Genomic DNA, 144179 nt, shown 5'->3' with positions numbered 1-144179 from the left:
TAGAAATGGCACCCTGGGGCTGGGGGAGGGGCTTCAGGTCTAAGCCTTATCCCCTCTGCTGGCAAAACCACCGGGTACTGTGGGCGATATAAAATTTGGTTTAGAGAGAAATCCTGACCTGCATCCATGCCCTGGTGATCTAGTGGGATCGCCTGTACTGCCAGTGTCTACCGCCAGCGCGCACGGCCCGCCTCCCACTGACCGTGCCGGATCGCGATAAAGACCGGGTCCCGCAAGCGGGGCCCACTTACCACCTCCCGAAGCGCGGCCACGCGATCCTGGAGAGCCCCAGCCGTGTGTGTCTAACGTGAAGAAAACCGGAGCCTCCGCTGTAGGTACCCGGCAACCAGGGCTCGGGAGTGTACAGCACCGCTGGGGAGAGCTGGAGCTGCAGCAGTGAATGTCACAAGACATTTACCACCACTGCTGCCCTTGAAGTCTTCACTTTTTACCTCATAAAAAGCTTTTCTTAGGGCTTGGAGCAGCCCCTCTTTTAAGTGCCTGCTTACTGCAGCACCAACTTACAAAACTGAGCTCCTGTGCTGGGAGGAGGGGTGATATAGGAGGCGGCGCTGTGCATTCTGGGAACAGTCAAAGCTTTGAGCCTGTTGGTGCCTCGGATCAAGATCCTACTCTACACCCCATTGTCCAATCGTCGTGGAGCCCAGTGTACCCCGCAGCAGAAATGGATTTTTCTTTTAACGTTTTTGGGAATAAATGGTAATGAGAGACCTTCCAAGTTAGAACAATATACTCATTATAATTCCAATATCATAATTTATATCGTTTAATTGTCATATTGTAATAAATCCAATAAGTGTAATTTCCAATATAGTATGTAATTCATTAAGTGATGTGCTTTGTTATCAATGTATATATGTGATATGTGTATAAAACGTGAATAAAATAAAATAAAATGAAACAAAAAATGATTGTTTATTAGTGTGAATTAAATAGTGTGAGAAGTGAATAAAATCTTGAATATTTATTATGTACTGCTTATATGTTGAAGAAAGAGTGTTAAGCTTGAAAAGTGACTGAAGAAGATCAAACTAAAAAATGTGATCAGACAGTTGTGCAACAAGGGTGCTGAAAAAAATATAAAAAAGTGTCTTAACAAACCTTATGTTAAAATTAATAGTAATAATAAATTAATAATAATAATAATAATAATAATAATAAATAAGTATATGTGAGTATATATGTGTCTAAGTGAGTCATATATATGAATTCCAATTCATGTTACACTTAATATATATATCTTAGTAACACGTGACCAGTTGCTCATCATGTATTTAAATATACCATTAATGTGTCATAATTTTCAAGTATTAAATATGATCATATAGGAATTATATTTGTATATTTACGCATGTCTATATATGTGCATTTCACTTAAATGGTCATCCTGCTTATATTATCCACACCTAAATTGGTGTCAAATGCAGTACATTCCCACCAAAAGAGGGGACTATATTATAGGCTAATAAGTAGGTTTCTTGTAAATTTATTGAAAGGACTGTAAGGAATAAATTTCCCTACGGTTTCTTCTTAGATACTGTATCTATAGAGACTCATTTATATCCATCTCCTTTATATTAGAAAGTAAATGCCTATATTATTACAGCAGGAAATAGTGTATAATGAAATTTCACCAAAACATAGGTGAGTGACTAGTAATGTATTCTAACCCTGATAATGATACATTACAGAAGTTATTATGTATACAAAGATATTCACAGGATTAGATTATGACTCATTTTATATATCAGTTGGTACCTTAACCTGTAAAGAATCAATTTAAAGACCTTCTTGGTGTCCCAGTCAGAAATAGACTATTAGAGGAGCTGATATAGATCTAAAGATCAGAGTTTCCTCATGGAGGTTTTATTTATATTTATCATACTCAGATATATTGGAATATATTGGAGTTATTCCCTCATGTTAAAAGTATTTCTAAGTATACAAGGTGAATGTGTATCCATAAGGTAAAATTAAGGAGAAACAGCTTGGATTGAGAAACATCTAAACAGGAAGAGGATAGATTACATTATAAATCAAAAAGCACCTCTTCTTATTCATATACCTTTCTACTGCATGGGTAAATGTATCATCCCAGTTGACATAGAAGGTAAGTGTTCTGAACAAATATCCCAATGTACATGCCTTCCTTACATAAAATCAGTAAAATTATCCTGATTGGTATGAAAGATGAGTGTACTCAATGTCTCCAGCATCTTCTAAATGTCTCAAGAGGTCATAGGCAGAGATGGTAAATATCTAGAACTTTAATAGAATTATGTGTACAGTGCACCCTGCATGGATGACATTAAATATATCACCACCGAGGAGGGAAGAGAGGGGGTTTGATAGAACAGAGAAAGAGAAGTATGTAACAGAGAAGTAGAGGAGATGTAGGTAACAAGTGTTATGATTCTGATACTCAGGTCAGGGGTGATCTTATACGGTAGGACCTGAATACCAGAACGTAATGCTGGGAAAGGGGAATGGAAAGGGAATAGCCCCTGGCACCCTATCTCCGTTGTCTCGCCCGTGCTGTCAGTACACTCTTGCGAGACTATGGTTGCTTGGGCCCATGGCAGCCGCGTTTGAAGGGCGGATTACGTCTGCCCAACTCCGATGCCCCCTCAGGTCTTAATGAGAGACAAAGAGTGAACCGAGACAGGGTGATAACAAGGGGCCCTCTAACTGAACAACAAAGCCAGGGGCTACTAACAAAGCTGAAACTAAAGTATGCGCGGATTTCTGCCAGGGAAAAGAACAACAAAATACTCCACTTGTCCACTCTCCTACACGGCACCGCCGAGTACCGGAGAGGACTGTGGAAGCGGATACCTCCGCAAATGCTCCAATAACAGAAAACAATATAAAGCGGTTTAGGCCGCAACTCGCGGCGGAGCCGCCACTCACGAAACCAAGCAAGATCCTCTATCGACTGCCACAGGTAAACGAGGACCAGAAGAACTCCTTAGGATAAGACGGCTACACCAAGACTCAGGAACTCAGAGAACTGGAAAGACCGGGCACAGCAGACCAGGAACAGACGTTCAGCAAACATGAGCAGCATGCAGGAAGCTATCACCGGCGTCTGTGTGAGGCACTGAGGAGGCTTAAAACAGGGAACCCTCCAATCAGAGTCCAGAGCCTAATTACCCAAAATGTCATGCAGCTGCCTTGCTGCACGACCAGAGAACATGTGTAGTGCATATTAATTAAACACCAGCAATGGGGAACGCGGTCCGCCTGTGGCGTCCCCGTTGCTATGGACCCGGCGGCTCGACACGCACGCGTCCTGGCGTTGCTAGGGACCCGGCGGCTCAGCGCGCACAGGCGTCCTAGCGTTGCTAGGGACCCGGCGGCTCAGCGCGCACGGCGTCCCTAGCGTTGCCAGGCGCCGTGCAGAAAGGGAAGAAGGTGCAGCGGCCGGCTACGGACCGCTGCGCCTAACAGTACCCCCCCCTTGAGGAGGGGTTAAAGAACCCCTAAAGCCAGGTTTCCGAGGAAATTCCTGAAAAAATAATCTCTTGAGTCTAGGGGCATGTAGATCCCCATCCAGGACCCAAGACCTTTCCTCCGGACCATAGCCCTTCCAGTGAACCAAAAAATATAGTCGGCCCCGAGAAACTTTTGAATCTAAAACCTTGTCAACCAAGAACTCCTGTTGCCCCTGAACATCCACTGGAGATCTACCCTGGGAGGTCTTCCGAGGAAATCTCCTGGAAGAAACATTGTTTCAACAGGGAACAGTGGAAAGTATTTCCAATTCTGAGAGATCTTGGCAAGCGTAGCCGAAAAGCAACTGGGTTGACCTTCTTAATGATAAGAAACGGTCCAATAAATTTGGGTCCCAGTCTAGCCGAGGGTTGTCGGAGCTTGATGTTGCGAGTTGACAACCATACCTTATCTCCCACCTTAAAAGTGCAAGGACGTCGGAGCCTATCAGAAAATGTCTTTTCTCGGAAGGCAGCTTTTCTGAGGTGGGAGGTTAAGGTCAACGAGGAAACTGGAGATTGATGGAAAAAAGAGTTGGCTCTAGGATGAAAACCAAAGACTGAAAAGAATGGGGACTCCTTGGTGGAGGAATGACAAGAGTTATTATAAGCAAATTTGGCCAAAGGAAGAAACTCGGACCAATCATTCTGGAGTTTGGCCGAATACAAACGTAAGTATTGTTTTAATGACTGGTTGACTCGTTCGGTTTGCCCATTAGACTGTGGATGGTAACCAGATGTTAAGGACAGTCTCATCTTCAATGATGCACAAAAACGTTTCCAGAATCATGCGATGAATTGCGGACCCCGATCAGAGACAATATCAGTGGGCAAACCATGGAGCCTGAACACATGGCGAAGGAACAAAACTGCCAACCCTTGAGCAGAGGGTAATCGGGGAAGAGCAATGAAATGAGCCATTTTACTAAAACGGTCCACCACCACCCAAATGACTCGAAATCCGGCTGAAAGGGGAAGGTCTACCACGAAATCCATGGAAATATGAGACCATGGCCTGAGAGGAACGGCTAAAGGCATGAGTTGCCCAATAGGCAACGAACGAGGGACCTTATGCTGTGCACAAACCTGACAGGAATGGACAAATTCCTTAACGTCTTTAGAAAGACTAGGCCACCACACTGAGCGAGAGACTAACTCCAAGGTCTTAGTGATACCTGGATGCCCCGAGACTTTGTTGTCATGAAACTCAGTTAAAACAGTGCCTCTCAAAAATTCAGGGACAAAAAGACGACCAGCAGGAGTTAGCCTAGGAGCTTGGTGTTGAAGCTGGTTTAACTGAGTAAATAAATCCTGTGTGAGGCCTGCCCGGATGACTGAAGATGGAACTATGGGGGTAGTAACAGGATTGCTATTGTGAACCGGAAGAAAGCAACGTGACAGGGCATCAGCTTTCGTATTCTTGGAACCAGGCCTGAAGGTGATAATAAACCTGAAACGAGTAAAGAACAATGCCCAACGTGCCTGCCGAGCATTAAGCCGTTTAGCTGTGTTACGCACACCAGTGCTAACAGGAGTATACCGGTGTATGAACAGAGAGGGATGCGAGGCAAAACGAACTCACAGACAGTATAACACAGGGGTGGGCAATTATTTCAGCTGGGGGGCCGCTTAACACTTCCAGCGAATATTCGAGGGCCACACACAAAATACTCAAAAAGAGTCCCCTTTTTACACATTACGGCAGACATTGTCCCCCTTTTTACACATTACGGCAGACTGCGTCCCCTTTTTACACATTACGGCAGACTGCGTCCCCTTTTTACACATTACGGCAGACTGCGTCCCCTTTTTACACATTACGGCAGACATCGTCCCCCTTTTTACACATTACAGCAGACAGTGCCGCCGTTTTTACACATTACGGCAGACATCGTCCACCTTTTTACACATTACGGCAGACAGCATCACCCTTTTTTACACATTACGGCAGACAGTCCCTACCCCCCTATCCCCTCCCTCCCTCCCCTAAACCCATATTGTAGTTTTTAACTCAGCTGCCTCCCCACCCCTAAACCTATATGGCAGCTTAAGCAGTGATCCAGGGGCTGGCAGGACAGGGGGTTTACCTGTTCGTCACAGTGGCAGATGATCCCCGCTGTCCGATGATGCCGCCTGGAGTCACTGCTGATGTGGCCTCTCTTGCTCCCGCTCGCTGGCCGCTGCTTCTTCTCCTCACTCAGCCGCCGCTCCTGCTTACTGCAGTGCCCGCCCCCCGTGCCGCCCAGCCAGAGCTGGATTAAGGCTATGGGGGACCCGGGGCACTTCAAACAGCATGGCCCCTAACAAGGAAGCAGGTGAATTATTTATGGTGGGATGGCGGCACTTCCGTAATAAATCCACAAACTGCAGAATACTGCAACGTGTCTGACGACAATGTAATTAAACTTCAAAACGTTGCAGCATTCTGCAGTTTGTGGATTTTTTACCGAAGCGCCACCGTCCATGGGTGGTGTATATGGGCTCGTCAGTGTGAGGACCTCCGGAGGGCATCGGGACTTTACTTCTGCCAGCGATGAAAGGAATATCTGCTTTGTATGTACTGTGGAAGCAAAAGTCACTGCTCCCTCCGCTGGTCAGAAAGGAGTGAAGCTCAACATCTTGAGGTTCAGGCAGAAAAGTTGCCTCAAGTTATCGTCTCAGACTCCCTAACTTCTAACTGTCACAACTGAGGGCCTGAGCTGACGGGAGGCAGCCTCAGTTGTAGGGGCTGAGATGTACCGGAACCTGGGAGGTTGTATCAGACCCCTGGACATGTAAGTAACATGAATAATAACTGCCCGAAGGCGTGACCACAACAACTTGGATAAAAGTCAATGATGTTTATTATAACAACTCCGCAACACAGCAGCAGTAAAAGAAAACGTAAAAGTCAGCAAAGAATAAATACAGTTCCTGGGTACTACAGGATGGCAGGAGCCACAGGGCACTGGTAGTGTGAGATAGTTCTTATGATCTTCTAGATGGAAAGTCCTTACCAGGCCCGACTGTAGCAATGGAGATAACCCAGGATTGTGCCAGCTGGTGTTCCAGGAAAAGCTGGGTTGCTGAAGATAAAACAGCTGCTGTGGATACTGGCTGGAACCAGACTGTTGTTAGCACGGAGTGGATACTGGCTGGAACCAGTTAAATAATAAATGAACTTGGGAGCGATGAAATATGAACTGAAATGTAGAACTTGAGAACGGAGAAATAATAATACCGGTGGAGAGTGGTAAAGTGTAGAAAGGACACCGGCCCTTTAAGGGAAGCTGTACTCTGCTGGAAGCTGAGCTGGAAGCAGGTAATGTTGTAGCTGGAAACAGATGAATCCACAATGGATTGGAGAGTCAGGCTACACCGCAGGTGGAATGCTGGTGCGGGTCTCTATGGTGGAAGTCTTGAGACAGGAGACGCCAGGCTGACAAGTGCACATCCAACCACGCGGACACAGCGGAGGCCGCGGCTGACGTAATCGCCACTCTGACACTCTGCATGCAGAAGCTCAGGGACGGCGGCGGAGGCCGCGGGAGACGCCATGCCAGATGTAATAAGGCGTTACTGTGACAGCGTCTCAGAGAGACAGGAGAGGATGCAGGAATGTGAACATTAGGATAACAGATGGGATCCGGTCCTGGAGCGCTGAGCCAGCCTTAGGAGGCATCTGATGGGTAAGAAATGGCGTCCAGATACCCGGATCGTGAAGGAGGTCTATTATTGGGATCCCGGTGCCCTCCGGAGGGGACTTTACTTCTAGTCAACGGTTGTGCTGCCCGTGTCCAGTATATATATATATATACACTGTATATATATATACACACACACACACACACACACACACACACACACACACACACACACACACACACACACACACACACATATATATACAGTATATACAGTATATGTTTACAAATACTCACACACACACATATATATATATATATATACACACACACACATATATATATATATATATATATATATATAGTACACACAAACACACATTACGTATACACACCAAGCCAACACGATACAGAGCCAAATATTCCAATTTAATAAATAGCAGCATTATAAAAAAAAAACTAAGAAAAAAAAAATACAGCCAGCTTACTTTTGTCTCTGTTGCTGGCAGGCTACAAGTGACACTAGGGATTGCCATCCGTAAGTGACAGGAGAGCGAGAGCTCGTCCCTCCACTCATGCACCCTCTGCTGGCTCCACGTTCCACGCTTCTTTTTGCACTGCAGCCTGCATGCCCAGTAAATGACTGAGCCGTTGGCTGCACGTTTACTCTCCATTCACTTCTATGCGGTTCCGCGGCTGTAATTAGGTTGTCAGGGCAACCCATGGGGAGCGCAGCGCCGCAGTGCGGGTGCAGGGGGCCCTTTTAGGAAGGGGGGGCCTGGGGTACTTACACCCCCCCCCCCCCGGGCTCCCCCCTTAATCCGGCTCTGCGCCCAGCGCGCTTGGTAACAGAGGAAATCCCGGTCAGCTGACCCTGTGACGTGACCGGGATTTCCTCAGCGGCCCCTCGTCTGAGAGCAGTGCAATGACAAGCGGCCTGTCGGGCCGCTTGTCATTGCACTCTAATGGGGCACAGCGGGTCAGGCACGATCGGTCCGCGGGCCGCATCCGGCCCGCGGGCCGCCTGTTGCCCACCCCTAGTATAACACAACATACACAGTGTCACAATCCTGACTGTAGGTTTCATATTTGGTGACTTACCCCTGCCATCTGTCCCGGATCCTGTGTCTTTTTACTCACTGAGTTAAACAGCTTGTCAGCACTTTGAGTTTTCCTGAGTTCTCTGCCTGAAAGGTAATAGTTAATTAGCTCCACCTGTGGTGATCTCCTGTGTGAGGCTGAATTCAGTAATATGAAGTTCAGGCTTCAGTGTTCTCTCGGCCTGCTAGGTCTCATTCTACATCACAGCCTAGTCTGGAGTAGTCACATGACAGTGACTGTTCACCTGATCCAGAGTTGTCCAATCCTCTGCCAGCCTGAGACTCTCTGCATCACCTAATCCTGCTCACCAATCACCAAGAACCAGGAAGTATAAGTTTGGAGGCTGAGTTAGAAACTGGGCCAGTTCCTTGTGTCACACTCACAGCTATGTGTGAGTCTTCAAGCTGAGCTCCCTAAAGGTAACCTTTATACTCTAGTTCCTGTGAAAACTCTGTTCCTTGTTACCCCGTTTGGTTTACTTTTTGTGTTGCCATGGATTTCACTGTTTCCATGAGTCTCAATGTAAAGGCACAGCTGTAGTGGTTTATCTTAAAGGCACAGTACTATATTCCATAGTCTCAACTGAAAACCACAGCTGCCGTGGTTCATCTTTACTGCTGTTGTAGTTGTGATCTCCAGAGCTCCCGTATCCCTGCAGCATCTCCGTGCCTCAGCATCTCCATGCCTCAGTACCTCCGTGCCTCAGTACCTCCGTGCCTCAGTACCTCCGTGCCTCAGTACCTCTGTGCCTCAGTATCTCCGTGCCTCAGTATCTCCGTGCCTCAGTATCTCCGTGCCTCAGCACCTCGTGCCTCCAGCATCTCCGTGCTTCCAGCATCTCCGTGTCTCGGATCCTCGTGCCTCCGGTGCCTCCGTGCCTCAGCATCTCCGTGCCTCAGCACCTCCGTGTCTCAGCACCTCGTGCCTCCAGTACCTCCGTGCCTCAGCGCCTCCGTGCTTCCAACACCTCGTCCCTCAGCACCCCCATGCCTCAGCACCTCGTACCTCCAGCGTCTCCGTGCTTCAGCATCTCCGTGCTTCCGGCATCTCAGTGCCTCCAAGCACCCCAGTGCCTCCAAGCACCCCAGTGCCTCTACGCACCCCAGTGTCTCTACGCACCCCAGTGTCTCTACGCACTTCCGTGCCTCCTAGCACCTCAGTGTCTCCAAGCATCCAGTGCACTTTAGCGCAGTTGTACCTGGTATTCTTCACTGATTCATCAGCGCCTTTCCAGTTCTGTCTTTCAGGAGACCTTCAGCGTTCACACGTGCCCCCTGTCTGCTGACCTAATCCTGCATGGGGAGAACCTAGATTCGGCCATCTCTGCTGCGGTTCCTCTTCCCAGTCACCGGAAGAAGCCCCGAGTCCACAACACTCCCAAACCAGGTCAGTGGTAGTATTCATATAATTCTCCAGTCGCCCGCACAGACTTCACTAACACCGGGTTCACAAAACCTCAGTCATGACACACAGGAGGTGATGGAATAACTAATAAACACAAAATGAACGGGGAAGCCCAAAGGCTCAGGAATTGGGTGTCTCCCTAGTGTCAGGAATGCTCAGATGAAATAGAGCGGACAATGAAGCGAGATGTAGTGATTTAACATGTGTAGCACCCAAAATGATGTTGCTAAGAGCAACAGGAAAAACCCCAAAGGGTTACCAACGGGTGTGGGAATAAACTCCTTGGTCAGAGATAGAAATATAGACACAAGGAGAGTATCCACAATCCTAACCCCCACTTGCAGGGCACAGGTTCAGCTTACTGCCACTAAACTGACACCTGGACGCCCTGCACAGTGAGGGAGGATTAAGCAAGCAGGTCTGAGAGTACAACCGCAAACCTGCTGGGTTCACAGAATAGCAAAAGAACCCCAGCAGGTTAAACAACTGACTCCAGTCTTACTGCTAGGTCCGGATTGGCAGAATGAAGTACCGAATCCCAAGGCCTATTCGCAGTAAGCAACAAGTAAATACAAAGTCACACAGTACTAGCTAACTCTCTGGAACTGACTAACAAACAAAGATTCAGCAGCATTTGCCTAGCCTGAGAGGATGGTTTATATAGCAGGTGCTGTCCACGCCCCACTCAGACCTCACAGACTGTGAGCACAAAACCAGCGCTGGATTCCCTGCCGTGCACAGAGCCTGTAACCACTACACAGTAAAAACCCGGACCGGAGTATCAGCTGCGCTCAGGTTACTTCGCTAACACTTGCCTCCCGGTTGCCATGGCGACGTGGCAGTACAGAACAGGAGATCCTAACAAGCTGACTCAATATATTGCAGGTTCTTATGGTCAGTAAATACAGTAATAGTATGCCTAGCTCCCTCCAGCCAATGCCTCCACTCCTCGAAAGCCCATTTTACTGCCAGTAATTCCCAATTACCAACGTCATAGTTGGATTCTGCGGAGGAGAATTTCCTGGACATGAAGGCACAAGGATGTAGTTCCAGAGACTCCGTATCTTCCTGAGAAAGGATAGCCCCCACTCCAACCTCTGAGGCATCAACCTCCACAATAAAGGGAAGCTCCGGATTAGGATGTCTGAGTACAGGAGCCGAGACAAAGGCCTGCTTCAAGGTCCGGAAAGCAAACTCAGCTTCAGGCGACCAATTGGAAGGATCCGCTCCTTTTTTAGTCAAAGCTACTATGGGAGCGACCAGGTCAGAAAAAGTATGAATGAACCGCCTATAATAATTAGCAAACCCTAAAAAGCGCTGAATTGCTTTTAAATTAGTGGGTTGCGCCCAATTAAGAATGGCCTGGAGTTTTTTCGGTTCCATGCAAAATCCCTGGGGAGAAATAACGTACCCCAAGAAAGACACTTCTGTGATGTGAAAATCACACTTCTCAAGCTTAGCATATAAATGATTCTCTCGTAGCTTTTGAAGAACCAGACGCACCTGGGTAACATGTTGTTCTATAGACTCAGAGTATATCAAAATGTCGTCTAAATAAACGACCACGAACTTCTCAAGGAAGTCACGGAGAACATCGTTGATGAGGTCTTGAAAAACCGCCTGAGCATTTGACAGGCCAAACGGCATCACCAGGTATTCATAGTGACCCGACTGAGTGCTGAATGCCGTCTTCCACTCATCCCCAGATTTTATTCGGATGAGGTTGTAAGCTCCTCTCAGATCGATTTTTGAAAAGATCACGGCGGAGCGTAACTGATCAAAAAGCACTGAAATCAATGGCAAAGGATAGGTGTTCTTCACAGAGATTTTATTCAGAGCCCTAAAGTCAATGCATGGTCTAAGCGACCCATCTTTTTTCTCAACAAAGAAAAACCCCGCACTCAACGGAGATTTTGAAGGCCTAATAAAGCCTTTCTTAAGGCTTTCCTGAATGTAATTATTCATGGCCGTGGTTTCTGGTCCGGACAGGGCATATAATCTCCCTTTAGGTAAAGTGGCACCTGGTACTAACTCGATTGCACAGTCATAGGACCGATGGGGAGGCAGAATGTCCGCATTGCCTTTGGAGAACACATCAGCAAAATCCTGATATTCCACAGGACAAAGTTCTGGGACGACTGCTGCAACCCGGACTGGATGAGAAATACATTCCTTAACACAAAAAGGACTCCATTGGGAAATTTCCCCAGACCGCCAATCAATGGTGGGATTATGAAAGGCAAGCCAAGGGTGACCCAAAACTACAGGGACTGCCGGACAATGTGTAAGGTAGAATTCTATATCTTCTGAATGTAAGGCCCCTACTGAAAGTAATACTGGAGGTGTGCGGTGAGTAATTATTCCATTGGAAAGCGGACCCCCATCTAACCCGTGCATGGTGATACGTCTATCCAAGGGAATCTGTGGAATGCCTAAGGCCTTAGCCCAAGCTAAGTCCATAAAATTTACTGCAGCTCCACTGTCGACGAAGGCCGACACTAATGAACCGAAGCTGCCAAAGGAAATTTTAACAGGAACTAATAAAGAGTCATTAGAGGAGATAAGCTGCAGACCCAAGTGAACCCCCTCACAATTCACTTGGTCAGAGCGTTTCCCGACTTGTTCGGGCAGTTGCGAGCAATATGTCCCTTACCACCACAGTACAAACAGAGACCAGAACTTAATCTTCTGGTTCTTTCCTCTGGGGACAGCCGGGAGAGACCCATCTGCATGGGCTCCTCGACGTCCTCAGGAAAGGTATTAACACTAGGACTAGGCCTAAAAGTTGTTCCTCTTTCAGCCCTCCGCTCTCGGAGACGACGATCTATTTTAATTGCAAGCTCCATGAGTTTGTCGAGAGTCTCAGGAGCGGGGTACTGAAGGAGACTGTCTTTAATAAGTTCTGACAATCCGAGACGAAACTGACTGCGCAGGGCCGGGTCATTCCGGCCACAGTCGTTCGACCAACGGCGGAATTCGGTACAATACACCTCTGCTGGATTTTTACCTTGTTTAAGAGCACGCAGGTGACTCTCAGCTGACGCCTCTCTATCAGGGTCATCATACAACAGGCCTAACGATTTAAAAAAGGCGTCTACTGATAACAAAGCAGGATCTTCCGTTCTTAACCCAAACGCCCAGGTCTGTGGATCACCCTGGAGCAATGACATAACAATCCCAACCCGCTGAGACTCAGTACCAGAGGACTTAGGCCTTAAACGAAAATAAAGCTTACAAGCTTCCTTAAAATTAAAAAAATCTTTTCGGTTACCCGAAAAACGGTCGGGTAAATGCATCTTTGGTTCTAGGACTACACTCGGGGAGGCTCGCAAAAGATCTTCCTGCGATCTCACCCGAAGAGAAAGGTCCTGAACCATCTGAGTTAGTTCTTGAATTTGGTTAACCAAAAGCTGACCGGGATTTGGTCCTAACCCTGCCGGATTCATGAAGCTGGATTTTACTCTCACCAAAACAGAATGGGGAAAAATAAACCCCCCTTTTTTTTTTTTCAGTTCGGGCCGGTGATAATGTTATGATTCTGATACTTAGGTCAGGGGTGATCTTATACGGTAGGACCTGAATACCAGAACGTAATGCTGGGAAAGGGGAATGGAAAGGGAATAGCCCCTGGCACCCTATCTCCGTTGTCTCGCCCGTGCTGTCAGTACACTCTTGCGAGACTATGGTTGCTTGGGCCCATGGCAGCCGCGTTTGAAGGGCGGATTACTTCTGCCCAACTCCGATGCCCCCTCAGGTCTTAATGAGAGACAAAGAGTGAACCGAGACAGGGTGATAACAAGGGGCCCCCTAACTGAACAACAAAGCCAGAGGCTACTAACAAAGCTGAAACTAAAGTATGCGCGGATTTCCGCCAGGGAAAAGAACAACAAAATACTCCACTTGTCCACTTTCCTACACGGCACCGCCGAGTACCGGAGAGGACTGTGGAAGCGGATACCTCCGCAAATGCTCCAATAACAGAAAACAATATAAAGCGGTTTAGGCCGCAACTCGCGGCGGAGCCGCCACTCACGAAACCAAGCAAGATCCTCTATCGACTGCCACAGGTAAACGAGGACCAGAAGAACTCCTTAGGATAAGACGGCTACACCAAGACTCAGGAACTCAGAGAACTGGAAAGACCGGGCACAGCAGACCAGGAACAGACGTTCAGCAAACATGAGCAGCATGCAGGAAGCTATCACCGGCGTCTGTGTGAGGCACTGAGGAGGCTTAAAACAGGGAACCCTCCAATCAGAGTCCAGAGCCTAATTACCCAAAATGTCGTGCAGCTGCCTTGCTGCACGACCAGAGAACATGTGTAGTGCATATTAATTAAACACCAGCAACGGGGAACGCGGTCCGCCTGTGGCGTCCCCGTTGCTATGGACCCGGCGGCTCGACACGCACGCGTCCTGGCGTTGCTAGGGACCCGGCGGCTCAGCGCGCACGACGTCCTAGCGTTGCTAGGGACCCGGCGGCTCAGTGCGCACGGCGGCCCTAGCGTTGCCAGGCGCCGTGCAGAAAGGGAAGAAGGTGCAGCGGCCGGCTACGGACCGCTGCGCCTAACAACAAGATGCCTTTACTGTAGTATTCTACAAATGCATTCTACGGTAGTATTCTATAAAGGCATCTTGTTACCTTCTTTTCCTCTTTCTCTGTTCTATCAAACCCCCTCTCTTCCCTCCTGTGTATCAGATAATATCCCAATTAAGAGACATATACTACCTTTTTTCCTCTCTAAGTTGTAACATCAATTATCCTCGTCATGATATAATGTAAGTCACTCATGTTTATGTACTCATAACTTATGGATACCTACCGTCTCTGTTCTTGTTCAGGTGTGATATCTATAAGACGTGAGCGATAACCTAAGAATATCCATTCTCTGTATCAATTTGTATAACATACTTACCTGTATATAAGGGGGACACTTCTCTAGAATATTTACCTCCTATATCAACCCAGGACGACAACCATTTCGGTAGTGAGATACGTAATGCTATCCATGCACGTTATACACATGATTTTCCCTCCTGTGTATCAGATAATATCCAAATTAAGGCACATGATGTTTCTTAAAGATATAACATCAAGTATCCTGGTAATGATACAATTTAAGTCATTCATGTTCATGTACACTTTTTTTTTTAAATCATGGATTTCTACCATCTTTGTTCACGTTCTGATGTGATATCTATAAGATGTGGGAGATATATTAAATCCTCTATATTAATTTGTATAATATACTTACCTGTATATGGGGGGATATTTGTCTAGAAAACTTACCTCCTATATCAATCCAGGACGATAACCACTTCGGTGGTGATATATTTAATGTCATCCATGCAGGGTGTACACATAATTCTGTTAAAGTTCTAGATATTTACCATCTCTGCCTATGACCTCTTGAGACATTTAGAAGATGCTGGAGACATTGAGTACACTCATCTTTCATACCAATCAGGATAATATTACTGATTTTATGTAAGGAAGGCATGTACATTGGGATATTTGTTCAGAACACTTACCTTCTATGTCAACTGGGATGATACATTTACCCATGCAGTAGAAAGGTATATGAATAAGAAGAGGTGCTTTTTGATTTATAATGTAATCTATCCTCTTCCTGTTTAGATGTTTCTAAATCCAAGCTGTTTCTCCTTAATTTTAACTTTAACTTTATGGATACACATTCACCTTGTATACTTAGAAATACTTTTAACATGAGGGAATAACTCCAATATATTCCAATATATCGGAGTATGATAAATATAAATAAAACCTCCATGAGGAAACTCTGATCTTTAGATCTATATCAGCTCCTCGAATAGTCTATTTCTGACTGGGACGCCCAGAAGGTCTTTAAATTGATTCTTCACATGTTAGGTACCAACTGATATATAAAATGAGTCATAATCTAATCCTGTGAAGATCTTTGTATACATAATAACTTCTGTAATGTATCATTATCAGGGTTAGAATACATTACCAGTCACTCACCTATGTTTTGGTGAAATTTAATTATACACTATTTCCTGCTGTAATAATATAGGCATTTACTTTCTAATATAAAGGAGATGGATATAAATGAGTCTCTGTAGATATCCAAGAAGAAACCATAGGGAAATTTATTCCTTACAGTCCTTTCAATAAATTTACAAGAAACCTACTTATTAGCCTATAATGTAGTCCCCTCTTTTGGTGGGAATATACTGCATTTGACACCAATTTGGGTGTGGGTAATATAAGGAAGGTGGCCATTTAAGTGAATTGCACATATATAGACTTGCGTAAATATACAAATATAATTCCTATATGATCATATTTAATATTTGGAAATTATGACACATTGATGGTATATTTAAATACACGATGATCAACTGGTCATGTGTTACTAATATATATATATATATTACGTGTAACATGAATTGGAATTCATATATATGACTCATTTAGACACATATATACTCACACATTCTTATTTTATATTATTATTATTATTATTATTATTATTAATATTATTATTATTAATTTATTATTACTATTATTTTTAACATAAGGTTTGTTAAGACACTTTTTATATTTTTTTCAGCACCTTTGTTGCACAACTGTCTGATCACATTTTTTAGTTTGATCTTTTTCAGTCACGTTTCAAGCTTAACACTCTTTCATCAACATATAAGCAGTACATAATAAATATTCAAGATTTGATTCACTTCTCACACTATTTAATTCACACTAATAAACACAATCATTTTTCGTTTCATTTTATTTTATTCACATTTTATACACATTACGTATATACATTGGTAACAAAGCACATCACTTAATGAATGACATACTATATTGGAAATTACACTTATTGGATTTATTATATTATGACAATTAAACGATATAAATTATGATATTGGAATTATAATGAGTATGTTGTTCTAACTTGGAAGGTCTCTCATTACCATTTATTCCCAAAAACTTAAAAAAAATTGTGTAGGTCAGTGAATTTATTGTCTTAATGTGGATTTTTCTCCAGATATATTATGATTATCGCGATTGTGAGATAAAGCTTATTTAATGCCATTCCTTTTGTTACATTGCTCTATTACATTGCTCTGTGAGTATAACTCCACAATGGAGAATGTCGAGAACATGATTTGGATCCTGGTTGCATACCAGGTAAAGGAAAATCAAGGGAATGGAGGACGTCAGTAGTAGCCATCAGTGGGAGTGATACGCAGGATTAGTAATATATACCAGAGTAATTGATCATAATGGATCTTGCCGCCCAAATATGTTTGAATGACTCACGATGCAGTTTGATTGGTAGCGGGTACTATAAATAGAATTGTCTCCGGTTACCTCGAAAAAGCTAGTATCCAAAAAGTACGTTGGACCTTAGCCTAGCATCCTACATGTCTATCCCAAAAAAATGTGCTATTTATATTATTTTGCTTTAAACGCTCTAGTAGAATTCCAAGATGAAAGGCAGGATTATATCTATATAGCCTAGAGTCATATGGCATATCAATACTGATCATAGGGAACAGTCATGTTTGAGATTACAATGAGGACGTATTAGAATGCACAGTGATAAACGTTATAAGCCACTACTCTAATCTCTATGTGCCACCAATATTGTGTACTATATACTATATCCTCTTTTACGGAGAAGATCACTCACAAGCACCGTATATCATTATACCGTATATTATATCTTAAGTTTAATATTAACGGGTAAGTAGGTTGTGGCGATGAATGGATAATGGATGTATGTCCCTTCTAATACACATACTGAGTGCACAATATCACAACTGTGTTTGAGATTGAATGTCCTTAAGACACAGAAATGATATAAACCCGTATGGCACACGAGATCTAAATACACTATGTTTTTGGGAAAACACCTTTTTATAACACACACTTCAATATCACGTGCAGATAAGGTGTTCTTTAACTGTGACACCTACACAGTAGAGCCGCATAGAAGATTTGATGGGATAGTCATGTCAAAATGCAGGGTACAGTGGTTATTACTAACGTCAACGCATTAACTGCAGTAGAGTACTACACAATCAGGGCCGGTGCAAGATCTCTCTGCACCCTAGGCAAAACTTCAGCCCAGCGCCCCCCTAACCTACAAACCCCCCCCCCCCCAACCTCGTGGAGGGGAGATGCAGGTGGCCACTAGGTGGGCTGGGGTGAATTGCATCATTATACATATACAGAGAAAATGGACAACACTCAAAGACTTTTAAAGTGATAAAGTATATTGTAAAAAAGTCCAGAAATGTTGATTTCACTTTGAAAGTCCTTGAGTGCCATTTATTCTTTATGTATACACACTAGCCAGCATGTTAGGAATCATATAGAACAATGAGGCCAATTTCAAAAAAATTGAATAGGTATATTCTATATATATATATATATATATATACCTATATATATATATATATACCATATATATTATATATACTGTATACAGGGTCTGGGGATATTTAATTGGGGTTGGGTTTGGAATGCTGACCAACTTAAGCGAGCGCCAGGTCTCCCAGCCCCAAATCTTGTTTACAAATGCAAACCACCCATCGGGCTGTAAGATCTGTGCTGTTTGCAGACCCCCAAAACCCCCATGGCTTACTTACCTTAGGTTGTTTCTTGTTTACCCTCAGCATTGGCAGGATTCCCCTTTGAGGATGACAGCAGCATTACAGCAACGCTGCTGGGTGCAGACATGTAGTTAGGTGCTGCTTGCTGCTGGAGATCCAGGATCCAGAGTTCTAGAGGAGGTGCATCATGGCTATGAGGAGCGGCTGTGTGGGCGCCCCTCGGGAGTCATAGATACATCCACCTCTTATGTGCCTTCACATGACTTGATGTTACATGTGTCGGCATGAAGGATGCGCTGAGGCACTATGTGGTACAGCCTGATAGTGGCGGCTGCACCTGATTAGACCGGCAGCAGCAGCCAGCGCAGTGCAAAAGGAGGAGGCCGCATACAGTTTAAATTTTTTGCTAGATTAATTCAGTGGCGCCCTCCAGGGCCCGGCACCCCTAGGCAGCCGCCTAAAGCTGCCTAATGATAGAGCCGGCCCTGTACACAATGAATTAACTGCAGCCTTTATTACTGTTATTGATGACAAGAGACAGTAATACAGTAAAATTATAACCTATGTTCCCAACATTTGGTGCATTCTTTATATCACGCAGTGGCAAATACAATTTGTTACCAATGTAGTTGTGTTGCATACGAGAATCGACAGCATAACTATAATAAAGACAGGTTGCAGTGATTACTGACACTGTCGTATATATATTGGCTGCACAGAGATTGAATAGGAGTGTGTAATTATGTACCTAAATAAAGACAACTAGTATTTATCTACTGTGTCAGATAAATACTTAAACGGGTGCTAGCGGTTATTTCAACTGTTACTGCACATAACAGGTGTGTAGAGAATCAACAGTAGCATATGACTATACAATAATTCAATAGTAGTTCCTATTACTATTGCAAGTGCAAAGATATACCAAGACTTTTAGTCAAAACGTGTATGATCAGTATTGGATGCCACTTACAATAGACAGTGGATACTAAAATAATAGTGACGCATGGGACCAAACCAGATGGCATAAGCATATTATAGATAGTCCGCAGTGATCACTATCACTGTCACTGCACATACTGGTTGCGTAGAGCTATAAATACAGTGTATAACTATATATCTTAGCATAGCACAAAACTAACTTTTACTATACGAATAATATACAAGTTTTTGTGCACATAAATATATACACTGATTAGAGGACAGTAAGTCAGAGATCATTGTTTATAGTTCTGGTGTTTGATGAAAGGCACCATGACTCTAAATAATATCTGTGCAGTATATTACCCTCCTCAGAGACTTTAAGTGGATTTAATACAACATACTAGGCTTACTGCCTGATATTATTGCTGAGCTTCAAAAGTAGCAACATTTGTTGCCAATATCTGAATAAATACTAACACATATTGCAACAGTTATTCATAAAAGTTACACTACAGTTGCTTATAACATTTGGAAGGATTAGACACAATAAAGATGCTGAGGCTATTTTAAATCACTTTATTCACCATTATTTCTCTAGTAATCACATTGGTTTACACTTAGGTACATTTTTCTATATTTTTAACCAATATTTCACATATATGTTTACTTGTTTAGCATGATACATTATCTACTTTTAAAAATCAACTAATAAACGTTATACTTTAATTCCAAGTGCACCAAAACTGATCCTTCCTTTCTCTTTTGTTACTATGTTGACACTGGACCCAGACTGATTGAATCTGTCCTAGCTGACTATATCACACTCAATGACACTCCTAACATTTCTGGAGTTACACTGGGAGACGCTCACAAATGCTTTATAAGAGGGAAATTTATTCAACTGGGATTGGTAGAGTTTCCTTCATTATCAGAAGAGGTGGTGACTTCCTTGGACAGCAAATTCATCCTGAACTAGAAGCAGCCATCAAGTCCTCCATAATGGGTAAGAGCTCAGGGGCCAGTGGCCTTACCATTGCCTATTATAAAGCATTTAAAGATATCCTGGGCCCACTTCTATTACAGGCTTTCACTCAAACTTCTTTCTCGTGTTCCTGGTTTCTTGAGTCACATGTGATGGTTATCCCCGAAGAGGGTAAAGATCCCACTCTCTCCCTGTTAAATATTGATGTGAAATTATTTGCAAAAATGATTGCTTCTCGCCTCCAACCATTTATATCTGATGCTATCCATCAGTACCAGATGGGATTCACCCAGGGCCATGAGGCCCAAGACAATACTACCAAAGTTATTACTCTTATACACCTCACATCTAAGTCTTCCACTCCTGTACTCCTGTAATATTGTTATCAACAGATGCTGAGAAAGCATTTGATAGAGTGGATTGGCAGTTTATGTCCAGGATACTGCAGAGACTGGGCTTGGGCAATACATGCCTTTCCAAATATTATCTCTCTTAAGACATCCAAATGTAAAGGTTAGAGTGAATGAGACTGTCTCTCCAATATTTTCCATCTCAAAAGGGACTCAACAAGGGTACCCCCTTTCACACCTTGTATTCATATTATGTATGGTGGCTTTGGCTACAGCGTTTCGTATGAACCCAGACATTGGTGGTATACAGGCTGGATCAGTTCATATATTTACACTTTATGTGGATGACCTCCTGGCTATTGTCACTAATCCTATGGCATCGCTCCCTTCTCTTTGCTCAGAATTCAAAGGTTTGCTCCACTATCCTGATTTCAAAATCAATTACTCTAAATTGATCGCACTCAATGTCAATGCTCCCTCGTTAACAGCCTTCCACTTAGTGTGGCTCCCTTCTCACATCAAATGTCTGGATGTGTTCCTCTCATCAGTATTATTACAATGAACATCCTCCCCAGTCTACTTTACTTGTTACAGACATTACTTACATGTCTCTCCTTCCTTATTCAAATATCTGCATCCGAGTTATAGGATTTTGTGTGGGGCAATAAAAAAACTGAGATTTAAACATAGTGTCCTCTGTAGGCGTAAACATCAGGAGGGACTCAACTACTTAATTTTATGAATTATTATCATGCTGTTCTTTTTTTGCTGTATAGTAGAATGATCAATGATTTTCATTGAGGATAGCTTTCTACCAGCACCCATTGACGTAGTCCCTTGGATACCTACTCTACCATCCCAGACCCACGCAACGATCTACCTCATGTTGTCATGTTGGAAGGTACACAGGACACTTATAAACATATTTACACTACCTTCTCCTCTTACCCCGTTTTACAATTCTGAACTCCCCCTAGGCATACACTCCCTTTCTTTCTCTACATCTGAGTCTGATTTGTCTTGGTCAGCTGGTAGAGAATGATGTGGTTCCCTCTTTTCCCAATTATTACAAAAGCATCTTCATGAGATTTCGATCTCCAGTGCTCCCAATCCTTTTAAATCATTATGTACTTGGCACTAAGGCATGCCCTTTCTGATGTATATAAATTGCTTGCTGATGTACAGTCCAGCTCTTTCCCTACTTTCACCTCTGCTTGGTATTAAGATTTGGGACACAGTATTTTGGATAGGCAGTGAAAACAAATTTTCTTATATACTCAAGTCTTCTTTGCAACGCACCTCAGTAGTGTAGATGCATTTTTAAATTTCTTACACGGTGGTACAGATGTCCCAGTGTTCTTAGTAAACATTTTCCAGGCGTGCCTAACTGTTGTTGGCATTATGGACAGATATCCCAATCTCTAAGTATAAAAATTTTTTTTACTAAGGCACTTTATTAATGCAGTGAAAGCAGTTATCCCAGTTTTCTAGAAGGCCCCACACTCTCCTCCTATGTTCTTTTCGTTTCAACGTTTTGAAATGTACATGGATATTGAAGACCTTTACCTTTCTAGCCAAGACAGATAACAGGAATTTGTTGCTACGTGGTTTGCTTGGCTAGAATATAAAGACTCTGCAGAGTATCGGCACTGTTTATTGGAATAGGGGCCATTTGTTAGACCTTCTTACTGACTTCAAAATAGATACTTATTTCAATTGTAGACCTTTTTTTCATCCGACTCTCTTCTTTCCCTTTTCTTTTCAGGACTCTCTGGCATGCTCTCCTACTGTCTTCTCCCTTCATCCCCCCCATACCTTAAGGCCCATACACACTTGACGATAAAATGAGCGACGTCGTTCATTTCAGCCCTCATCAACGACGTCGCTCATTATATCGTCAAGTGTGTATGCATCCAACGACCACCGATGCGCGGCCCCGCGGGACGTTAACAACCCTCGCTTATCTGTGGAGCATGTATGCTCAATTTCCACTATGGTCGTTACCGACCAGAGACATCGTTGAATGTGTATGGTGTGAACGACCAACGACCAAGCCACTGTTCACCAGCCCTGTTCCCAGCTCATTATTTTAATAAACTCTTCAGCTTGGATGCTTCAACGATGAATGGTCTTTGGTCGTTGGTAGTGTGTATGCTCATGTCATTTGCTCAGCTGTTCAAGAGAAGTTCAAGGGAAGTCGTTAACGACGTGTGCATCGTCAAGTGTGTATGGGCCTTTAGTTTTATGTTCTTTTCTGTTATTGGTTATAATAAAATTGCACTCACACCATGATTGCTTTGAAAGATATTTTTATTGCATCTGTATATTTGTAAATATAGTAAACATACTGTGTGGTGTAATGTGAATAAGGAGCGATACGGTGCAGTGTAATGTGAATAACGGACACTGCTGTGTGACATAATGGAGAGGGGATGTGGGTCAGAGGCGGAACTAGCAGCGGAGCTAGGGGGCAGCTGCCAAAATTTCCCTAGGGTATCAAATTGGTTAGGGCCGGCTCTGACTGCGCTATCAGCGCAGTGAATCTGTATATGTTTGGTGCTGCTGCTGAGGGAATGTCAGCAGACGGTGAACACGACTGCGGAAAGGATCAGGAGGCAGCTCCTGGGAGCCGGTAACCAGGGGGGAGAGCTGAGCGCGGAGTGTGCGTGTTTGTGTGGGGGTAGTAAATGGCAGATGGGGTCTGGGTCACTATTATACCCTGGATTCAGTCAGACCACAACAGGTAGAGGGCTGCTATAGAGGTGACACGGGACAAGTAGCACTACATGGTTCGGCATGTCTTCCCTGTGACAGACATCCTGGTACCTGCCCGTAAGCCCAGACTGTGGTCACAACCATAACCACACTAACACTCAGTGCTGTCATATATAGCCTGTATAATATAGGGATAGTTTCCTGCTCTATCTGCTTCTATTGTGTTTTTACATAGATCTAGATGGAGGGGTTGGGTACAGGATGCTGGCTGTCAGAATAATGACACCGCCACCCCGACTGCCATAATCCATACACTTTTATCTAACTAAACTAACCTTACTCCTTATGCTACACCTAACCCTCCCCTCCTGCAGCCTAACCACCCTAGTGCCTTACCCTAACCGTACCCACCCACAGCCTAACACTAACCCTCCTTCACGCAGCCTAACCCTCCCCCAGTGCTTTACACTATCCTCCCCTCCCACCAGGGGCTGGTGCTAGGGTGTTAGGCGCCCCCCTGCAAACTATAAATTTGCACCCTCCCATACTTTACAAAGGGACAGGGCGGACCTTTGGTCACTCCAGCCTCTAATCTTTTCCAGCCTCCTACCCCTTGTCACCCTGGCTTCCTGTCAATTATATAAATGTCTGACAGACAGACAGACAGACAAACAAACAGAAAAAAACAAAAACACATGAAACAATATGACAGGGATGGGGCGGGGCAGGAAAGGTGGGAAGATGGGGAGACATCATATCTGTGCAGGTGGGACAGTGGATCCCAGGCTCCTTCTCTCACCTGCTGCCTGTACAGTGGGGATTGAAAGTTTGGGCACCCCAGGCAAAAATTCATTTTAATGTGCAAAAAGAAGGCAAGGAAAGATGGAAAAATCTCCAAAAGGCATCAAATTACAGATTAGACATTCTTATAACATGTCAACAAAAAGTTTGATTTTATTTCCATCATTTACACTTTCAAAAGAACAGAAGACAAAAAATGGCATCTGCAAAAGTTTGGGCACCCTGCAGAGTTAATACCTTGTACTGCCCCATTTGGACAGCTGAGACCTGGCAGTGTCATGGATTGTTCTCAATCATCGTCTGGAAAGACCAGGTGATGTCAATCTCAAAGGTTTTAAAAGCCCAGATTCATCTGACCTTGCTCCAACAATCAGCACCATGGGTTGCTCTAAGCAGTTGTGTAGAACACTGAAACTGAGAATAGTTGACGCTCACAAAGCAGGAGAAGGCTATAAGATAGCAAAGCGGTATCAGATGCCCATATCCTCTGTTCGGAATGTAATTAAGAAATGGCAGTCATAAGGAACAGTGGAAGTTAATGCATGATCTGGAAGACCAAGAAAAATATCAGACAGAACAGCTCGCAGGATTGTGAGAAAAGCAAGTCAAAATCCACGTTTGACTGCACGACCCCTCCAGGAAGATCTGGCAGACACTGGAGTTGTGGTACACTATTCCACTATAAAGAGATACTTGTACAAATATGGTCTTCATGGAAGAGTCATCAGAAGAAAACATCTTCTACGTCCTCACCACAAAAATCAGCGTTTGAAGTTTGCAAATGAACATATAGACAAGCCTGATGCATTTTGGAATAAAGTTCTGTGGACCGATGAGGTTAAAATAGAACTTTTTGGCCGGAATGAGCAAAGGTACGTTTGGAGAAGGAAGGGCACCGAATTTAATGAAAAGAACCTCTGTCCAACTGTTAAGCATGGGGGTGGATCAATCATGCTTTGGGGTTGTATTGCAGCCAGTGGCACAGGGAACATTTCATGAGTAGAAGGAAAAATGGATTCAATAAGATTCCAGCAAATTTTGGACGCTAACTTGATGCCATCTGTGAAAAAGCTAAAGTTAAAGAGAGGCTGGCTTCTACAAATGGATAATGATCCTAAACACACCTCAAAATCCACGGTGGATTACATCAAGAGGCGTAAAATGAAGATTTTGCCATAGCCTTCACAATCTCCTGACCTCAACATAATTGAAAATCTATGGATAGACCTTAAAAGAGCAGTGCGTCACAGACAGCCCAGGAATCTCAAAGAACTGGAAGACTTTTGTAAGGAAGAATGGGCGAAGATACCTCAAACAAGAATTGAAAGACTCTTGGCTGGCTACAAAAAGCGTTTACAAGCTGTGATACTTGCCAAAGGGGGCAGTACAAGGTATTAACTCTGCAGGGTGCCCAAACTTTTGAAGACGCCATTTTTTGTTTTCTGTTCTTTTGAAAGTGTAAATGATGGAAATAAAATCAAACTTTTTTTGACATGTTATAAGAATGTCTAATCTGTAATTTGATGCCTTTTGGAGATTTTGCCATCTTTCTTTGCCTTCTTTTTGCACATTAAAATTATTTTTTGCCTGGGGTGCCCAAACTTTCAATCTCCACTGTACGGTGTTCTGACAGGGTAGGGCAGCAAGAACAGAGCGGCTGGGTGTGTGTGCAGAACTAGGAAGGTAGACAGCTGAATAGCAGAGCATGGGAAAAAGGGCAGAACAGGGAAGGGGCAGAGGAAGAGCAGAATAGGGGAGGAGAGCAGAGCAAGAGGAGGCAGAACAGGAAAAGAGACAGTGGATGAGCTGTGCTGGTGGTTAGAAGATTACAGAAGGGAGACAGTGGAATAGCAGAGTGGGGGGAGTGGGGGGTGGGGTGGGTAGGAGAACAAGGAAGAGAGGCAGCAGTGGTGCATAACTTAGAGGCAGGCAAAATAAGGAGAGTAATGCGGGGTGGTAGGAGAATAGGGAAGAGAGGCAGCTGGAGAGCAGAGCAGGGGTGGGGACAGAAGAGATAGAGCAGAGCTTTAGGAGAATAGGGAAGAGAGACAGCAGGAGAACAGAGCTGGGGGGCAGATCAGGAAGACCAAAGCCGGAGGCACAACAACAGGAGGAGCAGAGTATGTGTGTGTGGGGGGACAAGAGGGAGAGCAGAACAGGGAAAAGAGACTGAGGGAGAGCAGATCGTGGGACAGGACAAGGAGCACAAAGCACCGAGCAGAAGGGGAGGGAGAGCAGAACAGGGAAATCAGCAAATTATACTCACTGATAATTCCTTTTTTGAACCCATGTCAGCCTTAACTGTGGGATAGCATCCCTTCCCCCATAGTTAGACAGGAAGTTTTCCAGGCACCGCAAACCTGCTGGTGGGCTATGAAGAAAAGGAATTATCAGTGAGTATAAATCGAAGATTTCTTCTACGTTCCCCCATGACAGCCTTAACTGTGGGACATACCAAAGCAGAATATAGGGAGGGCAATAAATATCATATATGAAAGAATACCTTCTTTACTCTGCAAGAGCTCCCTACAGAACATGCTCCCCAAAGTGAGCATCTGTAATAATTAAGGCATAATGATTCATGAAGGTATGTAATGAAGACCAATGAGCTGCTGTACAAATATCATTCCCTAATGCTTGAGCCTTTTTAGCCCACAAAGATGCCATTACCCTAGTAGAGTGTGCCATAATTACTTCTGGAACTTTCTGATCTCTACTCTTTTATGCATAGGTGATCAGTTATCTAATCTATCTTGCTATGGTTTGTTTCGTAGGAGCATAACCATTCTTTATTCATTCTGGCAGGACAAACAGGTATTTAGAGCTCCTGAAACTTTTCAATCTTTCTAGATAAAAAGAAATTGCACTGAGAAGACCCTGTGTGTCACGATCCGGATACTGGGACACCATTTCCCTTCTGGATGTACGTCCTCCATGGGCCTCTGCTGCCACTCCTGTCTCGCTGACCGCCGCGCGCCGCTGGGCGCATGTTATTCTGCTACTGCGGCCTACATCGCCAGTGTTGCACCTTTCCTATAGTACTTAATTTCCCTTCTTTGTTTGTTCATGGGCGCAGCCATGTTAGACTCCAGTCACATGACATTATTCCTCCTATCCACGGTGCTGGAGCCTTGTCATAATTGCTCAGCCAATCCCTGCTATGCAGCAGGTATAAATATCCGGTCCCAGCTCCCAAAAGATTGTCAGTGCTTTCATTGTCAACAGTGTTTCCAGCCTACAAGCTTCACTACAGACTTTCTCCTGCAATTCCATTCTGCAGACCAGCCTGACTTCCCTGGTGATTACACTCTGCTGTGTAACCCGACTCTCCAGTGTTAACCCCCTACAGCCTACTTTGGATTCCTGTGTTTGAACTTTTGCTTTGCAGTAATCATCCTTCATTTTTCAGTTCCTGCGCACTCCAGCTTCATTCCTCATCTTCCAGCGAACCCCAGCTTCATTCCTCACCTTCCAGCGAACCCCAGCCTCATTTATTGTTTACAGGACTTTCTTCCATATTCCAGGTTACTGGCCTTTACCGATTGTGAACCTAATTATCACATGTGACTTTCTATTATTCTTTTGCACGTTATTTTACTTTTTATTTAATAAAAGCACTTAAGGAATTCCCAGTTGTCGTGGTCACGCCCTCGGGCATTCTTTGCTGCTGTCAATACGCATGTCCAGGAGTCGCATAGCTCCTCCTAAATTTAAGTACCCGTCAGCCCCTACAACTGAGGCTCCCAGTCACGGTCTCCAGCCCTCAGCTGTGACAGTAAGCACTGACCTAATGGATCCAGCCGGAGACCAGGCCCAAGCGCTTAGGCTGTTTCAAGAATTGGCAACCCGCCTTGAACGTCAGGAGGCTGCTGTAGGCCATGTTGGTCGCTGTCTCCAGGACCTTTCCTCCCGGCTGGATGAAATTCAAGCGGCCCTCCGTGGATCAGGGGCGTCCAGTGTGCCGACTCCAGCGCCTCCGGTGGTGTCCCCACCCACCATACCTGTTCCTGCTCCCTATCTTCACTTGCCGACTCCTGCTAAATATGATGGATCCCCTAAAGCCTGCAGGGGTTTCCTAAACCAGTGCGAGATCCAATTTGAATTGCAACCCAGCAGTTTCCCTACTGACCGCATTAAGGTGGCATACCTAATTTCTCTACTCAGTGGTGCCGCTCTAGACTGGGCCTCACCTATATGGGAAAGGTCTGATGCTCTGTTGTCATCCTATGCTAACTTCGTGGCAACGTTCAGATGAATTTTCGATGAGCCAGGTCGAGTGACATCAGCCTCTTCAGAGATCCTTCGACTGCGTCAGGGGACGCGAACTGTCGGTCAGTATTTGGTGCAATTCCAGACCTTGGCATCTGAAGTCTCCTGGAATGATGACGCTCTTTATGCAGCCTTCTGGGGAGGGCTATCCGAGCGTATCAAAGATGAGCTCGCTGCTATAGACTTGCCTTTAACTTTAAACGAGCTCATTTCCCTCTGCACTAAGGTCGATTTACGGTTCCGTGAAAGGGCTGTTGAACGAGGAAGATCCACATTTCCCAAGATTCCTACTGTTTCCATTCCTCGTCAGCCATCTCCGTCTAGGGAGGAACCTATGCAGATAGGTCGCTCTCGTTTATCTCAGGCAGAGCGTAGTAGACGTCTTGCTGAGCGTCTCTGTTTGTACTGTGCCGAATCTTCTCACGTTATCAAGTCCTGTCCCAAGCGTCCGGGACAACCTCAAGTCCTAGCCAACCAAGGAGAAGACCAGCTAGGAGTGACGAATTTCTCTCCATTTCCAAGTAACTGCAATCTCTCCGTTTCTCTGCAGGTGGCTCAGCGTACTAAGAATCTCACTGCCTTATTGGATTCTGGAGCAGCCGGAAACTTTATTACAGAGAGGTTCGTTAAGCAGTGGTCGCTACCCACTGAGAGACTGTCATCACCGATATCTCTAACTGCCGTGGACGGCAGTAGGATTCCTGATGCGGTGATTACCTCCAAGACCCTACCTATCCGTCTGAAGGTAGGGGATCAGCATACAGAGTTGATTTCTTTCCAGGTTATCCCCAGGGACACCCATCCTGTGGTCCTAGGCCTTCCATGGCTACGTCTGCATAATCCTCAAGTTGATTGGAAGTCGACCCGTATCCTGGCATGGGGTCCTTCCTGCTCTGAGACCTGTCTCCAAAAAGAGCTTCCAGTTCGTCTATCCTCCTACAAGTCTTCTGATGTCCTGTCTCCTCCGTGCCAAGACTCCAAACTACAGTTTTGTCCAGGGTCACCGAATCACAAGGCTGATGCCCTTTCCCGCTCCCGGAAGCAAGAAAATGAGTCTGAGTCTACTGTCAAGCATTGTATTGTTGATCCAGTGGCGTTCTCCGCAGTGAGGATGGACTCTATGCCCCCGCCAGGGAAAAATTTTGTGAAGCCGGCTTTCAGGAGGAAGCTCTTGCATCGGGCACATGCCTCTCGCTTTGCCGGACACGCGGGCATACGCAAGACCTTAAAATTCGTCTCCAGGTCAAATTGGTGGCCGACCCTAAAGAAGGACATTGCTGAATTTGTGGCCTCCTGCCCGAAATGTGCCCAGCACAAAGTATCCCGCCAGTTACCCACTAGGCAACTGGTTTCCTTGTCTGATCCTCATCGTCCGTGGTCTCATCCCTCGATGGATTCTGTCATGGATTCCCCACTTCCAGGTTGGCACAAGTCTTCATCCAGAAGTTCCATTCCAGATGGCCAGGTAAACTTAAGAAGTGTCCTGGGGCCACTCCTAAAAGGGGGGGTACTATCATGATCCGGATACTGAGACACCATTTCCCTTCTGGATGTACGTCCTCCATGGGCCTCTGCTGCCACTCCTGTCTCGCTGACCGCCGCGCGCCGCTGGGCGCATGTTATTCTGCTACTGCGGCCTACATCGCCAGTGTTGCACCTTTCCTATAGTACTTAATTCCCCTTCTTTGTTTGTTCCATGGGCGCAGCCATGTTAGACTCCAGTCACATGACATTATTCCTCCTATCCACGGTGCTGGAGCCTTGTCATAATTGCTCAGCCAATCCCTGCTATGCAGCAGGTATAAATATCCGGTCCCAGCTCCCAAAAGATGGTCAGTGCTTTCATTGTCAACAGTGTTTCCAGCCTACAAGCTTCACTACAGACTTTCTCCTGCAATTCCATTCTGCAGACCAGCCTGACTTCCCTGGTGATTACACTCTGCTGTGTAACCCGACTCTCCAGTGTTAACCCCCTACAGCCTACTTTGGATTCCTGTGTTTGAACTTTTGCTTTGCAGTAATCATCCTTCATTGTTCAGTTCCTGCGCACTCCCGCTTCATTCCTCATCTTCCAGCGAACCCCAGCTTCATTCCTCATCTTCCAGCGAACCCCAGCCTCATTTATTGTTTACAGGACTTTCTTCCATATTCCAGGTTACTGGCCTTTACCGATTGTGAACCTAATTATCACGTGTGACTTTCTATTATTCTTTTGCACGTTATTTTACTTTTTATTTAATAAAAGCACTTAAGGAATTCCCAGTTGTCGTGGTCACGCCCTCGGGCATTCTTTGCTGCTGTCAATACGCATGTCCAGGAGTCGCATAGCTCCTCCTAAATTTAAGTACCCGTCAGCCCCTACAACTGAGGCTCCCAGTCACGGTCTCCAGCCCTCAGTTGTGACACTGTGTATGCCATTCTTATTTCTTCCTATTTCTAGGTGAAGGATCGAATGATGGTAGTATAATCTCTTAATTAAAATTAAAAGATACCACTTTAAGGAGGAAAGACTGGTTGATTCTCAGCACCACTCGCTCCGGAAATAAAATAATTCAAATAAGGCTCTCCTACCCATAGGGCTTGACGATCACTCTTCTTGCTGAAGTGATAGCCACCAGAAAAACAACTTTCCATATCAAGAACATAAGAGGAACATCCTGTAAGGGTTCAAATGGATGAATCATTAAGATGTTTTAATCTAGATTTAAGTCCCAGGGAGTACCAAATGATTTGATTGGAGTTGTCATCTTTTTAATGGCTTGACAAAATCTTTTAATCAACTGGTCTTCTGCTAATCTTCATCAAAACAGACAAGGCCAATATTTGCCTTTTAACAGTTGATACTGACAATCCTTGCATAAAACCATCATGTAAAAATTGCAACACATGTGATGTTTTGGCATGTAATCAGTTATTCTTGGATCCCATCCATTCAATAAACTTCCTCCAAACTTTATAATAGGCTTGTGAAGAAACTTTCTTCCTTGCTTGCATGAGGATTTTCACTACTTGATCTGATAGGCCTTTGTTGTTTTGTTTTTTTAACATCTGCCACTCAATTTCTATGCCGTAAAATGGATTTTCTGTAGATGTGGATGGTATATAGGACCCTGATTCAACAGATCTAGTCTGAATGGCAGCGTTTATGGTTTCTGGGCCGATAAGTTCATGGAGGTTGCAAATCACGTTTTTCTTGGTCAAAAAAGAAGGATAGCCACCACTTGTACTTGGTCCTCCATAGTCTTCTTTAGGACTCATGCTGTCAGAGAAAATGGTGGGAAGACATAACATAGTTGAAAGGTCCACTGTACTGAGAGAGCATCTATTCCGCTCGTTCCCGTAAGATAATATCTGGAGAGAAAAAACATCTTACCTTTTTTATTCCCACTCTCCAGGAAGAACCTCCTTTCTGTCACAAACCGATCACTCACCGCTGCGGGTTTTGGGGTCCATCCGTTGCCAGCGCGGTTGCTTGCGGTGTTGTGCAGCCGTGTGGGGATGCGGTGTGGTCGGCAGCAAAGGTGATGCAGGTTCTGTGAGCCGGGAGTGCGAGACCGAATGGCCAGAGGCGCCTCTGTGTGTCTGCAGTATAGGAGGTGGCCATGTTGGAGACCAAATGCAGCACCTGTGAGCTCCTGTGAGCTCAAGTGTTAGCCAATCCCGTGCTTGTGCTGCCTATAAGTAGGCTGGGATTATTTCACTCTTGGCCAGTGCTGTGTTGTAGCTACTCTGTACCCTAGCTCTGTGCTCTCCCTGTGGATCTCTGTGTGATTCTAGTGGTCCTGATATCACCTCCACTCCCAGAGGTCTGCCTGCAGCCTGCACCACAAGAGATCCACCAGCTCCCTGCTACGGTGTCAGTCAATTGCTCTCCAAGTGGCAACAAGTGGATTTCCGGAGTCCCGTGAGAGGTTACTCTGTTCGTTCAGTGACTGCCTGCTTTAATCACACAGCCTGTGGAAGTTTCTACTTATTCCTGGTCCTCGTTTACTCATCTCTCAGCTTAACCTATTCTTTGCTGTTGTCGTCTGCTGCAGCTCTTCACAGTGTTTCAAGTATAATCTTCACAACCTGCAAGTACTCCTGTCAGTATTGCATCTACATTTTTGCATCATTCAAAGACAACTCTTCACAGTTCTTCAGTTCAGTCTTTAAGCGTTGGTAACAAGTCTTCACAGTTATTCATCTATGTCTACAATATCCAGTTAACACTTCTTACTGTTTGACACCAATCATTGCTTCATACTGGACAACTGTTCATTAATCTTCAGGCACGTTTTACCTTATCCATATGAACATTTCTTCAATGCATCTTTAATACAGATCCTGCTTATCTTTATGCCATTCATTGCAGTACATCAGTTTACACATGGTGACTAATAATTGTCATTTTACTCCTTATTGGAATTGTTGCCTTTTGATAAAACATGAAACTGAACTTTCTTCGTCCTCCCTGTATTCACTGTCCTCCTGCACCAACACCTGTGGTTGGTCCAAGTTTAACGCATTCACAAAATCAGTCGGTCCTGACAGTAAGCACTGGCCCCATGGATCCGTCGGGTGACCAAATCGCAGGAGGAGGTGCTACGGCAAATATTCTTTCCCGTCTGGATAATCGGGAGTCCATACAGACGCAAATAGTTCAGTTTATGCAAATTATGGCGGATCATTTGGATGCTCTTCATACAGCTATAATGACACCACAAGTTCAAGTTCCAGCTCCAGTGGTCTCTGCTTCTGCAGCGGTTCCTCCGGTGATGGTGCCTATGTCTCGTCTGCAGTTGCCTTCGCCAAGCAAGTTTGACGGGACCCCAAAGTTTTCCAGAGGATTTCTGAATCAATGTGAGATTCAGTTCGAACTGTTGTCTGATAGTTTTCCATCAGCCCATTCTAAGATCGCGTATACCATTGGCCTCCTGTCCGGTCAGGCTTTGGAGTGGGCATCACTGTTCTGGGAGAGGGGAGACCCTATTCTTTCTAATTATAATGACTTTGTATAATCCTTCCAGAAAATCTTCAATGAACCGGGAAGAACCACCTCAGCGTCTTTGGAGATTCTCCGTCAACGTCAAGGCTCATGCCATTATATTATTCAATTTCGCACCCTGTCTTCAGAATTAAACTGGAACGACGAGGCCCTGGTCGCCGCTTTCTGGAATGGACTTTGTGATAGAATCAAGGATGATTTAACCATTTGTGATGTGCCGACTAAGCTAGACGAATTAATTTCCATCTGCAATAAACTTGATCTACGTTACAGAGAGCGTTGTTTAGAGAAATCCAAGGCTGAATGATCTAATTCATATCTTCGACCCAGACCTCGGCAAGAATCTTCTTTGTCTTGGTCTCCTGTGTCGATAGGAGAGCCTATGCAGATCAGACGCTCTCGCCTTACGGAAGAGGAACAAATTAGTCGTCGACAGGGTAACCTCTGCATGTACTGCGGGTCCTCTGATCATTTCGTTAAGTTTTGCAAATTCCACCCGGGACTTTTGCTTCTAGCTTATACAAGAGGGGTTAAGCTAGGAGTTACCTTGGAATCACGTTCGGGAATGGCGCCAACTTTGTCTCTTTGTTTAGAAGTTCCAAGTTCTACAGCTACTGTTTCAGTTCTCCTAGACTCTGGTGCAGCCGAGAACTTCATCACTGCAGCTTTTGTTATACAGTCTAAAGGTCAAACCATGCCTTAGGAGGTAGCAGTCTCCGTAACAGCGGTGGATGGAAGTCGAATTCCTGAGGGCATAATTACTCATCGAACCGTATGTCTTAAGATGAAAGTTGGTGTGCTTCATCCAGAATACATTTCTTTCTCGTGATTCCCAAAGCCTCTCATGAAGTGATACTTGGATTACCTTGGTTGCAAAATAATCCACAGCTCAGTTGGCGAACCATGGAGATTCTTTTGTGGGATGAATTTTGTACCAAGGATTGTTTAGTTTTAGTTAAGCCCCTCCGGTCAATTAGTATTCCTGAGTTACCTTTGGTCTATCAATCTTTTGTGGATGTCTTCAGTAAACAAGCGGCTGACTCCTTGCCTCCTCATCGCGAATGGGACTGCCCAATCGATTTAGTGCCAGGCAAAACACCTCATAGGGGTCGAATTTATCCGCTGTCTATTCCGGAGACTCAAACCATGTCTGATTTTATACAAGAGAATTTATCCAAAGGGTTTAGTAGACCATCTTCTTCACCTGCAGGAGCCGGATTCTTTTTTGTTAAGAAGAAAGACGGTGTCTTATGACCATGCATAGATTATCGCAGACTTAATGAGATCACTGTGAAGAACAGGTACCCACTGCCATTAATTCCAGTTTATTTGACCGGGTAAAGGGAGCTACAGTTTTTACGAAATTAGATCTTCGTGGAGCTTACAATTTAAATTGTATCCGTGCAGGGGATCAATGGAAGATAGCCTTTAATACCCGGGATGGGCAGTACAAATACCTTGTAATGCCTTTTGGTCTTTGTAATGCTCCTGCAGTTTTCCAAAGCTATGTGAACAAACTTTTTCGAGATCTTCTTTATAAGCGTTTAGTAGTGTACCTGGATGATATCTTAATATTCTCCAAGGATCTGAATCTCACTGTCTCCAAGTTAAAGAGGTACTGACCCCTCTGAGGAAAAATCGACTATATTGTAAGTTGGAGAAGTGTACATTTGAAGTATCTTCTATACCATTCCTGGGTTATATAATTTCTGGATCAGAGCTACGTATGGATCCTGTTAAGGTACAAGCTATCCGAGACTGGTCTACTGCTACGACTTTTAAGGGGATTCGGTGATTCCTTGGCTTTGCCAATTTCTATAGGAAATTCATTTAAAATTACTCTACATTGGTCGCTCTCATCACAGCCCTGACACACAAAGGAACAAATCCTACAAACTGGTCTTCTGAAGCAACAAAAGCCTTCTCCGATTTGAAGCAAGCTTTTGTGTCAGCTCCAATTCTTCGACAGACAGATTTGAACTGTCCCTTTCTGGTGGAGGTAGATGCATCTACGGAAGCAGTGGGAGCATTGTTGTCGCAAGTCTTTGAAGATAAAAAAAGTCCATCCCTGCGGATATTTCTCCCATAAGTTTCTACCGGCTGAACGTAACTATGCTATTGGGGAGCAGAAAGTACATGCTATCAAATTGGCATTTGAGGAGTGGAGATACCTTCTGGAGGGAGCACAACACCCCATTACAGTATATACTGATCATAAGAATCTTCTGTTTCTGCAGTCTGCTCAGTGTTTGAATTCACGACAAGCTCGATGGGCTCTTTTTTTCACCAGATTTAATTCTAAGCTCATCTATCGTCCAGGGTCTCAAAATAAAAAAATGGATGCCCTTTCTCGGTCCCTCAATTCTTCCGAGTCAAATTATACTACAACGAATCAAGCCATTGCGAGTCCTACGTCCTTTTTATCGACTTGAACTTCTCCGGTCCTGGTCCCTCCACCTGGCAAAACCTTTGTCGCCTCAAATCTTCGAAAAAGACTACTTACTTGGGCCCACTCTTCAATCATCTTTCATGGGTCATCCTGGGTGTCAGGTCTGTAACTGTGTCTGTTGCAGGAAGGGGCACTAGTGGGTCAGTGGTGGTGCGGTGGAGGAAACGAGAAAGCTGCAGTAAGTTCCTGCGCATGTGCGCAATTATGTTTTATTTAGCACACAAAAGTATACACGGCAACTGGAGCAAATAGTAATACAGATTGTACTTTGCAGGGAAATTGGCAGAGGTATAAAACAGTCACGAGTAATGAGCTGGTTTGGAAACCACTGTGATAAGCAAACTGCGATGATCAGCCTGGAAGCTGATGGCGAACATCTAAAACAGTAACAGGTAATGGGCTGGTCTGGAAACCAGTATGGTTTAACAAACAACAATGCTCAGCCTGGAAGCCGATGGTGACAGATTCAATATGCAATAGTAAGTAATGCAACTGATGATAGTAATTACAGGCAACAAGTAGCTCCGATAATCGGTCTGGAAACCGGCAGCAATATATCCACAGTCAACAGATATGTACAAAGTCCACAAAGCCAAGGCTATAGCAGGAGACAGATGGTAATTCACAAGTTGGTTGTTTTAAGTGCTGGATGCAAAAGCACAGTGCAGAATGCAGATTAACAACACACAGGTGAGAATGGTGAGGCAGCACCTGGAGAGAGTCTCTTACTGCATGTGGGAGTGAAAGCTGACTGTGGAAGAAGTTGCAACAAAGCTGGATGGCTGGAGCCTGTAGTTCCATGGAGACACTAGAGCAAAGAAGACACTGGAGACAGAAGACTGGAGCCAGGAGACGCTTTACACTGGATGTGACGCGTTGTTCTAGGCGATGAGACTGATGAGCTGATGTTCTGGATTTATACCCCCTGGTCAGCAGGCATTGGATTCTTGAATCATGTGTGCAGACACAGCGCAGGATTGGGTGTTTGCAGGTTAGCTGACCACAAGTGTCATGGCGGCGCCCATGCTGCACAGATGGTGGGTACACACTAGATGGACTTCAGGGGTACACAATGACAATGGGCACTGTGACCGCGGACAGAGCATTCATGCAGCCGTAGACTGAGGCCGTGACCTCCTGTTAGGGTCTCCTGCCCTGTGCTGCCACGTCGTCATGGCAACCGGGAGACAAGTGCTAGCGGAGTAACCTGAGCGCAGCTGATACTCCGGTTCGGGTCTTTTGCTGTGCAGTGGTTACAGGCTCTGTGCACGGCAGGGGATCCGGTGCTGGTTTTTGTGCTCACAGTCTGTGAGGTCTGAGTGGGGCGTGGACAGCACCTGCTTTATAAGGCCTCTTCTCAGGTTAAGCAGATGCTGCTGAATCTTTGTTGGTTAGTCAGTTCCTGAAAGTTAGCCAGTACTGTGTAGCTTTGTATTTGTTGTTGCTTACTGCAAATAGGCCTGGGGATTTGGTACTACACTCTGCCAATCCAGACCTAGCAGTAAGACTGGAGTCAGTCGTTTAGCTTGCTGGGGTTCTTTTAGTACTCTGTGAACTTAGCAAGTTTGCGGCTGTATTCTAAGACTTGCCTGCCTAAATCCTGTCTCACTGTGCAAGGTGTCAGGTGTCAGTTTAGTGGCAGTAAGCTGAACCTGTGCACTGCAAGTGAGGATTAGGATTGTGGAGACTCTCCTTGTGTCTATCATTCCATCTCTGACCAAGGAGTTTACTGCCACACCCGTTGGTAACCCTTTAGGGTTTTGCTGTTGCCCTTAGCAACAGCATTTCGGGTTCTCTACGTATTAAAACACAACATCTTGCTTTTCCCATCTGAGCATTACTAATACTAGGGAGACACCCAGTTTCTTAGCCTCTGGGCTTCTCTGTTCACTTTGTGTTATTTTGTTGCCCTATCACCTTCTGTGTACGTAATGTCATATTCCCCAGTCTGTCTGTGAGTTCATTTGTTTTGCATACCTATCCGTTCAGACACCAGTACATTCCTGCAGGCACTGGTGTGCATAACAGTTCAAACACCAGTACATTCCTGCAGGCACTGGTGTGCATAACAATTCAAACACCAGTACATTCCTGCAGGCACTGGTGTGCATAACATATTCAGCAGCCTAATACTCCTGTTGAAATTTTGTGGGAATATGGAGCATACCCCTCAAAATACGTTGCAACAGGTGGTCGATCAGGTGCAGGTCCTGACTCGACAATTTAATGATTTGTCCATTAAAATGCACACCTCCCAGGCCGTTGGCGGAGCTCCCGCAGCAGCAGCACCTTCAGGGGTTAAGGAGCCGAAAGTAAATCTCCCGGATCGTTTTTCTGGAGATCGCTCGCAGTTCTTTTGTTTCAAGGAGAGCTGCAAGCTATACTTCCGTCTTAGGCCTCAGTATTCTGGGTCGGAGATTCAGCGGGTGGGCATAGTGATTTCCTTGCTACAAGGAGACCCACAGGTCTGGGCATATGGGTTGCAGCCTGACTGTCCGTCGCTTAAAAGTGTTGATGCTTTTTTTACGGCACTGGGCATGTTGTATGATGACCCTGACAAGACGGCCTCAGCCGAGGCTCAGATTTCGATCCTTAAGCAAGGGCGAAGGCCAGTTGAGGTTTACTGTACGGAGTTTCGGAGGTTGGCCCATGATACCCAGTGGAATGACCCAGCCCTGAGACACCAGTACCGAAGAGGTCTTTCTAACCAGATAAAAGACCAACTGGTACAATATCCCTTGCCTGATAGCTTGGATCAGCTCATGCAGTTATCCATCCGGGTGGATAGACGGCTGAGAGAGCGTAGGCTTGAAAGGGAGACTGAGGTTTCCTTCTTTCCCAAGGGAACCTCAGACTCCGAGGAATTTTCCGAGGAGCCTATGCAGATTGGGGCTACCCGCCTCTCCTCGCGTGAGAAGACGCGGAGGAGACAGCAGGGGTTGTGTTTGTACTGTGGGAATAAAGGTCATGTGGTAGTATCATGCCCAGAAAAGCCGGAAAACTTCAGGGCCTGAGGGTGATGGGAAATATCCTGTCAGGCCAGAAGTCAGAATTTCCCAAGAAGACTTTTATCATTCCGGTGACCTTGAAGATCCTCGGTCAAACTGTCAAGACTGAGGCCTTTGTGGACAGTGGGGCCGACGGGGTTTTTATGGACCGCCAATTCGCCCTGAAACACTCTGTTCCCTTAGTACCCTTGGCATCGGAAATTGAGATTTGTGGGTTAAACGGGGAACCATTATCCCAAGGTAAAATTACCTCTTGCACTAGCCAGATTTCTTTGTTTATTGGAGCCACACACTCTGAAAAATTGTCCTTTTATGTGACTGTCTGTACTTTTGCCCCATTGGTGTTGGGGTTACCCTGGTTAAGGGCCCACAATCCTCAATTTGCCTGGGTCTCTGGGGAGATTCTTAGTTGGGGTACTGATTGTTTCAGGAGTTGCTTGAGCCTTCCAGTCAGGCTCTCGCAGCTAAGTTTGCCAGGATTGCCAGGGTGTTATGCAGATTTTGCGGACGTGTTCTCCAAAAAAGTTGCAGAGGTACTACCTCCCCATCGCCCCTATGACTGTGCCATTGATTTGTTGCCAAATGCTAAGCTTCCCAAGAGCAGGTTGTACTCCCTGTCACGTCCTGAGACTCAGGCTATGGCAGAGTACATTCAGGAGAACTTGGCTAAGGGATTTATCAGACCTTCACAGTCTCCAGTTGGGTCGGGGTTCTTCTTCGTGGGTAAAAAGGACGGTTCGTTGCGACCCTGCATCGACTTCAGGGAATTGAACCGTATCACGATTAAAAACTCATACCCACTGCCTCTCATTTCGGTCTTGTTTGACCAGCTTCGTACTGCCACCATTTTTTCTAAGATTGACCTACGCGGTGCGTACAATCTAATCCGAATAAGAGAGGGGGATGAATGGAAGACTGCCTTTAATACCCACTCAGGGCATTATGAATATTTGGTGATGCCTTTTGGGCTCTGTAATGCCCCGGCAGTCTTCCAGGATTTCATGAATGATGTGCTCAGGGAATATTTGGATAGATTCTTAGTTGTATACTTAGATGACATCCTAATCTTCTCCCATTCCCTGGAGGAACATCGGAAGCATGTACGCTTAGTTCTCCAGAAACTCAGAGACCACCGGCTTGGGGCGAAGCTGGAGAAGTGCGAATTTGAAGTTCAGCAAATCGCATTTCTAGGATATATTATCTCCCCAGAAGGTTTCCAAATGGAGGGTTCCAAGGTACAGGCAGTCCTGGATTGGGTGCAGCCCACTAGTTTGAAGGCGCTTCAGCGTTTCCTGGGCTTTGCGAATTTTTATAGACGATTTATCGCTGGATTTTCGTCTATAGTGGCGCCCTTGGTGGCACTCACTAAGAAAGGGGCGGATGTTGCTCACTGGTCTTGTGAGGCTAAAGCGGCTTTTGCCCGTCTCAAAAGGGCATTTGTATCGGCCAAGGTGCTGCGATACCCAGATCCAGAGCGTCCTTTTGTGGTGGAGGTGGATGCCTCTGAGATGGGTATTGGGGCAGTGCTTTCTCAGATGGGAGTGTCTGATAATCGCCTTCATCCCTGTGCTTACTTTTCCCGTAAATTTTCGCCTGCCGAGATGAATTATGACGTGGGTAACCGGGAATTGTTGGCTATTAAGGATGCACTCGAGGAGTGGAGACACTGGCTTGAGGGGGCTAAGTTTGTGGTCTCAATTCTCACCGACCATAAGAATCTGGCATATTTAGAGTCAGCGAAGCGTCTCAATGCCAGGCAGGCACGATGGGCTTTGTTTTTTGCTCGCTTTAATTTTTTGATAACATATCGCCCTGGGTCAAAAAACATCAAGGCTGATGCGCTCTCGCGGAGTTTTGCTCCAATCCAGGAGACCACCGAGGAGCCGTTGCCCATTGTGTCCCCATCATGTATTAAAGTGGGCATTACCCAGGACCTCTTATCATTAGTCCTTAGAGCACAGGAGCAGGCTCCTCCAGACCTTCCGGTAGGTCTTTTGTTTGTGCCTCCTAGGTTAAGACAGCGAGTGTTCCTGGAATTCCATGCCAAGAAGTCGGCAGGTCACCCGGGTATTGCCAGAACTCGGGAGTTGCTATCTAGGGCGGTGTGGTGGCCCTCGGTGGCTAAGGATGTGGATCAGTGGGTTCGGGCATGTGACATCTGTGCCCGAAATAAGACTCCTAGAGGGGTTCCTGTTGGCCCATTACATCCACTCTCTATCCCATCTAAGCCATGGACCCACATTTCAATGGATTTTGTGGTGGACTTGCCCAAATCCTCGGGGATGACAGCCATCTGGGTTGTCGTTGACAGGTTTTTGAAGATGGCGCACTTTGTTCCACTGGTTGGGCTGCCATCGGCCAGACGCCTGTCTGAATTATTTATGCTGCATGTTGTGCGTCTCCACGGGTTGCCACTTGATGTGGTCTCTGACCGCGGATCCCAGTTTGTGGCCAAATTCTGGAGGGCATTTTGTTCCAATCTCCAGATTTCTGTCAGCTTGTCGTCAGGCTACCATCCGCAGTCTAATGGGCAGACTGAAAGGGTGAACCAGTCCTTGGAGCAGTTCCTCAGGTGTTATGTCTCCAAGTGTCAAACTGACTGGGTTGCTCATCTGTCCATGGCGGAGTTTGCCTATAACAATGCGGCTCACTCTGCTACAGGGATCTCTCCCTTCCTTTGTGTGTATGGGCATCATCCTAAGGCCAATTCTTTTGACCCCCTGGACTCCACGCCTGGTGGTTCCTCTGTGGTTTCGGTCCTTAGAGGTATTTGGCGGAAAGTGAAGAAAGCCCTTGTGTCTGTGTCATTAGTGACCAAAAGGGTTTTTGATAAGCGGAAAAGACCCTGCAGCCTCAAATTAGGATACTTCGTCTGGTTGTCTACCAAGAATTTGAAGTTGAGACAGCCATCTCATAAGTTAGGCCCCCGGTTCATCGGCCCTTATAAGATCACCAGGGTTATCAATCCGGTGGCATTTCAGTTAGATCTGCCCCGTTCTTTGGGTATCAATAAAACATTTCATTGTTCCCTTTTAAAACGGGCGATTAGTAATCCTTCTTCCAGTGGAAGACCTTCCCCTCTTCTGATACGTGGCCAGAGGGAGTTTGTTGTTGAAAGGATTCTTGACTCCAAGATGGTTCGGGGTCGGCTGTCATTTTTGGTGCACTGGAAGGGGTATGGCCCGGAGGAGCGGTCGTGGGTGCGCAGTTGTGATCTTCATGCCCCCAGACTGATACGCTCTTTCTTCTCGCAGTTCCCCGATAAACCCGGTGGTAGGGGTTCTTTGACCCCTCGTCAGAGGGGGGGTACTGTTAGGGTCTCCTGCCCTGTGCTGCCACGTCGTCATGGCAACCGGGAGACAAGTGCTAGCGGAGTAACCTGAGCGCAGCTGATACTCCGGTTCGGGTCTTTTGCTGTGCAGTGGTTACAGGCTCTGTGCACGGCAGGGGATCCGGTGCTGGTTTTTGTGCTCACAGTCTGTGAGGTCTGAGTGGGGCGTGGACAGCACCTGCTTTATAAGGCCTCTTCTCAGGTTAAGCAGATGCTGCTGAATCTTTGTTGGTTAGTCAGTTCCTGAAAGTTAGCCAGTACTGTGTAGCTTTGTATTTGTTGTTGCTTACTGCAAATAGGCCTGGGGATTTGGTACTACACTCTGCCAATCCAGACCTAGCAGTAAGACTGGAGTCAGTCGTTTAGCTTGCTGGGGTTCTTTTACTACTCTGTGAACTTAGCAAGTTTGCGGCTGTAATCTAAGACTTGCCTGCCTAAATCCTGTCTCACTGTGCAAGGTGTCAGGTGTCAGTTTAGTGGCAGTAAACTGAACCTGTGCACTGCAAGTGAGGATTAGGATTGTGGAGACTCTCCTTGTGTCTATCATTCCATCTCTGACCAAGGAGTTTACTGCCACACCCGTTGGTAACCCTTTAGGGTTTTGCTGTTGCCCTTAGCAACAGCATTTCGGGTTCTCTACGTATTAAAACACAACATCTTGCTTTTCCCATCTGAGCATTACTAATACTAGGGAGACACCCAGTTTCTTAGCCTCTGGGCTTCTCTGTTCACTTTGTGTTATTTTGTTGCCCTATCACCTTCTGTGTACGTAATGTCATATTCCCCAGTCTGTCTGTGAGTTCATTTGTTTTGCATACCTATCCGTTCAGACACCAGTACATTCCTGCAGGCACTGGTGTGCATAACAGTTCAAACACCAGTACATTCCTGCAGGCACTGGTGTGCATAACAATTCAAACACCAGTACATTCCTGCAGGCACTGGTGTGCATAACACCTCCGGAGGCCTGCACACCAGCGCGCTGGTAAGTGAGATGCCACTAAACGCTGATTCCTGACACTGGGGTCCTAAAGACTCTGAAATTTATTCAACAGTCTTACTGGTGGCCATGTCTTAAAGCCGACGTTCAAGAGTTTATAGCAGCATGCCCTAGATGCGCCCAACATAAGAATCCAAAGGGTTCTCCTTCAGGTTTGTTACATCCATTATCTATACCCAAACGAACTTGGACTCATATTTCAATGGATTTCGTGACCGAGTTACCTCCATCAAAAGGGCAAAATACCATATGGGTAGTAGTGGATTGATTTTAAAAAATGGCGCATTTTATTCCATTAACAGGATTACCATCGGCTCCTTCACTAGCCAGATAATTCATTTCTGAGATCTTTAAGTTGCAAGGCCTTCCTCAAGAGATCATCTCTGATCGTGGAACACAGTTTGTAGCCAAGGTTTGGAGGTCGCTTTGTTCTTCATTAAACAATAAGTTTAATTTTTCTTCCGCATATCATACCCAGACAGATGGACAAACTGAAAGAGTACATCAGGATCTTGAAACTTTTCTTCAGTTATACATATCTTCTTCACAGGATGATTGGATAGACTACCTTCCATTGGCAGAATTTGCTCATAATAATCTTTTTCATTCATCTTCAGAATCTACACCGTTTATACTAACTTTGGTTATCATCCTCGTGTGCCAGAGTTCCATCTTTTGCCAGCTCAGGAGGTCCCAACGACAGATAAAGTGCTTCAACGTTTGTCTAAAATCTGGAGTTGTGTGCGCAAATCGTTGATTAAATCTTCTGCTCATTATAAATCTTTTGCAGATAGAAAACGTAGGGCTGTACCTAACTGCAAGGTAGGAGACCAAGTTTGGATTTTAACTTGCAACCTTAAGTTCAAAGTTCCTTCTAAGATGTTTGATCCAAGTTTATTGGTCCATCCAAGTTTATTGGTCCATTTCCCATAGAAAAAGTACTCAATCCTGTAGAATACAAAGTCAAGTTTCCACCTTCTATTAAAATTCCTAGTGCCTTTCATACATCTCTGCTGAAACCTTTGATCCTCAATAAGTTTTGTGCTGCCCTGCCCAAACCTCCTAAAATTCACTCTTTGCAGGATGAGGAATTTGAGGTTAAGGAGATTGTGGACTCATGTCGTCGATATGGACGCCTGCAGTTTCTTGTTGATTGGAAAGGTTATGGTTCGGAGGAGAGGTCCTGGGTTTTTGCCGAAGATGTTCATGCTCCAAGTCTGGTTCAGAAATTCTACTCCAAGAATCCTGACAAAGTTCAAAGGTGTCCGGAGTCCACCCTTAAAGGGAGGGGGGGGTACTGTCACGAACCAATCACTGACCGCTGTGGGTTCTGGGGTCCGTCCGTTGCCGGCACGGTTGCCCACGGTGCTGTGCAGCCGTGTGGGGAAGTGGCGTGGTCAGCGGCAGGGGTGATGCAGGTTCTGGGAGCTAGGAGTTTGGGGACAGAATGGCCTGAGGTGCCTCTGTGTGTCTGCAGTATAGGAGGTGGCCATGTTGGAGACCAAATGCAGTACCTGTGAGCTCCTGTGGGTGTTAGCCAATCCCGTGCTTGTGCTGCCTATAGTGGGCTGGGATTATTTCACTCTTGGCCAATGCTGTTGTAGCTACTCTGTACCCTAGCTCTGAGCTCTCTCTGTGGATTTCTGTGTAATTCCAGTGGTCCTGATATCGCCTTCCCTCCCAGAGGTCTGCCTGCAGCCTGCACCACAAGAGATTCACCAGCTCCCTGCTGCGCTGTCAGTCAATCGCTCTCCAAGTGGCAACAAGTGGAATTCCGGAGTCCCATGAGAGGTTACCCTGTTCGTTCAGTGACTACCTGCTTTAATCACACAGCCTGTGGAAGTTTCCACTTACTCCTGGTCCTCATTTACTCATCTCTCAGCTTAACCCATTCCTCACAATTGTCGTCTGCTGCAGCTCTTCGCAGTGTTTCAAGTATAAACTTCACAACCTGCAAGTACTCCTGTCAGTATTACATCTACATTTTTGCATCATTCAAAGACAACGCTTCACAGTTCTTCAGTTCAGCCTTTAAGCATCGGCAAAAAGTCTTCGCAGTTATTCATCTATGTCTACAATATTCAGTTAACACTTCTTACTGTTTGACACCAATCATTGTTTCATATTGGACAACTGTTCATTAATCTTCAGGCACGTTTTATCTTATCCATATGAACATTTCTTCAATGCATCTTTAATACATATCCTGCTTATCTTTATGCCATTCATTGCAGTACATCAGTTTACACACGGTGACTAATAATTGTCATTTTACTCCTTATTGGAATTGTTGCCTTTTGATAAAACATGAAACTGAACTTTCTTCATCCTCCCTGTTTTCACTATTCTCCGGCACCAACGCCTGTGGTTGGTCAAAGGTTAACGGATTCACAAAATCAGTCGGTCCTGACCCGACTTAAACAATCTGCTATTATATTCTCTTTGTCTGGAACATACACTGATTACAAGGATTTTAGATGTCTCTCTGTCCATGTCATCATTCTTTTTGTTTCTTGCATTAGAATCCGACTCCTGGATCCTCCTTAATGATTTAGATGTGCTACTAGAGAAACACTGCCTGAAAAAAACTCTAAAATGTGTAACCTGTAGTTGAACCTGAAAAGAACATATTGCTTTCCAGATTGCTGTCATTTCTCTTGAATGGATGGCATCCTGGTTTCCTTTGGGTTCCAGCTGCCTTGTTTCACTTGCTTTGCAGGTGAGCTCCCCACCCTGATGCGCTCGCATCCGTTATTTCTAGAAACTTTGGTTGAGACAGCAATAATGCTCTGTTCCTTAGATCCTTGTCTGCCCACAAAGATAGCGATTCACTGGAAGCTTGTTTTAACTCTATAATTATTCCTAATGGATAGTTTCTGCGTGAGAACTCCAGTAAATTCCACTGAAAAAATCTCATCCTCCATTGAACCCAGGGTACCACCCCTATTGTTGATAACATTATCCCGAGGAATCAAATGCCTAGTTTTAAGGAAACTTTGTCCTCCTTTATGAGACATGTAGCTAAATCTTAAACCTTCAAACATCTCTCCTGACCTCGTATTAAAGTATGTCTATTTGTACACCCAGAAACTGGATTCTTTGAACTGGCACAAAGTGCCCCCCTTTTTCTTTTTTTCAATTTATGATACAGCCGTGAAAACTTAGAATTGTATTGCTTGATGGAAATTCTTCTGTACCAACTCTTCTAATCTCCCTGAGATAAAAATGTCATCCTGATATGGCCAAAATATAAACCTTTTTTTTTTTTTTAAAGAAACTGGCACTGGTTCCACAGCTTGAGAATTTGACAGGTGTTCTAAACTTTGTTTCAACACTGTCACCTGTAAAGGTAGGCTTGGCATTTTTGATTCTACAAATCTGTTTCCTCTTGGAATCTTCAAAAAGTTCTATATGGTAACCATTTGATTCAATATTTAAAACCCAATTGTCTTCCATTGAAGTTTCCACCTTTCTGCAAATTTCTGAAGCCTTACTCCTTCTGGCAGATGGCCATAGTAGTCATTGTCTGGTATTATCCCTTCTATATGCCTGATGAAAGGACTGCCTAGACACACCAGAATACAGTATCTTCTGTTATATTGTCTGCCAGGCCTTGAGGTCCTGGCTTCTTTAAACTGTTGTCTGGATGAGGAGGGTAGGGAAACCTCTGAAGGAGTCTTCCACCTGTCAGCCTTTGTATCATAGCATCCAATTTGGTGCCAAATAAAACAGAACCCTAAAAGTGTAAGGTCGCCAAAATTATTATTATTTTTTTTGAATGGACATCCGCAGACCAGGAGCGCAGCCATAATGCCCTTCTGATGCTATAGTTCTATCAGAAAAGGAAACTACATACAAAGAAACTTCATACAGGAATTCAATGGCTTTTGCGTAATTTACAGACTTCTTAAAACAAATGTTTGGTAATTTTCTCTTCAAATCTGTATGCATGAGAAAACCCCCATAATCTTAAAGCTGTAGAAACAGAAGTTCTAGCTACTCCGGCCTTTAAAGATACAGCAGACACTGTTCCACAGTGAAAGCTTTCTTTTTTTTTTAGAACTTTCCTCCTCCTGTCCATTGTGGATGGTGTAATGGTTAGAATTACTGCCTAACAGCACTGAGGTCACGCGTTTGATTCCCAACAATGGCCCTAACTGTGTGTAGTTTGTATATTCTCCCCGTACTTGCGTGGGTTTCCTCCGGGTACTCCGGTTTCCTCCCACAATCCAAAAATATACTGGAAGGTTAATTGGTTCACAACAATATAAACCGTAGTGTGTATGTGTGTGCATGTACTTGTTGTAGGGAATGTAGACTGTGAGCTCCATTGGGGCTGGGACTGATGTGAATGACTGAATATTCTCTGTAAAACACTGCGGAATATGTGTGCACTATATAAATAACTGGTAATAAATAATAATAAATAGAAGATGCTCCATCTTCTAATGGTATAGTGGTTCTAGAGGTTTATCCAGATACAGCTGCATCAACTTTAGGTATAATACCCCAATTAAGGGGTGGTCTTCAGTATGCCGACTGTCGGGATCCCGGTGCACAGTATACCGGCGCCAGAATCCTGACAGCGCGTGGCGAGCGCAGCAAGCCCGCAAGGGGCTCATTTGTGCTCACCACGCTGTCGGTAAGCCGGCGGTCGGGCTCCCAGGGCCGATATGCTGGTCGCCGGGAGCCCGGCCGCCGGCATACCATACTACACCCCAATTAAGAAGCTCTTGATCTTTAAAAAGGGTACATTTGCTCAATTCGAGACAACTTTTCTTGTCTTTTTATCCAAACTCTGCCATTCTTTAGGAATTAACTCTTTCATGACTTTATGAACAGGCAAACATCTACTCTTTTTGGATCTGTCTTCAAACAAAGGATCCTGTACCACTCTCGTAATTCCCAGATTCTGGAGCCAGTGGCTGGTGCTTCCTCTGTGCTGCACCTCGCTGTCTCTGAGGACATGATGCTCTGAGTGGAGAGCCTGTACAGCCTGGTGGTGGAAGGGGGCCACAGATGCAGCAGTATTCCCATAGCCATCACCATGCTGCACACCTGCCGGCTGATGAAACAGGTGGGTGCCAGCTGTTGTACAATGAGGATAGACAGTGGGAGAGCAGAGAAAAGGGGGGTTGCAGGAGGGTACATCAGCATTCTGAAATGCTCAGTTTGAAACCTGTGTTGGTTTGGTATGAAATAGTCCAATCAGTTATGCAATATGAAATTTGCACCAAAGATAATGAAATCTTGTATTCAACATTGCAAAATATCCCTAGCCTATCCACTTTGAGAGGCATGCAGTAATATTGAGTTTATACTCCAAAAGTTACAAGCATTATAACAGCAATAGCTGTATCATATGCGGCTATATGGCATCTACGTACGATATTCTGGAGCATAGATATAGGGCCGTTTGTAGATAATTTGGCTCCCAGTGTGAACAGTAAATATTTTGCCCCCTCCTCCCACCATTAGACATCAAAAAAGCTATTTTGCGCGTGCTCCCGATGAGGCCTTGTTAAAAAGGGCGTGATCTCACAAAAATGGGCGTGGCCTCACAGGACACCGCAAGAAACGGCACTACTAGGAAGCAGTTATATCATCAATGCACCGCCATAATGGTACTCAGCCTAATTAGTGTTCAGTGATGTATTTGGCTCCCAGTGCACTGATAGAAAATGATCAGATTTCAAGCACTTATAACTGGAACTACCAATTACATGTAAAAATGTTGGGAACAGAATACAGTGTAAAGTGTTACAGTTGGTTCTCAATGCCAATCTTTCAGATACTTTGTATATTGAAAATTATAAATGATAATAACTGAAAGTGAAATTACGTCAAACCTCCCCCAACACATTTACTGTAGCAGAAGCATGCCAGCCCCTGTACCCTCCCGGCCCCAATGAATAATACACTGACTGAGGAGCAGACTAGTTAATCCCCTGAGTCCCAACTCCGGCAGAGATGGACCAGAGCTGCAGCAACCATCGATACAGACGGCCCTCTGAGACGGGGTACATAATGATGGCCACATCCCTACTGCTAATAGCAGCTTCTCCTCCTCCCGACCGTAGTACTCCGCTCGCTGGGCGGAGTTTTATTAAATGACACGCCTGCGTCGTGATGTCTCAACGCAAACGCGCCATTTAGTGAAACTCTGCCCCAGAGTGGAGTAATATGGACGGGAGGAGGGGAAGCTGCTAATATTAGCCGGTTTTGCTGTAACAAAGGTTCCTATTACTGGAACATGAAAAGTTGTTCCACTGGTTGCCAGCTGTGCAACACACAGGGTCAATGTCAACAGAGGCGTCACTGGGTGTGGTGACAGCGGTGTGCATTCTGCATTACTCAGCTGGCGCTGTTGACGCGACCACCTGAAAAGGGTGTGTGTCCTCACTGGGATCTCTGTTACGTCACTCAGGGGGGTGTCCAGCTTCTCTGGAGATGCAGGCTGCCTCCGGAGACTGGGTTGTGTGCAGTGCCGGCTCTTCATCTGTGACAGGAGCTGAGTGCTGCAGCACCCGGCTCCTGTTACTGCAGAAGAGACACTACTTTGTTGTCACCCCCTTCCAAGGGTGACACCCGGGTGCAGGCAGCACCTCAATATTTGCCTTAATATCATTTTTTTATTTTATTTATTTTACCGCTAAATCATTTCTGCTTTCTGAGTGGATTGTTCTTTACTTGTATATATATTTATATGTGTTGATAGCAGCTGTTCTGATAAATACCGTCTCCCTGTCTTGCTGCGGATACACTATTAGAAAAGCAGCTATTACCAGCTGGTAATTTGCAATGGATTCCAACCTCTAGTTAATTAAATGCATATCCTATTAAGAGCATGTTGGTAATAATTTCAGATAATTTAAATTTCAGCTAAAAGTCTTGGCTGCTTTCATTAAAACTACCTATTTTAGGGGCTTATTCATCAAGGTGAATTAACACCACTTCAGTCATAATGTAGTCACTGTCCATTCAAGCTCTGAAACTTCTGGTGCCGTCTTCAAATTGTGTCACTGAGCTCTGAGCATTCCTACTGGAAGGAGATTCAGCGACGGATCCATTAACACTATGGGGGTAATTCCAAGTTGATCGCAGCAGGATTTTTTTTTAGCAATTGGGCAAAACCATGTGCACTGCAGGGGAGGCAGATATAACATGTGCAGAGAGAGTTAGATTTGGGTGGGTTATTTTGTTTCTGTGCAGGGTAAATCATGGCTGCTTTATTTTTACACTGCAAATTAGATTGCAGATTGAACACACCACACCCAAATCTAACTCTCTCTGCACATGTTATATCTGCCTCCCCTGCAGTGCACATGGTTTTGCCCAATTGCTAACTAAAAATACTGCTGCGATCAACTTGGAATTACCCCCTATAATGGTATTATCAACAAAAATGGTGTTACAGGTTGAGTCTCCCTTATCCAAAATGCTTGGGACCAGAAGTATTTTGGATATCGGATTTTTCCGTATTTTGGAATAATTGCATACCATAATGAGATATCATGGTGATGGGACCCAAGTCTAAGCACAGAATGCATTTATGTTTCATATACACCTTATACACACAGCCTGAAGGTAATTTTAGCCAATATTTTTTATATCTTTGTGCATTAAACAAAGTGTGTCTACATTTACACAATTCATTTATGTTTCATATACACCTTATACACACAGCCTGAAGGTCATTTAATACAATATCTTTAATAACTTTGTGTATTAAACAAAGTTTGTATACATTGAGCCACAGAAAACAAAGATTTCACTATGTCACTCTCACTCAAAAAATTCCATATTTCGGAATATTTCGTATTTCCGAATATTTGGATATGGGATACTCAACCTGTATAAAAAAATATTAACACAAAAGAGCGGATAGTCAGCACTTCTGTATTGAGTATACACAAAATCACTTCTTAAGTTAATATGGTTAGTAAAATCAGATTCCAAGATCTTGATGGTATTCTTCCTTAAATGGGATGTCTTGCATATGGGTGGTCTTCAGTTTGCCGGCTGTCGGGATCCCGGCGCACAGTATACCGGCGCCGGAATCCCGACAGCTGGCATACTGACACATATTCTCCCTCTTGGGGGTCCACGACCCCCCTGGAGGGAGAATAAATAGTACCGTGCCCGCAGCGTGGCGAGTGCAGCGAGCCCGCAAGGGGCTCATTTGCGCTCGCCACGCTGTCAGTATGCCAGCGGTCGGGATCCCGGCACCGGTATGCTGGGAGCCCGGCCGCCGGCATACCATACTACACCCCTTTTTAACCCCTTTGCTGCAGATGACGAGTCCCACTGGTCATCTCCATGTACACTAAAACTGCTGGCGGCGAGTGGGATTTGTCATCTGCTGTGGGTGTGAGATAAGTAAAAAATTAAAGAAACTTACATTCCCCATCGGCCTGGATGAGCGGTGGGGATAAGCCGACAACAACCGAGAGTACCATGAGGTGTCATTGTTGCATACATGAGTGCTAAGAATATAAAAATAAAGAAAAGGTCACTCTATCTCCCCCCACCCTATAAGCCAAAGAGATGGGGACACCCTCGTTTGACAGAACAGTATGGCTGGTGATCTTTGTTGCAATCATCATTAACCTCTACACTACAGAAAAATGATGGAGTCCATGGACGGGGAAGATCCTCCTTCAACCTGTGGGTAAATTTACTAAAGCTTCTAAAGGTGAAAATAGGTGACGTTGCCAATTAGATTCTCTCTATCATTTGTTTACTGCATCCTCGGAAATGATAGAGAGAATCTGATTGGTTGCTATGGGCAACATCACCTCCTTTCACTTTTAGAAACTTTAGTAAATTTACCCCCTGATGTCACAAAATTCTCCTGTTACTGGACCTCCCACCTGACACTTCACTCCGGTTTCTAGCTCCATAGTTGACTGTCTGCACTGCAGCAGACACAGGTACCATCCTCCATGCACCCAAGGCATTATCTGTATCTGCCAAAATGCTACCACAGTTGCTAGACCACAGTATATGCTGGCCAGGTCTTGGCAGTTGCCATGACAGTCCAAGTCAGCTGACCACTGATCAGTCAATCCCAGGCCAGCCTGAACCCACTGATATTATCTAGCCTATCCCTGCATATCCAGGGGTATAAGGCTGTAGCACTGAAACTCCCAAATCGCCAGTGCAACTCACTGTTTAATTTAGTTCTTTCTTACAATGTCCTGATGTTCCTGAGCTTCATTGACCAAGGGCAAGTGCAGGATTTCTAGAGGGGTTTTTCAAATGCAATCCACATTCTCCCACTCTGCGGAACATTGGAGCAAGTGTGGGAGTCTGAGGGAGCAGTAGAAAATAGGATTTTAATACCTACCGGTAAAACCTTTTCTCTTAGTCCGTAGAGGATGCTGGGGTCACCATTAGAACCATGGGGTATAGACGGGATCCGCAGGAGACATGGGCACTTTAAGACTTTGAAAGGGTGTGAACTGGCTCCTCCCTCTTTGCCCCTCCTCCAGACTTCAGTTATAGGAACTGTGCCCAGGGAGACGGAGATTTCGAGGAAAGGATTTATTGTTAAACTAAGGTGAGATTCATACCATGGCATTCAACAGAACACAAGCCAACGGCATGAACAATTGCAGCAACATGCTGACAATAACCGTAACACAACACGTGTGCAACCACAACTAATAACTGCAGATACAGTACGCACTGGGAGGGGCGCCCAGCATCCTCTACGGACTAAGAGAAAAGGATTTACCGGTAGGTATTAAAATCCTATTTTCTCATACGTCCTAGAGGATGCTGGGGTCACCATTAGAACCATGGGGTTATACCAAAGCTCTAGAACGGGCGGGAGAGTGCGGATGACTCTGCAGCACCGATTGACCAAACTTAAGGTCTTCATCGGCCAAAGTGTCAAACTTGTAGAACTTTGCAAATGTGTTTGACCCCGACCAAGTAGCTGCTCGGCAAAGTTGCAATGCCGAGACCCCCCGGGCAGCCGCCCAGGATGAGCCCACCTTTCTAGTAGAATGGGCCTTCACCGATTCCGGTAACGGCAATCCAGACGTGGAATGAGCATGCTGAATCGTGTTACAGATCCAGCGTGCAATGGTCTGCTTGAAAGCAGGACACCCAACTTTGTTGGGAGCATACAGGACAAACAGAGCCTCTGTTTTCCTAATCTGAGCCGTTCTGGCGACATAAATCTTCAAAGCTCTGACCACATCCAGAGATTTTGACTCAGCGAAGGCATCAGTATCCACAGGCACCACAATAGGTAGGTTCATGTGGAAAGAGGAAACCACCTTCGGTAGAAATTGTTGACGTGTCCTCAATTCAGCTCTATCTTCATGGAAGATCAAATAAGGACTCTTGTGAGACAAGGCCGCCAACTCAGACACCCGCCTTGCAGATGCCAAGGCCAACGTGATGACCACTTTCCCAGTGAGGAATTTCAACTCCACCTTCCGTAAAGGTTCAAACCAATGTGATTGAAGGAACTGCAACACCACATTAAGATCCCATGGTGCCACTGGAGGCACAAATGGAGGTTGGATGTGAAACACGCCTTTCACAAAAGTCTGAACTTCTGGAAGGGAGGCCAATTGTTTCTGAAAGAAAACCGATAAGGCTGAAATCTGTACCTTAATTGAGCCCAATTTTAGGCCCGCATCCACACCTGCTTGTAGAAAATGGAGAAAACGTCCTAGCCGAAACTCTTCCGTAGGAGCCCCCTTGGATTCACACCAAGAAACATATTTTCTCCAAATACGGTGGTAATGTTTAGACGTTACCCCTTTTCTGGCCTGAATAAGTGTGGGAATGACTTCACTGGGAATACCCTTATGGGCTAGGATTTGGCGCTCCAGTGCCATGCCGTCAAACATAGCCGTGGTAAGTCCTGATACACGCATGGCCCCTGTTATAACAGGTCCTCGCGCAGAGGAAGAGGCCAGGGATCTCCTATGAGTAATCCTTGAAGACCTGGATACCAAGCCCTCCTTGGCCAGTCTGGGACAATGAGGATCGCCCGGATCTTTGTTCTTCTTATGATCTTTAGAACTTTTGGAATGAGAGGAAGTGGAGGGAATACATACACCGACTGAAAAACCCACGGTGTCACCAGAGCATCCACTGCAATTGCTTGAGGGTCCCTTGACCTGGAACAATATCTCTGAAGCTTCTTGTTGAGGCGAGACGCCATCATGTCTACTTGAGGAACTCCCCAACGACCTGTCACCTCTGCGAAGACTTCTTGGTGGATGCCCCACTCTCCTGGATGGAGGAAGTCTGCTTCCCAATTGTCCACTCCTGGAATGAAGATCGCTGACAGAGCGCTTGTATGCTTTTCCGCCCAACGGAAAATTCTTGTGGCTTCTGCCATTGCCGCTCTGCTTTTCATTCCGCCCTGACGGTTTATGTACGCTACTGCTGTTACATTGTCCAACTGGATCAGTACCGGCAGATCTCGAAGAAGATGTTCCGCTTGCAGAAGGCCGTTGTAAATGGCCCTTAATTCCAGAACATTTATGTGGCGAAAAGTTTCCTGACTTGACCATCTTCCTTGGAAGTTTTCTCCCATTGTGACTGCCCCCCAGCCTCTGAGGCTTGCATCCGTGGTCACTAGGATCCAGTCCTGTATCCCGAACCTGCACCCCTCTAGAAGGTGAGAGCTGTGCAGCCACCACAGGAGTGATACCCTGGTCTTGGAAGACAGGATTATCCTCCGGTGCATGTGTAGGTGGGACCCGGACCACTTGTCCAACAGGTCCCACTGGAACACTCTGGCATGGAACCTGCCAATCTGAATGGCCTCGTAGGCCGCAACCATCTTCCCAAGCAACTGAATGCATTGATGGATTGACACTCTTGCTGGTTTCAGAATTTGTTTGACCAGACTCTAAAGTTCCAGAGCCTTTTCCACTGGAATAAAGACTCTCTGTAGTTCTGTGTCCAATATCATTCCCAAAAACGACAACCGCGTCGTCGGAATCAACTGTGATTTTGGCAAGTTTAGGAGCCAACCATGTTGCTGAAGAACTGTCAGGGAGAGTGCAACGTTTTTCACAAACTGGTCCCTGGATCTCGCCTTTATCAGGAGATCGTCCAAGTACGGGATAATCGTGACTCCTTGCTTGCGAAGGAGAACCATCATTTCCGCCATCACTTTGGTGAAAATCCTCAGAGCCGTGGACAGACCAAATGGCAACGTTTGAAATTGGTAATGACAATCCTGTATTGTAAACCTCAGGTAAGCCTGATGCAGAGGATAAATGGGAACATGTAAGTAGGCATCCTTTATGTTCACCGACACCATAAAATCCCCTTTCTCCAGACTGGAGATCACTGCTCGGAGAGACTCCATCTTGAATTTGAATTTCTTTAGGAAGAAATTTAGGGATTTCAGGTTTAGGATTGATCTGACCGAGCCGTCCGGCTTCGGGACCACAAACAGGCTCGAATAAAAACCTTCTCCCTGTTTTGACTGGGGAACCCTGACGATAACTTGATTTTGACACAACTTTTGTATTGCTTGGCAAACTACCTCCCTGTCTGGAAGAGAAGCTGGTAAGGCCGATTTGAAAAAACGGCGAGGGGGAACGTCTTGAAACTCCAGCTTGTACCCTTGGGATACTATTTGTAAAACCCATGGGTCTAGGTCCGAACTAATCCAAAACTGACTGAAGAGTTTTAGACGTGCCCCCACCGATGCGGACTCCCGCATAGGAGCCCCAGCGTCATGCGGTGGAATTGGCAGAAGCTTGGGAGGACTTCTGCTCCTGGGAGTCTGACAAGGCTGGTGATCGTTTACTTCTTCCTCTAGTAGCAAGGAAGGAAGAACCTCGGCTATTTCTGTATTTATTGGGCAGAAAGGACTGCATCTGATAGTGGTGCCTTTTCTTTTGTTGTGGAGGAACATAAGGCAAAAAGGATGACTTACCCGCGGTGGCTGTAGATACAAAAATCATCAAGGCCGTCGCCAAACAAGGCCTTACCTTTATATGGTAGAGATTCCATACTTTTCTTGGAATCAGCATCAGCATTCCATTGGTGAATCCACAACGCTCGTCTAGCTGAGACTGCCATGGCATTGGCCCTTGATCCCAAAAGACCAATATCTCTTGCAGCTTCCTTAAGGTATGCTGCAGCGTCCTTGATATAACCCAGCGTTAAGAGGATACTATCCCTATCTAGGGTATCTATTTCAGAAGACACGTTGTCTGCCCACTTTTCGATAGCACTACTTACCCACGCAGACGCAATGACAGGTCTGAGTAGCGTACCTGTGGTCGCATAAATGGACTTTAACGTAGTTTCTTGTTTACGATCCGCAGGATCCTTAAGGGCCGCCGTGTCAGGTGACGGGCGCGCCACCTTATTAGACAAACGTGACAGGGCCTTGTCCACAGTGGGGGGTGACTCCCACTTTTCCCTATCCATCGAGGGAAACGGATAAGCTACCGTAATTCTTTTGGGAATCTGAAACTTTCTGTCAGGACCTTCCCAGACTTTTTCAAATAGCGTGTTCAGTTCATGAGAGGGAGGAAACGTTATCTCAGGTTTCCTTTCCTTATACATACAGACCCTTTTATCAGGGACAGCCGGGTCCTCAGGTATATGTAATACCTCTTTAACCGCCACAATCATGTACTGAATGCTTTTTGCCAATTTTGGATCTAATCTGGAATCGCTGTAGTCGACACTGGAATCAGAGTCCGTGTCGGTAGCAGTGTCTGCCAACTGGGCCAACATACGTTTTTGTGACCCTGAGGGAACCTGACTTTGCAATAACATATCTTCCACAGATTTCTTCCATGCCTGGGTCTGAGACTCAGACTTATCCAGCCTCTTACTAATAAGAGCCACATTAGCATTAAAGGCGTTCAACACATTTACCCAATCAGGCGTCGGCGGTGCCGACAAGGTCACCACCACTCCCTTTTGTGTCCCTAAAACAGCCTCCTCCTCGGAAAAGCCTTCAGCCTCAGACATGTCGACACACATGCACCAAACACCCACAGACACACCGGGCATATAGAGGACAGACCCACAGTAAAGTCTGTCAGAGAGACACAGAGGGGATTTGCCAGCTCACACCCCAGCGCTCAATTAGCGGTTCTGAAGCGCCCAATAAATGCCCCAGACCTGCAGCGCTTTTAATATAAAGTATATTGCACCAAATTAGCGAGTGCTCCCCCCCCCCCGTTTTGCACCCTGATACTTGTCAGTGTGAAGGAAGGACCAGCGTCTCTGCAGCCTGATGGGGAGAAAATGGCGCAGAGTGAGCTGTGAGGACGAAGCTCCGCCCCCTTAATGGCGCGCTTCCGTCCCGCTTCTTTTATGATTATACTGGCGGGGGTTTAGGACAGTGCCTCGGCACTAATGTCCCCTCTTGCCAGTGTCCACTGAGGATTTATTAGCTGCCCAGGGCGCCCCCCCCCCCCCCCCCCCGCACGCACCCTGCCCCCTGTAGTGCTGTGTGTATGTGGGAGCTTGGCGCGCAGCGTCCACATGCTGTGCGGTACCTCAGAGAATGCCGTCACTGCACGGAAGTCTTCTTTTCTTCAGCTACTCACCTGTCTTCTGACTTCTGGCTCTGTAAGGGGGTGACGGCCGGCTGCGGGAGTAAGCATCTAGGCGTACCCAGCGATCAGCACCCTCAGGAGCTAATGGTGTCCTGTAGCCAGAAGCAGAGCCCTCGAACTCACTGGAAGTTGGTCATACTCCTCTCCCCTAAGTCCCACGAAGCAGGGAGACTGTTGCCAGCAGCCTCCCTGAACATAAAAAACCTATCAAAAATAAGATTTTACTCACCGGTAAATCTATTTCTCGTAGTCCGTAGTGGATGCTGGGAACTCCGAAAGGACCATGGGGAATAGCGGCTCCGCAGGAGACTGGGCACAACTAAAGAAAGCTTTTAGGTCACCTGGTGTGCACTGGCTCCTCCCACTATGACCCTCCTCCAAGCCTCAGTTAGGACACTGTGCCTGGACGAGCTGACATAATAAGGAAGGATTTTGAATCCCGGGTAAGACTCATACCAGCCACACCAATCACACCGTATAACTCGTGATACCATACCCAGTTTAACAGTATGAAAACAACTGAGCCTCTCAACAGATGGCTCAACAATAACCCTTTAGTTAACAATAACTATGTACAAGTATTGCAGACAATCCGCACTTGGGACGGGCGCCCAGCATCCACTACGGACTACGAGAAATAGATTTACCGGTGAGTAAAATCTTATTTTCTCTGACATCCTAGTGGATGCTGGGAACTCCGAAAGGACCATGGGGATTATACCAAAGCTCCCAAACGGGCGGGAGAGTGCGGATGACTCTGCAGCACCGAATGAGAGAACTCAAGGTCCTCCTCAGCCAGGGTATCAAATTTGTAGCATTTTGCAAACGTGTTTGCCCCTGACCAATTAGCAGCTCGGCAAAGTTGTAAAGCCGAGACCCCTCGGGCAGCCGCCCAAGATGAGCCCACCTTCCTCGTGGAATGGGCTTTTACTGATTTAGGATGCGGCAGTCCAGCCGCAGAATGCTCCAGCTGAATTGTGCTACAAATCCAGCGAGCAATAGTCTGCTTAGAAGCAGGAGCACCCAGCTTGTTGGGTGCATACAGGATAAATAGCGAGTCAGTTTTCCTGACTCTAGCCGTCCTGGAAACATAAATTTTCAAGGCCCTGACTACGTCCAGCAACTTGGAATCCTCCAAGTCCCTAGTAGCCGCAGGCACCACAATAGGTTGGTTCAAGTGAAAAGCTGATACCACCTTAGGGAGAAACTGGGGACGAGTCCTCAATTCTGCCCTATCCATATGGAAAATCAGATAAGGGCTTTTACATGACAAAGCCGCCAATTCTGACACACGCCTGGCTGAAGCCAAGGCCAATAACATGACCACTTTCCACGTGAGATATTTTAGATCCACGGATTTAAGTGGCTCAAACCAATGTGATTTTAAGAAACTCAACACCACGTTGAGATCCCAAGGTGCCACTGGAGGCACAAAAGGGGGCTGAATATGCAGCACTCCCATAACAAACGTCTGAACTTCAGGTAGTGAAGCTAGTTCTTTCTGGAAGAAAATCGACAGAGCCGAGATCTGTACCCTAATGGAGCCTAATTTCAGGCCCATAGTCACTCCTGCTTGTAGGAAATGCAGAAATCGACCCAGTTGAAATTCCTCTGTTGGGGCCTTTTTGGCCTCACACCAAGCAACATACATCCGCCATATGCGGTGATAATGCTTTGCAGTTACATCTTTCCTGGCTTTAATCAGCGTAGGAATGACTTCCTCCGGAATGCCCTTTTCCTTCAGGATCCGGCGTTCAACCGCCATGCCGTCAAACGCAGCCGCGGTAAGTCTTGGAACAGACAGGGCCCCTGCTGCAGCAGGTCCTGTCTGAGCGGCAGGGGCCATGGGTCCTCTGAGATCATTTCTTGAAGTTCCGGGTACCAAGCTCTTCTTGGCCAATCCGGAACAATGAGTATAGTTCTTACTCCTCTTGTCCTTATTATCCTCAGTACCTTTGGTATGAGAGGAAGAGGAGGGAACACATAAACCGACTGGTACACCCACGGTGTCACTAGAGCGTCCACAGCTATCGCCTGAGGGTCCCTTGACCTGGCGCAATATCTAGTTTTTTGTTTAGGCGGGACGCCATCATGTCCACCTGTGGCCTTTCCCAACAGTTTACCAACAGTTGGAAGACTTCTGGATGAAGTCCCCACTCTCCCGGGTGTAGGTCGTGTCTGCTGAGGAAGTCTGCTTCCCAGTTGACCACTCCCGGAATGAACACTGACAGTGCTAAGACGTGATTTTCCGCCCATCGGAGAATCCTTGTGGCTTCTGCCATCGCCATCCTGCTTCTTGTGCCGCCCTGTCGGTTTACATGTGCGACTGCCGTGATGTTGTCCGATTGGATCAGTACCGGCTGGTTTTGAATCAGAGGCCTTGCCAGACTTAGGGCATTGTAAATGGCCCTCAGTTCCAGAATATTTATGTGTAGGGACGACTCCTGACTTGACCAAAGTCCTTGGAAATTTCTTCCCTGTGTGACTGCCCCCCAGCCTCGAAGGCTGGCATCCGTGGTTACCAGGACCCAGTCCTGTATGCCGAATCTGCGGCCCTCTTGAAGATGAGCACTCTGCAGCCACCACAGTAGAGATACCCTGGTCCTTGGAGACAGGGTTATCAGCCGATGCATCTGAAGATGCGATCCCGACCACTTGTCCAAGAGGTCCCACTGAAAGGTTCTTGCATGGAACCTGCCGAATGGAATTTTGCTTCGTAAGAAGCTACCATTTTTCCCAGGACTCGTGTGCAGTGATGCACCAATACCTGTTTTGGTTTCAGGAGGTCTCTGACTAGAGATGACAGCTCCTTGGCTTTCTCCTGCGGGAGAAACACTTTTTTCTGTTCTGTGTCCAGAACCATCCCCAGGAACAGTAGGCGTGTGGTAGGAACCAGCTGTGACTTTGGAATGTATAGAATCCATCCGTGCTGCTGTAGCACTTCCCGAGATAGTGCTACTCCGACCAACAACTGCTCCTTGGACCTCGCCTTTATAAGGAGATCGTCCAAGTACGGGATAATTAAAACTTCCTTTCTCGAAGGAGTATAATCATTTCTGCCATTACCTTGGTAAAGACCCTCGGTGCCGTGGACAGTCCAAACGGCAGTGTTTGGAATTGGTAATGGCAATCCTGTACCACAAATCTGAGGTACTCCTGGTGAGGATGGTAAATGGGGACATGTAGGTAAGCCTCCGTGATGTCCAGGGATACCATGTAATCCCCCTCCTCCAGGCTTGCAATAATCGCCCTGAGCGATTCCATCTTGAACTTTAATTTTTTTATGTATGTGTTCAAGGATTTCAAATATAAAATGGGTCTCACCGAACCGCCCGGTTTCGGTACCACAAACAGTGTGGAATAGTAACCCCGTCCTTGTTGAAGTAGGGGCACCTTGACTATCACCTGCTGGGAATACAGCTTGTGAATTGCCTCTAGCACAGTCTCCCTGCCTGAGGGAGTTGTCGGCAAGGCAGATTTGAGGAAACGGCGGGGGGGAGACGCCTCGAATTCCAGCTTGTACCCCTGAGATACTACTTGAAGGATCTAGGGATCCACCTGTGAGCGAGCCCACTGATCGCTGAAATTTTTGAGGCGGCCCCCCACCGTACCTGGCTACGCCTGTGGAGCCCCCCCGTCATGCGGTGGACTCAGAGGAAGCGGGGGAAGAATTTTGATTCTGGGAACTGGCTGACTGGTGCAGCTTTTTCCCTCTTCCCTCGTTTTACACGCTTGCATTTCTGAAGCCGAAAGGACTGTACCTGATAATACAGTGCTTTCTGAGACTGTGAGGAAACCTGAGGTAAAAAAATTTCTTCCCAGCTGTTGCTGTGGATACGAGGTCCCAGAGACCATCCCCAAACAATTCCTCACCCTTATAAGGCTCTATGTGCCTTTTAAAGTCAGCATCACCTGTCCAGTGTCGGGTCTCTAATAACCTCCTGACCGAATGGACATTGCATTATTCTGGATGCCAGCCGGCAAAATATCCCTCTGTGCATCCCTCATATATAAGACGACGTCTTATGTTCGCAAAATAGTATCCCTGTTTGACAGGGTTACAGACCACGCTGCAGCAGCACTATCTGCAGGTCTCAGTCTAGTACCTGAGTGTGTAAATACAGACTTCAGGATAGCCTCCTGCATTTTATCAGCAGGTACCTTCAAAGTGGCCGTATCCTAAGACGGCAGTGCCACCTTTTTTGACAAACGTGTGAGCGCCTTATCCACCCTAGGGGATATCTCCCAGCGTAACTTATCCTCTGGCGGGAAAGGGTACGCCATCAGTAACTTTTTAGAAATTACCAGTTTCTTATCGGGGGAACCCACGCTTTTTCACACTTCATTCACTCATTTGATGGGGGAACAAAACACTGCCTGCTTTTTCTCCCCAAACATAAAACCCTTTTTTAGTGGTACTTGGGTTAATGTCAGAAATGTGTAACACATTTTTTATTGCCGGAATCATGTAACGGATGCTCCTAGTGGATTGTGTATATGTCTCAACCTCGTCGACACTGGAGTCAGACTCCTTGTCGACATCTGTGTCTGCCATCTGAGGTAACGGGCGTTTTTTGATTCCCTGATGGCCTTTGAGACGCCTAGGCAGGCGCGGGCTGAGAAGCCGGCTGTCCCACAGCTGTTACGTCATCCAGCCTTTTATGTAAGGAGTTGACACTGTCGGTTAATACCTTCCACATATCCATCCACTCTGGTGTCGGCCCCACAGGGGGCGACATCACATTTATCGGCATCTGCTCCGCCTCCACATAAGTCTCCTCATCAAACATGTCGACACAGCCGTACCGACACACCGCACACACACACAGGGAATGCTCTGACTGAGGACAGGACCCCACACAGCCCTTTGGGGAGACAGAGAGAGAGTATGCCAGCACACACCAGAGCGCTATATAATGTAGGGATTAACACTATCACTGAGTGAATTTTCCCCAATAGCTGCTTGTATAAACAATATTGCGCCTAAATTTAGTGCCCCCCCTCTCTTTTTAACCCTTTGAGCCTGAAAACTACAGGGGAGAGCCTGGGGAGCTGTCTTCCAGCTGCACTGTGAAGAGAAAATGGCGCCCAGTGTGCTGAGGGAGATAGCTCCGCCCCTTTTTCGCTGACTTTTCTCCCGCTTTTTTATGGATTCTGGCAGGGGTAATTATCACATATATAGCCTCTGGGGCTATATATTGTGATTATTTTGCCAGCCAAGGTGTTTTTATTGCTGCTCAGGGCGCCCCCCCCCAGCGCCCTGCACCCTCAGTGACCGGAGTGTGAAGTGTGTATGAGGAGCAATGGCGCACAGCTGCAGTGCTGTGCGCTACCTTGGTGAAGACTGAAGTCTTCTGCCGCCGATTTTCCGGACCATCTTCATGCTTCTGGCTCTGTAAGGGGGACGGCGGCGCGGCTCCGGGAACGAACACCAAGGACGGGTCCTGCGGTCGATCCCTCTGGAGCTAATGGTGTCCAGTAGCCTAAGAAGCCCAAGCTAGCTGCAAGCAGGTAGGTTAGCTTCTTCTCCCCTTAGTCCCTCGCTGCAGTGAGCCTGTTGCCAGCAGGTCTCACTGTAAAATAAAAAACCTAATTATATACTTTCTTTCTAGAAGCTCAGGAGAGCCCCTAGTGTGCATCCAACCTCGGCCGGGCACAAAATCTAACTGAGGCTTGGAGGAGGGTCATAGTGGGAGGAGCCAGTGCACACCAGGTGACCTAAAAGCTTTCTTTAGTTGTGCCCAGTCTCCTGCGGAGCCGCTATTCCCCATGGTCCTTTCGGAGTTCCCAGCATCCACTAGGACGTCAGAGAAAAGTAGTGCGTCCAGTCTCACTGGGCACAATTCTAAAATTGGAGTCTGGAGGAGGGGCTTAGAGGGAGGAGCCAGTTCACACCCTTTCAAAGTCTCCTGCGAATCCCGTCTATACCCCATGGTTCTAATGGTGACTCCAGCATCCTCTAGGACATATGAGAAAATAAGAATTTACTTACCGATAATTCTATTTCTCGTAGTCCGTAGTGGATGCTGGGAACTCCGTAAGGACCATGGGGAATAGCGGCTCCGCAGGAGACTGGGCACAAAAGTAAAGCTTTAGGACTACCTGGTGTGCACTGGCTCCTCCCCCTATGACCCTCCTCCAAGCCTCAGTTAGGATACTGTGCCCGGACGAGCGTACACAATAAGGAAGGATTTTGAATCCCGGGTAAGACTCATACCAGCCACACCAATCACACCGTACAACCTGTGATCTGAACCCAGTTAACAGCATGATAACAGAGGAGCCTCTGAAAAGATGGCTCACAACAATAATAACCTGATTTTTGTAACAATAACTATGTACAAGTATTGCAGACAATCCGCACTTGGGATGGGCGCCCAGCATCCACTACGGACTACGAGAAATAGAATTATCGGTAAGTAAATTCTTATTTTCTCTGACGTCCTAGTGGATGCTGGGAACTCCGTAAGGACCATGGGGATTATACCAAAGCTCCCAAACGGGCGGGAGAGTGCGGATGACTCTGCAGCACCGAATGAGAGAACTCCAGGTCCTCCTCAGCCAGGGTATCAAATTTGTAGAATTTAGCAAACGTGTTTGCCCCTGACCAAGTAGCTGCTCGGCAAAGTTGTAAAGCCGAGACCCCTCGGGCAGCCACCCAAGATGAGCCCACCTTCCTTGTGGAATGGGCTTTTACAGATTTTGGCTGTGGCAGGCCTGCCACAGAATGTGCAAGCTGAATTGTACTACAAATCCAACGAGCAATAGTCTGCTTAGAAGCAGGAGCACCCAGCTTGTTGGGTGCATACAGGATAAACAGCGAGTCAGATTTTCTGACTCCAGCCGTCCTGGAAACATATATTTTCAGGGCCCTGACTATGTCCAGCAACTTGGAGTCCTCCAAGTCCCTAGTAGCCGCAGGTACCACAATAGGCTGGTTCAAGTGAAACGCTGAAACCACCTTAGGGAGAAATTGAGGACGAGTCCTCAATTCTGCCCTGTCCGTATGAAAAATTAGGTAAGGGCTTTTATAGGATAAAGCCGCCAATTCTGAGACACGCCTGGCTGAAGCCAGGGCCAACAGCATTACCACTTTCCATGTGAGATATTTTAAGTCCACAGTGGTGAGTGGTTCAAACCAATGTGATTTTAGGAACCCCAAAACTACATTGAGATCCCAAGGTGCCACTGGAGGCACAAAAGGAGGCTGTATATGCAGTACCCCCTTGACAAACGTCTGAACTTCAGGAACTGAAGCCAGTTCTTTCTGGAAGAAAATCGACAGGGCCGAAATTTGAACCTTAATGGACCCTAATTTTATGCCCATAGACAGTCCTGTTTGCAGGAAATGCAGGAAACGACCCAGTTGAAATTCCTCTGTAGGGGCCTTTCTGGCCTCGCACCATGCAACATATTTACGCCAAATACGGTGATAATGCTGTACGGTTACATCCTTCCTGGCTTTGATCAGAGTAGGGATGACTTCATCCGGAATGCCTTTTTCCTTCAGGATCCGGCGTTCAACCGCCATGCCGTCAAACGCAGCCGCGGTAAGTCTTGGAACAGACAGGGTCCCTGCTGGAGCAGGTCCCTTCTTAGAGGTAGAGGCCACGGGTCCTCTGTGAGCATCTCTTGAAGTTCCGGGTACCAAGTCCTTCTTGGCCAATCCGGAGCCACGAGTATAGTCCTTACTCCTCTCCTTCTTATGATTCTCAGTACCTTGGGTATGAGAGGCAGAGGAGGGAACACATACACTGACTGGTACACCCACGGTGTTACCAGAGCGTCCACAGCTATTGCCTGAGGGTCCCTTGACCTGGCGCAATACCTGTCTAGTTTTTTGTTGAGGCGGGACGCCATCATGTCCACCTTTGGTTTTTCCCAACGGTTCACAATCATGTGGAAGACTTCTGGGTGAAGTCCCCACTCTCCCGGGTGGAGGTCGTGTCTGCTGAGGAAGTCTGCTTCCCAGTTGTCCACTCCCGGAATGAACACTGCTGACAGTGCTATCACATGATTTTCCGCCCAGCGAAGAATCCTTGCAACTTCTGCCATTGCCCTCCTGCTTCTTGTGCCGCCCTGTCTGTTTACGTGGGCGACTGCCGTGATGTTGTCTGACTGGATCAGCACCGGCTGACCTTGAAGCAGAGGTCTTGCTAGGCTTAGAGCATTGTAGATGGCCCTTAGCTCCAGGATATTTATGTGAAGTGATGTCTCCAGGCTTGACCACAAGCCCTGGAAATTTCTTCCCTGTGTGACTGCTCCCCAGCCTCTCAGGCTGGCATCCGTGGTCACCAGGACCCAGTCCTGAATGCCGAATCTGCGGCCCTCTAGAAGATGAGCACTCTGCAACCACCACAGGAGAGACACCCTTGTCCTTGGTGACAAGATTATCCGCTGATGCATCTGAAGATGCGACCCGGACCATTTGTCTAGCAGATCCCACTGGAAGGTTCTTGCGTGGAATCTGCCGAATGGGATTGCTTCGTAAGAAGCCACCATCTTTCCCAGGACCCTTGTGCATTGATGCACTGAGACTTGGCCTGGTTTTAGGAGATTTCTGACTAGTTCGGATAACTCCCTGGCTTTCTCCTCCGGGAGAAACACCTTTTTCTGGACTGTGTCCAGGATCATCCCTAGGAATAGAAGTCGTGTCGTCGGGATCAGCTGCGATTTTGGAATATTGAGAATCCAACCGTGCTGGCGCAGCACTATCTGAGATAGTGCTACTCCGACTTCCAACTGTTCCCTGGATCTTGCCCTTATCAGGAGATCGTCCAAGTAAGGGATAACTAAAACTCCCTTCCTTCGAAGGAGTATCATCATTTCGGCCATTACCTTGGTAAAGACCCGGGGTGCCGTGGACAATCCAAACGGCAGCGTCTGAAACTGATAGTGACAGTTCTGTACCACAAACCTGAGGTACCCTTGGTGAGAAGGGTAAATTGGGACATGTAGGTAAGCATCTTTGATGTCCAGAGACACCATATAGTCCCCTTCTTCCAGGTTTGCAATCACTGCTCTGAGTGACTCCATCTTGAATTTGAACCTTTGTATGTAAGTGTTCAAGGATTTTAGGTTTAAAATTGGTCTCACCGAGCCGTCCGGCTTCGGTACCACAAATAGTGTGGAATAGTACCCCTTTCCCTGTTGTAGGAGGGGTACCTTGATTATCACCTGCTGGGAATATAGCTTGTGAATGGCTTCCAATACTGCCTCCCTGTCTGAGGGAGACGTCGGTAAAGCAGACTTTAGAAAACGGCGAGGGGGAGACGTCTCGAATTCCAATTTGTACCCCTGAGATACCACCTGAAGGATCCAGGGGTCCACTTGCGAGTAGGCCCACTGCGCACTGAACTTCTTGAGACGGGCCCCCACCGTGCCTGAGTCCGCTTGTAAAGCCCCAGCGTCATGCTGAGGACTTTGCGGAGGCGGGAGAGGGCTTTTGTTCCTGGGAACTGGCTGTTTGTTGCAGCCTTTTTCCTCTCCCTCTGCCACGGGGCAGAAATGAGGCGCCTTTTGCCCGCTTGCCCTTATGGGGCCGAAAGGACTGCACCTGATAATACGGCGTCTTCTTAGGTTGAGAAGCTACCTGGGGTAAAAATGTGGATTTTCCAGCAATTGCCGTGGAGAGGGTAGTGCTACCTGTTTAGACAAGCGTGTGAGCGCTTTATCCACCCTAGGGGGTGTTTCCCAACGTGCCCTATCCTCTGGCGGGAAAGGGTACGATGCCAATAACCTTTTAGGAATTATCAGTTTTTTATCGGGGGAAACCCACGCCTCATCACACACTTCATTTAATTCCTCGGATACAGGAAAAACTACAGGCAGTTTTTTCTCACCAAACATAATACCCTTTTTAGTGGTACTTGTATTATCAGAGATATGCAATACATTTTTCATTGCTTCAATCATGTAACGTGTGGCCCTAGTGGAAGTCACATTTGTCTCCTCATCATCGACACTGGAGTCAGTATCCGTGTCTGTGTCTGCCATTTGAGGTAACGGGCGTTTTAAAGCCCCTGATGGCGTTTGAGACCCCTGGACAGGCACAAGCTGAGTAGCCGGCTGTCTCATGTCGTCAACTGTCTGTCGTAAAGAGCTGACACTGTCACGCAATTCCTTCCATAAGCTCATCCACTCAGGTGTCGACTCCCTAGGGGGTGACAACTCTATAATAGGCAATTGCTCCGCCTCCATCTCATTTTCCTCCTCAAACATGTCGACACAATCGTACCGACACACCGCACACACACAGGGAATGCTCTGATAGAGGACAGGACCCCACTAGCCCTTTGGGGAGACAGAGGGAGAGTATGCCAGCACACACGAGAGCGCTATATATAGACAGGAATACCACTATAAAATGTGCTTTTCCCTTTATAGCTGCTGTTAGTATTAAAACTGCGCCAAATTAGTGCCCCCCTCTCTTTTTTACCCTTTTCTGTAGTGCAGGACTGCAGGGGAGAGTCAGGGAGACGTCCTTCCAGCGGAGCTGTGATGGAAAATGGCGCCCGTGTGCTGAGGAGATAGGCTCCGCCCCCTTCTCGGCGGCCTTTTCTCCCGCTTTTTGGTGAGTTCTGGCAGGGGTTAAAATACATCCACATAGCCCTGGGGGTTATATGTGGTGTATTTATGCCAGCCAAGGTGTTTACATTGCTGCTCAGGGCGCCCCCCCCTAGCGCCCTGCACCCTCAGTGACCGAAGTGTGAAGTGTGCCTGAGTAACAATGGCGCACAGCTGCAGTGCTGTGCGCTACCTTGTTGATGACTGATGTCTTCTGCCGCCGATTTTTCCGGACCTCTTCTTGCTTCTGGCTCTGTAAGGGGGCCGGCGGCGCGGCTCTGGGACCGAGCTCCGAGGCTGGGCCTGTGTTCGGTCCCTCTGAAGCTAATGGTGTCCAGTAGCCTAAGAAGCCCAAGCTGGCTGCAAGCAGGCAGGTTCGCTTCTTCTCCCCTTAGTCCCTCGATGCAGTGAGCCTGTTGCCAGCAGGTCTCACTGAAAATAAAAAACCTAAAACTAAACTTTCACTAAGAAGCTCAGGAGAGCCCCTAGTGTGCACCCTTCTCGGCCGGGCACAAAAATCTAACTGAGGCTTGGAGGAGGGTCATAGGGGGAGGAGCCAGTGCACACCAGGTAGTCCTAAAGCTTTACTTTTGTGCCCAGTCTCCTGCGGAGCCGCTATTCCCCATGGTCCTTACGGAGTTCCCAGCATCCACTAGGACGTCAGAGAAAAACCTAGTACTGACTCTGGACATTAGTGTACACATTGGTCTTTTTATACACTGGACACTGTATGGAATACAGCATTTATATTTAACACTATCGATGGTCTATAGTATAGGCTGTATCAAACATATTTAATTAATATAAATAAAATAAGTGGTCAGGAAAAGGTTAAACATCCCATAATAAGAATAAGAACACATTCTCCCAACCCATGCACTGGACCCAGCTACTCTCTGGTCCAGTGCACTTATTGAGGGCTCAGATCTACACACACAGGGGGTAATTCCAAGTTGATCGCAGCAGGAATTTTTTTTAGCAGTTGGGCAAAACCATGTGCACTGCAGGTGTGGCATATGTAACATTTGCAGAGAGAGTTAGATTTGGGTGGGTTATTTTATTTCTGTGCAGGGTAAATACTGGCTGTTTTATTTTTACACTGCAAATTAGATTGCAGATTGAACACACCCCACCCAAATCTAGCTCTCTCTGCACGTGATATCTGCCTCCCCTGCAGTGCACATGGTTTTGCCCAATTGCTAACAGAATTCCTGCTGCGATCAACTTGGAATTACCCCCACACAGCAAACTTTGTAGAAGGAAGCTGCTATCACTGGGCATGTGCAGCAGATCTGCACGGCCCTTTAAATTGCATGTTGTGGCAGCAGCTCTTGTAATTGTATTACAGGTTGAGTATCCCATATCCAAATATTCCGAAATACGGAATATTCCGAAATACAGACTTTTTTGAGTGAGAGTGAGATAGTGAAACCTTTGTTTTCTGATGGCTCAATGTACACAAACTTTGTTTAATACACAAAGTTATTAAAAATATTGTATTAAATGACCCTCAGGCTGTGTGTATAAGGTGTATGTGAAACATAAATGAATTGTGTGAATGTACACACACTTTGTTTAATGCACAAAGTTATAAAAAATATTGGCTAAAATTACCTTTATGCTGTGTGTATAAGGTGTATATGTGACATAAATGCATTCTGTGCTTAGACTTAGGTCCCATCACCATGATATCTCATTATGGTATCTAATTATTCCAAAATACGGAAAAATCCGATATCCAAAATACCTCTGGTCCCAAGCAATTTGGATAAGGGATACTCAACCTGTACATACTTTTGTTATTGTCATAATTTGAGCCACTGGCCAAGGAACAATCCCCCCCCCCGTGAATTTTATCTATGTTGACTAGTTTTCAGTACTAGTGTCTTCTCTGTTACTAGTGCTGTATTCCTTCTAGCTGTTCCATGGTTCCGGTATGAATGGTCGACCATGTTATGGTCGACAGTCATTAGGTCGACCACTATTGGTCGACATTGACATGGTCGACATGGACACATGGTCGACACATGAAAATGGTCGACACATGAAAGGTCGACATATGAAAAGGTCGACATGAGTTTTTACACTTTTTTTGGTGTCGTTTTTTGGTGTCGTTTTTTGCGTAAAGTGACTGGGAACCCTAATTAGTGCACCGCGTCCCCTCGCATGGTGCCTTCGCTCCGCTACCGCTTCGCTCGGCACACTTTACCGTTCCAATCGTAGTCCATGTGGATCGTAAAGTATGGAAAAGTTCCCCAAAAGAAAAAAAAGTTAAAAAACTCATGTCGACCTTTTCATGTGTCGACCATTTTCATGTGTCGACCATGTGTCCATGTCGACCATGTCAATGTCGACCAATAGTGGTCGACCTAATGACTGTCGACCATAACACGGTCGACCATGTGAACGGATACCCTGTTCCATGTATCCAGTATCCAGGTTGCTGCTACTTTGTCTTTGCTATCCAATACTCCAGAACACAAAGCATACCTCCCATAGGCCCTCATTCCGAGTTGTTCGCTCGCTAGCTGCTTTTAGCAGCATTGCACACGCTAAGCCGCCGCCTACTGGGAGTGAATCTTAGCTTAGCAAAATTGCGAACGAAAGATTCTCTAAATTGCGAATAGACACTTCTTAGCAGTTTCTGAGTAGCTCGATACTTACTCTGCCACTGCGATCAGTTCAGTCAGTTTCGTTCCTGGTTTGATGTCACAAACACATCCAGCGTTCGCCCAGACACTCCCCCGTTTCTCCAGCCACTCCCGCGTTTTTCCCAGAAACGCCAGCGTTTTTTCACACACCCATAAAATGGCCAGTTTCTGCCCAGAAACACCCACTTCCTGTCAATCACACTCCGATCACCAGAACGAAGAAAAAACCTTGTAATGCCGTGAGTAAAATACCAAACTTCTTAGCAAATTTACTTGGCGCAGTCGCAGTGCGAACATTGCGCATGCGCAATTAGCGGAAAATCGCTGCGATGCGAAGAAAATTACCGAGCGAACAACTCGGAATGAGGGCCATAGTTGGGAGACCTCTCTCACCTGCTGCCCTGCAGCGAATAGATGTAGGGGGTTCACTACGATATGCCGGCGGCCGGGCTCCCGGCGACCAGCATACTGGCGCCGGGAGCCCGACCGCCGGCTTACCGACAGTGTGGCGAGCGCAAATGAGCCCCTTGCGGGTTCACTGCGCTCGCCACGCTACGGGCACGGTGGCGCGTTACGCGCACCACACTATTTTATTCTCCCTCCAGGGGGGTCGTGGAGCCTCACGAGGGAGAATAAGTGTCGGTATGCCGGCTGTCGGGCTCCCGGCGCCGGTATACTGAGCGCCGGGAGCCCGATCTCCGGCATACTGAAGACCACCCGATGTAGGCACATGCGCACAGCATATATTCACTGAAAGAGGAACAGGAGGCATTGACAGCAGCTCACGGAGTGCTGGCCATGCCACCATAGTGATGAAAACGGGGGGGGGGGGGGGGGGGGGGGGCTCGTGATCGCGGCATTCTCCTGAAGCCATGCCTCTTTTCTTGAGGCCACAACTCTTTTGCGGGAGACGAGTACCTCTTTACAGGGACACGATGTTGGGAAGTATGCTGGAGTCCTGTTTGTCAGATTCAGTCTCATCTGTGTCACTACAGACCAGCAATTGTTCTGTAAGAACAGCAACCACTTAAGCCAGTGGTTCTCAAACTGTGTGCCATGGTACCCTGGGGTGCCCCAGGACACTTGCAGGGGTGCCTTGGAATGGTGGTCCAGGACCAATTCAAATTAATTATGGTCAGTGTAATAGGCAAAATCAGTGCTGGTGGCTGCCAATCATAAAATGTGTGGACAAATAGAAGCAAATATTGGGCCTAATAAAGACCTGATCGCAAAAGCAAAATCTTTCTCTAATGAAAGCCCTCATTCCGAGTTGATCGCTCGCTAGCAGTTTTTAGCAGTCGTGCAAACGCTATGCCGCCGCCCACTGGGAGTGTATTTTAGCTTAGCAGAAGTGTGAACGAAAGGATCGCAGAGCGGCTACAAAAAAAATTGTGCAGTTTCAGAGTAGCTCCAGACTTACTCAGACTGTCCAGTTCCTGTTTTGACGTCACGAACACGCCCTGCGTTTGCCCAGCCACGCCTGCGTTTTTCCTGGCACTCCTGCGTTTTTTCAAACACTCCCTGAAAATGGTCAGTTGACACCCAGAAACGCCCTCTTCCTGTCAATCACTCTTCGGCTAGCAGTGCGACTGAAAAGCTTCGCTAGACCTTGTGTGAAACGACATTGTTCGTTGTAATAGTACGACGCACGTGCATATTGCGCCGCATGCGCAGAAGTGCTGTTTTCTTGCCTGATCGCTGCGCATCGAACAAAAGCAGCTAGCGAACAACTCGGAATGACCACCCATGTGCACTGTAGGTGGGGCAGAGGTAACATGTGCAGAGAGAGTTAGATTTGGGTGGGTTATTTCGTTTCTGTGCAGGGTAAATACTAGCTGCTTTATTTTTACACTGCAATTTAGATTTCAGTTTGAACACACCCCACCCAAATCTAACTCTCTCTGCACATGTTATACCTGCCCCACCTACACTGCACATGGTTTTGCACATTACAGAAAAAGTTTGCTGATGCGATCAGGTCTGAATTAGGCTCATTGTCCCTCACCACACAGTTAAGCCTATGGATGACACATACCTCCCAACTGTTCCGATTTTCGCGGGACAGTCCCGTTTTCTGGGGACTGTCCCGCTGTCCCACCCGCGGGCCGCAGTGTCCCGCGGTGGGCGGGGGCAGTTGGGAGGCTCTGTCACTCGCTGCCCTGCTTAGCAGAGCAGCGGTGAATAGACAGCGTCTATTCACTGGAGTCAGAGGGAGAGGGGTATGCCAGCGGCTCACAGAGCCATGAAGCCATGCCCCCTTTTCTTAGGTCACACCCCTTTTTCAGGAGCGCGTGTGTCCCTCCTTCAACAAGTGAAAAGTTGGGAGGTATGATGACATATAAACACAATTAATATAATATTTATTTCTAAATTTCTCAATAAGAAACTTTTGGCCTAGGGTTGCCATGAGAAAAATTCTGATACTCTGGGGCGCCGTAATTCAAAAACGTTTGGGAACCACTGTCCTCCTAAGCAAATGCTGTAGTTATAACTACAAGACCCCAGAAATATTAAGAATCTGCATGTTTGTCTGTAAAGTATCGAATCACCCATATAGTGATTCATCTGTGCTTTCCAAATCAGCTACAAGGAACTGCTGGTCTACTGCTGTGCTGTTAACCCTTGGAATCCCTGCATTCCAGTATTTTCTTTATCTCTGCATCTATCAAAATATCAGCACCAAGCAGCACAGATTACCATTAAAGTTTGTCTAGCCACAGGGGGTACCTCAGATCTGATCGCTGCTGTGCGTTTACGCACAGCGGGCGATTAGGTCATAACAGCGCATGCACCGCAATGTGCACGCGCGTCGGACAACAACAACGGGGATTGCCGGTCAGCTACGGGATGGTGCGAAAAATCCGTTCGCATGGGCGTCCGCAAGGCGATTTAAAGGAGGCGGCCCATTGTGGGTGGTAACTGACCGTTTACTGGAAGTGTCCGGAAAAACGCAGGCGTGCCCAAGCTTTTTCAGGGAGGGTGTCTGACGTCAGCTCAAGTCCCGATCAGCCTGATTCAATTGTACTGGAAGAGTAAGTCCTGGGCTGCACAGAGACTGCACACACAGAATTTTAGCAGCTAGGTGTACACATAGGATCGCACACTTGAACAGCAAAAATACACTCCCACTGTAGGCGGCGACTATCTGATCGCAGGACAGCAAAAAAGGCAGCCCAGCGATCAGATCTGAATGACCTCCACAGTTCCTTCTGAGCAAGCAATTCTGAGCTCCTTTATTGTTTATTTAAGTAGATTGGTATTTCCAGCAAGGTGCAGTTTTGCTAATAGCTGCACTTCGAGTTCCAATCTGGGGGGTAATTCCAAGTTGATCGCAGCAGGAATTTTTTTAGCAGTTGGGCAAAACCATGTGCACTGCAGGGGAGGCAGATATAACATGTGCAGAGAGAGTTAGATTTGGGTGGGGTGTGTTCAATCTGCAATCTAATTTGCAGTGTAAAAATAAAGCAGCCAGTATTTACCCTGCACAGAAATAAAATAACCCACCCAAATCTAACTCTCTCTGCACATGTTATATCTGCCTCCCCTGCAGTGCACATGGTTTTGCCCAACTGCTAAAAAAATTCCTGCTGCGATCAACTTGGAATTACCCCCCTGGTTTCAGCACCTGTGCAGGCATTCCATCTGGCTGCACAGTCAGTTCCAGCTGGCATCCAAGTACCATCGGTTCCAGACGATATTAATGCCACCATCGGTTCTAGATGATATTTCTAGCGCCATCGGTTACAGCTGATATGCTGCACCATTGGTTCGGTCCGCAGTTGTCTTCAATGACTCCTTCGTTCTCAGAACTCACCATTCCTGTTCGTCTACAAAGATCCTAGCTTCTGCTCAGAATATTTTTGTATCTATTTAGTGCTGGTACTGGGTGACCCAGACAGAGGGTGGTGACCTGCATGTCGGGCGCAGCCAGGCCCAGCAACAGGGGGTGGGTCAAAAGGGACACCAATACTGGGCCCCGGGGTCCAGGGGAGCCAAAGGGATCAGGGGCAGAAAAAATGGACAGCAGTGCCTAATAATGCTTTTTAACCACTTAACTGACAAAATATTTTATCCAAAAACTGTCTTTTTTTTTTTAATGAGTGAATTAGGTGAAGAACATGAATTTAACCCAATCCAAAATGATTTTAGTTAAAAAAAATTGTTTAAAAAAAGTTTAAACATCGAAAATAGGATTTTAATTACCTACCGGTAAATCCTTTTCTTGTAGTCCGTAGAGGATGCTGGGGTCCATTTTCATACCATGGGGTATAGACGGTTCCGCAGGAGCTTTCGGCACTTTAAGACTTTTCAACAGTGTGAACTGGCTCCTCCCTCTATGCCCCTCCTCCAGACTTCAGTATAGGAACTGTGCCCGAGGAGACGGGACAACTTCGAGAGAAACATTTACATTAAACTAGTGGCGAGATTCACACCAGCTCACACCATACCAAAAACATGTCACCTAAAATGGCTTTTTAACATAACCCATGCTAACATGCACGCATAACGTAACAGCAACTGCTGTAAAACATCTTAACACATGAGAACCTGTGTAAAAAGACAAAACGTAAATTTGTAGGAAAAAATGAGCACTGGGCGAGTGCCCAGCATCCTCTACGGACTGCGAGAAAAGGATTTACCTGTAGGTAATTAAAATCCTATTTTCTCTTACGTCCTAGAAGATGCTGGGGTCCATTTTAGTAACACGGGGATGTACCAAAGCTCCCAGTACAGGTGGGAAAGTGCTAATGTTCCTGCAGAACTGACTGACCAAACTGAAGGTCGTCAGCAGCCAAGGTGTCAAACCTGTAAAACTTAGCAAACGTGTTTGCCCCTGACCAAGTAGCTGCTCGGCAAATTTGCAACGCCGAGACACCCCGGGCAGCCACCCAGGAAGAACCCACTTTCCTTGTAGAGTGGGCCTTTACCGAACTCGGTAACGGCAATCCTGCTGTGGAATAAGCGTGCTGAATTGTACCTCTGATCCAGCGCACAATAGTCTGCTTAGAAGCAGAACCCCCAATCTTGTTGGGGTCATAGAGGACAAACAAAGATTCTGTTTTCCTTATCCGAGCCCTTCTTGCAACATAAGTCCTCCACGCTCTGACGACATCCAAGGACTTTGAAACAGCTGAGGTGTCAGAAGCCACTTGCACCACCACAGGTTGGTTGATATGGAAATAAGACACAACCTTTGGAAGAAAATGCTGACACATCTGCAGTTCAGCTCTATCTTCATGAAAAATCAAATAAGGACTCTTGTGTGACAGAGCCCTAACTCAGACACTCGTCTGCCTGAGGCCAAGGCAAACAGCATGACCACTTTCCAAGTGAGAAATTTCAACTCTACCTCTTGTAGAGGCTCAAACCAGTCCGATTTAAGGAACAGCAACACCACATTAAGATCCCATGGCGTCGCAGGAGCACAAAGGGAGGTTGGATGAGCAGAACCCCCTTCGCGAACGTCTGGACCTCAGGAAGAGAAGCCAACTGTGTCAGAATCCGTTTGGATTTCCCTTTGTGAGAACATATTCGCAGGGACTGATGTTCACGGTACAATAGCAAGTTTATTAAAGCAGTGTACAACTGTAAACAATAAGTATAAACCAGGAATAACTAGAGAACACAAAATGAAAGGGAGAACTGAGGGGACATGGGATGCCAGGAGACTGTGAATACACGGGATGCCAGGAGACTGTGAGTACATGAAAACGGTGTAGACTGTGGAAATACTAGAGATACTGTGGACTGTGAAGGCACTTGCAATAGAATTGTTCTGTAGCAGAATCCCAGGATAGCACTGTGGTAGAGTACGCAACGTATCAGGATAACAGGATTGCACTGTAGCAGGATCACAGGATAGGACTGCGGTAGAGTATGCAACGTAGCAGGATAACAGGATTGCACTGTAGCAAGATCACAGGATAGGATTGTGGTAGGGTATGCAACGTAGCAGGATAACAGGATTGCACTGTAGCAAGATCACAGGATAGCACTGTGGTAGAGTATGCAACGTAGCAGGATAACAGGATTGCACTGTAGCAGGATCACAGGATAGCACTGTGGTAGAGTATGCAACGTAGCAGGATCACAGGATAGCACTGTGGTAAGTATGCAACGTAGCAGGATAACAGGATTGCACTGTAGCAGGATCACAGGATAGCACTGTGGTAGAGTATGCAACATACCAGGATAAAAGGATTGCACTGTGGAAGGTTAGCACCGTAGCAGGTGCACTTGAGCATAGAATGCAGGGTTGCAGGATTGCACTGTGGAAGGTTAGCACCGTAGCAGGATGCACTTGAGCATAGAATGCAGGGTTGCAGGATTGCACTGTAGCAGAGTCACAACACAGGATAGCTGTTAGAACCTGGCAGTTCTATGGACGATTTAGCAGCAGAGACCAGCATAACCAGGACCAGGAACCGAGACGACCTTGACACGATGAACTGGCAACTGGGAGCCTGTGTGGCTGGCCTAAGTAGTGAGTTCAGGTGCTGCTCACAGCTGTGGTAACAGCTAATTATCAAGCTGCAGATACAGAGCAGAGTGTTGAGCACCAGAGCAGAGAGCGCCACCCCAGGCATGGAGGAAAAACTGCATGGATCGTGACAGTACCCCCTCCCTAAGGAGCGGATTCCAGACGCTCAACACATGTCAGAGTCTGAATCAAAAGGTAGAGGGCATATCAGGGTATCCTCATGCTGCCAAGCAAGTCCAACAGAGGCTTTCAACTTAGACTTTCCCTTTTTCTTCTTTCTCCTTTTTGTAGATTTCCCAGCAGGAACAGTAGACTGAAGCTGAAGAAAACCAACAGGTAAGCTGATTGCTGGAGTCTCTGTGCTGGCAACAGGATTCTCGGATGAATCAAGATAGATAGGAACCTTAGATGGCCCCGGCTGGGCAGGAACCTCAATTGAGACTGAAGACTGATAAGAGCATGAATTGAATTTCTTAATTACCACCTCACTGAAGGTCACAAGATTGAGAAGAACTGGGTCATTGGTTTCAATTAGTGGACTAGCCCATTCCAAGGTTTCTCCTCTGAAGGTCAGGAATAAAAGTATAACTATGTTGGATGGAGTAATTCCGAGGGAAGGGTCTGTCTCCATCATGGTAAGATATCGGTTAACTAGTGCAAAGTAGCAAAGTATTGCGTTAAATCTCCATCAAAGTAATCCAAAGATGGAGCATTGGATGAACTCTGTGAAGTGGAAGCTTGATTTTCTGGAACCACTGGAGATGGAATAAAAAATGGAGCATCAGGACACTGAGGAGGGGACAGACTTTCAGGAGACTGGTCAGGAATACATGATGATCCTAACCGAACGTTGACTAGAGATTTGGATGGCACTTTCTGGATTTGGTCCTTCCTGGAAGTCCTGTGAGACTGAGTTGTACCCAAATCGTGAGCCAACAAGTTAGTAGTAGGATTGGAACCCAGGACTACAGCAGTGCCTGCGTGCAGGGCTGTTTCTAGACAATTTGGCTCCCAATGCGAGATTTAAAATAGCACCCCACCCCCCCCTTCCCCCGTCATTGACATAACAAAAAGTTAAAAATACAAATCTGCGCACACCAAAGGCGCTTGTGCTTCGGACGAAGGGGTGTGGCCTCGCTAAAATGGGCACCCGCTCAGATATTTTGCTCATGCAGGCAAGATCTAGTTATTTCACCTAAAATGTGCATAAAGAACACTTGTTAGCACAGATCGCTCAGCACACATCGCTGTGTGTCGCTGTGTGTATAGCGATGTGTGCTGAGCGATCTGTACTAACCTAGATCGCTTAGCACAGAGGAAAAATCACCCCATGTGTATAGGGCATTAGTAATCTCCTGAACATTGGGGGTCATTCCGAGTTGATCGCTCGCTAGCAGTTTTTAGCAGTCGTGCAAACGCTAAGTCGCCTCCCTCTGGGAGTGTATTTTAGCTTAGCAGAAGTGCAAACGAAAGGATCGCAGAGCGGCTACAAAAAAAATTGTGCAGTTTCAGAGTAGCTCCAGACCTACTCAGCACTTGCGATCACTTCAGACGGTTCAGTTCCGGATTTGACGTCACAAACATGCCCTGCGTTCTCCCAGCCACGCCTGTGTTTTTCCTGGCACACCTGCGTTTTTTCGAGCACACACTGAAAATGGTCAGTTGACACCCAGAAACGCCCCTTTCATGTCAATCACTCTGCGGCTGCCATTGCGACTGAAAAGCTTCGCTAGACTTTATGTAAAAATACTTCGCCCATTGTGAAAGTACGTCGCGCATGCGCAGAAGTGCCGCTTTTTTGCATCATCGTTGCGCAGTGAACATATTTAGCTAGCGATCAACTCAGAATGACCCCCATTATTTCTTGTATTTGTGTCTTCAGACCATGGTATTCAATACATAATCTTTAAGCTGCTGTATTTGGATATTATTACTTAAACCCATAGTTGTGACTGGACTCTGATACCTGCTGTTATTTGCCTTCTGAAAACTGCATTACCCTGTATGAAATAAATCAGCACCTTGAACACAGGACCCTATTCAGTAATTTGCAATCCTTAGTTTCACATGCTGGGGGCCGCCGATCGCAGAGCAAGGCCGCCCAGCATGCTAACCACCGCCTCCGCCCTGCGACCACGCACTACTTGTGATTGAACCGCAATTAGTGCGCGGTCGCAGAAAGTAGGGAAGCCTCTTACCGGCGCAGCCTGGCTGCGACGTCAGGAGGGCCGCCACCATCTTTTTGATCGGAGCGACTGCATGTGACATCACACAGCCGCCCCGATCACGCCGCTGATTGACAGACAGAGGCATTCATATTTACTTCGGGTCACCCGCAGTAAATACGGGTGAATGCCAGACGAACGCAAAATTTGCGATCCAACCTGAATTACGCCCACAGTTTGTTTCTTGTGAGTATGTCCAAACAGGGAAAATCCCACGTGAATCCTGACATGCCCCCTTTAATTCTCTCAACCTGCCCCCCCATTCACTCAGCATCTCTCAGCTTGACCCCCCTTCACTGTGTCTCTCATCCTGCTCCCTTTAATTCTGTGTCTCTCAGCCTGCACCCCCCCCCCCAATTTACTCTGTGTCTCTCAGCCTGCGTCCCCCTCCTTCATTCTGTTTCTCAGCCTGTGTCCTCCTCCTTCATTCTGTCTCTCAGCCTGCATCCCCTCCTCCTTCATTCTGTGTATATCAGCCTCCAGCCCCCCTCCTTCATTCTGTGTCTCTCAGCCTGTGTCCCCACTTCTTCATTCTGTGTTTCTCTGCCTGTACCCCTCCCCCTCTTTCATTCTGTGTCTCTGAGCCTGCGTCCCGCCTTCCCCTTCATTTTGTGTCTCTCAGCCTGCATGTCTCCCTCCATCATTCTGTGTCTCTCAGCCTGCGTGTCTCCCTCCATCATTCTGTGTCTCTCAGCCTGGACCCCATCCTCCTTTATTCTGTGTCTCTCAGTCTGCATCCTCACCTCCTTCATTCTGTGTGTCTCTGCCTGTGCCCCTCCCCCTCTTTCATTCTGTGTCTCTCAGCCTGCGTTCCCCCTTCCCCTTCATTTTGTGTCTCTCAGACTGCGTGTCTCCCTCCATCATTCTGTGTCTCCCAGCCTGCGTGTCTCCCTCCATCATTCTGTGTCTCTCAGCCTGGACCCCATCCTCCTTTATTCTGTGTCTCTCAGCCTGCATCCTCACCTCCTTCATTCTGTGTGTCTCAGCCTGTGTCCCTCCCTTCCCCTTCATTCTGTGTCTCTCAGCCTGCGTTCCCCCCTCCTTTATTCTGTGTCTCACAGCCTGTGTTCCCCCTTCCCCTTGTGTCTCTCAGCCTGTATCCCTGCATCCCTTTCTTTCTGTGTCTCTCTGTCTGCGTCCCCCCGTCCCCTTCACTGTGTCTCTCAGCCTGTATCCCCTCTCCTTCACTCTGTGGGGGTAATTCCAAGTTGATCGCAGCAGGATTTTTGTTAGCAGTTGGGCAAAACCATGTGCACTGCAGGGGAGGCAGATATAACATTTGCAGAGAGAGTTAGATTTGGGTGGGTTATTTTGTTTCTGTGTAGGGTAAATACTGGCTGCTTTATTGTTACACTGCAAATTAGATTGCAGATTGAACACACCACACCCAAATCTAACTCTCTCTGCACCATAGTTGCCGACTTCTGGGCTGCTCTCTCCGGGAGAGAGCAGCCTGTCGGCTCAGCAGGGGAGGCGGGCAGTGAGGTGACGTGACAGGGGGGGCGGGCCAGAGGCGGAACGGGGCGTGGCTTCGGGACCGCATCATTTAAGCCACGCCCCCCGCTGTGTAATGCCACGATTACCGGCATTATACAGCAGGGGGCGTGGTTACGATGACGCAATTCAACAAGAATCGCGTCATCGCCTGCCCGGACCGCCCACTTTACTCGTTAAGTGGGCGGCGGGCAGGGGGTGACCCGCGGATATCGGGAGACTTGCCTGCTCTTCCGGGGGGCCGGGAGGGTCACCCGTTTTTCGGGAGCCTCCCGGCCATTCCGGGAGGGTAGGCAAGTATGCTCTGCACATGTTAAATCTGACTACCCTGCAGTGCACATGGTTTTGCCCAACTGCTAAAAAATTTCCTGCTGCGATCAACTTGGAATTACCCCCTGTGTCTCTCACTCACTCTCCAAGCACCGGAAGATGAAGAAACAAGCCAGGCAGGCGTGCAGAAGGAAGCAGCAGGTTCTTCCTTCCTGCCGTGACGCTGCACACCAGCAGCCAGATATTTAGCAGTACGCTGTACCAAAGTGTACCGCCACACTTGCAGGGCTGCCCACGGGCCAATCAGTGAAAGAACAGGGATGACCATCGGTATTGGAAACCATCCATGGACATCCACTGCATAGTTTTGAGCCATCGAAACACAGATGGCCATCCCTACCAGTAAATAAACCAATAATCCTGTTTAAGGTAACTGCTGTGTAGACTGAATTCTACTGAACACCATTGACACTTTTTGCATGTTACCCACACTGCAATGATCTTATTTATATTACTCTATTCTAATCACTAGTCATAAATAAAACTCTGGCACAGCATCTTCACATAATATACTGCATGAATGCTCTTACACAGAGAACAGCAAATATGATACAGATTGAAGTCTAAAGGTGCCCATACACTTGTACGATTTGGGCCGATTTCATCCCATTTCGATGGATCGGGCCAAGAAATCGGATGAAAAGTGGCATATCGCAGCTGTTTTACCTCCGATTCCGATCCAATGCACTGTCCCATGCTCAACGGATTGGAGTCGGAGATCGCAAGGGCTACATTATAACTGTGTCGGATCCCGGAGCCTTGTCTGGGATCGCATACAATACATCGTATGCAAAAGGACCGCATACATTCTATGGTATGTGATCCTGCCGCCCGGGAAGCTGCCAAGGAGCTTAAGGGAATCTTATGCGACTTCTCCCCTCGGAGAAGTCGCATAAGTGTATATGGACCTTAAGACAACTTTTAGGAGCCAGGTGAGGTGCTTTTCGAAAATGCAATATTTTTTAATTAATACCTCCCACCCTTACCCCATTACATGAGGGACAAAATGTTTTGCTCCTCCACTTTCCTCCTAATTCATGATTGGCGTCATCAGTTTTGAACAGGTTCAATAATAAGAAAGGTGTTTCACTATGGTTGATTCTAAATCGGTGTGGGAGAAGGGACCTTCTAACGTCACTAGGGTAGGAGACGCGTCACCAGGGGGAGGAGCTATGGCCGAACTGGGTACCAGAAAAGTACCCTTGTGGGCTTGCCTCGCTCCCCACGCTTCGGGCTCGGTGGCTTGCTCCGCTACACTTGCCACCGGGTTACTAAAGGTAATAGTTGGTGGCGTGGATAGTAGAGGAACTATCCCACTGGCCTAGCGCCTCCCCTTTGTGTCGTGGCTCCTCCCCCTAACGTAAAAGGTCCCTTAGGACACTTGAATCTAGCATCTACCGTTTCACCACGGTTGATTCTATTTCGGAGTGGGAGAAGGGACCTTCTGACGTATCTAGGGGAGGAGACACGTCACCAGGGGGAGGAGCTGCGTGCGAACAGGGTACCCAAAAAGTACGCTCGCCACGCTTCGGGCTCGGTGGCTCGCTCCACTCCGCTTCGCTCGCCACCTGATTACTAAAGGTAATAGTTGGTGGCGTGGACAGTAGAGGAACTATCCCGCTGGCCTAGCTCCTCCCCCTTGTGTCGTAACTCCTCCCCCTTACGAAAAAGGTCCCTTAGCCCACTTGATTCTAGCATCTACCGTTTCACCACAGGTAATGGAAATCATAAATGAAGTAGGAAGTCCAGTACTAGAGCATTATTTCCCTCCTGTCATGCTGAGGGGTATGTCTTATTTGGAAAGGTAAAGGAAACCGCTAGCGCCTTGGAGGTGAACGCCAAACAATCATCTTGATCAGCCCTTTCTTGAATCTAGCATCAACCCGTCCCGTATACGAGATGTCATTTATTATAACCACACACATTACCTAAGCAACAATGATAATGCTTCCGGGTGCAGCAAGATGGCGGCGTTTCCGTCGACGTCAAATGTGCGCGACGGCCGCTAAGGACCCCTATTATTGTTTTTCCCGAGCGTCTTGAAAGATGTCGGTAAACTATGCAGCCGGCCTGTCGCCTTACTCTGACAAAGGGAGATGCGGGCTGCCGGAGGTAAGGACGTGAGACACGCGGTTGGGGAATCTTACAGTTACAATATGTGTTTACTACAGCGAGGGTGATACGAGCCACTCTTCGTTGTGTTCAAATGATTTATAAATCTAAACGGTTGGAGTACCGTATTCTTATAGGGTTGGGGGTGGATTACCGTATTGTAAAGAACGTTTTGTTTTCTTAAGCATTTCATACCTCCCAACATGCCCTCTCCAGGAGGGACAGAATGCTCTGCTTCTGGATTTCCCTAATAATCTATGATTACCATCACCTGTGCTGAAACCTTTCATCTCCATAATCCTGTTCAACACAGGTGCCAGCAATTACAAATTAAGAGGGAAATCCAGGAGCAGAGCATTGTGTTCCTCCTGGAGAGGGTCATGCTGGGAGGTATGGCATTTTTTGTATAAACGGGACTCGGCGAGTTATCCGGAAAATGTATGATCTTGTGTAAGTTTCAACTTGGCCACAAGATGGCGATATCATGTACGCAATACAGGGCTGTATGTGTAAAGGTGGGTACACAGTAGGCCAGTGGTTCTCAAACTGTGTATCACCAACTGTCACTTTTTTAAAATCTCCAGGGGACCTGGAGAACATGAACTGTGTGCGGTCCTGAGGACCGAGTTTAAAAACCTGTGCACTAGGCCAGTGGTTCTCAAACTCGGTCCTCAGGACCCCACACAGTGCATGTTTTGCAGGTAACCCAGCAAGTGCACAGGTGTATTAATTACTCACTGACACATTTTAAAAGGTCCACAGGTGAAGCTAATTATTTCACTTGCGATACTGTGAGGAGACCTGCAAAACATGCACTGTGTGGGGTCCTGAGGACCGAGTTTGAGAACCTGTGCACTAGGCGATGTGCTCTATGAGCGACATCGCCTAGCGGTTCCCCCCCTGGGACGAACCGGTTCGCTCAGTGACGTCACCGCATCCAGGCTGTGCATGCAGTTTTTGAGAAACAGTCGAAATTGAGCTACATACACGGCTGACAGCAAAGGTCGTTAACGACCTGCGGGGCCACGCATCGCTCATCGGCGGCATACACACACAGGAAGGGTCAAAATGAGTGACGTTTAATTTATCGCTAATACCCCTTTCTCTTACATCCTAGAGCAGTGATGGCTAACCTTGACGCTCCAGCTGTTGTTGAACTACATACCCCAGCATGCCCTGCTACAGTTTTGTTATTTGGTCATGCTAAAACTGATGCAGGGCATGCTGGGATGTGTAGTTCAACAACAGCTGGAGTGTCAAGGTTAGCCATCACTGTCCTAGAGGATGCTGGGGTCCATTTTAGTACTATGGGGTATAGACTGTTCTGCAGGAGCCTTCGGCACTTTAAGACTTTTTAACAGTGTGAACTGGCTCCTCCCTCTATGCCCCTCCTCCAGACCTCAGTTTAGAAAATGTGCCCGGGAGACTGGATGCACACTAGTGGAGCTCTACAGAGCTTTGCTGGAAGAGTACTTTCTTAGGTTTTTTTATTTTACAGGGAAGCGGCTGGCAACAGCTTCCCTGCTTCGTGGGACTTAGGGGGGGAAGTAGGAACCAACTTCTCAGTTAGTTTAATGGCTCCTACTTCCGCTGACAGGACACCATTAGCTCCTGAAGGGTACTGAACACAGCCCTTGCCTGGCTGCTGCTCACTCCCACAGAACTGCCGCCACCCCCTTAACAGAGCCAGAAGTCAGAAGGCTGGTGAGTATTTACCGGAGACTTGCAGAGAGGGGCCCTCCGGTCATCATGGCGGCATAAAGGTACCAGCGCAGCGCAAAAACATGTCTCTCAGCACAGGGTGCAGAGTGGGGGGGCGCGCGCTCTGACTGGCAAAATGTACATACATGTGAGCCGCTGATGTACACTACCCCCGCCAGTATAAATATCATATTGCTGTGGCTGAACTGCGCCATTACAGGGGCCGGGGCTTCACCTCAGAATTGCTTGTAACACTCAATTGGCGCCATTTTCTCCTCTCAGAGACGCCGGAGCGCTAATCCTGCACGCTGCTTCTCACACATCGCTGATACAAGTACCAGGGTGTTATAGGAGGGGAGGGGAGCACATAATTTATTGAAGTCTGCGGGCTTCACATTGGATATAAAGTGCTGTTTTGATATGTATGTATGTATGTATGTATGTATGTATGTATGTATGTATGTCTGTATGTCCAACGCAGTCGGCACTCAAACAGCTGTAATAATGGCTCCAGGTGCACTTCGGCAGCAGCATACAAGTTCCAAAATAAAGGCACTCAGGAGACTTTCAACTTGACAAAATACGATGTATTGGCATGTATTGTATGTAATACATATAGGGCGCGTGGTGTGGACTGGCAATTCCCTCTGGTTCCCTCTGACATACATTAGTGTAAGTCTGTCCCCATTTCCCGTGTGTGTGTGAGTGGTGTGCGTATACACGCGTGTAACATGTCTAGAGAAAGCTCTTCCCCAGAGGAACCCATTTTGGAGACACAAGAGTGTTCTGAGTCTGTGTGGGTGAGAAAGCTGCAGAGTAATATGGCTAAATTAGCGAAAAAATTCTCTGAGTCTGAGGAACAGACAAAGCATTGGAGACAGTCTGTGGAAGATGCTTTATTTGCTGATTGTTCCACATCATCCACTCGGGATGCCTCCAGTTCCCAGAAAGGTCCCTGGCCCAAATTATGCAAAGGGCCACTGACACAAATTCCGACACTGACGTCGACACTGGGGATTTGAGGGGGGTAGACCCCAAACTGGCTAAGAGCATTTAATGTATGATAGTCGCTATAAAAGAGGTGTTGGAATTTCCTGACACAACACCTCCAGCTGTGGAAAAAGATTATTTTAAATTAAATAAAAAAACAGGTGGTGACTTTTCCTCCGTCTAAGGACTTAAATACATTTTTTGAGGAATCCTGGGCTAACCCGGAAAAGAAATTTGCTATCCCTAAAAGGTTGCGGATAGCGTACCCTTTCCCAGAAGAGGATAGGCGTAAGTGGGAGTCACCCCCAATGATAGACACCTCAGTTTCTAGGTTGTCAAAGAAAATCAGTTTATCTGCCCCAGGGTCAGCTTCATTAAAAGAACCTGCTGACCGCAAATTAGAGATGACTTTTAAGTCCATCTATGTTGCTACGGGTACGTTACTCAGGCCCACAATTGCTTCTGCGTGGGTAGGTAACGCAGTCGAAAAGTGGGCAGATAACTTGATTGTTAATATTGACACAGTCGATAAAGATGACATGCTGCAAATTATAGGTCATATCGAAGATTCTGCAGGTTATTTGGTTGAGGCTATGGAGGACGTAGGCTTACTGGGCTCACGGGCCTCTGCTATGGCAATTTCAGCCCGCAGGGCACTCTGGATACACCAATGGAATGCTGACACAGAATCTAAAAGAAATATTGAGGCGCTCCCATACAATGGTGAGGCCCTCTTTGGAGAGAAATTAGATGCCATGATATCAACTACTACATCTGACAAATCAGCATTTCTGCCGTCTGCAGCTACACCGGCTAAAAAAGTATATAATTCTCATACTATGCAGTCCTTTCGACTCAACAAGTACAAAAAGGCTAAAAGTACCCCTTTTTTCACATGAAAAGGTAGAAAACCTACAACACCCACAGGCTCCCAAGAGCAGAAGTCAGCAACTGCTTCTGCAAAAACCACAGCATGACGCTGGGGCTCCTCTGCGGGAGTGCGATCAGGTGGGGGCACGTCTACTATTTTTCAGCCAGGTCTGGCTTCACTCAGACCTGGATCCTTTGATTTTACAGATAATATCCCATGGTTACAAGTTGGAATTTCAAGACCTTCCCCCATGCCGATTTTTCAAATCAGCCTTACCAGTTTCTGCTCAGGACAGCGCAAATGTCCTGAATGCAATCCACAAATTATGTAAAGACAAAGTAATTGCCTTGGTTCTTGCCGAACAAAGGAATCAAGGCTTTTATTCAAGCCTGTTTGTAGTACCGAAGCCGGATGGCTCGGTCAGGCCGATTTTAAACCTAAAATCTCTGAATCTTTATTTAAAAAGATTCAAATTCAAGATGGAATCCTTGAGAGCGGTGATTTCCAGCTTGGAAGAAAAGGAATTTCTGGTGTCAGTGGACATCAAGGATGCTTACTTGCATGTCCCCATTTACCTGCCACATCAAGCATACCTGAGGTTTGCAGTTCAGGATTGCCACTACCAATTTCAGACATTACCGTTCGGGCTCTCCACGGCTCCGAGAATATTCACCAAGGTGATGGTGGAAATGATGGTTCTCCTTCACAAGCAAGGAGTCAACATCATTCCATACTTGGACGATCTCCTCATAAAAGCGAGATCCAGGGACAAGCTAATCCAGAACATAGCGTTATCCCTGAAGGTACTTCAACAGCACGGTTGGATCATCCACTTTCCAAAATCTCAGTTGGAACAGACAATGAGGTTATCATTTTTGGGAATGATACTGGACACCGAGGTACAGAAAGTATTTCTACCGGTGGAAAAGGCTCAGGAGATCCAGAGCATGGTCAAACAACTTGAGACCAAGAACAGTATCAATTCATCAGTGCAATCGCCTGTTGGGGAAAATGGTAGCGGCTTACGAGGTGCTACAATATGGCCGATTACATGCCAGGGTCTTCCAGTGGGACCTACTGGACAAGTGGTCCCGATCGCATCTACACATGCATCAAAAGATAATCTTGTCATCAAAAGACAGAATTTTGCTCCTGTGGTGGCTACAAATATCTCACCTCCTGGAGGGACGCAGGTTCGGGATTCAGACCTGGATCCTGGTGACCACGGATGCAAGTCTCCGAGGATGGGGAGCAGTCAAGCAAGGCGAAAGCTTCCAAGGAAGGTGGTCAAGTCAAACTCTCCTTCACATAAACATTCTGGAGTTGAGAGCTGTGTACAACAGTCTACATCATGCGGCACACCTTCTTCAAGGTCGTCCCATACAGATCCAGTCAGACAATGTAACGGCAGTAGCTTACATAAACTGTCAAGGCGGAACAAAACTTCCTCAGCAGACACGATCTCCATCCAGGAGAATGGGGCCTCCACCCAGAAGTCTTTGCGGAGGTGGCAAGTCGTTGGGGCGTTCCTCAAGTGGATATGATGGCATCACGCCTCAACAAGAAGCTTCAGAAGTATCGTTCCAGGTCGAGAGACCCACAAGCAATAGCGATAGATGCACTGGTGACCCAGTGGGTGTTTCAGTCGGTGTATCTGTTCCCTCCACTTCCACTTATTCCAAAAGTTCTCAAGATCATCAGAAGAACAAGAGTTCGAGCAATACTCATTGCTCCAGATTGGCCAAGGTGGGCTTGGTATCCAGATCTTCAAGAGTTATTACTGGAAGATCCTCTGCCTCTTCCTCTTCGCGAGGACCTGTTTCAGCAGGGGCCGTTAGTTTATCAGGACTTACCGCGGCTGTGTTTGACAGCATGGCTGTTGAGTGCCAGATCCTAGCCCGTAAGGGTATTCCCAATTAAGTCATTCCCACACTTATTCTGGCCAGGAAAGGGGTAACGTCCAAACATTACCATCGTATTTGGAGAAAATATGTATCTTGGTGTGAATCCAGGAAGTCTCCTGCGGTGGAGTTTCAATTAGGACGACTTCTCCTATTTCTACAGGTGGGTGTGGATGCTGGATTGAGATTGGGATCTATCAAGGTTCAGATTTCGGCCTTGTCAGTTTTCTTTCAGAAACAATTGGCTTCTCTTCCTGAGGTCCAGACGTTCGTGAAGGGGGTTCTGCGCATCCAACCTCCCTTTGTGCCTCCTACGTCGCCATGGGATCTTAATGTGGTGTTGCAGTTCCTTTAAATCGGACTGGTTTGAGCCTCTACAAGAGGTAGAGTTGAAGTTTCTCACTTGGAAAGTGGTCATGCTGTTGGCCTTGGCCTCAGGCATACGAGTGTCTGAGTTAGGAGCTCTGTCACACAAGTCTTTATTTAATATTTCATGAAGATAGGGCTGAACTGAGAACACGTCGGCACTTTCTTCCGAAGGTTGTGTCTTCTTTTCATATCAACAAACCAGTGGTGGTGCCAGTGGCTTCTGACACCTCAACCGTCCCAAAGTCCTTGGATGTCGTCAGAGCGTTGAAGACTTATGTTGCAAGAACGGCTAGAGTAAGGAAAACAGAATCGTTGTTTATCCTCTATGACGCCAACAGGAATGGGGGTCCTGCTTCTAAGCAGACTCTGCGCGCTGGATCATGGGTACCATTCAGCACGCAGGATTGCTGTTACCGACTTCGGTAAAAGCCCACTCTACAAGGAAAGTGGTTTCTTCCTGGGCGGTTGCCCGGGGTGTCTCGGCATTGCAAATCTGCCGAGCTGCTACTTGGTCAGGTGCAAACACGTTTGTTAAGTTTTATAAGTTTGACACCTTGGCTGCTGACTACCTAAAATTTGGTCAGTCAGTTCTGCAGGAACATTAGCACTTTCCCGCCCGTACTGGGAGCTTTGGTATATCCCCATGGTACTAAAATGGACCCCAGCATCCTCTAGGACGTAAGAGAAAATAGGATTTTAATAACCTACCGGTAAATCCTTTTCTCGTAGTCCGTAGAGGATGCTGGGCGCCCGCCCAGTGCTCCATTTTTCCTGCTGATTACGTTTACATTTTTTGCACATGTGTTTAAATGTTGACAGCTGTTGCTGTTGAGTTATACATGCTGGTTGGCATGAGTTATGTTACAGGAGCATGTCGGCTAACATGGCCTTTAACGGCAGACCGTGTAATGTTACTCAAAGCAACAATTCATTTAAACCTGGTCACAGTATTTATTTCCTATAAATTCAAATTCATAATGTGGGTGGTTAAGGGCTTGTCCATAATTGGGCAGCCCTCCCTCTCTTCATGCACTCTACTTGTCTCAGTGTAATAAATGGAGCTGCAAAGATTCGCTCCTCGATTACACAAAAACAAACAGCTCACCACTTATAAGGGATCATTTGTTGTCCTATTCAGAAGAGAAGCATACAAGCACTATTGCATACAAGCATGATTCCATCTTTGAAAGCTGTCTGCACATATCCCATGTGGTCCATTTATAAGTAATGGCACAGACGGGATCGGTATGGTATCCCAGCGTAGGTATGGTATCCCGGCGTACTGGATGCTAGCTGTCGCTATACTGATGGATGCCAGAATGCCTGCAGCAGGGTGAGCGCATCAAGGCCCTTTGCGGGCTTGTGCTCGCCACGCTGCCAGTGCGGTGGCTCTCTTCGCTCGCCACATCTTATTGACACCCACAGAGGGAGAATCACCTACCTCACGGGTATGGGTTGTTGGGTCGACTCAACTTAGGTCGACCACTGAAGGTTGACATGCACTAGGTTGACATGGGCATTAGGTCGACATGTACTAGGTCGACAGGTGAAAAGGTCGACATGAGTTTTTGGACTTTTTTTGTGTCGTTTTCTTCGTAAAGTGACGGGGAACCCCAATTAGTGCACCATGTCCCTTTTTTTCCCCCGCTTCGCTTGCCATGCTTTGGCCAGGTTGCCGTTCCAATCGTAGTCCACCTGTATCGTCAAGTATGGAAAAATCAAAACAACGAAAAAATGTGGAAAACTCATGTCGACCTTTTGACCTGTCGACCTATTGACCATGTCGACTTATCCCCTACCACGCCAGTATTCCAGCGGCGGCATTGTACTCCTGTCGGGATTTCGGTGTTGGTATTGTAACCGCCGAGATCCTGACGGCCAGTTTGTAAAACGCATACTGTACAGACCTCTTGAGACCTTCACTACCCCCTATTCTCTGACACAGAAGCTACTGTAGTTAGAGAGAGACAGGGTTGCAGAAAAGTGGCAACTTAAGTTTATTGATTTCTTTCTTATTTTCTAGGTATTTGATTCACCAGATGAGTTGCATCGAAAGGTGGAGCAACTCGCCGACATGGTCCGGAAAGCCTCATGTGTTGTGTTTCATACAGGAGCTGGAATCAGCACTTCTTGCGGAATCCCTGATTTTAGGTTTGTGCTTGCCTTTTAAAATTGTCATACACCTGGTACTGACCCATCTGTGACATTTGTGGAAATGTTAATGTACGTTATTTACATAGCAGGAATAGCCACTGGTGTCTTAAGTATTATTCAGTTCTGTAAGTTCTAAAGTAGAAAAACTCTTTAAAACATGCAAGTAGTCTTTCTCTTTCAGCAAGGTTTGTGGGACACTGTTCCATGGGATTGTAGGATGGGGATGGAGACTGGCACCTAACAACGGTTTCTTTAAAACTAGGCTCCTCACCCCGCAACCCCACAATGCCATTTATTCTTTAGGTGCCTTGGAGTACGGCATGTTTTAGGGCTACACCACACAGGTGTCAAAGCTCTGGAAAAGCCTACTGCTTGACGGGGTTCCTCTCCACCCAGGGCAGTCACCAGTTAAGGGGGGGCGCTTGCTCCAGGTCAGAGACCATTGGGTGGAGTCGTCTTCAGGCGCTTGGGTGCTGGGCATCATTTTTAGAGGTTACGTATTAGACCTCAGGGGTCCACCTCCAAGGCATTTTTTTTTGTAACTACTTTGCCTCTGGATCCTGAGAAGAGTTGCCTTGACCCCTACAATCAGTTCTCGACAATGACAGAAAGATTATACTCCTCTATCCACATGCAGTTGTAAGGGAGAGGGTTTAGCTTTGTCAGTCATAATTTTACCGGGTCATCTCTAATATAGCAGACACAGGTGAAACAAAAGCAACACTGGTCACTGAGCATCTGCACCAAAATTACAGACTGTAAAATTAACAATGACAGATTATACTCCTCTACCCACATGCAGTTGTAAGGGAGAGGAGCAGAGCTGAGACATGCACCAGGACACAGTAACTAAGCAGCACAGCCTGGGAGTGAGGAAGAGCGTTTCACTTTTCCTTTTTCTTCTTCCTACCCAGCAGGGCAGCCTGTACAAACTGCTGCTGTTCAGCACAGGGGAGACCAGGAAAAACTCTGCCCACCCTGTGACTTCCATCTCCTGCAGCCAGAGAAGGAAAGCAAATGGTTTAGCCCCCCATGGGCTGCCTGTACAGGTGCACTTCCATATATGGAGCCAGCCTGTAACCCAGAGAAATGGCCGCTGCCATCCAGGACAGCGTGACCATACAGCACCTCTAAAACGTGCACGCTGTCCCCGCACATTTTTCGTGTTTTCCGATGTCGATGTCATTCGTGGTTTTGTGAGGTAGAATGCGGCAGTTTTATTGGTTTTGCGGCCATGTTATGAGGTTTTTTTTTACGACTGCGTCACATTTTGGTTACGGCAGTGTTTGTCCGTTCACGGACGCGTTTTTTTCCTAAGTTTCGTTTTTGTCACTCGTCCGTGATTGGTTTGATTCGTGATGGAGGAGTGTCTGTGCACATTACTATAAAAACGCCCCAAACCGTCCGAACCTCGTGGGTTTAGCTAGTGGAGAGGTGAGAGGAAGGTGTGTTAGGAGTTGGTGAGTTGTTTGGAGTTTTTGGCGGTTTTGAGGAGGTTCTTTGTGATTGTTGAGTGCTATACTGTGTGTGTAAGTAGTCTTGTCATACTTGTTGTGTAGTTATTTAAAAGTCTGTCTAGTTTTTTGTCATTGTTCTCTAACGTCCTAGTGGATGCTGGGGACTCCGTAAGGACCATGGGGAATAGACAGGCTCCGCAGGAGACATGGGCACTTTAAGAAAGAATTTAGATTCTGGTGTGCTCTGGCTCCTCCCTCTATGTCCCTCCTCCAGACCTCAGTTTGAATTTGTGCCCGGACGAGCTGGATGCTGTTCAGTGAGCTCTCCTGAGCTTGCTGTAAGAAAGTATTTTGTTAGGTTTTTTTATTTTCAGGGAGCTCTGCTGGCAACAGACTCCCTGCATCGTGGGACTGAGGGGAGAGAAGCAGCCCTACTCACTGAAGATAGGTCCTGCTTCTTAGGCTACTGGACACCATTAGCTCCAGAGGGATCGTACACAGGATCTCACCCTTTGTCGTCCGATCCCGGAGCCGCGCCGCCGTCCCCCTCGCAGAGCCGGAAGACAGAAGCCAGTGAAAGAAGCAAGAAGACTTCAAAATCGGCGGCAGAAGACTCCAGTCTTCAAACTGAGGTAGCGCACAGCACTGCAGCTGTGCGCCATTGCTCCCACATTAAACCCACATACTCCGGTCACTGTAGGGTGCAGGGAGGGGCGCTCTGGGCAGCAATTAGGAACCTCTTGGCAAAAAGTGAGCATATATACAGTTCACTGTATATATGCATGAGCCCCCGACATTATTTTACACAGAAACGCGGGACAGAAGCCCGCCGCTGAGGGGGTGGGGCTTCTTCCTCAGCACTCACCAGCACCATTTTCTCTCCACAGCTCCACTGAGAGGAAGCTCCCCAGGCTCTCCCCTGCAGAAACACGGTAGAAGAGGGTAAAAAGAGAGGGGGGGCACATAAATTAGGCGCAAAAGCTTTATATACAGCAGCTACTGGGTTAACACTAAGTTACTGTGTGATTCCTGGGACATATAGCGCTGGGGTGTGTGCTGGCATACTCTCTCTCTGTCTCTCCAAAGGGCCTTGTGGGGGAACTGTCTTCAAAAAGAGCATCCCCTGTGTGTGTGGTGTGTCGGTACGCTTGTGTCGACATGTTTGATGAGGAAGGCTATGTGGAAGCAGAGCGGGAGCAAATGAATGTGGGGTCGCCGCCGCCGCCACCTGATTGGATGGATATGTGGAAGGTTTTAAATGATAATGTTAATTCCTTGCATAAAAGGTTGGATAAAGTTGAAACCTTAGGACAGTCGGGTTCGCAGCCCATGCCTGATCCTATGTCGCAGAGGCCGTCAGGGTCTCAGAAACGCCCACTATCCCAAATTGTGGACACACACCGACACGGAGTCTGACTCCAATGTCTGCTATGATGATGCAAAGTGACAGCCTAAATTGGCTAAAGCCATCCGTTATATGATTATAGCAATGAAGTATGTATTGCACATCACAGAGGAAACCCCAGTCCCTGACAAGAGGGTTCATATGTATGGGGAAAAAAGGCAGGAGGTGAGCTTTCCCCCTTCACATGAGCTAAATGAGTTATGTGAAAAGGCTTGGGAATCTTCAGATAAAAAACTGCAGATTTCCAAACGGATGCTTATGGCGTATCCTTTCCCGCCAACGGACAGGTTACGCTGGGAATCCTCCCCTAGGGTGGACAAAGCTCTAACACGCTTATCCAAGAGGGTAGCCCTGCCGTCACAGGATACGGCCACCCTAAAAGATGCTGCGGATATAAAGCAAGAGGGTACCCTGAAGTCCATTTACACACATTCAGGTACCTTACTAAGGCCGGCAATTGCGTCGGCCTGGGTGTGTAGTGCTGTAGCAGCATGGATGGATACCTTCTCTGAGGATCTGGATACCTTAGACAAGGATACTATATTAATGACCCTGGGGCATATAAAAGACGCTGTCCTGTATATGAGAGATGCTCAAAGAGACATTAGCCTACTGGGCTCTAGAATAAATGCAATGTCTATTTCTGCCAGAAGGGTCCTGTGGACTCTGCAATGGACAGGCGATGCCGACTCAAAAAGGCACATGGAGGTTTTACTTTACAAGGGTGAGGAATTGTTTGGGGAGGGTCTCTCGGACCTGGTCTCCACAGCTACTGCTGGAAAGTCAAATTTTTTGCCATATGTTCCCTCACAACCTAAGAAAGCACCGTATTACCAAATGCAGTCCTTTCGTTCACAAAAAGGCAAGAAAGTCCGAGGTGCGTCCTTTCTTGCCAGAGGCAAGGGTAGAGGAAAGAAGCTGCACAACACAGCTAGTTCCCAGGAACAGAAGTCCTCCCCGGCTTCTACTAAATCCACCGCATGACGCTGGGGCTCCACAGGCGGAGCTAGGCCCGGTGGGGGAGCGTCTCCGAAATTTCAGCCACAAGTGGGTTCACTCCCAGGTGGATCCCTGGGTAATAGAGATTGTGTCTCAGGGATACAAGCTGGAATTCGAAGAGATGCCCCCTCACCGATACCTCAAATCGGCCCTGCCAGCTTCCCCCTTAGAGAGGGAAATAGTGTTAGCTGCAATTCACAAATTGTATCTTCAGCAGGTGGTGGTCAAGGTTCCCCTCCTTCAACAAGGAAAGGGTCATTATTCGACCGTGTTTGTGGTTCCGAAACCGGACGGTTCGGTCAGACCCATATTGAATTTAAAATCCCTGAACATATACCTGAAAAGGTTCAAGTTCAAGATGGTATCGCTCAGAGCGGTCATCGCAAGCCTGGAAGGGGGGGATTTTATGGTGTCTCTGGACATAAAGGATGCATACCTTGATGTCCCCATTTATCCACCTCATCAGGCGTACCTCAGATTTGTGGTACAGGATTGTCATTACCAATTCCAGACGTTGCCGTTTGGTCTTTCCACGGCACCGAGAATATTTACCAAGGTAATGGCGGAAATGATGGTGCTCCTGCGAATGCAAGGGGTCACAATTATCCCATACTTGGACGATCTCCTCATAAAGGCGAGGTCCAGAGAGCAGTTGCTGATCAGCGTAGCACGCTCTCGGGAAGTGTTACAACAGCACGGCTGGATTCTAAATATTCCAAAGTCGCAGCTGATTCCTATGACTCGTCTGCCCTTCCTGGGCATGATTCTGGACACAGACCAGAAGAAGGTTTTTCTCCCGACGGAGAAGGCTCAGGAACTCATGACACTGGTCAGAGACCTCTTAAAACCAAAACAGGCGTCGGTGCATCACTGCACGCGAGTCCTGGGAAAGATGGTGGCATCATACGAGGCAATTCCCTTTGGCAGGTTCCATGCGAGGACCTTTCAATGGTTTCTGTTGGACAAGTGGTCCGGATCACATCTACAGATGCATCGGCTGATCACCCTATCACCCAGGGCCAGGGTGTCTCGTCTGTGGTGGCTGCAGAGTGCTCACCTTCTCGAGGGCCGCAGATTCGGCATTCAGGACTGGGTCCTGGTGACCATGGATGCAACCCTCCGAGGGTGGGGGGCAGTCACACAGGGAAGAAATTTCCAAGGTCTTTGGTCAAGTCAGGAGACTTGCCTTCACATCAATATCCTGGAACTAAGGGCCATATACAACGCCCTAAGTCAAGCGGAGACCCTTCCCTGCGACCAATCGGTGCTGATTCAGTCAGACAACATCACCGCAGTGGCTCATGTAAACTGCCAAGGCGGCACAAGGAGCAGGGTGGCGATGGCGGAAGCCACCAGAATTCTTCGCTGGGCGGAGAATCACGTTAGAGCACTGTCAGCAGTGTTCATTCCGGGAGTGGACAACTGGGAAGCAGACTTCCTCAGCAGGCACGACCTCCACCCGGGAGAGTGGGGACTTCATCAAGAAGTCTTCGCGCAGATTGCAAGTCGGTGGGAACTGCCACAGGTGGACATGATGGCATCCCGCTTTAACGAAAAGCTACAAAGGTATTGCACCAGGTCAAGAGACCCTCAGGCGATAGCTGTAGACGCACTAGTGACACCGTGGGTGTTCCAGTCTGTTTATGTATTTCCTCCTCTTCCTCTCATACCCAAGGTGCTGAGAATCAAAAGAAAAAGAGGAGTGAGAACAATACTCATTGTTCCGGATTGGCCAAGAAGGACTTTGTATCCAGAGCTGCAAGAAATGCTCACAGAGGACCCATGGCCTCTGCCTCTAAGACAGGACCTGTTGCAACAGGGGCCCTGTCTGTTCCAAGACTTACCGCGGCTGCGTTTGACGGCATGGCGGTTGAACGCCGGATCCTAGCAGAAAAAGGCATTCTGGATGAGGTTATTCCTACGCTGATAAAGGCTAGGAAGGACGTGACGGCTAAACATTATCACCGTATATGGCGAAAATATGTTGCTTGGTGTGAGGCCAGAAATGCCCTACGGAGGAATTCCAGCTGGGCCGGTTCCTTCACTTCCTACAGTCGGGAGTTACTTTGGGCCTAAAATTGGGTTCCATTAAGGTCCAGATTTCGGCCCTATCCATTTTCTTTCAAAAAGAACTGGCTTCTCTTCCTGAAGTCCAGACGTTTGTAAAGGGAGTGCTGCATATTCAGCCTCCTTTTGTGCCTCCAGTGGCACCTTGGGATCTTAACGTGGTGTTGAGTTTCCTGAAGTCACACTGGTTTGAGCCACTCAAAACCGTGGAGTTAAAATTCTCACGTGGAAGGTGGTCATGCTATTAGCCTTGGCTTCAGCTAGGCGTGTGTCAGAATTAGCGGCTTTGTCACATAAAAGCCCCTATCTGGTTTTTCATATGGACAGGGCAGAATTGCGGACCCGTCCACAATTTCTGCCAAAGGTGGTGTCATCCTTTCATATGAACCAACCTATTGTGGTGCCTGTGGCTACTCGTGACTTGGAGGATTCCGAGTTACTAGATGTGGTCAGGGCTTTGAAGGTTTATGTAGCCAGAACGGCTAGAGTCAGGAAAACTGAGTCGCTGTTTATCCTGTATGCACCCAACAAGCTGGGTGCTCCTGCTTCAAAGCAAACTATTGCTCGCTGGATCTGTAACACTATTCAGCAGGCTCATTCTGCGGCTTGATTGCCGCTTCCAAAATCAGTAAAAGCCCACTCCACAAGGAAGGTGGGCTCTTCTTGGGCGGCTGCCCGAGGGGTCTCTGCATTACAGCTTTGCCGAGCGGCTACTTGGTCAGGTTCGAACACTTTTGCAAAGTTCTACAAGTTTGATACCCTGGCTGAGGAGGACCTTGTGTTTGCTCATTCGGTGCTGCAGAGTCATCCGCACTCTCCCGCCCGTTTGGGAGCTTTGGTATAATCCCCATGGTCCTTACGGAGTCCCCAGCATCCACTAGGACGTTAGAGAAAATAAGAATTTACTCACCGGTAAATCTATTTCTCGTAGTCCGTAGTGGATGCTGGGCGCCCGTCCCAAGTGCGGACGACTTCTGCAATACTTGTATATAGTTATTGCTTAAATAAGGGTTATGTTTGGTTGCATCAGGGTTGATCTGATGCTCCGTTGTTGTTCATACTGTTAACTGGGTAAGTTTATCACAAGTTATACGGTGTGACTGGTATGAGTCTTGCCCTGGATTCCAAAATCCTTTCCTTGTACTGTCAGCTCTTCCGGGCACAGTTTCTCTAACTGAGGTCCGGAGGAGGGACATAGAGGGAGGAGCCAGAGCACACCAGTATCCAAATTATTTCTTAAAGTGCCCTGTCTCCTGCGGAGCCCGTCTATTCCCCATGGTCCTTACGGAGTCCCCAGCATCCACTACGGACTACGAGAAATAGATTTACCGGTAAGTAAAATCTTATTATTAACATAAAAACGAGCACAAGATGGGAGGGATTCCTGCAAATCAAGACCAAATATACAAATACGTGGTGTCGGTAACGGAATCTGTATACCTGTGTGACACACACAGGCCATGATTTCTTCCCAAAAGGCATACACCCGCGGGCACTGCTAAAGCAAGTGCCAGAACCCAGCAGCTGGAGCAGAACATTTCGGACAGTTATCAGAAGCCGAACCTCCAAATTTGAACAAGCCACAAGGAGTCCAGTAGACCCTATGTAGGATGTACAGCTGTATTTGCTGGAATCTAGCACTCACCGTGGCCCCACGCGGGGAGGCCAGAATATGTTCCCAGTCTTCATCAGCAATTATACCCAGATCCTGTACCCATTTAGCTCGGAGGGCGCTCAGCCGATCCGACCCAGAGGAAGAGAGGAGGAGGGAGGAGTAGAGACCAGGAACCCTTCCACGAGAAAGGATTACTGTATGAACAGGGGATTCAGAGTGTTGTGGAGCAGAGCACCGCCACTGTGCTGATAGTGCATGTTGGAGCTTTAAAAACCGGAAAAAAAAGTCTAGGGATGACATATGTAGTAGATAAGTAATCAAAGCTATGGAGCACCCCATCTTGATAAAGTTGTCCCATCGCAGACACCCCGAAAGCGGTCCAACCAGAGCTGCCCTCTAAATCATAAGTTTCAGAAAAAGACAGTGGAGAGCAGGGGTCTATTGAAAAATCTCCCATCAATTTCTCAGTTGCCAACCACACTCTACGAGCCTGTTGTAGTAATGGGGGAAGAGAGGGCAATGAAGTGCGTGCCAGTAAGAACTGCAACAGGGAAAATGATGCCAGCTGTATCCAAGAGAGCCACTGGGAGATTCCCATAATCTCCCGGTGTATTCTGTCCACATGTTTACTCGCTTTTATCATTTCCACGATTTTGCTTCAGGTGACGCCCGGTTTGGCCGTACAGAAAAGACAGGATTTTTGGTCACTTACTGTTGAATCCTTTTCTCTTAAGCAGGCTGTTGGACTCTGTTCACTCCCTCACGCTCAGTCATGCGAGGTTTGGGTTCTTGACTGTCTCTCCCTTCCCCCCCCCCCTCTCTACTGGTTTTTGTTCTAACAGTTTCACTGAGTTACTGCTACCACTTAACAAGCTCTTTTTTAAAGAGGTTCTAGCATTGTGGGGTTGCAGAAGGGAGGAGCCTAGTTTTTAAGATACAATTATTAGGGGCCAGTCTACATCCCCAGCCTACAATCCCTTGGTCCAGTGTCCCATAGCTTGCTTCAGAGAAAAGGATTCAATCGTAAGTGACCAAAAATCCTATTTTTGACCCTTGCTTTTTATACATACAGATTTCCATACCTACAGCAGTGACTTCCCACATTGAAGTCTGTTTTCTTCAATTGCCTCCTTCCATATCCCTTTCATATCCACACATCATAGTTGGATCCCACATCCCCATATCTGCCCTCTTCTGCCCCTATATCAGAGGTTCCCAAGCTCTGTCATCAATGCACCCGACAGTCCAGGCTTTAAGGAAAACCGTGCTTGGATACTGGTGACTTAATGCCATGGATATACATAAAACCTGAACTGTTAGTGTGCTTTGGGGACAGAATTTGGGAACCACTACCTTCTGCATGCCTTTCAGTCTCCACTTACAACAGCTGTTTAATTCCTAACACTCCATATTGAGTGCTTACATCTCCTACACATCACTCCCAGTGTCTACATCTAACATGTACAGTATCTTATTCAGTCCTCATTTCCCAAATTTATCCCCCGGTCTACATGAGTGGTTCCCAAACTCTGTTATCAATGACCCCCAACAGTTCACGTTTTCCAGGTCTCCTCATAGAATCACAAGTGAAAAAATTAGCACCACCTTTGGATCTATTAAAATGTCAGTGAGTAATGAATACACATGTACACCTGCTAGGTGATCTGGAAAACATGAACTGTTGGGGGACCGAGTTTGGGAACCACTGCTCTACATCCATCTAATTAAAATTACCACCTCTCGCATACACTTCTTTCAGTCCCAGCATCCCATTTACTGCCCACAACCCATATCCAGTCCCAATATTGGAGGACCAAGTTTTGAGGGTGGAATTCAGTTGTTTCTCCGTTCTGGCACGATGAGCCATAGGGAGACGCATTTCAGCTTGCAGCCCCCTCACTCATGCTGGTGAGCTGAAATGTGTGAAAAGTGACCCATTTCAGCTCCCAAATGGCACTTTTTGCATTGTGCCCAGCACTTTTGTCAGGTTTGGCAGTTTTATGCGGCTAAACCCAACCTGTCTGTACGTGATTAAAAAAAAAAAAGCACAATTAAATATTGCACTGTACCACCGATCTCCTGTCACTTAAATGGAAGATTGAGTGCAATAAACAAATGAATGCACCATGAGTTCATGACTTTGGGGTCTACCAAACTAAACACCCTGCCATTTTAAACGTCTTTTATCAAGTTTGTTTTGTTGAGGTAGCAGCAATGCGTCACAAACGCACTTTTTAAGTTGCATGTTACATGCGTTGTTTTTTCTGATTCAGGGGTCCTAATGGTGTATGGACATTGGAAGAAAGGGGTCTAAATCCAAAATTTGATACTACATTTGAAACGGCCTGTCCTTCTGCAACCCACATGGCACTTCTACAGCTGCAGAGTGTTGGTATCTTGAAGTTTTTGATCAGTCAAAATGTGGATGGGTTACATGTGAGGTCTGGATTCCCTAGGTATGTTTAATAGCTTTTCTTAATCTCTCTTCTTTAGGTTGGTTACTCACTAGCCTTAAATTGGTTCCTTTTACTTGTCTCCACACTTTTGGGATAGAAAGTACTCTGTTTACCGTGACTCGATTTGATATTTGTTGGGCGTGACAGAAGTTGATGGGTGGTCTACTCTTTCACATTTTTATTTTGTTTTGCAGGGAATTTCTTTCAGAGTTACATGGAAACATGTTTGTTGAGGAATGTAGCAAATGTGGGACGTAAGTTGCTGATAATGTGTTTAAATTGGATGGAAAGGGACACACTGTTTTACTATCATTCTAGAACAGACTTTGGTTTCCAGCCATATTCTTTTTTTCTATGCCATCGTGCCCGATCATATATTTGTGATGTGTGTTTCTTCATTTTAAAAACTGTTTCCTCACAGACAATATGTTCGAGATTTTGTAGTGGGAACGATGGGACTAAAACCTACTGGCCGACTCTGTGATGTTCCCAAAGTAAGGGGCTTACGGGCATGCAGGTAAAAGGAAAATGTGTGCTTTTGTGATCTGAATTCAAAAATATTGATTCACCTGCTGTAAAATGCTGCAAAATCTAGTTCTGGAGTAATTAAATAATTGGGGCATGAGAAATTAGTATTATTAAGAAAGCCTTATACTAATTGCAACTACTTGTCTGTGTGCTTCTGAGATGTTAAAAATAAGTCTTAATAAATGTTTCAGGGGAAAACTGAAAGACACCATACTGGATTGGGAGGACTCTCTGCCTGATAGAGACTTGAATCTAGCTAATGAAGCCAGCAGGTACCTGGAACTGTGATATTGTTTTGAGCATCCCATGTTTACATTGTGCTATATGTTTTAAGTTTATTTTCTTTGTAGAAAAGCAGATCTAGCCATCACGCTTGGAACATCCCTTCAAATTAAACCCAGTGGGAATCTTCCTCTTCTGACAAAACGCAAAGGGGGGAAACTGGTCATAATAAACCTGCAGCCAACCAAACATGTGAGTTTCTAAGCACAGTCCCTGTGTGTTCACACCTACAGTAGGCCTCTTTTACAATGGGAACAACCTTATGTGCAGATAGGTGTACTGTATTCCGTTATTTACCTAGTTTGCATGTGTTCTTTGCAGGTTTCATGTAATAATAATGATAATACTTTTATTTATATAGCGCTCTTTCTCCAATAGGACTCAAGGCGCTTAACAGATATATAGCATAATATAGTACAGAACAGCTTTTCATAAAATACAAAAGCATGTACAGTGATCGTGCTGAGCCAAAAAAAAAGTGGGTCCCAGGGACCCATCACTTTTAAAAATTTGGGTCCTACCGGTCCTTTTCTGGGTCCCATCGGAATGAAGGTTCATATTAATCGTAATCTTGTTTGGACACTACAAAAGTGTTGCAAGGTGGGGGGATGGGGTGACAATGCTGCTGGGCTGTGTAGCATGCAGGACGCCCTGCACCAGAGGTGTTACTAGACATTTCTTTTTCATCCACTAGGGGTCACTGGAGTACTCTTGGATATGGACGGCCTCCATAGGAACAGGGCACTGAATATTTAAATTTAGAACACTCCACCCCTCCATATCCCAGAGTACCCCAGTGTTTTTTCTGTGCTCGACGTAGCAACAGGCATATGTGGCTTAGTCCACAATTATTTTGAATATTTTTATTTTGTAAGTTAATATTTTTTCTTTTTCATACACATCCCTTTCCCCCTTCCAAAAGGCAGGGTCAGGGATAGTGCAAGCTGCTACTAGCAGCTGTGGCGTGTCGGTCCTCACTAAATGAGCACCCTCACAGCCAGACAGACATCCTGCAGACAGGCTGGCCGGCGCTTACAGAGAAGCCCCGTCGGAGCCTCACCACAGGAGTCCAGGTATGTTGGTCGGGGCGGTCAGCTCATGTTGCCGCCCCGCTGTGTGGGGACAATGTTTTCTTTAATAGATAGCCGCTGGCGCATGGCCGCTTGGATCCCTATACAGCCCGCCCGCCGCCGCTGCTCCGGCCGCCGCCGCTGCTCAGAGCGCTTCAGGACGCGCTCCCCGCTGTCTGTTTCCAGCGCGTCCCGCTACCCTGCTCCCGCTGGCGGCCCCACACTAACGCTGCCCGCCCCGCATACTGCCTCCGCAACGGAGCATACAGGGGGGGGGGCATTACAGGCTGCAAGCAGAGGGTACAAGCAGCGGCACGAGGGGGGATAAACAGCAGCAGCAGTATGCTAGGCTGCAGGCATGATTTACACAGGCTGTTCATACAGGGTTATATATCAGTTGAAAGGCTTGTAACCTGTACTGTGACTATAATTTTAAGCATGGCAGCCATTTTAACCATGCTACCTGTGTCTTCCTGTTGTGATTCCAGAACGTTCCAGTACTACATCTCTACTCCACCGGAGGCGCAGGGGTGTTAGTGGGAATTTGGGATCACATTTCATAGTGCTGGCCACGTGTACTGCACTTGGCCAGATATATATATATATATATATATATATATATATATATATATATATATATATATATATATATATATATATATATATATTGCAAATGATGTGCGGCACTCAGGATTAAGGAAAAGAATCACCACCAGCGTTCTATCAACGTTTCAATTTTACTGAGAAAATTGTCATCAGGATAAATACAACAGTAAAAAACTCACCTTATATCCCAGTCACCAGAGTGAAGTGCAGTGTGCAACGCTCGTCCGGCGGGGAACCGCTCGGCCGCTGCGGCGCTATGTGATGACGTAATCGCGTTGTACGTGATACACGTCAGTGAACCCATCACCATGGAAACCCGACGCATTACTCCTGGGGGAAGCAGAGCAACAATGATGCGTGGCTGTAATGTTACAGATCGCGTACAAGGAGATACATGGCTTGTTATAAGAGCATACACAATGCCAGCAGCATTTGTGTATGCTCTTATAACAAGCCATGTATCTCCTTGTACGCGATCTGTAACATTACAGCCACGCATCATTGTTGCTCTGCTTCCCCCAGGAGTAATGCGTCGGGTTTCCATGGTGATGGGTTCACTGACGTGTATCACGTACAACGCGATTACGTCATCACATAGCGCCGCAGCGGCCGAGCGGTTCCCCGCCGGACGAGCGTTGCACACTGCACTTCACTCTGGTGACTGGGATATAAGGTGAGTTTTTTACTGTTGTATTTATCCTGATGACAATTTTCTCAGTAAAATTGAAACGTTGATAGAACGCTGGTGGTGATTCTTTTCCTTAATCCTGAGTGCCGCACATCATTTGCACTGCATCTACCCATCGGAAAGTGAGGGCACCAGGGACAATTGCACCAGTTATTGGAGTGCCGGACCGTTTTCTATATATATATATATATATATATATATATATATATATATATATATATATATATATCACCTTAGTACTATTTTACTGAGTCGTGCAAGTGTCTGTTTTTTTTGTGTATTGTATTGTCTGTCTCCATAATGAGTAAGGCACCAGCAAAAATTAAAAAGCATCACTGCAAAGTCTGTAGCAGTGTGTTACCGGATGGATCTACCACATGTACAGTATGTTTTGTGGATTCAGTTACGAATACAATTTCTGCTCCGGTTTTAAAGCCAGTTTCCTCCCCGGACCCTCCATGGGAAATGCTAGCCAATGTACTGGCTGGGTTGCAATCAGAATTGACCGCCGCTCGACAACAGCGGGAAGCGGCAAGATCTGAGTCTAGGGTGAGACCGCCAGAACTACCGGAGGCGTCTCAACCTTGCGAAAGTTCCAAATCCATTTTGGGTAGACGGGATAAATTTCATATGTCTTATGATTTACCAGTTTCTGCTATGTTGCATTCTGACGATTCCATGCCAGACCTCACGGCACAAGATGAGGGTGAGGAGGGCGAAGTGAAGTCAGATAGTGAGGATTTTAACAGCTCAGGCATTGATAATCTCATCAGAGCGGTGCGTCAGTCTCTGAAGTTTTACAGAAACTGAGGAGCCTCTGACAAATGATCAGGTCGTATTTACTAAACGACAGAGAACTCCAATGTGTTTTCCTGTTTCGGAGTCTCTTAATAAGATGTTAGTAGAAACACTACAGACTCCAGATAAACGGTTTTCTATACCTCGCAGATTTAAGTCTAGTTACCCGTTTCCAGACTCTGTGACATGTACTTGGGAGAATCCACCAATAGTTGATTCGTCAGTGTCGAAACTTACAAAGAAATTAACCATACCAGTGCCAGCTGCTACTACGCTTAAAGACCCTTCAGATCGCAAAATAGAAACTATGCTAAAGTCCATGTATGTAGCAGCAGGAGTGCTGTTGAGACCTGGCTTGGTTGGTATCTGGGTCACTAAGGCGCTCATAGTATGGATAACAGAACTCAAGTCTGCCCTACATGACGAACACCTTATACTTTTTGCTGATCAAATGTGTGAGGCTGCGGAGTATCTATGTACAGCTTCTACTGACGTCTGTCAGCTCACTTCTCGTCTTTCATCGTCACTAGTTACGGCACGACGAGCACTCTGGCTGCGTTCTTGGCAAGCGGAGGCAGAGGTCAAAAGAGGTATAGAGGCGTTACCTTACGGTGGCGAGAAGTTGCTTGGTCCTGAATTGGACAAATGGATTTCTGAGGCCATGGGAGGAAAGTCTGTTTTCTTACCATTGCCTCCACCGGTACCAAGACGGAGGTACTCTGGACCTGCGTTCAAATCCTTTAGACCTCAGTCCTTTCGCGGACGTGGCAGAGGAACAGCCACGCCAGGTAGACGGGGTCGTGGACGTGGTTTCCAACAAACCAACACAAGTCGTCAGGACGCTAAGGTCACCGACAAGCCAGTGGCATGACGGGCTACCAGCCTATCTCGGTTCTCCGATTGTGGGAGCAAGCCTTCAGATGTTCCATTTGGCGTGGTTCCAGACATCCGCGGATGGGTGGATCCGCAATTTAGTGTTAAGAGGTTACAAAATAGAGTTCGACTGTCTTCCGCCACTGCGGTTTTTCAAGACAGGACTGCCTCTGTCGGATGACAAGAGGGCGGTTCTGCAAATTGCCATTCAGTCCCTACTGGATTCAGCCGTTTTGATTCCGGTCCCTGTACACCAACAGGGTCAGGGTTATTATTCCAGTCTGTTTGTGGTACCGAAGCCGGATGGCTCAGTCAGGCCAATATTGAACTTAAAGGGTCTCAATCGGTACGTAACTTACTACAGATTCAAGATGGAATCTCTGCGCTCAGTGATTGCAGGTTTAGAGCCAAAGGAATTCATGATTGCGCTAGATCTCAAGGATGCGTACTTACACATTCCGATTTGGCAGCCTCATCAGAGGTTCTTGCGGTTTGCAATACGCCAAAACCATTACCAGTTTCAGGCTCTACCGTTTGGCCTTTCGTCAGCGCCTCGGGTATTCACCAAAGTGATGTCTGTGATGATAGCTCATCTCGGATCCCTGGGAGTGACAATAGTTCCATATTTAGACGATCTGCTCATCAAAGCCCCGTCTCAACAGATGCTTCTCCAACATGCGCTGCTAACGTACAATGTACTGGTTCACCACGGTTGGATTGTCAACTTCAAGAAATCACATCTCATTCAGTCTCAACGCCTTCAATTCCTAGGTATGATTCTCGATACGGTAAATCAAAGAATTTACCTACCACAACAGAAAGTACAGATTATTCGCCATCTGGTACAATTAGTGCTCAAGCCACGCACAGTCTCTGTACATTTGTGCATTCGCCTCTTAGGAACAATGGTGGCGGCTTTCGAAGCGCTTCAGTTCGGAAGATTTCACTCACGTCCATTTCAACTGGATGTGTTCGCACAGTGGTCGGGCTCGCATCTGCAGATTCACCACAGGGTGAGGTTGTCGCCAAGGGTAAGGGTGTCTCTACTCTGGTGGCTCAAGGTACACAATTTAACCGCAGGGAAACTGTTCGGCGGCTGGAATTGGATAATTCTAACGACGGACGCGAGTCTCAGAGGTTGGGGAGCTGTAGTTCAAAATTGTCAGCTCCAGGGTCTCTGGGCGGATCACGAAAGATTGCTGTCTATAAATGTCCTGGAACTCCGCGCAATTTACAATGCACTACGACAAGCAGTACACATGCTTCGCACTCAGACTGTCCAAGTGCAGTCAGACAACGCAACGGCAGTCGCATACATCAACAAACAAGGAGGAACGAGAAGCCGCATGGCAATGCGGGAAGTAGCTCGAATCCTCAATTGGGCAGAATACCACCAGGTGATATTGTCGGCAGTGTTCATTCCGGGAGTGGACAACTGGGAGGCGGATTACCTCAGCCGTCGGGATTTTCATCTAGGAGAATGGGCATTAAATCCAGAAGTGTTTCACATGTTGGTTCAGCGGTGGGGTTACCCTCGGGTGGACCTGATGGCGTCTCGCCACAATCACCAAACGCTCCAGTATGTGTCCAGAACGAGAGATCCAAAGGCAGTGGCGGTGGATGCTCTCACAATCGCTTGGCCGTACAGCCTAGTGTATCTGTTTCCACCGTTTCCGCTGCTCCCTCTGGTGCTAAAACGGATCAAAAGAGAGTCTGTCACAGTCATACAAGTGGCACCTCATTGGCCTCGAAGAGCTTGGTTCTCGGATCTCCACGGACTACTCGCAGACGATCCTTGGCCGCTCCCTCTACGTCTGGACTTGTTACAACAGGGTCCGTTCCTTTACCCCGATTTAGCGCGGCTGCGTTTGACGGGGTGGCTGTTGAGACCGCCCTTTTAAGAAGAGAGGGCATTCCAGAATCGGTTATACCAACCATGTTACGTACTAGGAAGCCAGTTACGGCAGCTCATTATTACAGAATTTGGCATGCCTATATAGGTTGGTGTGAAGCTCAGAAGTTTCCAACATCATCTTTCAAGTTATCCCGTCTTTTGTTATTTCTACAGACGGGGTTAGATGGAGGACTGCGTTTATCTACACTAAAGGTGCAGGTATCTGCGTTGTCAATTTATTTTCAAAGACGATTGGCTCTATTGCCGTCTGTACACACTTTTCTGCAAGGTGTTCTCAGAGTACAGCCTCCATTCATTCCACCTACAGCGCCATGGGACTTGAATCTGGTTTTAGATTTTCTTACAGTCTTCATATTTTGAACCCTTACAGCAAGTGGATATAAAGTTTCTCATTTGGAAAGCAATTTTTCTTCTAGCCTTAGCTTCGGCAAGGCGTGTTTCAGATTTGGGTGCCTTGTCATGCAAGCCACCGTATTTGGTGTTTCATGATGACAGAGCGGAACTTCGGACGAATCCCGCTTTCTTACCAAAGGTAGTGTCATCTTTTCACATCAATCAGCCAATAGTAGTTCCTGTGTTAACAGCACATTCTGGAACTCTGGATGTGGTACGCGCATTACGCGTTTATGTATCCCGAACGTCTACAGTTCGTAAGACGGATACGTTGTTTGTTCTCTATGATGCTGCCAAGATGGGTTGGCTGGCTTCTAAGCAGACCTTATCCAGATGGATAAAACTGACCATACGTCAGGCTTACCTTCATGCTAGGTTACAGCCGCCTACATCAGTAACAGCTCATTCCACACATTCTGTGGGAACTTCATGGGCAGCTGGTCGTGGAGCTTCTACGACGCAGCTTTGCCGTGCGGCTACATGGTCTTCCGTGCACACGTTTGTGCGCTTTTACAAGTTTGATACGTTTGCGGCATCAGCATCTAGCTTTGGACGCCTAGTGTTGCCAACCAGTTCTCCCTCCCACGGGGGAAGCTTTGGTACGTCCCAAGAGTACTCCAGTGACCCCTAGTGGATGAAAAAGAAAATAGGATTTTGGTACTTACCAGGTAAATCCTTTTCTTTGAATCCATAGGGGGCACTGGACGCCCACCCAGAGCAGTTTTACCTGGTTTGTGGTAAGTTCAGGGGATCTTATGGTAACACACTCTCACCGACTGGTTAAAATTATCAAGTGCTGGTTATGGTGTCAACTGTTTAGTTGTCAGTAACGTTATGTGTCAACTTCATTGTTGTCCGTTATGTTATATGTAATACTCCATTGTCAACCTCTCTATAGCTCCTGTTCGGCTCCGTAAAAAAACACTGAGGTACTCTGGGATATGGAGGGGTGGAGTGTTCTAAATTTAAATATTCAGTGCCCTGTTCCTATGGAGGCCGTCCATATCCAAGAGTACTCCAGTGCCCCCTATGGATTCAAAGAAAAGGATTTACCTGGTAAGTACCAAAATCCTATTTTTGCTGCCCTTAGGCAGAAAGTGAATTGGTGTTCCACCTCCCAGACTGGGAAGCACAGGCAGGGCGCGCCGCAAAATTTTTAGAGGCGTGGCTTCATGGGGAAGGGACGTGACCACATAGTGCCAATTCACATTACACCACACAGTAGTGCCACTTATAGACATTGCTTCCGGTAGAATCTCCTATGCACACTGCGCCAGGTATAGCATCTTAATACATATTGTGCAAGATAGAGCACGTTATACACTTTGCTCCAGGTACAGCACGTTATACACTTTGCTCCAGGTAGAGCACTCATACAAATTGCACCAGGTGGAGCACATTATAAACATTACACTATAAACATTATAAACGTTACAATGCGCCAGGCAGAGCACGTTACACACAATGCGCCAGGCAGAGCACGTTACACACAATGCGCCAGGCAGAGCACGTTACACACATTGTAGCCACCATCTCTGCCTCCTAGTTGTCATCCCCAGACATAGTGATTGCGGGTGTCAGTGGAGGGGGTGTCTACAGTGATCGCGGGTATCAGCGGGGGAGGGTGGTGTCCACAGTGATTGCTCCGGAAGGGGGTGTCCATAGTCATCTCAGATGTCAGTGGAGGGGGTGATCTTGGTTGTCAGCGAGGGAAGGGGGTGCCCACAGTCATCTCAGTTGTCAGTGGAGGGGGTGATCGTGGGTGTCAGCGAGGGAAGGGGGTACCCATAGTCATCACAGGTGTCAGTGGGGGTGCCGAGGGGAGGAGTGATGACTGACATGTAGTGCAGCAGCTGTGGTCCTCTCCCTGCTCTGGTGCTGCAGCGATGGCCACTGAGCCCAGTGTGACAGATGTAGGAGCCTGCTCTAAACCCCTCCACCCCGCACATATAAAGCAACCAGCTCTTCTTTCCCCCCACACAACACACAAACAGTCACCGGCACTCACTTCCCCCCCCTTCCTCGCAGCACATATGTGGGCACCAGCTCTCAGCCCTGACATCCCCTGCCGGAAGAGCACATATAGTCTCCGGCGCTCCCCCCCCCTTCTCCAGGCACATTATCACCAGCGCTCCCTCGCAGCACATACAATCAATAGTGCCCGTTCACCCCGCAGCACAGTCCATCTCCAGCGCTCCCCCCGCCGCAGCACAGTCAATCACCAGCGCTCCCCCCGCCGCACATACAATCACTAGTGGCCGTTCACCCCGCAGCACAGTCAGTCACTAGCGCTCCCCCCGCCGCACATGCACATACCTGCCAGCCTCACTGGGAGTCTTGCATAATGTTACAGGGAGCCGCGCGATCATGGCGGGACCCTGTAAACGAAGCCACTGCACGTTAACAGGAGAGGAGCGGTAAGGCTCCACCTCCTATTTAAATCCAGGATACAGCAATCACTCTGATTTGCTGCTGCTGAGCGCGTCCCCGGGGACCCTCCCATTTTTGAAAACGGAGTCACCGCACTATAAAAGTGGGTAAAATACGCGCTATAGAACGTTTTTGCGATCACTGATGTAGATACTAAAGGGATGTAGCAACAATTGTTGCAGTAACTTGTGGTAGCTGACAGTATGGAACAGTGTTCAGTGATCGCAAAAACGCGCTATAACGCGTATTTTACGCGTTATAGGCAGTGGGGGACTCGGTTTTAAAAAACGAGGTGGTCCTGCGGGACGCGCTGTGACTCCTCTACGAGTCACTGCGGCCAGCATCACACGTCTCTTCAAACAGTCATAGCCAGCAGTGTCCCCAACCAATCACTGCTGGCAGCGTTTCCTGTCATCCAATCACCGCGGCAGCCTCCGTCCTGACTTCTCTTCCCACTCTGCAGTCTGAATCCTCCTCCTTGGGCTCCGGGTGACAGCAATCGGATCCTGGGGCTGAGGCTCAGGCATTTAGCAGCGCTCTCTGTGCCGGCTGCAGCGCGGATTCCAGGTTCGACTTTAAAGGTAAGGACGCGCAGCGCTGCACGGCAATGCGCTGTCAGTGTGCGATCCGTCCTCCTCCCTGTCCTCACCCGTCTGGACGCTGCAGCGGGATCCGGGGGGGCCGATGCTGCAAGTGAGAGGTGCTGATCACACAGCCTGGCAGACGGGATAGTGAGTGGGGCAGCGGCTACTCTGCAGCTCTGTCCGCTCCTTGTCGCCTGGCTCATTACATAGGGAGGGAGGGTGATGCGGTGCTGGTAAGATGCGGCTCGGAGGTGGTGGCTGCAAAGTGTATAACGTGCTCTACCCGGTGCAACATGTATAACGTGCTCTACCCGGTGCAACGTGTATAACGTGCTCTACCCGGTACAAAGTGTATAACGTGCTCTACCCGGTACAAAGTGTATAACGTGCTCTACCCGGTACAAAGTGTATAACGTGCTCTACCCGGTGCAAAGTGTATAACGTGCTCTGCCCGGTGCAAAATGTATAACGTGCTCTACCCGGGGTGCAATGTGTATAACGTGCTCTACCCGGTGCAACGTGTATAACGTGCTCTACCCGGTGCAACGTGTATAACGTGCTCTACCCGGTGCAACGTGTATAACGTGCTCTACCCGGTGCAGTGTGTATAACGTGCTCTACCCGGTGCAATGTGTATAACGTGCTCTACCCGGTGCAATGTGTATAACGTGCTCTACCCGGTGCAATGTGTATAACGTGCTCTACCCGGTGCAATGTGTATAACGTGCTCTACCCGGGGTGTAAAGTGTATAACGCGCTCTACCCGGGGTGCAAAGTGTATAACGTGCTCTACCCGGTGCAAAGTGTATAACGTGCTCTACCCGGGGTGCAATGTGTATAGCGTGCTCTACCCGGGGTGCAATGTGTATAACGTGCTCTACCCGGTGCATTGTGTATAACGTGCTCTGCCCGGTGCAAAATGTATAACGTGCTCTACCCGGGGTGCAATGTGTATAACGTGCTCTACCCGGTGCATTGTGTAGAACGTGCTCTGCCCGGTGCAAAGTGTAGAACGTGCTCTGCCCGGTGCAAAGTGTATAACGTGCTCTGCCCGGTGCAAAGTGTATAACGTGCTCTGCCCGGTGCAAAGTGTATAACGTGCTCTGCCCGGTGCAAAGTGTGTAAGCGGCACTACTGTGTAGTGTAATGTGAATTGAATGTGGCCATGGCGCTAAATTTTTGCTGCGCGCCTTCGGCGCGCATTGTCTGTCCTTTGTGGTGTAGGGCGGGGAGCACCAATTCACTTTCTGCCACAAGGGCACCAAAATGTCTAGTTACAGCTCTGGTGCAGAGTGTCCTGTATGCTGCACAGCCCAAATTATGTCTGTGTTTTTATATTTGGATCGGTAATGAGATTAATATGAACCTTCATTCCAATGGGACCCAGAAAAGGACCGATAGGACCCCAATTTTTAAAAGTGAGGGGTCCCTGGGACCCACTTTTTTTTTCGGCTCAGCGCGATCACTGGTGTTACACTGCTGTCCTTAGCTTGTTAGACTGGTTTCTTTCTGCACTGTTGCATGCACAGGCTGAAGAAATTTTAAATGCTGATATTTTAAGCATCCTTCTCCTGCAGGGTCCACAGGTTATCCACAGGTTAACATTGGGCTATGATGACACGACAGCGGATTTGCACCAAACGGTCAAAGCTTTCGGCCTCCCAGCATGCAAGGAGCCCGTCCATATATCCCTGGCTCAGGCAAATCAGTTTTTTGATTGGAGCGGCAGAAGCCGGACCATGGTCAAGAGGGCTGCTGTTTTTTAGCAGCCATAAGCGTTCTTATTTTATTTTTAGAGTTTTACTGTTTTTCTTGAGTGATCTTTCTAAAAAGCATCTTATATGTACCTTAGAAAGAGTCACTCCAACAACTCCCTGCCGGGTCGCAACAACGCTTACCCACGAGTACAGTGCCGTTTCAGCGGGCCTCTGTGTCGGATATACTAGCAGGTCCAGCAGACGTTACCAGGCTGTGGCCAGAGCACAGGGAGAAAGTAAGGCATTGGTTCTGTCCAAAAGCTGGTGGAGGCACAGGTCATTGTGCCGGTACCACCTCACATGCTGACAAAGGGTTACTATTCAAACCTTTTTGTGGTACCGAAACCGGATGGTTCGGTCAGGCCCATTCTGAACCTAAAATCGTTGAACCCCTTTCTAAAGGAGTTCAAGATGGAGTCTCTCAGGGTGGTGATATCAGGTCTGGAAGAAGGGCAATTCCTGGTATTACTGGATATCAAGGATGCGTACCTTCACATTCCGATTTGGCTGCCGCATTAGGCTTATCTCCACTTCGCATTACTGGACTGTCATTTTCAGTTCCAGGCCCTGCCATTCGGCCTCTCCACAGCACAGAGGGTGTTTACCAAGGTGATGGCGGAAATGATGATGCTACTCCGCAAGCAGGGTGTGAACATCATTCCTTATCTGGACGATTTCCTGATAAAGGCATCGTCCAAGGAGAAGCTGCTGCAGTCCATTGTTCTCACAACGCGACTGCTCCATAGTCACTGGTGGATTCTGAATTTTCCAAAGTCACATTTGGAACCAACCCAGAGATTGTAATTTCTGGGATTGATCCTGGATACGGAAGTGCAGCGGGTGTTTCTTCCGTGGGACAAGGCGTTGGTGATCCAATCCATGGTCCGGGATGTCTTGAAGTCACCCCGGGTGTCGGTTCATCAATGCATTCGCCTTTTGGGAAAGATGGTGGCCTCCTAAGAGGCTCTCCAGTACGAGAGGTTCCATGCCTGGCCTTTCCAACTGGATTTCCTGGACAAGTGGTCGGGATCTCACCTCCACATGCATCAGAGAATTCATCTGTTGCCAAGGGCAAGGATTTCTCTCCTCTGGTGGCTCCAGTTGCCTCACCTCCTAGAAGGCCGCAGGTTCGGGATTCAGGACTGGGTTTTGCTAACAATGGATGCAAGCCTCCGGGGCTGGGGAGCAGTCCCTCAATGAGTAACCTTCCAAGGATGGTGGTCAAGCCTGGAAGCCGGCCTGCCCATCAACATCCTGGAACTAAGAGCCGTCTACAACGGTCTTCTTCAGATGAGAAATCGAGTCATCCAAGTGCAGTCGGACAACGTAACAACAGTGGCTTACATAAACCGACAGTGCGGAACGCAGAGCGCAATGTTAGAGGTGACAAGAATACTCCTCTGGATAGAAAAACACGCGTTGGCGCTGTCAGCCATCTTCATTCCGGGAGTAGACAACTGGGAAGCAGACTTCCTCAGCAGATACTATCTCCATCCAGGAGAGTACGGACTCCATCCGGAGGTTTTCAAGGACATAACAGATCTTTGGGGATTGCCCCAAATAGACATGATGGCCTCTCATCTCAACAAGAAGCTTCAGCGTTATTGTTCCAGGTCGAGGGACCCACAGGCAGTGGCAGTGGACGCCCTGGTGTCTCCGTGGGTGTTCCAGTCAGTGTACGTGTTTCCACCACTCCCACTCATCCCAAGAATCCTAAAGCTCATAAGGAGAACAAGGGTTCAAGCGATCCTCATTGCCCCAGATTGGCCAAGAAGGGCTTGGTACGCGGACCTTCTGAATCTACTGCAAGAAGAGCCGAGACCTCTTCCTCTTCGGGAGGACCTGCTGCAGCAGGGGCCGTTCGCCTATCAAGACTTACCGCGGCTACATTTGACGGCATGGAAGTTGAGCGCCTGATTCTTGCTCGGAAAGGTATTCCAAAGACAGTTATTCCTACGCTCATACAGGCTAGGAAAGGGGTAAAGTCAAAACATTACCATCGAATTTGGAAGAAATATGTTTCTTGGTGTGAGTCCAAGAAGTTTCCTGCGGTGGGATTTCAACTGGGATGTTTCCTCCTCTTCCTGCAAGCAGGAGTGGATATGGGTCTAAGGTTGGGATCTGTGAAGGTGCAGATTTCAGCCCTATCCATTTTCTTTCAGAAGCAATTGGCTGTCCTTCCTGAGGTTCAGACCTTTTTTGAAGGGAGTTCTGCATATCCAACCTCCCTTTGTACCGCCTACGGCGCCATGGGACCTTAACGTGGTGTTGCAGTTTCTCCAGTCGGATTGGTTTGAGCCTCTACAGGAGGTGGAGCTCAAATTTCTTACATGGAAGGCGGTCACTTAGTTGGCCTTAGCTTCTGCTAGGCGTGTCTCCGAGCTGGGGGCTTTATCCTGTAAAAGCCCTTACTTGATCTTCCACGAAGATAGAGCTGAGCTCCGGACTCGTCAGCAGTTTCTTCCAAAGGTTGTGTCAACATTTCATATCAACCAACCTATTGTGGTGCCAGTGGCTACTGGCTCCTCAATTACTTCAAAGTCCTTGGATGTCGTGAGGGCTCTGAAGATATATGTGAAGAGAACTTCTCGTCACAGAAAGTCGGACTCTCTGTTTGTCCTATATGATCCCAAGAAAATTGGGTGTCCTGCTTCTAAGCAGACTTTCTCGCTGGATTAGGTTCACTATCCAGCACGCTTATTCTACGGCAGGACTGCCGTGTCCAAAATCTGTTAAGGCCCACTCTACTCGTAAGATGGGGTCTTCCTGGGCAGCAGTGCAACTTTGCCAAGCTGCAACTTGGTCTGGGTCGAATACGTTTGCAAAGTTTTACAAGTTCGATACTTTGGCCTCTGATGATCTGAAGTTCAGTCAATTGGTTCCGCAGGAGTCTCCGCGCTCTCCCTCCCGTTCTGGGAGCTTTGGTACATCCCCATGGTACTAATGTAGACCCCAGCATCCTCTAGGACGTAAGAGAAAATAGGATTTTGGTACCTACCGGTAAATCTTTTTCTCGTAGTCCGTAGAGGATGCTGGGCGCCGGCCCATCGCTTCGTTTTCCTGCTATTGTTATTTGGTTCTGTACAACTTCGTATTAGTTGAGTACTGCATTGTTATTTGGTAAGTAATATTTCAGCTGTTGCTGAGTGGTTCAAGCTAGTTGTCTTGACGTGCCTTGTATGTGTGAGCTGGTATGAATCTCACCACTATCTGTGTTAAGTCCTTCTTTCGAAGTATGTAGTCTCCTCGGGCACAGTTTCTAGACTGAGTCTGGTAGGATGGGTATAGAGGGAGGAGCCAGCCCACACTCTCAAACTCTTAAAGTGCCAATGGCTCCTGTTGGTCCCGTCTATACCACATGGTACTAATGTGGACCCCAGCATCCCCTATGGACTACGAGAAAAGGATTTACCGGTAGGTACCAAAATCCTATTTTTCATTACCTACCGGTAAATCCTTTTCTCGTAGTCCGTAGAGGATGCCGGGCGCCTGCCCAGCGCTTCCTTATCCTGCTGTGATGTATTGGTTCAGTACTGCTTTGTTCTTGGTTAAGTACTGTTTTGTTACTTGGTTAAATACTCTTGTTCAGCCGTTGCTGATTTTTCAGGCTGGTTAGCTTGGTTTGCCATGTATGTGTGAGCTGGTGTGAATCTTGCCACTATCTGTAAAATCCTTCTCTCGAAGTTGTCCGTCTCCTCGGGCACAGTTCCTATACGGAGTCTGGTAGGAGGGGCATAGAGGGAGGGGCCAGCCCACACTTGCAAACTCTTAAAGTGCCAGTGGCTCCTAGTGGAGCCGTCTATACCGCATGGTACTAATGTGGACCCCAGCATCCTCTACGGACTACGAGGAAAGGATTTACCGGTAGGTAATTTAAAATCCTATTTGTTCTGTGTATCCGATCTCAATGCTGGTGCAGTGCAGGGTAGGGGCGGATTGTGTGTCACTTTAACAAATTTTAAAGTGATTATAGTCACAAATTGTGTAGTAACACTGTACAGGTGTGTGATTTATTTATCATGTCTAAGAGTGGCATGGGTGAGGAAAAATGCACTTTCCACAGCAGCACCAACATTCACTTCATGTTTGTCTTGCGAAGCGGAGTTAACCTATCGGGATCTGGTTCAAAAGGGATTATGTGCAAAATGTTTAGTTGTCACTGAAGCCTCTTAAATAACTGAGGTAAGCACAGGTTCTAGTTGAACCTTCATGGGCTACTTTGCACAGAATTTATCCAGGTTAGCAGATTATGCCAGCTCCTATACCAGGGATAGGTTACTCTATTAACCCTTATATGCAACATTCATTCTCAGGTTTATCCACCTCGGCAATTGGCAGCCTCTCAACAAAAGCAGGCTGAAAGGCCGGCGTTAAGTAAATCACATAGACATGAACATCTTCACAGTCTACACATGTTTTAGATGAAGATTCGTAGGAGGATGAAGACTCATTGCACTTCGGAGGAAGGTCTCAGCTCAGTGGACATACAGTATCTGAGTTAATTAGTGCTATATAAGCCATTCTATCCTTAGAAGAGGCAGCAGAGCCTGTGTTAAAAACTAAGGCAACTGTGCTTAAACATCCCAAAACAGCTGATGGAAATTATGCAAGAGGTTTACGCCCAGGAAGAAGTTAGATTTCCAGGAAATGGAATTCCAATTATCCTCCTCCAGCTGGGGACGGTTTAAAAAAGGGAGGTGGCTCCCAAAATAGATTTGCATGTCATAGATTGGTGTGAAAATCGACATTACTTCTGCTTTCTAAATAAATTTATGTCACGGATAGGAGAGTCGATGGTTTTCTTAAAACCATTTTTTCCTTGTCTTGGGCAATCATTAGACCGGCCATGGCTTCACCCTGTATGGCGTAAGCGGTGGCAGCCTGGGCTGATGCATTGAAGGAGGGTCTTTCAATGGCATCTAGAGAGCAAAAATTCCATATTACACATATCAATCGGGCAGCAATAAGCGGCCCTGGATATGGGTACAATTGCCTCTTAGATATCAGCTTCAGCAGTAGCAGCTCGCTGAGCGGGTTGGCTATGTACGGGGTAAGCTGACTCAGAAGTTTTACTTTCACACATAAATTCAAGCCTAGTTTCCAGCTTTTCAGTTCTTTTGGAATCAAGGACAAGCAAAAGGAAAGGGCAATGGCAAACAGTCCCAATCCAAGTCTGGTAAGACTAAAAGGTATTGGGCTACCAGAGGAACGGTTTTCAAATCTGAAGACAAGCCATCAGTCTGATGGTGCGGTCCTCCACCTGGGGGGAACCCAGGATGGGAGGCTGACTTAGTTTGCACAGATTCTGGCAGCAATCTACTACAGATGCCTGGGTGCAAGAAGCGTTAGCTCACGGTTATTATCTACAGCCATACCACACTGGACATACCCAATCTTATCTGATCTTGGAAGGTAAGCAGTGTTGGTCCTGGTTAGTACTTGGATGGTAAACCACCTGGGAATACCAGGTGTGGTAGGTGTCTTCAAGAAACTCCCTCATTAAAAGTTGGAAAGTGGAAACAAAGACCAGGGCTTTGCAAGAAGCAGTTCAGGAGTTGCTTCAGTCAGGAGTGATAATTCAGTTCCTCCTGCACAACAAGGAGAAGGTTTTTTCCAACCCGTTTTTAGTCCAGAAGCCAAATGGATCGTTCCAGCCCATACTCTGTCTCAAAGCGCTGAACAAGTACATTTGGGTGCTTCGGGTTTCATATGAAGACTTTACAACCCATTATTTTGGCCATGGAGCAGGAGGCTCCAGCCCTGGATATCCAAGATGCTGATCTACATGTTCCTATAGCACTGTTACATCAACGCTATGTCGGGTTTGGTATCCTCCAGCATCATTTTCAATTTCAGGCCCTACCATTTGGACTGACCACAAACCCCTGAGTATTCACCAAGATTATGGTGGTATTGGCATCTTACCTCCGTTGCAGGGGATAAGGATTTTAAAAAATCCATACCTCGATGATTTATTAAACCTGACACAGTCTCAGGGATTTTTCAGTGTCATATGCAACAGACAAACAGCTTGTTACAGAGATACGGTTGGCTCATAAATTGGGCAAAGTCGTGTCTGATTCTGTCACAACGGATAACTCATTTGGGGCTGTGTTAGGGTTGGGTATTCAGAGTAATTTTTACCTCTGAACAAAATATCCAAAATTCATTTAAGGATTCAGGAGTTGCTACACAGTCAACGGTATCCATTTGCGCAGTAATGCGTGTGATGGGTTTGGTGTAGACATTAAACATGATGGAGTATACTCCGTTCCACTCAATACATCTGCTACGTCGGATCCTTTCCAAGTGGAAAGATTTTTTGATCAGACAATAAAAGCACAGATTATGGTCCTTCCTCTGGAAGTTAGGAGGTCAGTAGCCTGGTGGCTACAGACAATCCTATCTGGTCAAAGGAGGCTTCTTTGGATTTCAGATTGGGAAACTCTGAGAGTTTTCAGGGGCAGTGGACCAATGAAGAAAGTTGCCTGCGAAGAAATATATTGGAACTTCGGACCATATATATGGCATTTATTAAGGCAAAGAATTTCCTTTTGATGAAACAAGTTAGAATCCGCTCGGACATTGCAATGGCAGTAGCGTACGTCAACCACCAGGTAGGAACTCGCAGCCAAAACACAATGAAGAAGGTAAGTCACACCTTAAGGTGGGCAGAACTTCATTGTATTTATTCCGGGAGTCCTAAACTGGGAAGCAGATTTTCAGTCGACACGCCATTCATGCAAATGAATAGGCTTTACACCCCAAGGTCTTACAAACTCTGGTAGGTAATGGGGATTACTGGAGATAGGTCTCATTGCGTCCCGTCAGAACAACAAGGTACCGCATACGGGTCAAGAACAAAGGATCCCAGAGCGACCTGTCAACTTTTGTCTGGCTCATGTGTTTCCACCAATTGCCTTGTGATCCAGGGTGATGCGAAAGGTAAGACAAGGTAAAGGTGCCGTGATACTAATGGCTCCAATTTGGTCCAGAAGACATTGGTACAAAGATCTGCAGAGGATGTTGATGGCTGCTCCATTCCTACGCCTTCAACGTCCAGGTCTATTGTCTCAGGGTCCTGGTTATCACAAACACCTGGATCAACTGTCTTTCATGGCATGGCTCTTGAGACTTCCATCCTGAAGGTAAGAGGATTCTCACAACCGGTAATTTAAACTATGCTCAGAGCAAGGAAACTTTCCTCAACTCGCATTTATCACTGAATATGGCAAGCCTATATTCAATGGTGCAGTAATCAAAAATTGACCCTTTGTTTTTCAGAGTTCCCAGAGTCTTGGCATTCCTTCAAGCAGGAATGCATAAAGGTTTATGGGTGGCTTCCTTGAGTATAAGTGTTAGCATTGACTATGGTTCCAAAAGAAAATTGCTAAACCTGCAGGATGTTGTAACTTTTTTCCAGGGAATGTTGCACAATCAACCTCCTTTGTTCCTCCTTCAGTGCCTCAGGACTTAAGTTTAGTCCTAAAGGCCCTTCAAGTTGCCACATTTGAACCACTTAAGAGTGGATCTTAAATGGTTGACGGCTAAAGTTCTCTTTTTCTACTGGCTATTGCTTCAGTTAGAAGAGTTTCAGATTTAGGGGCATTGTTATTTCACCTTCCATTTCTGTTTTTTTTTTTTTTTTTTAATCCAGATAGAGCGGTTCTTAGAACCAAATCTGGGTATCTTCCTAAGGTGGTGTCGAAATCCACCTTAACAAAGAAATTGTAGTCTCGGTCTTCCAGAGGCCGGACCTTTCTGCAGGAGATGCATCGTTGGACATAGTCCATGCCTTAAGGATCTACGTGGATCGTACCAGTGCCATCAGAAAGACAGATACTCTCTTCATTCTCTGTGGATTTCACAAGAGAGGATGGCCTGCTGACAAGCAGATACTGGCAAAGTGGCTTTGTATGGAAATTTCAGAAGCATACTCTCAAGATGATCTCCCTGTTCCGGCTAATGTCTCTGCTCACTCTACTCGTAAGGTAGGTCCATCATAAGCAGCACAACGTGGTGCTTCAGCAGAACAGATATGTAAGGCAGCCACATGGTCTTCCATTAACACATTCATTAGACATTATGCCGTTGATACCTTTTGCCTCTCAGGATGCTGAATTTGGGCGAAGGATTCTCCTGTCCAATCAGGAGTGTCCCCACCACTAAATTGCTTTTGGAACATCCCAATGTTATCCTGTGGATAAACTGTGGACCCTGCAGGAGAAATATACGTTATGATAAGAACTTACCGTTGATAACGGTATGTCTTCTTAGTCCACAGGGATCCCACCCTGACGCACCTGATATGAGGATCCTTTTACTCACTAACCTCTTCCCTCTTGGACGGAAGGGTGTGCATGTGTGTTCTTATCGCCTTATTATGGCTATCTATGATGCTCCTGCCTTGAGCTTTGGAATACAACTGATTTGCCTGAGCCATGAAGCGGGGCTATATGGACTGGCCCGTTGCATGCTGGGAGGCTGAAAGCTTTGACCGTTTTGGTGCAAATCCGCTGTCGCGTCATCATATCCCAATGTTATCCTGTGGACTTAGGAGAAATACCGTTATCAATGGTAAGTTCTTATCGTAACTTATATTTCGCATTGTTAGAAGATTCCCTGTATTACAAGTCTCTGTAGTGAAAATGTCCTTTATCAAAGCATTTTCCTTAAGTCTTAGCATTCAGCGTTACAGATGAAATGTATAAACAGGTAGCAGTTGATTTACCGATGGACACAATGCCGATTGTCATAATCCTGACAGCCATTGACAGACAGTCAAAATACTGACATTTATTATGCCAACATAGTCAGAATGCTGACATGTTAAAATGCCGCCATGCGTTTTTAAGGAATTTTTGCCCCAAAACAGACTTGTTCATACTTTACCATCCCAGTGGACCTGGAGGGGGGAAATAATAGTGTGCCGAGCGCAGCGATTTGAAATGCCAACATGTGTTTTGACATGTTGGCATTTCAAATGTCGGTATTCTGACTGACTGCATTTTGAACATGTTGGAATAATGAATGTTATTTGGACCGTGTCGGTATTTTGACTGTAGGTCAATGGCTGTTGGGATTATGACCGTCTGTATTGTGTTCGTCGGTAAGTCACACTGAACCCATATGAACACTGTTGGTTACTAATGTACTGAAATTTGCAATAGTTTCAGGCTTTTAAGTGTACTGTATATATTTGTAATAAAAAAGTGTGATTAATTAAACTTTAACAAAGATAGAATCTGTAGGTAATCATTTTTACTTACAACCCGATATTACAGGTTTTGCTTATGTTTGTTTAGTGCCTGTATAATTTCAGGATACTGTAGCTTAAAAACAAGATAGTTTTAAATGCTATAATTCTCTTTATTTTGTTTTTTTAAATACTGTTTGTTTTTGTTTGTTTTTTGTTTTTTTCATGCATCAAGTTTCTAGAGGTTGCTTGTATATTTATTAATTCATAGTTTCCAATTCAGATAAGAAACAGGTTGCTGCGTTTATTTCTGCTTCACACAAAAATGTTCTGTCCCTTCTTAAGGATCGTTATGCTGATTTGCGAATTCACGGATATGTAGATGAGGTTATAACACAGCTCATGCAGCTTCTGGATCTGAAGATTCCTGTATGGACTGGCTTTCCAACTGACACAGACCCAAGTAAGCCGGTCATTAAATCTGAGACGCCTCCCTACTACAGCAGAGGCCTGAATTCTTCACAGTATCAAAACGAGAAGAGGGAGTGTTGCATTGAGGAGAAGCCCCACCTGCCAAAGCGTGCAAAAGTCGAGACCACTGTTGCATGAATGTATATTTCCATTTGCAGTCGGGCTGCCTTTTTAAAGAAAAAAAAACAAAAAAAAACTAATGCAGATCCCAGGTGTGTGAACAGTGGGCAAAGTGCATCTAAACCGGAGCAAAGTTAAACAATCACAGGGATTGCCCTGGATAACATTTGGAATTCACTGCTGTGGATTTTAGTTTTATTGTGAGATCTGTCATTCCATTTTAAAAGAATACTTAATCTTACATTGTATGAAAGAACAAATATTCACTGTATATATGTAAAGGTTTCAGTGTGTCGAGTACAAAATCCCAGCTTTCGGAATCCTGACAGTTAGACTGACGGTGGAACCTGTCGGAGAGAATCCTGATGGATCGCGTAAAGTATTTAAAAGCTAGCACTAATCCCATCTCTTCCCAACCCCCCCCCCCAATACCCCAGCACAGCCCAACACTAACCTCCCCTTCCCCCGCAGCCTACGCCTAACCCTACCCCCTGGGATTCCGCTGTCTTTCTTCTGATTTTCTGGATCCTGACCGCATCCGGTTATAGTTACAGAGAGCAAATGAGATTATCAAGTGCTTAGAAGAGTAATCTTTTCCTGTAAACTGCTAAAAGTACATTAATTCTAAAAAGGATGACCAAGAACAGTGGTTACGCCCAACTGCATAGGAAGAATAATGCCCAAGATGGTAAAGTTTCTATAACAAAACAATTTTAATAAATTGATTTTTAATGCACTCCCTCTTACTCTCCTGTTGGGTATAATGTTTCTGTGAAGGTGTTCTAGGATTCGTATTATTGCTATTATTGGTAAGTTCAAGAAAGTATGTGTATAGTTTAGCTGTCTTAAACCTTCAGTGGCAAGGAGGAGGTGCTGCAGAGTATTATGGCTCTCTGCTAATAAACATTTAATAGCAATCTTAAATTTAATCCTTACACTGACTGGGTTGTACAGATGTTGTACCTCAGGTAGACATACTGTACACCATGTTCTGCACTGTCAGTTTTGCAATGAATTTTTTTTTTTTTTTGTTGGACTGGTTCTGATTTTTGTTGTTTTATCTTACTGTAACACAAGACTTGTCATGATCAGCATTAGGACTTCATACAACATAAAACTTTCTGCGTTGTAAAGAGAAACACAGTAGGACCTGCTGTGAGGTACTGTAAGAAAATCGGTCTCTCCTGTACCTGATGCACAGCAGCACTGTACAGTATAGTGAGAGTTAAAGTGGTGCTTGAAAGTTTGTGAAACCTTCACAATTTTCTATATTTCTGCTGAAATTTGGCATAAAACTACCTCAGATATTCACACAAGTCCTAAAAGTAGATGGAGAACCAAATCAAACAAATGAGACAATTGGACGTGCTCATGTATTGCAGGATCTAAGCCAATAGGATGTGGGTGTGTGAGCTGCAGCCAGTCTTGACTTTGTGATGTCTCCCCTCCCTGCCTGCCCTCTCATCGTATTGATAGGCTGAGCATCATGATGGCTGCCTCTCTGCCGAGAGCCTGAGGCCCAGTACTTCCGGCCCAAGTCCCAGAAAGGACGCCACCCCCTAGACCACCCCCAACAAGCCGGATCCTTCCTGCATTTTGGTCTCTGCGTGATCACTGCCTATAGAGTGCCAACTACACTTTAAAGCAACCATTTTTGGGGCTGTCAATCCCTTCCTAACTAGAAAATAGAAATACAAAAAGAATGGACAGCGCTATTGTGAAATTTATTTAATGGCGAAATAAGGGGATTGATTCTCCTTAATTCACCTCTAAAACTATGCCAATTGTTTATTACTGATTTTATGCTTTTTCTATGGTGTTGGCCTATTTTATTCATGTTTACTGTGCATGCTTTTGTGAAATTGCACCATTATGTTTTTGACTTTTATCAATCTAGAAGAATAAATGTCATATTGATTTCACTTATCCTCCTGTTATATTGTTTTTCACACCAGCGCTGTACATTGTTTTACATTCACAAAAGCTGTTTTTGTGAGTCTACTTGGGGCGTTGATTGAAATAGAATGTACAGGTGTCTTTTAAAAATATCAACGGACACTTTCTTTGCTGAATTAATTCTATGGGGGAGATTCAAATGTTTGAAAAGTCGGTTGGGTGTCTGTTTTTTCCTGTCTATTAGATAGGAAAAAACAGACTCCCAACTGACTTTTCAAACATTTGAATCTCCCCCTAGATGTCGGACTTTTAATGAAAAAGGTTACTGTTGTGTATGGGCTGTTTTAGATCAAGTGGTAACATACAAAATAAAGTCAAATTGGTAGACATTCAGGACCTGATGCAGAGTTCAACACTGCTATGCTTTTAAATAACAGGCGTAAAATGCGCTTCCTACAAAAGCTGTAATGTGGCGTTAATATGCAAAGTTCTAGCATGCAGAATGTACATCTTTTATTTATGACGTTTTAAGGTTTAAACCCACAAAAATGTACAGTAAACCATAGAAGTAGGAGACACTACCAGTGTACAAAGTAGAAGAATTATCATCATAGAACTTTAAGTTTTCAAAAATAAATGACTGAAAATCAAAATTGTATTAAATACAACTGACCGGAGAGAAACAGAATTAGTAAGTATAACACAAAACGAGTTGCTCAGTGGTATGCAAAATAGGAAAGGAAACTGGGGTAATCATGCCACAAAGAAATGAAGGCATATAATACATAAAACACTTTACAATATAATAATTGTGAAGTGGGAACCAAAAGCGCCTTTCAGACACACAAAACAGAAGAATAGTGGGTATCGGTGTGACAAGTAAAGAGATCATTTAAAAGCATCACCTACAACCAAATACCAGACTGAGTAGATTTGATGTCAGCCTACCCATGTAAGGCAGGCGATTATTAAACGAATACCTGATAAATATAAGTAGTAATGCCTAGTGTATATTTTGTGAATTTATTTCCAAAACATGGGCAACAACCAACAAAATATAGTTAATTACATCTATAACCGCCCCTCAGGAATCCCTATGCTGTATAATCATAACCCAATTTGCAACATACCTGGATCACTTAGGATCCCCCCCCCCCCCCCCACACACACACACACACACACACACACACACACACACACACACACGCTACTCTACACTATTAAAATATGGGGGCAACTATTCCCATGCACCCTAAAGCCATAGTGTATCCAGCCCAGGAACAACAAGAGATTCCCAAAAACAATAAAGAGAATAGTCTACCCAGAAATAAAAGTAAAAAACCCATCTGGAGAACATGACTGGTCACACTATGGAGACAATGAAGTAGTACCCGGGGGGAAAAAAAATTGCATTCAGGATGAAACAATCTAAAAAAAACCTTCAAATAGAGTACAAAATCCTAAATAATAGAATAATGTCAAAACATTAATGAAAAACAAATTAATTGTGATAAGTCTCTATGCACATAAATCAAAACTGACAGCTGACCGACTGCCACCTCCAACCATCAGTACCCAACATGCTGCTAGTCCTATTAAGGCGAATAACAACATCATGATCTACATAATGGATGTCACTTTTGTGTTTGTTTGCAGGAGGTCTGTACCTAGCATTGGACTAGCAGCCGTTTGTGTGTGAGTCTGGATTTCAGTCACTGGCCTGTGTAGAGTCTGAGGTTATAGACTGGAAGCTCTAATATAATTCCTGTTCAGGGATAGTGTCTTTCTCTAACGTCCTAGTGGATGCTGGGGACTCCGTAAGGACCATGGGGATAGACGGGCTCCGCAGGAGACATGGGCACTTTAAGAAAGAATTTAGGTTCTGGTGTGCACTGGCTCCTCCCTCTATGCCCCTCCTCCAGACCTCAGTTTGATACTGTGCCCAGACGAGCTGGGTGCTTTTCAGTGAGCTCTCCTGAGTTCGCTGAGAGAAAGTATTTTGTTAGGTTTTTTATTTTCAGGGAGCTCTGCTGGCAACAGACTCCCTGCATCGTGGGACAGAGGGGAGAGAAGCAGCCCTACTCTCTGAAGCTAGGTCCTGCTTCTTAGGCTACTGGACACCATTAGCTCCAGAGGGATCGTATGCAGGATCTCACCCTCGCCGTCCGATCCCAGAGCCGTGCCGCCGTCCCCCTCGCAGAGCCGGAAGACAGAAGCCGGGTGAGTATGAGAAGCAAGAAGACTTCAAATCGGCGGCAGAATACTCCGTTCTTCACTGAGGTAACGCACAGCACTGCAGCTGTGCGCCATTGCTACCACACACCTCGCATACTCCGGTCACTGTAAGGGTGCAGGGTGCAGGGGAGGGCGCCCTAGGCAGCATTTGGAACCTCTTTTTGGCAAAAGTAAACATATATACAGTTGGGCACTGTATATATGTACGAGCCCCCGCCAAGAAAATGCATATTTAAGCGGGACAGAAGCCCGCCGTCGAGGGGGCGGGGCTTCCTCAGCACTCACCAGCACCATTTTTTCTCCACAGCTACGCTGAGAGGAAGCTCCCCAGGCTCTCCCCTGCAGATTCACGGTAGAAGAGGGTAAAAAGAGAGGGGGGGGGGGAACATAAATTAGGCGCAAAAACACAATATAAACAGCAGCTACTGGGTTAACATTAGGTTACTGTGTTATTCCTGGGTTATAGCGCTGGGGTGTGTGCTGGCATACTCTCTCTCTGTCTTTCCAAAGGGCCTTGTGGGGGAACGGTCTTCAAAAAGGGCATTCCCTGTGTGTGTGGTGTGTCGGTACGCTTGTGTCGACATGTCTGATGAAGGCTATGTGGAAGCAGAGCGGGAGCAAATGAATGTGGTGTCTCCGCCGACGGCGCCGACACCTGATTGGATGGATATGTGGAAGGTTTTAAATGATAATGTTAATTCCTTACATAAAAGGTTAGAAAAAGCTGAAGCCTCAGGACAGTCAGGGTCCCAACCCATGCCTGATCCTATGTCGCAGAGGCCGACAGGGTCTCAGAAGCGCCCACTATCCCAAATTGTTGACACGGATACCGACATGGATTCTGACTCGTGTCGATTACGATGATGCAAAATTACAGCCAAAATTGGCTAGATCCATCCGTTATATGATTATAGCAATTAAGGATGTGTTGCACATCACAGAGGAAACCCCAGTCCCTGACAGGAGGGGGTACATATGTATGGGGAAAAGAAGCCACAGGTAACCTTTCCCCCCTCACACGAGCTAAATTAGTTATGTGAAAAGGCTTGGGAATCTCCAGACAAAAAACTGCAGATTTCCAAGAGGATTCTAATGGCATATCCTTTCCCGCCAACGGACAGGTTACGCTGGGAATCCTCCCCTAGGGTGGACAAAGCTTTAACACGCTTATCCAAGAAGGTAGCCCTGCCGTCACAGGATACGGCTACCCTCAAAGATGTTGCGGATAGAAAACAGGAGGGTACCCTGAAGTCCATTTATACACATTCAGGTACCTTACTGAGGCCGGCGATCGCGTCAGCCTGGGTGTGTAGGGCTGTAGCAGCGTGGACGGACACCCTGTCTGAGGAACTTGATACCTTAGACAAGGATACTATATTATTGACCCTGGGGCATATTAAAGACGCTGTCCTATATATGAGAGATGCTCAAAGAGACATTAGTATAATAAATGCTATGTCGATTTCTGCCAGAAGGGTCCTGTGGACTCGGCAATGGACAGGTGATGCCGACTCAAAAAGGCATATGGAGGTTTTACCTTACAAGGGTGAGGAATTGTTTGGGGAGGGTCTCTCGGACCTGGTCTCCACAGCTACTGCTGGAAAGTCATATTTTTTGCCATATGTTTCCTCACAGCCTAAGAGAGCACCGTATTATCAAATGCAGTCGTTTCGATCACAGAAAAACAAAGTCCGAGGTGCGTCCTTTCTTGCCAGAGGCAGGGGCAGAGGAAAGAAGCTGCACAACACAGCTAGTTCCCAGGAACAGAAGTCCTCCCCGGCCTCTACAAAATCCACCGCATGACGCTGGGGCTCCACAAGCGGAGCTAAGCCCGGTGGGGGCACGTCTTCGAAATTTCAGCCACAAGTGGGTTCACTCCCAGTTGTATCCCTGGGCAATAGATATTGTGTCTCAGGGATACAAGCTGGAATTCGAGGAGATGCCCCCACACCGATACCTCAAATCGGCCCTGCCAGCTTCCCCCCACGAGAGGGAAATTGTGTTAACTGCAATTCACAAATTGTATCTTCAACAAGTGGTGGTCCAGGTTCCCCTCCTTCAACAAGGAAGGGGTTATTATTCGACCATGTTTGTTGTCCCGAAATTGGACGGTTCGGTCAGACCCATATTGAATTTAAAATCCCTGAACATATACCTGAAAAGGTTCAAGTTCAAGATGGAATCGCTGAGAGCGGTCATCGCAAGCCTGGAAGGGGGGGATTTTATGGTGTCTCTGGACATAAAGGATGCATACCTTCATGTCCCCATTTATCCACCTCATCAGGCGTACCTCAGATTTGTGGTACAGGATTGTCATTACCAATTTCAGACGTTGCCGTTTGGTCTCTCCACGGCACCGAGAATATTTACCAAGGTAATGGCGGAAATGATGGTACTCCTGCGGAAGCAAGTTGTCACAATTATCCCATACTTGGACGATCTCCTCATAAAAGCGAGATCAAGAGAGCAGTTGCTGATTAGCGTAGCACTTTCTCTGGAAGTGTTACGGCAACACGGCTGGATTCTAAATATTCCAGAGTCTCAGTTGGTTTCTATGACTCGTCTGCCTTTCCTGGGCATGATTCTAGACACAGACCAGAAAAGGGTTTATCTCCCGATGGAGAAAGCTCAGGAACTCATGACACTGGTCAGGAACCTATTAAAACCAAAACAGGTGTCAGTGCATCACTGCACTTGTGTCCTGGGAAAGATGGTGGCATCATACGAGGCCATTCCCTTCGTCAGGTTCCATGCGAGGACTTTTCAATGGGACTTACTGGACAAGTGGTCCGGATCACATCTTCAGATGCATCGGTTAATCACCCTATCCCCCAGGGCCAGGGTGTCGCTCCTGTGGTGGCTGCAGAGCGCTCACCTTCTCGAGGGCTGCAGATTCGGCATTCAGGACTGGGTCCTGGTGAGCACGGACGTAAGCCTCCGCGGTTGGGGTGCAGTCACACAGGGAAGAAATTTCCAAGGTCTGTGGTCAAGTCAAGAGACTTGCCTTCACATCAACATCCTGGAACTAAGGGCCATATACAACACCCTACGTCAAGCGGAGACCCTGCTTCGCGACCAACCGGTTCTGATTCAGTCAGACAACATCACTGCAGTGGCTCATGTAAACCGCCAAGGCGGCACAAGGAGCAGAGTGGCGATGGCGGAAGCCACCAGAATTCTTCGCTGGGCGGAGAATCACGTAAGCGCACTGTCAGCAGTGTTCATCCCAGGAGTGGACAACTGGGAAGCAGACACGACCTCCACCCGGGAGAGTGGGGACTTCATCAGGAAGTCTTCGCACAGATTACAAGTCGGTGGGAACTGCCACAGGTGGACATGATGGCATCCCGCCTTAACAAAAAGCTACGGAGGTATTGCGCCAGGTCAAGAGACCCTCAGGCGATTGCTGTAGACGCCCTGGTGACACCGTGGGTGTTCCAGTCGGTCTATGTATTTCCTCCTCTTCCGCTCATACCCAAGGTGCTGAGGATAATAAGAAAAAGAGGCGTGAGAACAATACTCATTGTTCCAGATTGGCCAAGAAGGACTTGGTATCCAGATCTGCAAGAAATGCTCACAGAGGACCCGTGGCCTCTTCCTCTAAGACAGGACTTGTTGCAACAGGGGCCCTGTCTGTTCCAAGACTTACCGCGGCTGCGTTTGACGGCATGGCGGTTGAACGCCGGATCCAAGCAGAGAGAGGCATTCCGGATGAGGTCATTCCTACGCTGATAAAGGCTAGGAAGGACGTGACAGCTCAACATTATCACCATATATGGCGAAAATATGTTGCTTGGTGTGAGGCCAGGAATGCTCCTACGGAGGAATTCCAGCTGGGCCGTTTCCTTCACTTCCAACAGTCCGGAGTGAATTTGGGCGTAAAATTGGGTTCCATTAAGGTCCAGATTTCGGCCCTATCCATTTTCTTTCAAAAAGAGTTGGCTTCTCTACCTGAAGTTCAGACGTTTGTAAAGGGAGTGCTGCATATTGAGCCCCCTTTTGTGCCTCCAGTGGCACCTTGGGATCTTAACGTGGTGTTGAGTTTCCTGAAATCCCACTGGTTTGAACCACTCAAAACGGTGGAGTTGAAATATCGCACGTGGAAGGTGGTCATGCTATTAGCCTTGGCTTCGGCTAGGCGTGTGTCAGAGTTGGCGGCTTTGTCACATAAAAGCCCCTATCTGGTTTTCCATGCGGATAGAGCAGAATTGCGGACCCGTCCACAATTTCTGCCGAAAGTGGTTTCATCTTTTCATATAAACCAACCTATTGTGGTGCCTGTGGCTACTACTGACTTGGAGGATTCCGAGTTACTTGATGTGGTCAGGGCTTTGAAGGTTTATGTAGCCAGAACGGCTAGGGTCAGGAAAACAGAGTCGTTTATCCTGTATGCTTCCAACAAGCTTGGTGCTCCTGCTTCAAAGCAAACTATTGCTCGCTGGATCTGTAACACGATTCAGCAGGCTCATTCTGCGGCTGGATTGCCGCTGCCAAAATCAGTTAAGGCCCATTCCACTAGGAAGGTGGGCTCTTCTTGGGCGGCTGCCCGAGGGGTCTCGGCATTACAGCTTTGCCATGCGGCTACTTGGTCAGGTTCAAACACTTTTTCAAAGTTCTACAAGTTTGATACCCTGGCTGAGGAGGACCTTGTGTTTGCTCAATCGGTGCTGCAGAGTCATCCGCACTCTCCCGCCCGTTTGGGAGCTTTGGTATAGTCCCCATGGTCCTTACGGAGTCCCCAGCATCCACTAGGACGTTAGAGAAAATAAGATTTTATTTACCGGTAAATCTATTTCTCGTAGTCCGTAGTGGATGCTGGGCGCCCGTCCCAAGTGCGGAATTCTTCTGCAAAACTTGTATATAGTTATTGCTTCAATAAGGATTATGTTATGGTTGCATCAGGGTTGACCTGATGCTCTGTTGTTTATCATACTGTTAACTGGTTGTTTTCACTTGTTATACGGTGTGATTGGTGTGGCTGGTATGAATCTTGCCCTGGATTACCAAAATCCTTTCCTGGGCACAGTTTCTCTAACTGAGGTCTGGAGGAGGGGCATAGAGGGAGGAGCCAGTGCACACCAGAACCTAAATTCTTTCTTAAAGTGCCCATGTCTCCTGCGGAGCCAGTCTATCCCCATGGTCCTTACGGAGTCCCCAGCATCCACTACGGACTACGAGAAATAGATTTACCGGTAAGTAAAATACTTGCCTACCCTCCCGGAATGGCCGGGAGGCTCCCGAAAAACGGGTGACCCTCCCGGTCCCCCCGGAAGAGCAGGCAAGTCTCCCGATATCCGCGGGTCACCCCTTGCCCGCCGCCCACTTAACGAGTAAAGTGGGCGGTCCGGGCAGGCGATGACGCGATTCTTGTTGAATCGCGTCATCGTAACCACGCCCCCTGCTGTATAATGCCGGTAATCGCGGCATTACACAACGTGGGGGGGGCGCTTAAATGACGCGGTCCAGAAGCCACACCCCGTTCCGCCTCTGGCCCTCCCCCCTGTCACGTCATCTCACTGCCCGCCCCCCCCTGCTGAGCCGACGGGCTGCTCTCTCTCGGAGAGTGCAGCCCAGAAGTCGGCAACTATGTTTTAGTACCAAGAATGCACTGTGTGTAAGGTGATGCTTGGTGAGGCCTGGCTGCTGGCAAACGGAGGCTGTAGGAGAACAGCTTTACAAGTGCAGCTATATATGAAGAGCTTGAACCGGATTTGTCCTGGAATGGTCCAGAACAAAAGTAGCTCTAGAACCTGACTGGAACTGTAGAAATGCAGTGCACCAGGCTGGAACCAAAGGAATACACTGAATCGGCTGGAACCAACAGTACAGTTTGGCGATAACTGCAGTGTTAGCACGGTATTCAGTAATTTGTAAGGAAACCTGATGGTTTACGTATAGATCCGATGGGGAGTGATATGTACATGTGCAGTATGAGTCCGGCGATCACGCTCGCAGTATCTGACAGCTGCAGTCTGATTGCCATGCTGCGGCCGTTTGGGGTGGGGAGTGGTTGGTGCCGGCCAGCATTCCCATAAACTGGGCGTTGCCAATTTTTGGGGAGTGTTGGTCTGCATCCTCCAACACAGACTTCCTGCCCTCGTTTATGGAGCTGTGGTGACCAATCTGAGTATCTTGAAGGTTATGCTGATGGTCCTGCAGAGTGATCATTGGAACCTCGGATACCTCAGTGGATCACGCATCCAGGAAGCGTCTATTTATTTACACCAGACGCCTCCTGCTGCTTTAGCATATGTTAGCATCACTGCTGTGTGTGAGGACGCAGCAGAAATGCTAGCAGTATCCACATGTGCATTAACTGCAGAAGCCAGATTCTGCTTGCAGTCTGTAGCGGTACCAACAGGATCGGACTACTATAATAGGCAGAAGAATGCACATTACATTTTATCAGTGGTTTTGGTTGACAAATAGTGTCAGTAATGCTAACCAACACTTTTGCCAATTATGGTTTTCAACCCTCTTTTTAAACTAATAGTATCACTATGAAAAAGTATTCAACAATTTAACCCTTAGCAGGTAAATATGGTTAATGATCCATCACAGCAATTCTTTGCTACCTTTGAGGAATGAGGGCTTGTTTAAATGCGTAACTGGGAACACTGGAGACTGGCTGATTCACCATTTTCATTGGACATTGGAAATATTGTCTGTAACCACTCACCAGTGTGCAAGGTGTATTTTGGGTGTGGGTAAGAACTGTGAAGGGGTGCCAGTTCGCTTATAAAAGCATGCCTGACAGCAGCATTTTAACACTGATATTGGTGTTATTCTAGTAACATCCCCTGGAGCAGGCATGTCAAACTCGTGGCCCTCCAGCTGTTATGAAACTACAAGTCCCAGCTTGCTTTGCCAGCATACCTTCCACTGATGAGCTGGCAAAGCATGCTGGGGCTTGTAGTTTCACAACAGCTGGATGACCATGAGTTTGACATGCCTGCCGTATAGGGTATTAGACTGGCCAGACACCTAAAAGATTTTTTTTGTCCAATCTGGCTGGTTGTAATGAAAGCCTGGTAATGTATGAGAGCAAATGACCGTTGATAGTTGTTGCTCTAAAACACTGAAAAACAGACAAAAATGGTCTATCAGGTAGATTGGTTAAATCCATTTGATTTAACCAATCTGTCTGAACAACCATTTTTGTCAGTTTTCTGGCATTTTGGAGGAAATGGTCAATTGTCGTCTGCTCCCATACATTACCAGATTCAATCTGACCTAATTCAATCATAAAAATTATTTCTGAGCATTTCTAGGAAAAAAATTCCACTGAAGTGGTTAAGCAACTCCACATAATCAAGACAGTGCAATCTATACTTCATCTATTAGAGCTTTAACATTGTTCCAAGCTTTCCATATTAATCCCACGATGTAATTTTATTGTAATAGATTTCTTTCTTTTTTTTTTAAATTGTGTCTATGGCGGACTTCCGTTTCTGGCTGCATGGGGAGAGCAGGCTCAGGACACTGCTCCGCGACCCGCCTGCAATATACCTTATCAAGGCGCACTGCCGCCTCCATCCCTGAGCAACCACTCGCCCTTCACTTCACAGGATGGATAAGTTCCTGTCGCTGGGTACCTTGCCTAAGCAGCAGCTGCAGCCACCCCGGCAGGAGAAGCGCTGCGCCAATCCCAACATGGCGCCGGGTGCTGACACAGCTCCCAGCACTCCTGCACCTAAAAAGGCTACCACACCACATGAGGACCCAAGTTTCCATGTAGTGGATGCAATCAAATCCGCTATTTTCCCAATGCTGTTGCAGGCAGTTACAGATATAACACAGCAGCTCCAGCATCTCTCTGTGAGAGTCACAGACACAGAGCACTGTATTGGTTCTTTATGTAATGATATGACTGTAGTTCAGTGTGATGTAAAATGCCTCCAAAAGGAGAATTTCCAGCTGTGGAACAAACTCTGTTTCGAGAAACACTCCTGCCGGAATAATTTTAGGGTGGTAGGGCTGCCGGAAACCATTATTTGTTACTGTGTCCTTACCCAAACTGCTCGGAATCGAAGAGGAATGCAAGCATTTGGTTGTGGAAAACGTACATTGTGTGGGTCCCCCTCCTACACCTAACGACTCACGTCCTAGGGTTACATTATTCGGGCTTTTAACCACTTGTCTGGCATGGTCGCATCAGATGCGACTATACCAGGAAGTGTTTTATCTGACGTGGTCGCCCAGGATGCGAATAGTCAGATAAAGTGTGTTGGCAGGGCTTCCCTCCGCAGCTGCTCTCAGAGGGACTGGAAGACAATAGCAGCCGCTGGGGAAGTGTAAACCGCCACCCCCAGTACCCCCCTTCCTCCTGGCAGTTGTCATGGGTGTAAAAAGTAACGTTGTGACAGTCACAATGTTTTCCGATGTTACCGGTCTTCCCGACCGATGTCCCGATGTTTGAGAAAACATTTTTATTTATTTTTTTAAATTAAAACTTTTTTTTTTTTTACTAAAATTATTTTGAATAAGGTTAAATTCTTGTTCTTTATCTAATTCACTCATAAAAAAAAATTTCTGAACGGTTTTTGGGGAAAAAGTTAAGTGGTTAAATTATCGTATTATTGGAATAGAGAAATGTACTCGTATTAGCGCTAGATCAGTGGTTTCCAATCTTTTTTGAATCACGGCACCCCTAGGCCAAAAATTTCTTATTGAGAAATTTAGAAAAAAAATATTAAATTAAGTAGATCACGTTTATATGTCATCCTTAGGGTCAGTTGTGTGGTGAGGGACAAGATTTGCTTCTGTTTCGCCACATATATTATGACTGGCAGCCACCAGCACTGGTTTTGCCTATTATATTGACCATGAATAATTTTAATTGGTCCTGGACCACCAACCCAGGGTACCCCTGCAAGTGTCCCGACGCACCCCAGGGAGCCACGGCACACAGTTTGGGAACCTCTGCGCTAGATGTTACACAAAAAAAAAGGAAATGAAAATACATCCCTTGTATAAATGTGTCCTTTATTCTTCTGTCTGTCAAAATTCCATCAATGGAATTTTGACAGATAGAAGAAAAATTCTCTCTACAAGATTGCCTTTTGGAAAGCCTCTTGCAAGCAACAGATCATCATGTGGAAAGGAAAAAAATTAAGTGTTTGAAGACTTCTCAGTAGAACTCGCATGAGCTCGTAAGTCTCCCCCCCCCCAATCTGTTCGGCCCTCGTGCCTGATCGTCGCAAATTCGCCCTTCTATACCCAGCCTTGGCTACGCATCTTCTGCAGATTCACATTGATTTTCTAAATCCTGAAGATGCAGTGTTTTTGCACAGGAGAAACGCCAAGCAGCTACTTTGTGATATTTCCGACCCAACAGCATAATATAGCTTACCTTCTTCCAGATGGTGCTATTTAATCTCCTATAGTCTGCCGTCATTGAAAGTTTTGTATATCTTTGCTCACGTGTCATATTTTGATTCTGTGTTATTGATGATGTTACATTTACTCTATAAGGTATCACCTTCCTAGTGACCCCCTTGTACACTGTCCTTCATTCTTTTATATGTATGATATCCCTGAATTTATTTGTACTATCGCTGTGGCCCTAGCAATTCATATTACAGCTATTCCCTGGAAAATGAAAGTGATGTACTTTTCTCTGTCATCTTTCAATTTTTACTTTTAACTTTAAGTTACCCTTAATATTGGGCCACTCAGTGTCCCATAACTGATCTGGCTGGAAAACTGTTATTTATCTTTGCTCATCTGTTTATTTAATGATATCTCGGGGCCTTCCATATTGGGTTGGTACCGCACTGCTCTAAAGACCAACAGTATGGAGGTAAGTAAAAGATTCAGAGGGGGTCTTATAGTATTAATAGTTGGTGGTGCTCCCAGAGTCAGTAATAAACAATGTTAAAGAGAAGAAAAAAGAAAGATTGTGTTGGGGCACACTTAAAAGAAAGATATTAAAACTTAACTTTTAATTACGTCAAGTAAAATACAATTCATACACAGAAAAACACAAAACTTCCACAGTCAGTGTGTGGATCAATGTTATTAAAGCATTAAGTTCTGGGAAATCCCCAGAACATAGTCATAAGAGTGTGCCAAGGTGAAAATATTAAAAGTAAAAATGAAAATCCGGTGGATATCCAGAAAGCGATATGTATTGACCTACAGACACACTTACAATCATATAGACTTTGTAATTGTCCGATATAAGGTGCTTCTAAGTCCTAAATGTGGATATCCAACAGGTGTATGTTAATATACATATAAGGAAACAGAGGTAAAATTATATTGATAAGGACTATATTGATGTCCAATACATAATACCCTCCATTCCAATATCCCTGGTATAAATGAGATGGCTGCCTATGAATCTGAAAACATTGGATACAGGCTTAGTGCTTGTTGGTGTAGACAGAGAAAGGTGCAGGTAAGGTCAAAGGTTCCTCCAGCACTTATGCTTTTTGTCTTTGGTGAAAAATACAATTACTGCACCCAATATTCCCTAGTGGTCCCCCATCTAGGTACTGATCAGGCTTCTCACTGCTTTGCTTCCAAGATCAGACGAGATTGGGTGTGGCCAGTGAAATGTGGCAGTAAAAGTCCATTCAACAAATGAGTGTGTGGTTAATGACAATTACCCAGAATAAGAGTACTTCTGCTGTCCAAGGAGTGTGCACAGGATCTCTGTTACAAATGCATTGCAGAGATTTGATACCTGGCAATGGATGAGAGAGTACCGAAACAAGAGGATATCATGGATAAAGAAGTGGGTTAGGTGCACCACCTTCTGCTGTCCACTGTCATGTAAATTCTTATAGCAGACAGTGGATGAGAGAGGTGTGCTTGCCTTTCCCACCGAAATAGAAATAAGAGTGAGTCCTGGGATTTTTGACTAAAGCCCAATCCAATAGGTAGGCACAGGCAAACAGCAGATATAAATAATGAGTGCTGAAATAAAAAATATCAGTAGTCGATACCCAAGAAGGAAACAATCCGATATTGAGAAATTAGACCTTATAAAGTTCAAAATATTGTCAATGTAATAACAATAGTGACTACTATCCACCAATGTGCTACAAATAAGCCAATCAAAGCTGCAGGAGTCTGCTAATCAAAGACAGATGCAGAAAAAAATAAACCATATACATAGCAGATGTTGAGTAATACCCCTTTCACACCGCAGCTTTAACCCGGTAAATTGCCGATTTTTAAGCCTTCCAAAACGGTTCTAGCTGCGGTGTGAAAGGGCCACCTTGAATTTACCGTTTTCAAAATACCGGTATTTTGAAACGGTTAAAAAGCAGGGTCCTACGCGGTTCAGACCCGTTTCATAGTGAAGTGTGCAAGGCTCAGAAACGGTATTTCCAAGCCACAGAAGGTGATAGGCTGTCTCCATGCATGATGTCACCAGTCAGAAGCAGGAACTAAACTGGAGGAAACACATGAGAGTGAAGGGAGCGTTTTATTATACAGAATACAGTTTAAAATGGCAAATTGGAGTGATGAGGTGGTTAGGGAGCTGCTTATGATCAGAGGGGATGAAGAAATATGTAGACAAATCCCTCAGCACTCACCAGCACCATTTCTCTCTCCACAGAACGCTGAGAGGAAGCTCCCCGGACTCTCCCCTGCTTACACACGGTGAAGGTAGTTTAAAAAGAGGGGGGGGGGGGGGCACATATTTGGCGGAATAAAGTATAATACAGCGCTGCTGGGGAAAAGCATTCTGTTGGTCTCCAGGTTGTTGCGCTGGGGTGTGTGCTGGCATACTCTCTCTCTGTCTCTCCAAAGGGCCTTTCAGGGGATACGGTCTTCAGAAAAAGTGTCCCTGGGTGTGTGCAGTGTGTCGGTACGTGTGTGTCGACATGTTGGATGAGGAAGGCTCGCTTAATGTGGAGGGGGAGTGCTTGAATGTCAGGTCGCCGTCGGCAACGCAGACACCGGACTGGGTGGATATGCTGAATGTCTTGAATGCAAATGTAAATCTCCTGCATAAAAGATTAGACAAGGCTGAAGCTAGGGATCAGTCAGGTAGCCAGTCCGTGCCTGTCCCTGTGGTGCCAGGACCTTCAGGGTCTCAAAAGCGCCCCATATCCCAGGTCGCTGACACAGATACTGACTCTAGTGTCTACTATGAGGATGCAAAATTACAGCCGAAGGTGGCAAAAGGTATTAGGTACATGATTATTGCCATAAAAGAGGTTTTGCATATCACGGAGGAACCCCCTGTCCCTGACACGAGGGTTCACATGTGTTAATGGAAAAAGCCTGAGGTCACGTTTCCGTCCTCATTTGAGCTAAGCAAATTATGCGAAAAGGCTTGGGAATCTCCGGATAGGAGACTCCATGTTCCCAAAAGGATTCTCATGGAGTATCCTTTTCCACAGAAGGATCGGATACGATGGGAATCTGCGCCTAAAGTAGACAAGGCGCTGACACGCTTATCCAAGAAGGTGGCACTGCCTTCTCCGGATACTGCTTCCCTCAAGGATCCTGCTGATCGCAAGCAGGAAATAACCATGAAGCACATTTACACACATTCAGGAACTATAGTTAGGCCGGCCATGGCGTCGGCCTGGGTTTGTAGTGCTGTCGTGGCATGGGCAGACTCCTTATCTACGGAGATGGACACCTTAGATAGGGATACCATTCTAATGACCATGGAGCATATCAGGGATGCTGCCTTGTATATGAGGGATGCTCAGAGAGACATTTGTTTACTAAGCTCTAGAATAAACGCTATGTCTATTTCTGCTAGGCGGCTCTTGTGGACCCGACAGTGGACGGGAGACGCCGACTCAAAGCGACATATGGAGTCATTGCCTTACAAGGGGGAGGAGTTGTTTGGAGAAGGCCTCTCGGACCTAGTCTCTACTGCTACGGCCGGTAAATCTAATTTTTTACCTTATGTTCCCCCGCAGCATTCTAAGAAGGTACCACATTATCAAAAGCAGTCCTTTCGTTCCAATAAAAACAAGAAGGTACGAGGATCGTCCTTCGTTGCCAGAGGTAAAGGCAAGGGAAAAAAGCTGCACTCAGCTAGTTCCCAGGAGCAGAAGTCCTCCCCTACTTCCGCAAAGTCCACAGCATGACGCTGGGGCATTCCGGGGGCGGGGTCAGATCAAGTGGGGGCATGTCTTCGTCTTTTCAGCCACGTCTGGGTTCAATCACAGGTGGATCCCTGGGCAATAGAGATTGTTTCCCAGGGATACAGACTGGAATTCGAAGACATGCCCCCTCGCCGGTTTTCAAATCGGCTCTGCCGGCTTCCCCGCCAGAGAGGGAGCTAGTGTTAGCGGCAATCCACAAATTGTACATTCAACAGGTGATAATCAAGGTTCCTCATCTCCAGCAAGGAGAGGGTTATTATTCATCCCTGTTTGTGGTACCGAAACCGGACGGTTCGGTCAGACCCATTCTAAATCTAAAATCCCTGAACCTGTACTTGAAGAGGTTCAAGTTCAAAATGGAATCGCTCAGAATGGTCATCGCCAGCCTGGAGGGAGGGGATTGGATGGTGTCCCTGGACATAAAGGATGCGTACCTTCATGTTCCGATTTTCCCCCCTCACCAGGCGTTTCTGAGATTTGCAGTACAGGATTGTCACTACCAATTTCAGACGTTGCCGTTTGGGCTTTCCACGGCCCCGAGAATTTTCACCAAGGTAATGGCGGAAATGATGGTGCTCCTGCACAAGCAGGGAGTCACAATTATCCCGTACTTGGACTATCTCCTTATAAAGGCGAGATCTCGGGAGAAGTTGCTGGACAGCGTGTCTCTGTCCGTGAAGACGTTGCAGATGCACGGCTGGATTCTCAATTTACCGAAATCCCAGCTAGTACCTGCAACGCGTCTGACCTTTTTGGGCCTGATTCTAGACACAGACCAAAAAAGATTTTTTCTTCCGGTGGAGAAGTCTCAGGAGCTCATAGCCCTGGTCAGGAACCTTTTAAAGCCAAAAAAGGTTTCGGTGCATCATTGCACAAAGGTTCTGGGGAAGATGGTGGCTTCATACGAGGCCATCCCCTTCGGCAGGTTCCATGCGAGGACTTTCCAATGGTACCTATTGGACAAATAGTCCGGGTCCCATCTACATATGCAGAAACGGATCACCCTGTCTCCCAGGGCCAGGGTATCTCTCCTGTGGTGGCTGCACAGTGCTCACCTCCTAGAGGGTCGCAGGTTCGGCATTCAGGACTGGATCCTGGTGACCACGGACGCGAGCCTCCGAGGTTGGGGGGCTGTCGCACTGGGAAGAAATTTCCAAGGTCTCTGGTCAAGCCTAGAGACTTGTCTCCACATCAATGTCCTGGAGTTAAGGGCCATTTACAACGCCCTACGCCAGGCGGAGGAGTGGCTTCAGAACAAACCGGTTCTGATTCAGTCGGACAATATCACGGCAGTGGCTCATGTAAACCGCCAAGGCGGCACAAGGAGCAGAGTGGCCATGGCAGAGGCGACCAGGATTCTGCGCTGGGCGGAAGGCCATGTAAGCGCACTATCAGCAGTGTTCATCCCGGGGGTGGACAACTGGGAGGCGGACTTCCTCAGCAGGCACGACCTGCATCCGGGAGAGTGGGGACTTCATCAAGAAGTCTTCACACAGATTGTGGATCGGTGGGGACTGCCTCAAATAGACATGATGGCGTCCCGTCTCAACAAAAAGCTAAAGAGGTATTGCGCCAGGTCAAGAGACCCTCAGGCGGTAGCGGTAGACGCTCTGGTGACACCATGGGTGTTCAGATCGGTCTATGTGTTTCCTCCTCTGCCTCTCATACCCAAGGTGTTGAGATTAATAAGACTAAGAAGGGTCAGAACAATTCTCATTGTTCCAGATTGGCCAAGGAGGACTTGGTATCCGGATCTGCAAGAGTTGCTCACAGAAGATCCGTGGCCTCTTCCTCTAAGGCAGGAGCTGCTGCAGCAGGGGCCCTGTCTGTTCCAAGACTTACCGCGGCTGCGTTTGACGGCATGGCGGTTGAACGCCGGATCCTAGCTGAAAAAGGGATTCCGGGGGAGGTCATTCCTACCCTGATCAAGGCTAGGAAGGATGTGACATCGAAACATTATCACCGTATATGGCGGAAATATGTTTCTTGGTGTGAGGCCAGAGCTGCTCCTACGGAGGAGTTCCATTTGGGCCGTCTGCTTCACTTCCTTCAAACGGGAGTGAATTTGGGCCTAAAATTAGGGTCCATAAAGGTCCAAATTTCGGCCTTATCCATTTTCTTTCAAAGAGAATTGGCTTCTCTTCCTGAAGTACAGACTTTTGTGAAGGGAGTGCTGCATATTCAGCCTCCCTTTGTACCTCCGGTGGCGCCTTGGGATCTTAACGTGGTATTAAGTTTCCTCAAGTCACCTTGGTTTGAACCACTCAAAACAGTGGAGTTGAATTACCTCACTTGGAAAGTGGTCATGTTGTTGGCCTTAACTTCTGCAAGGCGTGTTTCGGAATTAGCGGCTTTATCATATAAAAGCCCATACCTGATTTTTCACGTGGATAGGGCAGCGTTGAGGACTCGTCCTCAATTTCTGCCCAAGGTGGTCTCATCTTTTCATATGAACCAACCTATTGTCGTGCCTGTGGCTACACAGGACTTGGAGGACTCCGAGTCCCTGGATGTGGTCAGGGCTTTGAAGATTTACGTGACCAGAACAGCTAGGATCAGGAAGACTGAAGCTCTGTTTGTTCTGTATGCGGCCAACAAGGTTGGCGCTCCTGCTTGAAAGCAGACAATTGCTCGCTGGATCTGTAACACGATTCAGCAGGCGCATTCTACGGCAGGATTGCCATTGCCTAAATCGGTTAAGGCCCATTCCACTAGGAAGGTGGGCTCTTCTTGGGCGGCTGCCCGAGGTGTCTCGGCACTACAACTGTGCCGAGCTGCTACTTGGTCGGGGTCAAACACCTTTACAAAGTTCTATAAGTTTGATACCCTGGCTGAGGAGGACCTCCTGTTTGCTTAATCGGTGCTGCAGAGTCATCCGCACTCTCCCGCCCGTTTGGGAGCTTTGGTATAATCCCCATGGTCCTTACGGAGTCCCCAGCATCCTCTAGGACGTTAGAGAAAATAGGATTTTACTTACCGGTAAATCTATTTCTTGTAGTCCGTAGAGGATGCTGGGCGCCCGTCCCAAGTGCGGACTTCTTCTGCAAGACTTGTATATAGTTATTGCTTACATAAGGGTTATGTTATAGTTGGTCGGTCTTGAACCGAGGCTATGTTACTTGTTCATACTGTTAACTGGGTAGTTTATCACAGGTTATACGGTGTGATTGGTGTGGCTGGTATGAATCTCGCCCTTAGGTTACATAAATCCTTTCCTCTTACTGTTCATATCCTCTGGGCACAGTTTCTCTAACTGAGGTCTGGAGGAGGGACATAGAGGGAGGAGCCAGTGCACACCCAGAATCCAAAGCTTTCTTAAAGTGCCCTATCTCCTGCGGAGCCCGTCTATTCCCCATGGTCCTTACGGAGTCCCCAGCATCCTTTATGGACTACAAGAAATAGATTTACCGGTAAGTAAAATCCTATTTTTATTGCCACATTTCACTGGCCACACCCAATCTCGTCTGATCTTGGAAGCAAAGCAGTGAGAAGCCTGATCAGTACCTAGATGGGGGACCACTAGGGAATATTGGGTGCAGTAATTGTATTTTTTACCAAAGACAAAAAGCATAAGTGCTGGAGGAACCTTTGACCTTACCTGCACCTTTCTCTGTCTACACCAACAAGCACTAAGCCTGTATCCAATGTTTTCAGATTCATAGGCAGCCATCTCATTTATACCAGGGATATTGGAATGGAGGGTATTATGTATTGGACATCAATATAGTCCTTATCAATATAATTTTACCTGTTTCCTTTTAATTATATTAACATACACC

At 46.7% G+C, this 144179-nt stretch overlaps 1 protein-coding gene and 3 pseudogenes across 1 annotated transcript; 3 read left to right on the top strand and 1 right to left on the bottom strand.

The window, feature by feature from the left end:
• Nucleotides 1–83345: 83345 nt before the first annotated feature.
• Nucleotides 83346–123920, top strand: SIRT6 (sirtuin 6). The gene is made up of 8 exons (XM_063914873.1): nucleotides 83346–83488; nucleotides 91344–91471; nucleotides 101291–101473; nucleotides 101668–101727; nucleotides 101895–101990; nucleotides 102193–102273; nucleotides 102352–102475; nucleotides 122939–123920. The coding sequence occupies exons 1-8, from the start codon at nucleotides 83423–83425 to the stop codon at nucleotides 123200–123202; spliced, it is 1002 nt and encodes a 333-aa protein (XP_063770943.1). The 5' UTR covers nucleotides 83346–83422; the 3' UTR covers nucleotides 123203–123920.
• On the top strand, nucleotides 118759–118877 carry LOC134932378 (5S ribosomal RNA; annotated as a pseudogene).
• Nucleotides 123921–137770: 13850 nt separating the features above from the next.
• On the bottom strand, nucleotides 137771–137889 carry LOC134942145 (5S ribosomal RNA; annotated as a pseudogene).
• Nucleotides 137890–143826: 5937 nt separating this feature from the next.
• On the top strand, nucleotides 143827–143945 carry LOC134944721 (5S ribosomal RNA; annotated as a pseudogene).
• The last annotated feature ends 234 nt before the right edge of the window (nucleotides 143946–144179 follow it).

This window comes from Pseudophryne corroboree, chromosome 1, assembly GCF_028390025.1.
Source record: "Pseudophryne corroboree isolate aPseCor3 chromosome 1, aPseCor3.hap2, whole genome shotgun sequence".
In the NCBI taxonomy this organism is placed as follows: Eukaryota; Metazoa; Chordata; class Amphibia; order Anura; family Myobatrachidae; genus Pseudophryne; species Pseudophryne corroboree.
The sequence above is the reverse complement of the archived record's forward strand: the minus strand, read 5'-3'. Positions and strand labels throughout refer to the sequence as shown.

Coding starts and splice junctions, on each gene's coding strand:
- SIRT6 (XM_063914873.1), top strand. CDS start 83,423: ATGTCGGTAAACTATGCAGCCGGCCTGTCGCCTTACTCTGACAAAGGG. Junction 101,728..101,894: donor GAATGTAGCAAATGTGGGAC/GTAAGTTGCTGA, acceptor GTTTCCTCACAG/ACAATATGTTCGAGATTTTG. Junction 102,476..122,938: donor ACCTGCAGCCAACCAAACAT/GTGAGTTTCTAA, acceptor TCCCTTCTTAAG/GATCGTTATGCTGATTTGCG.